The 131693-nt window shown below is 39.0% G+C and overlaps 2 protein-coding genes across 7 annotated transcripts; both read left to right on the top strand.

The window, feature by feature from the left end:
* Positions 1-10189: 10189 nt before the first annotated feature.
* TEX15 (testis expressed 15, meiosis and synapsis associated) lies at positions 10190-89810 on the top strand. Of its 5 annotated transcripts, none has more exons than XM_024986368.2 (12): positions 10190-10486; positions 13955-13996; positions 24067-24124; positions 40368-40518; positions 51006-51171; positions 64707-64944; positions 68374-68520; positions 69826-69988; positions 73923-81241; positions 82287-82345; positions 85828-86153; positions 89728-89810. In XM_024986368.2, exons 4-12 carry the CDS (start codon positions 40380-40382, stop codon positions 89763-89765), a joined length of 8595 nt encoding a protein of 2864 aa, XP_024842136.1. In that variant the 5' UTR covers positions 10190-10486; positions 13955-13996; positions 24067-24124; positions 40368-40379; the 3' UTR covers positions 89766-89810. The 5 variants fall into 5 exon arrangements, with proteins under 5 accessions (XP_024842136.1, XP_024842137.1, XP_059738335.1 ...); XM_059882352.1 differs by lacking the exon at positions 10190-10486 and adding an exon at positions 10645-11050; XM_024986369.2 differs by lacking the exon at positions 13955-13996.
* A 13616-nt stretch (positions 89811-103426) lies between these two features.
* PPP2CB (protein phosphatase 2 catalytic subunit beta) lies at positions 103427-127366 on the top strand. Of its 2 annotated transcripts, XR_009493071.1 has the most exons (8): positions 103427-103871; positions 116040-116249; positions 117826-117999; positions 120231-120320; positions 120438-120599; positions 122253-122371; positions 125337-125471; positions 126661-126745. XR_009493071.1 is itself a non-coding variant. In NM_001075857.1 (7 exons), exons 1-7 carry the CDS (start codon positions 103770-103772, stop codon positions 126731-126733), a joined length of 930 nt encoding a protein of 309 aa, NP_001069325.1. In that variant the 5' UTR covers positions 103763-103769; the 3' UTR covers positions 126734-127366. The 2 variants fall into 2 exon arrangements, 1 of the variants encoding a protein (NP_001069325.1); NM_001075857.1 differs by lacking the exon at positions 125337-125471 and having other exon boundaries at positions 103763-103871; positions 126661-127366.
* Positions 127367-131693: the final 4327 nt, after the last annotated feature.

The raw sequence follows: 131693 nt of genomic DNA, 5'->3' as shown, positions 1-131693 counted from the left end.
ATTCCCAATGGTACTTCTCTCTTGACCCAGAAGTGACAACCAGCAAGTCTGAGGACAATGCCAGATGTCCCCTGGAGGTCACAGTGACCCTGATTGAGAACCACTAATATAGGTGTGGGGCTTCCCAGGTGGCACAGTGGTAAAGAATCCACCTGCCAACATGGGAGATGGAACAGATGCAAGTTCAATCCCCAGAGAAGGAAACAGCAACCCACTCCTGTATTCTTGCCTGGAAAGTTCCATGGACAGAGGAGCTTGGTGGGCTACAGCCCGCGGGGTCGCAAACATGACTTAGTATGACACTTAGTGCTAACACTTAGTCGTTAACTTAGTCAACATCTATATAAAATGCAGTATAGCTGTAGGGATGAGTATGGCCCTATCTAGATCAAAGTCTTAACAATGAACATTAAGAATACTGGAAGATGTGTGAGCCTTTCCCACAGACTGATCTGGCTCCTGTATGAACTGACACAGGCACAGGAGTAGGGGTGGGAGTGGGGAGTGGCTGGAATTGCTGTAATTAGAGAGCTGATGGTTTACAATTTTTCAAGCTAAGAATGCTGGATCGCTCTAATGGACAGGTTGCTCTATACAGTACTATGTGCACAGCTGCCCTCTACTGGAGAGAATGACAATTCGCCCAGGTTCATTGAAACTGGAACTAATTTTTCAAATATTCATTTTGTTGCTGTTTAGTTGCCAGGTCATGTCCAAATCTTTGCAGTCCCATGGACTTTAGCCTGCCAGGCTCCTCTGTCTGTGGGATTTTTCCAGGCAAGAATACTGGAGTGGGTTGCCATTTGCTTCTCCAGGGATTTTTCCTGACCCAGGGATCAAACCCAGGTCTCCTGCACTGCAGGCAGATTCTTCACCACTGAGCCACCAGCTAAGTCCCAAGTGAAAGTGAAAGTGAAGTCGCTCATTCATGTCCAACTCTTTGGGACCTCATGGACTGTAGCCTACCAGGCTCCTCTGTCCATGGGGTTTGCCAGGCAAGAGTTCTGGAGTGGTTTGCCATTTCCTTCTCCAGGGGATCTTCCCATCCCAGGGATCGATCCCAGGTCTCCCGCATTGTAGGCAGATGCTTTACCGTCTGAGCCACTTGGCATTTAACAAATATGGCTATCTTAGGTTCTGTGTTGAGCTTCAGGGATACAGATATGGGGAAAACACAACGCCTTCCCTCAGATAACTCACAGAAAATTGGGGGAGACTTAAGAAAATTGATGCTTGCGGTACAGGGTACAGTGCTAAAATAGTAGTAGGCACAGATACTAGTAGATTATAGACAAAATATTCTTTATATTCTACTTTGGCTTATTAACTGGTATGACCCATGTTTAAACCCTCATCTGACAAAATTATCCAGAAATTCCTTAATTTTTACTTTGGACGTGGGGTGTTGAGAGATTAAAAAAAAAGTACCAGTTAAATTTGAATTTCAGATAAATATTACACAGAACATACAATTGAAAAACTTCTTGTTTATCTGAAGTTTAAATTTAACTTGGCACCCTATACTTATGTTTATTGTTTGCTAAATCTGACCACCTCCCTAACCATGATTTGTCTAAGGACTCCAGGAACTTAGTAAGTGCGATGCATGCATGCATAGCTCAGTCGTGTTCAACTCTTTGTGAACCCATGGACTGTAGCCCACCAGGCTCCCCTGTCCATGGGATTCTCCAGGCAAGAATACTGGAGTGGGTTGCTGTTTCCTCCTCCAGGGGATCTTCCCGACCCAGGAAAGGAACCTGTGTCTGTTTCCTGCATTGCAGGCAGATTCTTTACCACTGTGCCACCTAGGAAGCCCTCGGAAGTAACAGAGGGGCCACTTTTTCTTCAGGAAGGCTACCCAGAGAAAGAACTCAGTGATCAGCATACTAGTGAACTGTTTCTGGTTTCTTCTGCAGCCAATGGGTCTGTCATGGCCAGCACCGCTCCTGTTACTCCCAACCTCTGCACCCATGCTAATGTTTGTGATAGAGCCACTGATCATCTAGCTTCTTAAAGATGTAGAGATTCTTCCAGAGAAAGACTCTTTTTCTCCAGTTTGATGTCCCAAACTTGTACTCCTAAGGCTACACAACCCCATTATAACACCAGGATAATCCCACATTGTCTGGAAGAGCTTCCACGTTCAGGCCAGGCTGAGTATAGATGCTGGCCATTGTCAGCACAGTTTCCCATCCTTCATCCTGTGCTCATCCTTGGGGGTCCTTCAGGGAGCTGCCCTTTCAGCATATCCCAGTAGCGACATCTAAGATCATCAGAGAAGTTTTATATTGACCTTAGAGTTAGTCAAGGCCTCCATCTCTTTGCTCTCAAGTAGCTCATTTGTTTTGGACTAAATCTGTACATATTCTTCCCAGTATCAAGATTTTCACACCAAGAGGGTAATGGAATTGCAGCCATTTTTAAGTCATGGAAGAGTTACTACTATACTCTTTCCCTAAGGAATTGGGTGCATATTTGCCATATAATTACAAAATTACTCAAGTGATTCTTTCTATATGGAGAAGATGCTGAAAAGTTTTACATGATAGATTTCTTCCCAGGAAATTAATAAATAATCATTCAAGAGAAAATATTTCTTTGGATTTCAGTCAACAGCATTTGTTGAGCAGCTTTTTCCAGTGCCTAGCACTGCCCTGAAAGTACAGTAATTACCTTACAGAATATCAAAGACCTGAACTTATGAAGGTTATAACATTGTTAGATGCTAAAAACTTTGACAAATAAACTACCTCTACTTTTGAAATTTGGTTAAAAAAATTACTTATTCTTTTCAAATTTCTATTCAGTGTAGTATAATAGAAAGTGGGTTTTAGAGCCAAAGCTCTTAGATTTGAATGCTTGCTCTATCCCTTATTAGCGGTATGTGCTTAGGAAATTAGCTGATCTGAGCCTCAGATTCTCCAACTGTAAAATGAAATTAATGCCACTTTTTCAGGATTGTTGTCAGAAAAAGATAAGAATATGTAAAGGGCACAGTGTCTGGTAAGACATACAAAATGTAGTGTCTCTCCAAAATAATTTACTGAAGCCCTTAAGGACTAGAAAAAATTCAACAGAAAATCAACTCGATCTGACTGTTTGAAAGTGTCAAAAGTTAGTTTTATCTTGTCTCTGTGTTGGAGAGAGAGGGAGAGAGAGAACAGACCAATGTTTCTTTTTTTTTTTTTTGGCAGTGCTGTTGCGCATGCAGGATCTTAGTTCCCCAAACAGATATCAAACCCATGTCCCCTGCACTGGAAGCGTGGAGTCAATCACTAAACCACCAGAGAAGTCCCCCAGACTGATATGTCTTGATACAAGGATGACTGGGGTTAAAACCCAGTTAGATAAATTAACTATCCATGAAATATATCTGGAAATTGACACTGTCTTTCTGTATAGAAAGACACTGAGTCTTTCAATAGCCCATTTCTCTTCAATCTAGTTTCACATGGAGTACAGTATGTGGGGAGTAAGGGATTTCTTACTAGGAAGAAAAGAATATTATTTACTTATAAATATTTAATAAAGTAATAGCTATATGACTTTGGGCAAGTTACTTAACATCTGAGACCTCGGTTTCCAGAAACTCTGAAGTACTTGCCAACTCTTCAACATGGAACTTTTCATGCCTCGGATGTAGATTATACTTAAAGTTCACCGTTACCTTGGTAAAATCTTATTGTTAACCCTACAGCCTTTTGATTAAAAAAAGATGCATTCACATTGGTGACACCTGGTGGCTAGTGACATCTAGAAAAGAAATCAGAGTTAATCTTAGAAATTATTTTTAAAGCACCTATTTAAAGTTAGAATAGAATTTTAGAATAGAACAAGATTTCCACATTTAGGATGAAAGGTATAGAATAAAGGAAAATTTCATCCCAGTAACGAGAGACAGAATGAGTTGACAATGTTTGAGGAGTTCCCAGATAGAGCAGATGTCAATCAGCAACCAACTGAGGAAATAATAAGTCTGTTGACTCAAAGGAAGACAAGTCAGGCTGGAAGAAAACATGAAATCCTCACCTATATCCAGTGAAATTTAAGTAGAAAAAGATTCATCAGGATATTTGTTGCTTTCGAAACTCACCTCATAATCTGGGTTGTGGAAAAGAATTCTGTTGGTGTCTGGGCCAGGAGACTTTCTGTTTGTTAAGAAACAGCAGAAAGGGGCTTCCCTGGTGGCTCCGGGGTAAAGAATCCACCTGCCAATGCAGGAGACATCGGTTCGATCCCTGATTTGGGAGGATCCCACACGCCAGGGAGCAACTAAGCCCGTGTGCCACAACTATTAAGCCTGTTCTCTGGAGCTCAGGAGCCATGACTACTGAAACCCGAAAGCTCTGGAGTCCATGTTCCACCACTAGAGAAGCCACCACAAGGAGAAGCCTGCACAGCAATGAAGACTCAGCAGAGCCAAAAATACACAAATTAACAAAATTGTATACAATTGTATATACATTTCTTTTTATAAAAAGAAACAGCAGAAAGCAGATAAACTGACCCCTGAAGTTATATGGAAAAATAACCCAGATTGTTTGTGTTGATATCATTATTTTCTTTGCAGGTAAACATCTTTCAAAACGAAGGGATTCAGAATTAGATAATGAGCTTATGGTTGCCACAGAGAAGGATTGGGGGACAGGATAGTTAGGGAGTTTGGGATGGACATGTATACACTGCTTGTATACGTGTTAAAATGCTAACATGGGTTAAAATGGGTAACTAACAAGGGCCTACTGTATAGCACGTGGAACTCTGCTCAATGTTATGTGGCAGACTGGATGAGAGGGGAGTTTGGGGGAGAATGGTTACATGGATATATATGGCTGAGTCACTTTGCTGTTCACCTGTCACTACATTGTTAATTGGCTATACCCCAATACAAAATAAAAAAGCTTAAAGTAAATAAATAAATGCATGTGATGATTACAGAAAAAAAGAATTAAGTATAAAAATGTTTAAGAGAATTTAGGCACTTTAATACATCTACCTGATTAGTCTTAGGAATGTAGTTGAAATTGTATAATTGAATAATCGATGTAGACTATAATCATAAACTTAACTCTTAAGCTCACAATGATTTGCCTTACAATCTTATAAATTCAATTTATAAATGTAGTAAATTATAAAAATTACTTTGAAGGACATTTGTTAAACATTTGGTCCCATTTATAAACTTAGATAATTGAACTCACTTTTGAGTTGCACTCAATGTTTTTTTTCTACGTATTAGTTGTGTGATGAACTTTCCCCAAGTATTAAATAATTTTTACAATGCTAAAAATTTTTAAATGAGATGAGATTATAAATCAATTGCTGTTGTTCAGTCACTAAGTCATGTCTGATCTTTTGTGACCTCATGGACTATAGCCTGCAGGCCCTTCTGTCCATGGGATTTACCAGGCAAGAATACTGGAGTGGGTTGCCATTTCTTTCTCCAGGGAATCTTCCCGTCCCAGGGATTGAATCTGCGTCTCCTGTTCTGGCAGCCAAATTGTTTACCTCTGAGTCATCAGATCAATAGATTGTGGTAAAAAGTAAGCTGCTGCTGCTGCTAAGTCATTTCAGTCACGTCGGACTCTGTGCGACCCCATAGATGGCAGCCCGCTCCTCTGTCCCTGGGATTCTCCAGGGAAGAATACTGGAGTGGGTTGCCATTTCCTTCTCCAATGCATGAAAGTGAAAAGTGAAAGTGAAGTTGCTCAGTCGTGCCTGACTCTTAGCAACCCCATGGACTGCAGCCTACCAGGCTCTTCCATCCATGGGATTTTCCAGGCAAGAGTACTGGAGTGGGTTGCCATTGCCTTCTCCGAAAAAGAAAGCAGGGGGAAATAGAAATTGAATTAGTAGTCAAGTGGAAGAAATGGCAGAGTTTTCATTTGTTATGATTAGAAAGAACAAATCCTATTACTATTTAGTTAACAAAAGTATCTGTAGCTGCCAAAACATTAGAGGAAAAGGAAAGAAAATGTAGTCCATGTATCAAAAGATATAACACAAACAAAAAAACCCCAGCAAAAGTGTGTGGAAAATGGCATCCTCACCATTAAAACCTTTGCCTGATTTCTGCTCCTCCTCAGGTGCCACCCGGGGTGATATGTGACAGCAAAAGAGGTGGTGAAGGGCCAGGCAGCAAGGAAAAAGTGATTTTTGTCCTTGAGCTATGAGGGCCAATCATTCCAGTTCATTTCCACAGATTCCACAGAAAGAATATCTAAGGAGTAGAGACAAAAGCCACCTCTGGTCTGCTAAGGTCCAGTGTTACCAAAGGAAGAAGCTCTTCCAATCTGACCGGATCCTAGGATTCCTGACCTAGGAATTCGTTCATATAGACCAGAGGCACAGCTGTGACAAGGACTCACTTTCAGGTCGTTGGCCCCTGAGGCAGGCAGCTAAGAGACCAACCTCTAGCCTGAGAGACGTTCTTGAAGCCAGAGCTCCACCCAGCTCCCAAACACGTGCCTGTCTGCCGTGCATGAAAAGACAACCCGGGTGTAACTTTTGGCTTCTAGCAAGACTAGGTGCTTGCTGCTGCTGCTGCTAAGTCACTTCAGTCGTGTCCAACTCTGTGTGACCCCATAGACGGCAGCCCACCAGGCTCCCCCGTCCCTGGGATTCTCCAGGCAATAACACTGGGGTGGGTTGCCATTTCCTTCTCCAATGCATGAAAGTGAAAAGTCAAAGTGAAGTCGCTCAGTCATGTCTGACTCTTAGTGATTCCATGGACTGCAGCCTACCAGGCTCCTCCATCCATGGGATTTTCCAGGCAAGAGTACTGGAGGTGGGGTGCCACTGCCTTCTCCGAGCTTGGTAACTATCAATCTAAATTTGAGGTCTAAGTAATAGTACAAAGTAACAGCATGGATGGCAAGTCCCTTGAAAGTCTGTCATTCAACAGATTAGGTTAGTAGTTTCAACTCCCCAGGCAGTTATGAAATGGTCAAAGAGACCAGGAGAAGTTGACAGAGAAAGGAAAGTTTGGTCCACATGCTTCACCCATTTCTGGTTGCTCCCCTTGTAGGGACGTTGGGTCCCTCTTGGCACTGGCAGGTCGGTGTAAACCCACTACAGCCTCCCCTTTTGGGCATGCCTTCAGTTGTTACGAGGCGTCTCGGAACCGCAAAGCTGGAATTAACTCTAGTTTCGCACTTGTTTTGTGCATCTCTGGCTTTCAATCACTCACTCATGCAGGCACACCAGAGAGTTAGTAAAGTAGAATAGAAAATGTGTTTACTAGAGGAACAAAAGAACTAGAACTCGAAGTGTCCTTCAGTTCAGTTCAGTCGCTCAGTCGTGTCTGACTGTTTGCGACCCCATGGACTGCAGCACCCCAGGCTTCCCTGTCCATCACCAACTCCTAAAGCTTACTTGAACTTACGTCCATCAAGTCAGTGATGCCATCCAATCATCTTATCCTCTGTCATCCACTTCTCCTCCTGCCTTCAATCTTTCCCAGTGTCAGGGTCTTTTCCGATGAGTCAGTTCTTCACATCAGGTGGCCAAAGTATTGGAGTTTCAGCTCCAGCATTAGTCCTTCCAATGAATATTCAGGACTGATTTCCTTTAGGATGGATTGGTTGGATCTCCTTGCAGTCCAAGAGACTCTCAAGTCTTCTCCAATACCACAGTTCAAAAGTATCAATTCTTCTGCACTCAGCTTTCTTTATAGTCCAACTCTCACATCCATACATGACTACTGGAAAAACCATAGTTTTGACTAGACGGACCTTTGTTGGCAAAATAATGTCTCTGCTTTTTAATATGTTGTCTAGGTTGGTGATAGCTTTTCTTCCAAGGAGCAAGTGTCTTTTAATTTCATGGCTGCAACCACCATCTGCAGTGATTTTGGAGCCCCCCAAAATAAAGTCTCTCACTGTTTCCATTGTTTCCCAATCTATTTGCCATGAAGTGATGGGACGGGATGCCATGATCTTAGTTTTCTGAATGTTGAGTTTTAAGCCAAGTTTTTCATTCTCCTCTTTCACTTTCATCAAGAGGCTCTTTAGTTCTTCTTCTCTTTCTGCCATAAGAGTGGTGTCACCTGCATATCTGAGGTTATTGATATTTCTTTCTGCAATCTTGATTCCAGCTTGTGCTTCACCCAGCCTGGCATTTCTCACGATGTACTCTGCATATAAGTTAAATAAGCAGGGTGACAATATACAGCCTGATGTACTCCAAGGGTCCTTACCTTGTCTTGAAGATCCTGGACAAGCCCCCAAGATGATAGCTTATGGTGAATGGTGAACGGTGCCCCCAGATTCATGGTCTCCAAAGGAGATTTAACACTGGGACCAAAGACAGTCTCAGTCACTCAGAACTTTGTGTCCACTTTATTTAAAGTGAAAGTGACAGAAAAAGCTTCTGACATAGACATCAGAAGGGTGCAGGAGAGTACCCGCCTCACTAGTTGAAGCAGGGCCTTATATACTTCTCAACTAGCTGCTGAGAATAGATAAAAAATACCTCAAGGTTGTGAGAATTTTGCCCAGACCCCTTCCCGGTAACATACATCCTGGGATGACATCAGCATGAGAATAGCCAGAAGGAACAGCTTAATCCAGAGCTCAAGGCTGTGGAAGTTTTCCCTAGGCCTTCTCCAGTAATGTTCATCCAAAGCTCAAAAAAGACACGTCCTTGAACAAGAGATACTGCTGCCTACAAGCCCTACTTATCTAAGGCAAAAGAATGTGAAGAAGAAAGAATGTTCACCTCCTCCTTAAAGGGGACTTAGGCTTGGATTCCTTATCAACCTGCCGAGGTTAACTCTCTCAGCATCATTTGGGTTCCCTGTTCCAAAATGAATAGAGAAGGATGGTGCAGGCCTGCGAACGGAAAGTTAAGTTTAAGTGACTGGACTGGAGTAGCTAGATTCTATGATCTAGATAATCCTTAAATCTGGCTATAATAGGCCATGCTATAATTAACGCAAGAAGTCTTTAAAATCTTATCATTTTCATCCCTCAAACTTGTTGTGAAGTGTTTGCTACCTCCAAGCACAAGCTTCAGCTAAGGCAGTTGGTCTTTAGCTGTCTAACAAACACTGTTTTTCAAAAACTTTTTGAATTACAGTCATCAAAAATGTACCAGAATGGCTCCTTCTGCGGATGCCTGGAAACTTTTTTTCACAGTGCCCACTCTACTCAGTTTTGTGGAAGAGAACCCAGGCCCCTAACAGAGTGGAAAGGATGCCAGTAGCAGGCATAGACCATTTAGCCATTTGACAAAATGATCTTTATTCAAGGTCTACTGTGTGCTTCCCTGGTGGCTCAGACTGTAAAGAACCCGCCCGCAATGAGGGAGACCTGGGTTCGATCCCTGGGTTGGGAAGATCCCCTGAAGACGGGCATGGCAACCCACTCCAGTCTTCTTGCTGGGAGAATCCCGTGGCCAGAGGAGCCTGGGGCGGGTGGGAAAGCCGGGGCGGCTACAATCCATAGGGGTCTCAAAGAGTTCAACAGACTAAGCGACTTTCACTTCACTTTCACATGTACAAATAGCGTATGTGGTGAACACTCTTTTCACGCTGGGACACTGAACCCATGCTCAGGATCCAATCGCCCCCTCCCCCCACCCCCATCCTCAGATTCCGCCCCCCAAGGCCGCCGGCTCCTCTGTCTGCGCAGGCTCAGAAGTGACATCTTCGGGGCAGACTCCTCCGCGTGCGTACGTACACGTGTTTGAGGAGCGCCCGCTTCCTTCCTGAAGCTTCTTCGGCTGCAGGTTGGTGGAAGTTCTGTATCGGCTGTATCGCCTCGAAAATTTGGATTCTGAAGAACTGGCCAGGCAAAGGATGCTCAAGGTTTGTGAGGCAAATGTGGCGTTTGCGGAGAGGCGATTTAGAAGCCAGCAAGGTGCCAGGTTGAATTCAAGAGAGAATGTTAAATTATCACGAAGTTCAGCATTTGGACCCAAAGGTGGGGCCTGCGAGGGGAGTGAAAGCCCCGATGCCTAAAGTGAACTTTTAGCTTCTCTTGGGTGACGCTGAGGCAGCGGGAGGGGGAAGCCCCATAGCTTGGACGCGGCCTCGCCCGCGCCGGGAGACCCGCGGTTCTCTGTCGCCCGAAAGCAGTGAAGAGCGCATGGAATCCTGCGGGCCTTCGGAAGGAAGCCACTCGGCGTTCTTTGCGGGCCGCAGAGGCTGAAGTGGGGGATGGGTGGCTGGGGATTGTTTCGGGGGGATGGAGGGCGGCATCCTGGGGGCGGGGCTGGGGCCGCTCTGGTGGGCGTGGCTTCTCCGGGCCCGGCCGCCCCCTCAGGTTCACACGCCGCCCGCGGCTGTGGAGCGCGAAACGCCGAAAGCCGCCGGGGTGACGGCTGCTCTCGAGGCGGCGCCCCGAGGCGCTGAGCCGCCCGGGCCGCTTGGGCCGTCCGCGCGCCGCGTCGCCTCGGGGCAGAGCCCGCGCTCTCCGGACGATGCCCGCCGGCGCTGGCCCTCCGCTGTCTCGCTGCAGGAACGGGTGGACTTGGGGGCGCTCGGGTAGGCGAGGGCGGCTCGGGAGCGGGGCGCGGAGGGCGTTCGGGCACCGGCGAGGGGTGAGCAGCCCCGCCGGGCGGGCGGACCTAACGCGCCCGGCGATGCGGCCGCCGCGTGTCCCGAGCGATGCGGCCGTTGTAAGGGCTGGGTGGAGTGTTTGCGAGGCTGCTGTGTCGTCGGTAGTTCTTGACTTCTTGATTCAGTTCTCTGAACTTCGTGAAACGCCTAAGATGCGACGGTGGTGTGGGTGCAAAAACGTCTCCCGACTGCCAGGTAGTTAAGTTTGAGCCATTTCCTAAACTCGCGCCCACTTAGATCTTTCAAGGCGGTTTCCATCCTTCCCTTGCTTAGGGTTGAATTTTCTCCATTTGTTTGGAATGCTCAGTATTCCACTTAGTTTCTCAGTATTTATTTGATGTACTTGGCCGCCGTCATGGCTGTGTGGAAAGAAACGACTTAGTAATGATTATTGATGTTACAGAAAATCGGCTGAGGTTGTTGGTAACTGCAAGTTCCCTCAAAATTTCAAAATTGTGGATTCCAAGTGCGATGTGAAGCATCCTAACTGTGAGTGCATTATTCGCTTTTGGGAGCGACAGATGAATATGGGACTGTTTCAAAGTACGAAGTCAGAGTGGCACAAAATTAAAACTTAAGTTTTTGAATTCTCCTTTCGACAGTGTGTCGTGTATGTTTAGAGGGAATAGAAGTAGTACAGGCTTTAAATGTCTTTGAGTTCACATTTAGAAAACTGTTAATTTCTAATTTCGTTTATGAGATATTCTTAAAAAGTTTTAGGCTTCATTCAAAAGATATTGTTGATTGGAAAAGAGGGTACCGTTTTGCCATTTGAGGCCCAAGGGGACTGGAGGAGTGAAGTCAGAATTTAGAAACATTTTCGATACTGGGTCATTGCTCAGTTTCTTAAAAGCTTTCAAGTAAAAGAAAAACAAGTCTGCTTTATTGCCCAGATGCTTAAATAGCCGAACCTTACTGAAACATAAAGATGTCAAAATTTGGAGAGAATGCTCAAGTATCTTGAATACCCATGCACATTTTCTTTTTAAAAAACATATGGAAGAATTCATATGACTAGGGGGAAAAAAATAGGAATTATCTGTAGAGTTCAGTTGTTGAACAATGAGAAAAAAATAGTATAACTTTTGTTTACATTTTCTGGAATTTTTAATAGTGGCTAGTGATAATTTCAATTTTAGTAGAATTTTAGCCGTTTTTTACTTTTATCATTTAATGTTAATGTTTTTACCACTTTGCAGTATATACATATGGAATGTTGTACACCTGAAAGTGATATGTCAATTATAGCTCAATGTATGTCAAGAATATGTAAAAATTACTTTATAGAACCAGTAAAATATAATTATAGTACTTTTGTTAATAAAAAATATTGTTGTACTTTTACTCAACGACAAGTTATATGAGAATCACTTTTTCTGAGTACAACTAGTGTACATGGGCACTTTTAAGTTATAAAATTATGTTTTATTATGCTGAAGGCATGGACATAAGTTTGGGTAAACTCCAGGAGTTGGTGATGGACAGGGAGGCCTGGCGTGCTGCAATTCATGGGGTCAAAGAGTCGGACTCGACTGAACTACTGAACTGAACTGAACTGATCCTGAAGGCTATCATAATGTGGGCTTCCCAGTGGTAAAGAATACACCTGCCAATGCAAGAGACAGGGGTTCTATCCCTTGGTCAGGAAGATACCCAGGAGAAGAAAGTGGCAACCCACTCCATCCCAAGAAAGATGGATGTGGAAGCCTGGCGGGCTACAGTCCATGGGGTTGCAAGAGTCGGCCAGGACTTAGGGGCTAAACAACAATAATCATACTGTACTTGGGTTGCAAAATCTTAAGTTTGGGAAAATAGTCACCATTTTCACAGTACTTAATTTTAGAAAACTGGCAATTATGGTTTTTTGGTAAGCATACTACTTTGGTCTGCTTTTCTGTGTTCCTGTTTCCTTTCTCATTTATTTAGAAATATCTGTACTTTATTGATGGAGAAGGCAATGGCACCCCACTCTAGTACTCCTGTCTGGAAAATCCCATGGACAGAGGAGCCTGGTAGGCTGCAGTCCATGGGGTCGCTGAGGGTCGGACACGACTGAGCGTCTTCACTTTCCCTTTTCACTTTCATGCATTGGAGAAGGAAATGGCAACCCACTCCAGTGTTCTTGCCTGGAGAATCCCAGGGACGGGGGAGCCTGGTGGGCTGCCGTCTATGGGGTCGCACAGAGTCGGACACGACTGACGTGACTTAGCAGCAGCAGCAGTACTTTATTGAAGGATGATTTAGAGGGTTTGAAGTACCTGCACTTTTTCTATTGGATCACAAACCGTGATTGTGTTGCAGAGTTGGAATTGCTTTCCCTCTAAATCTTTGTTTGATTCTATTCATATTTTGTTGCTTATACTTATTATTTAAAAAAGTGATTTTTTTGGTCCAACAATTATTTCCAGAGCAGCCGTATTTTATTTGTTGATCTGATGTGTCTATAAGTGATGTTCTTGGGTGGTTGGTTTTTACTTTGTAATGCTTTGGTTTTTAAAATTAGTCAAGTAGTAGAGTTAGATTGTCAGAACTTCTATGGAGATGTCTCTGTTTTACATGGTTAGGAAAAGCGGCACAACAAGTTAAGCGAAGTTTAGGAAATTTTAAACACATGCATAGAGAAAACTCGATTGCTTTAATGAGCAGTTTTGCTGGTAAAGATCGTCCCTGAGGTCTGGTAGCAACTCTGTATGCTTGAAATCTGTAATCCACATAATGCAAAGCCTTTGTAATTACAGCACTTCAACACTAATGATAGCTGCTCCTGAGGGTCTGTCTTTAATTACAACAGCTGAGACTCTGGCAAAGCTCTTGCTATGGCTTTCAGCAGTGCGGCTGTGAATACATATCAACGGTTCAGTCCTTATCAGAACCTAAGTTTCCTTTTTGGATAGCTTTGGTAGTGCTTATTAGACCCTAGGTATACAAAAATTTTTTTTTGATTTTTAAGTGTGTTCAAGAGGTTTACTGTAATTCAACTTGAGAATTTTGAGGACAATAATGCGTGGTGGCTCAGATGGTAAAGAATCTGCCTGCTATGCAGGAGGCCTGGGTTCTATCCCTTGGTTGGGAAGATCCCCTGGAGAAGGGAATAGCAACCCACTCCAGTATTCTTGCCTGGAGAATCCCACAGACGGAGGAGCCTGGCCGCCTATGTGGGCAAGTCCATGTGGTCGCAAAGAGTCAGACTTGGCTGAGTGACTAACACACTTTGAATATAATAGAGAAAATCACTGGTTTGAGGGTCTAGCTTCCGGATAGAAATCGCAAACCTCCCAGGTGAGCACGTACTCCCCAAGTGGGGGAAACACTTTCCTTTTGCTGATGAGGATGAAGTGGCATTTCCTTTACAGTTTTTTAAGCATAAGCTTATTAGTGCTGGTATATTTACAGGTTGAACAGCAAAACTGCGAAGTGTGGGGGTAATGAAAATGGGTAAGTGGCATTTTTTATATTAAATCAGCAGGTACCATTGTAATTGTCTCATTTAAAAGTTTTAAACTTGGGATACACGGACTTCAGATACTGGATGCTTGGGGCTAGTGCACTGGGACGACCCAGAGGGATGGTATGGGGAGGGAGGAGGGAGGAGGGTTTAGGATGGGGAACACATGTATACCTGTGGCGGATTCATTTTTATATTTGGCAAAACTAATACAATTATGTAAAGTTTAAAAATAAAATTAAAAAAAATAAATAAATAAAAGTTTTAAACTTGGGATACACGGACTTCATTGAGTACAGAAGTTCCTAATTCTTTGCCAAAAAAAGAGTGAATTGTGTTCATTTTTTGGTGGAGAAGATATATAGCTTAATAGACTTTCCCTCCTCCCAAAATAAATTTAGCAGTGAACTTGAGAGAGGGTATTTTCAGGACACATTTTCAGTTTTATAAACTGAAATAGCTAGTTAGTAGCAGAGCAGGAACCTCAAGCCTAGGCTTTTAACCGCCAATCCTTTGTTTTTCCCATTAATCCACATTTATTGCACCTTCTGTGGCCTCTTGTTTTGATAAGGGTGTTCTGTACTCTGACTTACAAGTAAAGCCTTGTTTAGAGAGATCTTTAAAGCTCACATAAGCATTTTAATGCTTGATCTTAACAGAAACTATGAGCAAAAAATGAATGATCATTCGTAAAGGAAGATACGAACAAACACTTGCTAATATAGATGAAAACATTACCACTCCTTGTGCCATTAATAATTGAACAAGTCCAAAAGGGACAAAGCTTTTGTAAAGTCAGATTCTTTGTTAGTAGAATTACATATTGTAGTGGTGGTCAGGGAAGTCTGGAAGCCCTTTTGACCTTGAAATGACAATCTTATTTAAAGTTTATACATCCCTTGGATTCTGTGGGGTGTGTTTGTATGGTATCATATTTTGCCAGGGAATAGGAAGTAACTTCAATTAACACATTTTAAACATTCCACAAATCCATCTATCTGTTTCTAGAAGACCCAAATTTTGTGTTTGCAGGCATCTTTCAAGCCCCATCCAGTCAATTAAACTAAGTATTTTCGTTTCTTCAAATACTTTGTGCCTATCTATCTGAGGCATTTAGCTCCTAAAAATTCTTGTTCTTTCTTAAGGCTAAAAAGAGCATAGGGCTTCACAGGTTGATAAATAATGTAACTAGATGAAAAAGGATGGAGGAATGTTAGATGTTTAATATTAAACTGTAAGGATTAAAAAATTAAACTTCTTTATGTGATTTAAATATACACCAGTAATAGCCAGCACTTACAGAGCACTTTCGGAGAAGGCAGTGGCACCCCACTCCAGTACTCCTGCCTGGAAAATCCCATGGACGGAGGAGCCTGGTGGGCTGCAGTCCATGGGGTCGCTGAGGGTCGGACACGACTGAGCGACTTCACTTTCACTTTTCACTTTCATGCATTGGAGAAGGAAATGGTCACCCACTCCAGTGTTCTTGCCTGGAGAATCCCAGGGATGGGGAAGCCTGGTGGGCTGCTGTCTATGGGGTCACACAGAGTCGGACATGACTGAAGTGACTTAGCAGCAGCATAGAGCACTTTACTATAAAGCAATCATTTTTCTGTGTTGCATATGTTAATTCAGTTAACCAGTACAATAGGAGAGTGTTGATTAACTGGATTAACTTACTGAGTATTTTTTAGTAATTTTTATTTACATATTTTTGTCTGTGCTGGGTCTGTGTTGCCACATGGGCTTTTTTCCCTCCAGCTGGGGCTGGTGGAGGCTACTCTCCAGTTGCGGCGTGTGGGCTTCTCGTTGGAGTGGCTTCTCCTGTGTAGCACTGACTCTAGGTCTGAGGGCTCAGTAAGTAGTTCGGGCCCCCGGGCTCTGAAGCACAGTAATCCTAGCACATGGGCTTAGTCGCTCCATGGCCCGTGGGATCTTCCCTGATCAGAGATGAAACCTGTGTCTCCTGTATTGGCAAACAGATTCTTTACCACTGAGTCACCAGGGCAGCCCCTGAATAGATACTAATTTTCCTATTTTTATATATGAAGAAGCTCAGGCACAGAGAGCTTTAGGTTAAGTGGTCCAAAGTTGCGCAGTTAGGAAGAGGCAGAACAGGATTTTGAACCAGGTGATCTGGCTTTACCAAACTGCTGCTAAAAATATATTTATTGCTGATCTAGGGCATAAGTTAAATAATAATCTCGTTAAAACAATCTGTAGGAACTATTTATGCTAATTTTTTTAAAGAATTATTTGCTACAACTTTGCTGAGTCTGAAGAAAAGCTAATAGCACATGATTCTGTTTTGGTCACTGTGGTATTTATGGACTATCCAAAAGTGGGACTGAAAGTCTAGCAAAAGGATAACATCACAGAAGTCAAGAAAGCTGATCCAAGTTCACTTCACTTCTCTGCCTGAGGTGCTACGACTTGCATTCTAGTTCCTTTTTTCTGGGAACTGGATAATATGCGAGGTTTGCCTACAGGTTTCTTTGAAGCCTTTTAAGTTTCTAGTTTGTCTGTGTCTATGTCTGTCTCCCCTCTCCTCACTGGTAACTACTTGTTTGTTCTTTTTATATTAAAATCTGTTCTGATGTTAGTAAGGATGCACATTTTATTAGTTTGTTGCTAATGTGAAAGAATATTGGATAATTGCTGGTTCTCAAATTTAAACATGGGAAAATTAATTTTTAAATGAATGGTTTGCCTCTTTCATGAGAACGATGGATAATTAAATAAATTCATTTAGAAGTTGTAATTGTGTATTAGTGTTTTCTGGACATGACTCCATTACAAATATACATAGTTTAGTATTAACTATTAAAAAAATTTTTTTTACCTTATGTTTTACTTTTACATTCAGTGGACCATATTAGGTGAATATGATTGGTGGCTGTATTTTCCATACCAAGATGTGTAGAAAATTAAATTACTGTTGAATTCTTTGGACCAATAAAGAAAGATAGCTTACTATTCTTAAACAAGAGGAACATCTTGAATAGCAAGAATGATTCAGTGCACAGTTCATTGATCTTAGAGGGCAGTCTGAAGAATCTCTTGGTTTTTAACTAGAAAACAGGCCAGTGCAGGAAGAAAAGTTGATTCAGCATTGGTTCAGTTCTAGTTAGATACTTACCAAGGGATGCCTCATATCTAGGTATCTTTTCTACATAAATAAAAATGAATTGTGTGGGGATCTTCCCAGGTGGTCCAGTGGTTAAGACTCTGCCTTCCAATGCAGGATACTTGGGTTCAATCCCTGGTCAGGGAACTGAGATCCCACGTGTCACCAGGGCAACTAAGCCCACGTGCCACAGCCGAGCTCCGATGCAGCCAAATAAATGAATATTAAACAAAAAGAATTGTGTGGATTTTGGAGCTGACCAATTTTAGAGATTATTTTGTTGTTAGAGAAAGTAACTGATAATCTTTCTACCAGGATTATAGGATGCTTTTATTGTTATTTCTCTTCCAAGGTGTTTTTTTTTTTTTTTAGCCTCTTGGAAATTGTATGTCATTATCATTAGTCATCTGATTATTACTTCGTATTTCCCTAACGTCTTTTAAAAAGTCTCATAGCCACAATAGATTACCTACTAATTTTAATCCCTGTGCTTTTCAACAATTCCTTGACTCCTCTTACAAATAATTTCCAGGCACTCATCTTCCACAGTCTGGTAACACAACTTACATATTTTACACTTTTCAGCAAAACATCTACTTTCTAGGACTTCGACTAAGCACTCATCTCTCTTCTTGTTTCTGCATAGAGGGGACAAGAAGTAACTTTAAGCAGGCAAGGTGGCAACTTTCTAGCTGTTGTCATTGACTTTTCACTGTGTTTACGATACAGTGTGTTTCAGTATCTTAGAGGAAGGCATTCTTTATATTTAATACTTGGAGTCACTAATAGTAACAGTTACTCCCAAGTTGTATTTATCTATAAATATTATAAAACAAGGTTGATATGGAGGATAAGGGTAAATAATCCAGTTAGGTAATCCAGGTTATTTTCCTTGTTATGCAGTAGGTTTCAAGTTATCATTTGCTAATTTACTCCCTAGTCGAATGATTCTGTTTGGGTCGAGCCAGTCAGAATTTGGCATTTGAGAAGATTGAAGGAAGGACTAAGGACTGGAGGATTGAGTTAGTGAAAGTCGGTCTGTTTTCTCACCTTTGTAGCCAGAATGACTTTGACCTCTTTGTGGAACTTGATCTATTTTTCTCAAAGCTTCTAGACTCTAAAGGGAAAGGAACCAGGGGACTCCTAAGCCTTGGGGACTACTTAACTTTAATTATTCTCCTGTTGAAAAGCAGCTGAACTGGAAGTGCTCTTTCCCCATAGCCCAGGCTCTTGGGATAGTCTTTAAAGCATGTAAATTACTTCTAACTTTACTCTCATTTGACTGCATATAATTAGGTAGATACAGGATTTTCCTTGGGCCCGAAGGGAGAGCCTGCCTCAAATTTTTAGAGAAGTCCATCCGTATAATACAGAATATTAAAACAAGATTTGGATTTCTGCATCACAATTATGGAAATATTTGAGGACCAGTTTTTGCTTCTACTTTAGGAAATCCCTCATATTGGAGATTTAGTGATCCAACATAGACAGCTGATCACAGTTTATCATGATAAAATTGCTTAAAAGGTAATCTCTTTCTTGCCTATTATCTTTGCCCTGAGGGCAACAGACTAAATCTGAGCAATAAATATAATTGAAATAAGTCTTGAGGAATGTACTGGTAATCCCTAGACTTTTCCTACGTGGAATGCCCACATTTTTTTGTGCCTGATCATCTAGATTGGGGGTTCTCAAAATGTGGTTCCTGGACCATCAGCATCACCTGGGTATTTATTAGAAGTAAAAAATTGGGGGCCTCAGAATACTGAGGTTGGAAACTCCAGAGATGGGACCTAGGAATCTGTTTTAATAAGCCCTCTAGGTGATTCTGATAAATGTTAAAAGTTTGAGAACCACTGATTCTAGATCATCTGGGATAAACCAAGGTTTTTTTTGCTTTGCTAGTCCATTGCTTTCAATCTATATACCTTATTACTCATGTGGGTATTACTGTCTAGGTGTACTCCAAGAATAGACAGCCTGTTATTAGTAATACACTGAATAGTACCCAGGATAGAATTGTTGGTGGATTTCAGAGTTCTTCTCTACTTCCTTGTCTTTCCTTCTTGGTGAGTGCCTGGAACAAAGTAGCTGCTTGTTAAATACTGGTTAAATGAATAATTGCCTCCCTTCCCTTCCCCCAAAACAAAACCACATTCTTATAAAATTTCTTTTGGATTCATCCTTTGCAGGAGCGTTAAGTCTGAAAGTGAGGTTCCCAGTTAAGAGCATTTCTTTCACCTAATAGTGATATCGGTTAAGAGACTGCTAACACTAAAAAGAAGAAAGAAAACAATGGTTCTTATGTAGCTGATTGGATGCTTTCCTCAGCATTATCTATCAGTAGACCTCAAATTTAGCTTAGATCAGAATCACCTGGAGAACTTGTCGAGTCACGGATTGCTGGGCCCAGCTCCAAGAGTTTCTGATTAATAGGTCTAGGATCCAGCCAGAAGGTTTTCATTGCCTGTAAATTTCCAGGTGATACTGACGCTGCTGGTCTCGGGACTGTAATTTGAGAACTGCTGCCTTTAGTTCTCCAAGATTAGAAATATAGGTCATTTCATGCATGTGAATATTAGTTCCTGGTGTTTGCGTAGCCAGTGATCTGTAATTGGAAAGTACATGTACTTGGCTAACAAACTTACTGAATAGTGTTTTTCCCCCAAAGGTGTTGTTAAGATCTTTTTTCTCAACACGAGACTTTGTTTTTTTCAGACTTCTTTAAAAACTGTTTTAAAACTCACCTGCTTAGATAATTGAACTTAATTGACTGAAATAGATTCTTTACCCAAATCTTGCCACACTGATCATTTCTCTACTTTTCATCTCAAGCTTGGTTGAGAGTTTAGCTACACTACTCCATGGTATTTCTCGTTGGCATCCATTTGGTTTGGCCCAGCAGCCTGCAGTGACCTTAAACTGACACTCGCCCGCTCAAGCAAGTGCATACCCTGCATAGTGACACTCAGGAACATGCGGGTTTCTGACAGGACTGCTAGTCGGCTGTGCCCTCTCCCTCCCACTGCCTTGCCCTTCTGTGCCCATGTGGCTTACCAAAACCTGGTCATTTGGTTTCAGTTTATCAGTATAGGCTTAACCCAGGAAGCCCAAAGCACTTCAGTTCAGTTCAGTTCAGTCGCTCAGTCTTGTCCAACTCTCTCTGACCCCATGAACCGCAGCACACCAGGCCTCCCTGTCCATCACCAACTCCCGGAGTCCACCCAAACCTATTCCATTGAGTCGGTGATGCCATCCAGCCATCTCATCCTCTGTCGTCCCCTTCTCCTCCTGTCCTCAGTCTTTGGCAGCATCAGGGTCTTCTCCAATGAGTCAGCTCTCCGCGCTTCACACAGACACTAAGAAAGGCTTGTGCCTCAGGTCTTGTCTCTGCTCTCTGCCTTGACCTCCCCTTGTGGTTCCTTAAGGCTTGTCAAGTACTTCCTCTAGGACTTGTGAAGAATGAACTAACTTCTTTCTTTCATTTCCTCTTGTGATCTGTTGTTGAACCTTGGCTTACCACCCAGCTCCCTGTGCTCCACTTAATGTGTTAATGTGACAAATTCATAACACACTTATTAATTTTCCAGTGTAATTTTATACCCAAACATGTGTTGGTTGTTTATATTCTGGAGTTCATATTTATTTTTCTGTTTTCTGTTCTCTAATACAACTTCCCAAAGAATGGGAAAGTTGACATTTCTTTCATTTGGATTTTTTCCCACAGCTAAACACAATTTTCTAGTATTATAGCATCTCCTGAAATAGATTAAAATGAGGTGAAACTGAGCCTTTTTCCCCCAAATCTTTTATAAGATATTTTTTTCTTGCTAAATTGTTCTAAAGAAAAAATCTCAAAAGAGCTCAGTGAATACAGAATTCTTAAGTTCATTGTTATTGGTTGTTTTTTGTTTGCTTGTTTGTTTTTTGTTTGTATGTATGTAGGCTCTCAGTTCCCCAACCAGGAGTTGAACTCAGGCCCTCAGCAATGAGACCTGAGTCCTCACCTTGGACCTCCGGGGAATCTCAAGAATTAAGTTTAATAGAGACCTTAGTTAGGTGTTTTAGCCATACCCATTCAAATCAAATACATACATTCTCTGCAGATTCAAGTCAGAGTTTCTATACTAGATAGCTTGTAGTAGAGAAAAAAAGTCTTGAAGACACTTCTGTTAATAGTTTTTCTCTTAATAGACTGTCTCCCATGAATTTGTGGAAAGGCTTACCAGATCCCTACCATCTTTGTAAAAACCTGTGGTTGATGTTGCTCTGTAATTTCACTGTCTCCATACCAGTATTTTCTTGTTCCAGGGGTTTGTTTGCCACTCTTTTACCCTTCCAGAAAGCCTGGGACAACTCTGTGCAAAAATCATTATGTTAACATCCTTCCTTAAACAACTTTCATGATCAAATTAAAAGAAAATTGGAAATGTTTACTTCCTCATACATATGTACTTTTTAGACATGCCAGTCATATTAATTTACAAGTTTGCTTCAGCTTCTTACTGTTGTACTGACTTAACAATTATATTTTAACTTACTGTAATTACAGTAGGTAAACATATGCTACTAATCATTAACTCCAAAATGCACATATCCATATAAGTATTACTAAACATTTCATACCATTTTGTATATTCTTATGTGACTGCCAGCTCACACTATAGGATAAACCATCACTATCAGATTGCTCGGAATTTCTATTACCTAGATTATTTAGCATTTCATTTTACGCACCAGACTCTCATCCTTATTGCCTTGATACTTCATGACTACTCAAGGGCTTCCTAGATAGCTGAAATGGTAAGAATCTGCCTGCAGTGTGGGAGACCTGAGTTTGATCCCTGGGTTAAGAAGATCCCCTGGAGCAGGGAATGGCAACCCACTCCACTATTCTTGCCTGGAGAATTCCATGGACAGAGGAGCCTGGCGAACTATAGTCTATGGGGTCACAAAGAGTCGGTTGGACATGACTGAGCGACTAACACTTTAACTTTCCTGATGACGCTTACCCTTGATTATTTGTATTCTCTCCTTTTGTTTGGGCTTCCCTTGTGGTTCAGTTGGTAAAGAATCCGCCCGAAATGCGGGAGACCTGGGTTGAATCCCTGGGTTGGGAAGATCCCCTGGAGAAGGGAATGGCTACCCACTCCAGTATTCTGGCTTGGAGAATTCCAAGGACTGTACAGTCCATAGGGTCACAAAGAGTCAAACACAACTGAGCGACTTTTGCTTTCACCTTTTCTTTATTTGGGTCTCTTGGGCAGTGACACTTAATTAAAGCAATTGGGTGAAACATAGGCAATAAATTCAGTAAAGGGTAAAATTTTCTGTTTATATACTGAGTTTTAAAATGTGTAGTAATGGGGAATTCCCTGGTGGTCCAGTGGTTAGGACTTGGCATTTCCACAGCAATGGACCTGGGTTTGATCCCTGGTTGGGAAACTAAGATCCCACAAACCACATATTGCAGCCAAAAAAAATTAAAGTGTGTGGTCATGATTTTTTCAAAAAGGGATCTATGGTGTCTGTTTTAAATACATTTTTATATTCTTGAATGTTTAATTTGGTGAAAGAAAAAAATGTAGATTTTAAAGTTAGTCAAAAATTTTGCTGGATGTTTTCACCATGGAAAGATACCATATCTTAGAGAGGGCTTCCCTAGTGGCTCAGTTGGTAAAGAATATGCCAGCAGTTCATGAGACCCAGGTTCAATCTCTGGATCAGGAACATCCTTTGGAGAAGAGAATGGCAACCCATTAGAGAATATGTAGCATGGACCCATACTAATGTATGGATTAGTGATGTGTAGCTACTACCATTTCAGTTCAGTTCAGTTGCTCAGTCGTGTCAGACTCTTTGCGACCCCATGAATCACAGCACACCAAGCCCCCCTGTCCATCACCATCTCCCGGAGTTCACTCAAACTCACTTCCATCGAGTCGGTGATGCCATCCAGCCATCTCATCCTCTGTCGTCCCCTTTTCCTCCTGCTCCCGATCCCTCCCAGCATCAGAGTCTTTTCCAGTGAGTCAATTCTTTGCATGAGGTGGCCAAAGGACTGGAGTTTCAGCTTTAGCATCATTCCTTCCAAAGAACACCCAGGGCTGATCTCCTTTAGAATGGACTGGTTGGATCTCCTTGTAGTCCAAGGGACTCTTAAGAGTCTTCTCCAACACCACAGTTCAAAAGCATCAATTCTTCAGCACTCAGCTTTCTTTATGGTCCAACTCTCACATCCATACATGACTACTGGAAAAACCATAGCCTTGACTAGACGGACCTTTGTTGGCAAAGTAATGTCTCTGCTTTTCAATATGCTATCTAATCAGTAGTATTATCCTGAAATCCAAGCATAAGTTGGTATTGCATAGTAAGGGCATAAATAGTATTATCTTGAAATTAGGATTTAAATGCCTCTAGAAAGAAATTTAAGAACTGGTTGAGATAATGTAGTAGTTTAGAATCCAGACATCAAGCCTGGACTTGAAAACCAACTTCACAGTTGGGTAACCTTAGGCAAGTATTTTAACTTTCTGAGTGTTTGTTTTCTCAGCAGGAAAATGGGAATAATACTACAACCAGTGGAAATTGCATGAGATACTGTATCTAAAATACCTACACAGAGCACAGCGTGTATCACAACTGTTCACAGTGACTGTTAACTACAGTTGTGACATAAAACTATCTATGTTATTTAGTGTTTTGTGCTGTTTGTAAAAATCCAAGGGCCAGCTCATCTGTTGTCGCAGTGTCGTTTTCCCTACTAGGTGGCTGGTGGTGAGATGATTCTGAAAAGCAGGTGAGAATGTACTGAAGGGCAGAGAGAGACTTAGTGGGGAAAGACGAACGAGGGAGGAGAAGAGGCTGCAAGGGTCTCAGAGAGAAGACACTGAGACATGCAGAACATCAACCCCTCTTCTCCCCAAACAGGAGTGAAAGGCAAGCAGAAACCAGAAGGAAAAAAGTGAATGAAGAGGACAATGAAGAGGTGAGTCTGGAAGGAGTTTATGACTGTAGTTCTCTACATATTTCTGCCTTTTTTTTTTTTTGTAGATACCCCTTTGTCATTTTTCATGTATGAACTGAGTCTCAATCATAACCATATGATGGTAAATTCCATTAAAGAGTGATAAGTGTTTCAAATAACGGCTTCACTACTGCTATTACTTTTAATACTGTATCTACTTTTTTGAACCCACTTGGGTAATTGGCAATAAAAAAAGATACCTGAAGTTGGAATATGTTAAAGTTTATACGCATTTATCTTTTGCAGTAAATATTTATTGGGTACTTATTTTGTAAGGAACTATGGTTGGTGCTAGAGATAGAAAAATGGGTAAATTGTAGTTCAGTGGAGAAGACTGGCCCATACAAAAATGACTTTAATTAGCAAAGATATACATTTTTTAATAAGTTGGAAAGTGAGGTCAGTATGCAAATATCACTTGGAAGATTTGTGGTATTCAAGGTTTGGAACTGTCTTTTGAATCAGAACATAAGCAGAATAAGAAATTTAGTTCTTTTGCATCCAGATTTTTTCTATTTTTACGTATTTTTAATCAAAAATGGTATTGCCACATTTCATCACCCACATATTAATCCGATGGGGTTTAAGTGATATTTAGTTGATTCTAAAAACAAAACATCTCAGATGATGGAAATTGAACCAACTGTTCACATTTAAAAACTAAAAAAGTGCCATAGTCATAGACGGAAGTACTCGAGGCAAATAAATTTTCTAAGTCACTTGAAAGTTAGAGGAGGGCTCAGGGATGTTTAACTTACAAAGCTATCAAACTTTTATGGCTTTGGCTTGCATACAGTGTACAATTTCTTGCATATATATGGAACTACAGGGAAGATGAAATTAAGTGGTAGAAAGGCACAGTTTATAATACAGCCTTAACCCTTCCTGAAGCACAGAGGAGAACAGTAAAGCTTAGGAACAGATATGTAGTGAGTTGCAGGATTGGGACAAGAAATCCTTGTCTGCTGATCTCTTGTTTCATGCTCAGTTGCTCAGCTGTGTCTGACTCTTTGCTCCCCATGAACTGTAGCCCTCCAGGCTCCTCTGTCCATGGGATTTTCCAGGCAGGAATACTGGACTGGTTAGCCATTCCCTTCTCCAGGGGATCTTCCCAACCCAGGGATCAAACCCGCGTCTCCTGCATTTCCTGCATTGGCAGGCGAATTGTTTACCACTGAGCCATCGGGGAAGCCCTCAGTCTCTTGTATATTATATCATAAATACTGATGAAAAAAAATTATTTTTCAAACCAGTTTCATAAGATGTAGAAGGAAAGTGAACAGTTGGATTAAATCACGAGAATATAAGCTGTCTAGCCAGGTTACCCTCAGCTTTCTGTAACTGGGGCTGGCAATTTAGATTTTTTCCTCATATTTTAACTGGTCAGTGATTAGTTCTGGACTTTTTTTGCGTTGGGAAAAAATTACTTTTTCAATCCTGGTAAAGTCTTCAAAACAAATCTGAGAGCTTCTCTCAGATTTTTACCTGTTAACATTCTATGTTTATTAAGGTCACTCCAAAGTAATAAGATTTTATTCTCTAAATAGTTCAAGATAGTAATGTTTTACTGTACATTTCTAGAAGTTTAAAGATATAGTGTGTTCTAATGTCTGATACTTTATTTTGATAACAGCGTGCTTCCTGGGGGAAGTGGCTGATACGGGCACTGGTTTCAGAAGTACACAATTCTGTTTGTCTAAATCTTTTAAACCTAGTAAAACAAGTGTCAGACAAGCAGAGCTGGGTCAAACAAGCAGAGCTATTCTCTTGGGAGTTTTTGGCTATTTTTTTTTAAATCATCCTTGTTATTTTCTCCAGTGAGTACAGGTAGCTACTGGAATTACTGTGTAGTTGTTTTAAGCTTGTCTAGCTTTAGAATAATGCCCTCTGGGGAAATAGGACTCAACAGATGGCCCCTGTTCTCCAAAAGGATTTGATGATCTCCACATGGTGCCCTTTCTGAAAGATTGAGATTTGGCAGTGACAAAGTAAATATGATGAGTGGAAAGAAATGAGAAGATGGTCCTAATGGCCATTTTTAAGAAAATTAAAAGCAAAATAAAACTATTCTTGAACTTCCTTTGCTATTTTATTTCCAATTTGGGGATAACTTTATATGAAGAGAATGGAGATGTTATAGAAAACATTTTTGACTCCATAACTTCCACCTTCCCAGGTGGTGCTAGTGGTATAGAACCTGCTTGTCAGTGCAGGAGAATTTAGAGACACAGGTTCAGTCCCTGGGTTGGAAAGATCCCCTGGAGGAGGGCACGGCAACCCACTCCAGTATTCTTCCCTGGGGAATCCCATGGACAGAGGAGCCTGGTGGGCTACAGTCCACAGGGTCACAAAGAGTTGGATATGACTGAGCGACTTAGCACACCTTCTGTGTACAAGACTGAGGGGCAGTTTAACAAAACACAACAACTTTATGATGAACATTCTGCATTTAGGCATTTCAGATGTCCTGCTCTCCTCCCAAGCTCTAAGTCACCCATTGCTAAACCTCAGGTTGAAGAAGAACTCAAGAGAGAATTAAAAATAGAACTTTCTAAGTTACTACAGTGAAATTGAGCTTTCTTGAAATACATGTGTTCACAAGGTGTTGACTTTAAACCTTTTTTTGGCCAGTATGCTTCCCTGGTGGCTCAGACGGTAAAGCGTCTGCCTGCAGTGCGGGAGACCCAGGTTCGATTCCTGGATCAGGAAGATCCCCTGGAGAAGGAAATGGCAATCCACTCCAGCACTCTTGCCTGGAAAATCCCATGGACGGAGGAGCCTGGTAGGCTACAGTCCATGGGGTTGCAAAGAGTCGGACATGACTGAGCAACTTCCCTTTCACTTTCATAGTTATTTTTAATATCCAGAGTTTATAATTCAAGGGCCAGAGCCCAGAGCTTTCTCTTAAACTCAAACTATTCACCAAACCAATTATTCCTCTATCCTGACAGCCTAGAAATTAAAACATGCATTTGTAACTTAAGTCTGAAGTTAATCAGTATGTTTATCCTTCTATGTAATGTAAGACTAAAGAACATTCTTAACTCTATCCCTCTGAACTTAATATGTTAGAAAATAAAATACAAAAGTAGACCATGGAAAGGAAATTTCCAGTAACTCAAGGTATAATTAGTGTTTAACTTTTGTTACATTATCTGCCAGTTTTTTTTTCCTTGCTGAATTTACATTGTGACCAATGGTATTTCCATCTAATAGAAACAAGCCAGTCCTGCTTAAAGTGTCCCAGATGGTCTCCTTATGCATTCTTTTTAATGAAGAATTGTGTGACAACCCAGACCTTGAGTTTAAAGTAACACATTTACGTTGAAAAGCTGTTACTGTTACTGTAGTTCTTATAGTGGGCAGGTTGGAATATGGCAAGAAGAGTTCCTTTCCAGGTAAATTGTAGTAAGAAAAGATTTTTTAAACTTTGTTCATGCTTCTTTGTCTAATCCCTGTTTCTTCAAGATTTTGTTACTTAAATAAATGCACTTAGCGGTGGACACTTTTCTTTCACGTCCTAGCTTATAGTTGCTATTCTTTTAGCCTTAATTTTCTTTCATATAAAAAATATTACTATTTTCTATTTAGCATTAAGTGAACTAGACAATTCCAAAAGACAAACATTGCTTATAAAGAATGTCAAGTGTATTCCAAAAACTAAATGATACATATAGCCAAATAGCAAAAGGACCTGGAACATTTATATAACAATAACAATCACCACCACAACAAAAACAAACTTTCCCCCATAATCTCAGGATGTTACCTGGATCTGTGATAACTCCTTGACATATATAAACCAAAATTCATGTTTTTTCATCAAAGTGAATACTCTTCTTCTTTCTGAAAAATGTTATACTTTTCTTCCTAGATACTCTGATTCTTATCAAAGTTGTCACCATATTTAATGGCATAACCTTATATCTTATTTTTTAATTGAAATATAATTGATTTATAGTATTGTGTACAGCAATAGTACATAGGTCTACAGCATAGTGATTGAGTGTTTTTGCAGGTTATATTCCATAATATGTTATTACAAGTTAATGGGTATAATTTCCTGTGCTATACATTTTATCCTTGTTGCTTATCTGTCTTTATATGTCAGTTCAGTTCAGTTGCTCAGTTGTGTTCAACTCTTTGCAACCCCATGGACTGCAGCGTGCCAGGCCTCCCTGTCCATCGCCAACTCCCAGAGTTTACACAAACTCATGTCCATTGAGTTTGTGATGCCATCCAACCATCTCATCCTCTGTCGTCCCTGTCTCTTGCCTTCAATCTTTCCCAGTGTCAGGGTCTTTTCAAATGGGTCAGTTCTTCGCATCAGGTGGCCAAAGGATTGGAGTTTCAGCTTCAGCATCAATCCTTCCAATAAATATTCAGGACTGCTTTCCTTTAGGATGGACTGGTTGGATCTCCTTTCAGTCCAAGAGACTGTCAAGAGTCTTCTCCAACACCACAGTTCAAAAGCATCAATTTTTCGGAGCTCAGCTTTCTTTATAGTCCAACTCTCACATCCATACATGACTACTGGAAAAAACATACCTTTGACTAGATGGGCCTTTGTCATTTAAGTAGTGTCTCTGCTTTTTAATATGCTATCTAGGTTAGTCATAGCTTTTCTTCCAAGGAACAAACGTCTTTAATTTTCAAGGCTGCAGTCACCATCTGCAGTGATTTTGGAGCCCAAGAAAATAGTCTGTCACTGTTTCCACTGTTTCCCCGTCTATTTGCCATGAAGTGATGGGACTGGATACCATGATCTTAGTTTTCTGAATGTTGAGCTTTAAGCCAACTTTTTCACTCTCCTCTTGCACTTTCATCAAGAGGCTCTTTAGTTCTTCTTCACTTTCTGCCATAAGAGTGATGTCACCTGCATATCTGAGGTTATTGATATTTCTCCTGGAAGTGTTGAGTCCAGCTTGTGCTTTGTCCAGCCCAGCGTTTCTCATGATGTACTCTGCATGTAAGTTAAATAAGCAGGGTGACAATATACAGCCTTGATGTACTCCTTTCCCTGCTTGGAACCAGTCTGTTCTTCCGTGTCCAGTTCTAACTGTTGCTTCCTGACCTGCATACAGATTTCTCAAGAGGCACGTCAGGTGGTCTGGTATGCCCATCTCTTTCAGAATTTTCCACAGTTTATTGTGATCCACACAGTCAAAGGCTTTGGCATAGTCACTAAAGCAGAAGTAGATATTTTTTCTGGAACTCTCTTGCTTTTTTGATGATCCAGCAGATGTTGGCAATTTGATCTCTGGTTCCCCTGCCTTTTCTAAATCCAGCTTGAACATCTGGAAGTTCACGGTTCATGTACTGTTGAAGCCTGCCTTGGAGAATGTTGAGCATTACATTGCTAATGTGTGAGATGAGAGCAATTGTGTGGTAGTTTGAGCATTCTTTGGCATTGCCTTTCTTTGGGATTGGAATGAAAGCTCACCTTTTCCAGTCCTGTGGCCACTGCTGAGTTTTTCAAATTTGCTGGCATATTGAGTGCAGCACTTTCACAGCATCATCTTTTAGGATTTGAATACCTAAGCTGGAATTCTGTCACCTCCATGAGCTTTGCTCATAGTGATGCTTCCTATGGCCCACTTGAGTTCGCATTCCAGGATGTCTGGCTCTAGGTTGGTAATCACACCATTGTGATTATCTGGGTCATAAAGATCTTTTTCATATAGTTCTTCTGTGTATTCTTGCCACCTCTTCTTAATATCTTCTGCTTCTGTTAGGTCCATACCGTTTCTGTCCTTTATTGTGCCCAACTTTGCATTAAATGATCCCTTGGTATCTCTAATTTTCTTGAAGAGATCTCTAGTCTTTCCCATTCTGTTGTTTTCCTCTATTTCTTTGCATTGATTGCTGAGGAAGGCTTTCTTAACTCTCCTTGCTATTCTTTGGAACTCTGCATTCAAATGGGTATGTCTTTCCTTTTCTCCTTTGCCTTTCACTTCTCTTCTATTCATAGGTATTTGTACGGCCTCCTCAGATAATCATTTTGCCTTTTTGCATTTCTTTTTCTTGGGGATGGTCTTGATCTCTTCCTCCTGTACAGTATCATGAACCTCTGTCCATAGTTCATCAGACACTCTATCAGATCTAATCCCTTTAACCTATTTGTCACTTCCACTGTATAATGGTAAGGGATTTGATTTAGGTCCTACCTGAATAGTCTAGTGGTTTTCCTTACTTTCTTCTTTTTAAGTCTGAATTTGGCAGTAAGGAGTTCATGGTCTGAGCCACAGTCAGCTCCTGGTCTTGTTTTTACTGACTGTATAGAGCTTCTCCATCTTTGGCTGCAAAGAATATAATCAATATGATTTTGGTATTGGCCATCTGGTGATGTCCATGTGTAGAGTCTTCTCTTGTGGTGTTGGAGGAGGGTGTTTGCTATGACCAGTGCGTTCTCTTGGCAAAGCTCTGTTAGCCTTTACCCTGCTTCATTCTGTAGTCCAAGGCCAAATTTGCCTGTTACTCTAGGTATTTCTTGACTCCCTACTTTTGCATTCCAGTCCCCTAAGATGGTAAGGACATCTTTTTTGTGTGTTAGTTCTAGAAGGTCTTGTAGGTCTTCATAGAACTGTTCAACTTCAGCTTCTTCACCGTTACTGGTTGGGGCATAGACTTGGATTACTGTGATATTGAATGGTTTGCCTTGGAAATGAACAGAGATCATTCTGTTGTTTTTGAGATTGCATCCAAGTACTGCATTTCGGATTCTTCTGTTGCATTTCACACTCGTTTGTTGACTATGATGGCTACTCCATTTCTTCTAAGGGATTCTGACCCACAGTAGTAGATACAGTGGTCATCTGAGTTAAATTCACTCATTCCAGTCCATTTTAGTTCACTGATTCCTAAAATGTCAGTGTTCACTCTTGCCATCTCCTGTTTGACCACTTCCAATTTGCCTTAATTCCTGGACCTAACAGTCCAGGTTCCTATGCAGTACTGCTCTTTACAGCGTTGGACTTGCTTCCATCACCAGTCACATCCACAACTGGGTGTTGTTTTCGCTTTGGCTCTGTCTCTTCATTCTTTCTGGAGCTGTTTCTCCACTGATCTCCGGTAGCATATTGGGCACCTACCTCCAGTAGCATATTGGGAAGTTCATTTTTCAGTGTCCTCTTTTTGCCTTTTTACCCCACACTGTTGATGGGGTTCTCAAGGCCAGAGCACTGGAGTGGTTTGCCGTTCCCTTTTCTGTGTAGTAGTTTGTGAATCCCATAACCCTAATTTCCCCTTCTCCTTTCCCTCCCCCTTTCCCTTTCCCCTTTGGTAACCACAGGTTTGCTTTCTCTATCTGTGAGTCTTGTTTCTGTTTTGTATATACATTCATCTGTATTTTTATCAAAATATGAGCTATAGACATTTCTTAACTTTTGTTTGTAATCAAATTAATGATTATTTACAAAGTCACAGGACTGAAGGTGTATACTGAAAAGCAGTCGTCCCTTGCCCAAGTCTCTTCTGTTGCTAGTTTTACTTCCTAAGGGCTGCCAGCTTCGACTCTCAGAGTTACTCTCCTGGCCCTTCTCCACACTTAGAGATAACATGGGTTTAGTAGTATTTCTTGACTTAATCAGTTACAGAAATTATCTATTGATAATTGGAATCATGCTTTAATCTTTGTAACTTGATTTGACATGTTGTTTCTATGACTGTGGTTCATTCCTTTTCACTCGTGTTGTTATTTCCTTGTATATATACTGCAACATGTTTGTCTGCTGGTTGATGATAAGACATTTTAGTTGTTCAGTGACAGTGCCGCTTTGAACATTCCTCTACTTGCCTCTAGGTAGACATATGCAAGAGCTTCTCTAGGGCAATTGTTCTCAGAGATTTTGGTTAGAATCTGCTAACATAATTAATACCATAGATTCCCTACTGATTTGAAATATCAACATTAACATCTTCAAAGTCATAGGATTTTTTGGACTTTTTCCTGACCATAGTGTCCATTGTTTATTTTTGAGTCAGTGGCACAGTTTCAAGTTGCCTATTATTCATCATCCCCTTTCTTATTAATAGAACCTGGATTTAATTGAGTAGTTGTGTACCAAGCTAATTATAATTGCTATAACTATTAACTAAATTTTAATATTCAGTAGTGCCATTTTTTGGGAGAAGGCAATGGCACCACACTCTAGTACTCTTGTCTGGAAAATCCCATGGACGGAGGAGCCTGGTGGGCTGCAGTCCATGGGGTCGTGAAGAGTCAGACACGACTGAGTGACTTCACTTTCCCTTTTCACTTTCATGCATTGGAGAAGGAAATGGCAACCCACTCCAGTGTTCTCGCCTGGAGAATCCCAGGGACGGGGGAGCCTGGTGGGCTGCCGTCTATGGTGTCGCACAGAGTCGGACACGACTGAAGTGACTTAGCAGCAGCAGTGTCATTTTTCCTCCTCCAATCATTTCTCGGAATTTCCTTGATCATTCTGTTTTTTCTTCCATGTAGCCGTTAGTATTATTTTTGTCACCTTGAAGGTTGAATCCACTTTAAGACTGAATCAACTTTAAAGGCTTAATACGAGAAGATTTTTGTCTATTCAATATAATAAGTATTCCTTCTCAAAAATAAAGTGTGAGGATATTCTCCTTTTAAGCAAAAATTTTATAACCCTCAAGTCTTTTTTTTACAAGTCTTCATATCAGCCCAGGCCATTTTTAAATTTATTTTTAGATATATATTTTTTTGTATCTATAGAGAGGGAATGAAGGGAGTCTTCACTTAGAGTGAAGAAAGTCTTCCAGTTTTTTAGAGGATATACATTTATAAAGATAAGATTTAAAAGATAATAAAGGTAGAAACTGATAAATCTCCCTCCTCCCCATTCCTAAATCTTCTAGTGTTCCGTTCTCTACAGGCAGCTGTTTCTCGTGGATAACTCATGCACTTTAACAAGCACTCTTATAGTTCTGTTTTTATTATGGAAAAATGCAAACATATGCGAAAATAATAGAACTAACAGGTGCCTACCAAGGCTTCTGGATAGTTAATATGCAGGCATCAGTTTCACTGAACGTCAATTTGCCTAGTTGTTGAGTGCATTCAGTCTGATGTCAGACTGCCCGAGTTTGAATTCCAGATTCAACACTTTCTAGCTTTGTGTCCTGGGGAACATAATTTAACTTCCCTGGACTTCTTTTTCTAATTAAAAAAAAAAAAAAAAAAAGGATATCTCATAGGGATATAATGAGGATTAAATGGATCAGTCTGTATCTAAAGCACTAGTAAGTGCTTATGTTATTATTGTCAACACCGTTTAAAACATTAGCAGTGAATAAAATGTAAATTTGAAAAATCCATTGTATACCATGTAGTGATTTAAAAATCATAAAGTACCTTGGAATAAATTCTTTAAAACATGATTGCTGTGGCTAGGACTTCCAAAACTGTGTTGAATAAAAATGGCCAGAGTGGGCATTCTTGTCTTGTTCCTGATCTTAGAGGGAGTGCTTTCAGCTTTTCACTGTTGAGTGTGATGTTCGTGGTCTTGGTGTGGTTCTGTGTTTTAAGTCTTTAGCTGTAGCAGATCTTTTCTAGTAGGTCCCAGTCTTTTTTCATTACTGGTTATTCTGCAGATAGTTGTAATTTTGGTGTGCTTGTGAGAGGAGGTGAGCCCAGGGTCTTTTTACTCTACCATCTTCAGCACTTCTTTCTTAAAGTTAATCAAAAGTGAAAAAGTACCAATGTAAAGGAAAATCTATAATTTTGACTGCATTAAAATTAGATCTTTTTGTTTAAAGAAGTGTAACCACAAGTTTTAAAAACATGGGAGAAATTATTTGCAACAAGTATACTTGGTCAAGAGTTAGTCTCTCTTTTCTTACAAATACATTGAATAGAATAAACAGCTTTACAGAAAAGTGAGAAAAAACTTAAACAGGCATTTCACAAAGGTTTTCATCAGATGACCAATAAATATACCCAGGAGATGACTGATGTCATCAAAAACCAGACTAGTGCAAACTAAGCACCGTGAGATATGTGCATCATATTGGCAAGAATTAAAGTTTGCCAATATGAAGTGTCAGTTAGGGTATTGAGCAACTGGAACGTATATGCTTCTGGTGATAATATGAAAATCCAGTATACTAACAGACTGAGAAGTTCAGTTCAGTCACTCAGTCGTGTCTGACTCTTTGCGACCCCATGGACTGCAGCATGCCAGGCTTCCCTGTCCATCACCAACTCCCAGAGCTTGGTCAGACTCATGTCCATCAAGTCGGTGATACCGTGCAACCATCTCATCCATAGACTACACAAAAATTAAAGTTTTTCTATGGGAGGAAAATGCTGTCAACAAAACTAAAAGACAAAAATGTCGCAACACTGATGACAGACAAAAGTTAATTTCTGTGAATATAGAGTCCTTACAAATCATTAACTAAAAGACCATTTTAGCTGAAAAGCAACAGAAAAAGATTGGAACAAGTGATTCAGAGAATAAACAGGATGACTCAATCTCACTAATAATGAAAGAAATGCTAATTAAAACTACTGAGTATTATTTTTATTATTTACAAAGATTAGTTTGGCAAAATACTAAAAGAAAATTTAAGAGAATATTTTTAAATGTATCTTATACAAGTAAAACTTAAAACAAAATAAAGGTCAGGTTAAAGACAGGTGAGTTGCTAAGAGACTAAGAAAACACCCCTGAGCAGTAGCTGTAAAATCAGGATTATGAAGTCACAAAAGTCAGGGCATTATTTCAAGCCAGGCTTTTATTTCAAGCAGAGACTGGTCACCAGTTTCAAAGGTAGAGGGGCCAAGTAAGCTGTGAATCAGAAACGTACTATGTGAATGAGAGACTGATGTAGAAACCATTGGTGACTGAAGACTGCTGTTTAGGTAGAGTAATGGAGGTAGAAATAGAAGTAAATTGCGGAGGAAGTAGGAAGTGATCTCAGTTCAGTTCAGTTGCTCAGTCGTGTCCGACTCTTTGTGACCCCCATGGTGATCTAGAGAGGGGCAAATCTGACCCTGGCGGGTTTTGTCTGTTTTGCTTTTTTACTTGATCAGCTATGAACCTGTTAAATATGGGGGTAGATACAGAGAAGCAAAGTGGGTGGGAATGAAATTCAGGATACAGTGGAAAGATAATTGAAACAATGGGAATGTAGGAGAAAAAGCCCTAAAATGGAAATTATAAAGTCTAGTTTTTATCATCCTGATTCTTTGATACTTAGTTGTTTCATTTACAACAGGGGTTGGCAAACGTTTTCTGTAAAGGGCTAGATGGTAAATATTTTAGTCTTTGTGTGCCAAGGGTCTCATGTTAACTCAACCCTACTGTTCTAGTCGGAGAAGGCAATGGCAACCCGCTCCAGTACTCTTGCCTGGACAATCCCATGGACAGAGGAGCCCGGTAGGCTGCGGTCCATGGGGTCGCTAACTGTTGAACACGACTGAGCGTCTTCACTTTCACTTTTCATTTTCACGAATTGGAGAAGGAAATGGCAACTCGCTCCAGTGTTCTTGCCTGGAGAATCCCGTGGACAGAGGAGCCTGGTGGGCTGCCGTCTATGGGGTCGCACAGAGTCGGACACGGCTGAAGCGACTTAGTAGCAGCAGCAGCTGTTCTAGTAGGAAAGCAGCCATAGACTATAAGAGTGGCTATATTCCAGTAAAACTTCCTACAGATCCTGAAATTTGAATTTCATATAATTTTTCAAGTGACATGAAATAACTATCCTTGATTTTTTTTTTAACTGTTTAGCTGTAAGCTCTACAAAAACTAGTAATGGGCTGGATTGAATGCACAGGCTATAGTTTACCAACCCCTGGTCTATAAAATGAAAAGTTTTATAAAACATTTCATCTTGGCATCATATTGTCCTAGCTGGGGGATTCTTGACTTAATCTCATTAAATGTGTATGTAGTTTATCATGTATAGATCTGATTGAACCCTTTATCAGAATTCTTACTTTCAACTATTTAGAACTCTGCTGAAGAATTTAGAATTTATGTGTTTGTGACTCAAGTTCCAAGACTATTTATTCATCATTTATTTACTCATTGGATACTCTTTCCTGAGATTACTGGAAAAGGGATGATCTTTGCTATATCTGCATATCACCATTACAATAATATCTTTAATGTTTTATAATAGACTTCTTGTTTAGTTAAGCATACTTGGGGGTGGAAAGTAAGTAGAAAATCGGTATTACTTGTAAAAATCAAAAAGATAATTGTAAAAATTAGATGGAACAGTGTCATTTGCCAGAAGATCCTGAAATTGAGACATTGTTTCTTTTTGTTAAAAAGAGATTAGCAAACTTTTAGAGATGTTAAAAGTAAGTTAGCAAGCTAATGTGAAAGTTTGAAAGAGAACTGAAAAAAACTTTCTAACTGAATGCTTCATGTATTACTCATCTTTAATTGCTTTATACTAGGAAACCTTTTCATAACTGATAGCACTTGAGTCTTATTAAGAAACTCTAGGGACTTCCCTGGAGAAGGCAATGGCACCCCACTCCAGTACTCTTGCCTGGAAAATCCCATAGATGGAAGAGCCTGGTAGGCTGCAGTCCATGGGGTCGCTGAGGGTCGGACACGACTGAGCGACTTCCCTTTCACTTTTCACTTTCATGCATTAGAGAAGGAAATGGCAACCCACTCCAATGTTCTTGCCTGGAGAATCCCAGGGATGGGGGAGCCTGGTGGGCTGCTGTCTATGGGGTCGCACAGAGTCGGACACGACTGAAGAGACTTAGCAGCAGCAGGGACTTCCCTGGTGGTCCTGTGACTAAGACTCTGAGCTCCCAATACAGTGGGCCTGGGTTCGATCCCTGGTCAGGGAACTAGATCCCACATGCTGCAACTAAGACCCAGCACTGCCAAGTAAATAAATAACTCTAAGGCTCTCTAGGTCATTCAATTGAAATACCAAGTTATGTTATTAAGGATTTTTGGATCGTAATCAGGTAGGAGACTTTGGAGGTCTGTGTAGTAATCTATAATTCATAACCAGTGGTCTGAAGTCCTTAATTTTTAATGATAGACTTAGGAAACTCGGCACAAATGTTCTTTTAAGAAAACTTTACAAGGCCTGTCTTTAGACTGTCTATTTGACATAGAAGGGATTTATTCCCTTGCCACTAAGTTGCCTCTGAAAAGTGTGTTAGGATTCATAATCCCAGCAGAGTCATGCACTACAAAGTATTCAGTAAAGTAAGTTTTCTAGAAAATTATTAGAGGAAATAAAGAAAGTTAGTTAATTGCAGATTGAGAATTAGAACCATTATCACTTGACTTTGAACCTTCTTTGCAATACTGCTTGATGAACTTTGTAACTTGGTTCCATATTATAGGCTTCAGGCTGTCACTTAACAGTTCATAGTATGCAGTTGTTTTGTACCAGCTTCTGCAACCATGTGAGGTATGGATACTGTTAGGCTCAGAGAAGTTAGACCTTTTGCCACACACAGCATATCTAATTAATGGTAGAACCAAAAATTGAACCACTGTGATTTTTTACCTGTTTTAAGTAAAATTCATTCTTAATCTGTGTTATTTGAGTCTAATCTTTCTCTTACAAGCCAAAAATCATTTTCTTTCACTCCAAGAAATTCTCAAGCTGTTTTCCTTTCCCCTTCAGCTTTTTAGTTCCTTTATACTGTTTACGTCTTGTCTTCTGCCCTCATGAGCACCTCCAGGACATTGTTCAAAGGAAGCAGAGATAGTGGTATCCTTGTTTTATTCTAAATTTAAAAGGAGTGCATTTGATATTTACCAATTTGCTGTAAATTTTTGGCAAATAACTTATCAAGTTAATGAATGCTTTCTTAACTTTTTAAAATCACAAGTGAATTTTGAATTTGATTAGCTGATTTCATTTATTGAGATAATCACTTGATTTTTTTTCCTCCTTCAATAGGTTTATATTAGTAAATAAAACATACATATTAAATCTCTCTTGCATACTTGGATATACTTGGTTTGCTTATGATATATTAATATCATTATTTTTCTCTTTAGAATCAATTTGTAACTACTGATTCAACTTCATTTTAATGTGATAGGATAATGCATTATGTTAATTTCTTCTTGCAACTTTAGTAAATTAATTTTTTCCTAGAATTTATTGTTTTGTGTAATCTTTAAGTGTTTTGGCTTAAAGTTGTTCATAACATACACACCCTTAGGATCTGTATGAATAGACATTTTAGTTGTGGGGGAAGCTTTTTGGTTTTGGTTTCTTTGTTTGATCTTCAGTTCATTCATTCATTTTAGTATCTGTTAAGGACTTACCAAGTTCAATGTCCTGTGCATTAACTATTCTTAAAGTTTTTAGTGTTGATTTTTTTCTTTACTCTCACCCAGATAATCCAGGACCTTGTAGGACAGCCATAATATGAACCTGCTGGGTTCATACTTCCTGATTTTATTTTTACATATAGAAAAATAAACAATATATGTAAATACACAGATAATGATTATAGGACTGTTGTGTATATTTCACAGTATAGTGTGATGTATCTTTGCATCTGTATGTAAAAATAAATAATATAAATGGATATAGGACTGTGATATATGAGTATGAAGAAGTTATAAATTTGTTATCACTTTAGTGGCTGATTTGTTTGGGTTGAATTTAAAGATGTATTATTCTTACTTGAAAGGTTGCCCTTGAAAACTTACTGGATACAACTTAATGAAGAAAGTTGAATACTGTTGTTCCCTGAATATTCATCTTTCATCAGACAGTTTTTAGCATACATTTTTTAGCCACTTTGTGGCTAAGTATTATCCCAAGCACTGAGGAACAAAATGAGTAAATCTCAGAAGTCTTTACTGTATAGTTAATTCCACTAGGAACACATTTTATAAGGAACCATACAGCTGAAATATTACCCATCTTAACGAAAATACGGTGTAACTGTAGTTAAAGAAAGTATTGTCACAGGATGAAGTTCTTTAAGTGTATTCAACATGGTTGTATACCTTTGTGTGGAGTAGGTATAGATTACAAAGAGTTTTTTGTAATGTGAGTTATTCTATAAATTATTCTTCTTTGCCTCATGAAACTTCCATGGAAGTCTTGACAAATATTTCTGGAGCTGGTATATCTTGAGGAATTCTTGTTAGTAGGCACCACCACTGGTGTGTCTCCATGTGACTGGATGAGAGAAAGGCTGGTTTTCTTCTCTTTCCAGACGTCTCGGTCCATGTTTGTGAGATTGAGAGATCACCTTTCACAAAGACTGGAGGAGTAGGGATTGGGAGAGTAACTGCTTGTGAACCTTCTATAGAATCTTTTCCTTTGTGACCCTTCTGTAGAATTTTGGCAGCTCTTAATTTGGAATGTGATGTCCTGTTTGTGAACAAAACAGTTGGTTTCAGGAGGCCCAGAGCCATATTATGAAATGGCATGAACAATATATCTTTGCATATATTTCTCTGTGTGTGGGCACCATAGGTTTCCTTTGATACTGTGTGTGAGTTCTCCTTGGGAGGTTAATGTATGTGTGTATGTTTGGGGAAAAGGTTGAAAGGAGGAAAAGGAATAGTGGTGTGGCAATGTATAATGTCTTAATCTATTGGCAGTGATACTGTGGAACAGTAGTGGTTGACTGTTTAGCCCATCAGCTGTAGGGATACCAGTGCAGATTTACAACCTTTGTAAAGGTTTTTCCAAAGCCAAAGACTCTTAATAAGAGAATATATTAAATTCGCAGAAGCCCATAGGAAAAATGTTTTAAAAAATAGGTGCTTGACAAGAATTTTACCAAGTGTTAATAAAAATTGTTGTTTAGAAGTTATTAAGCTTTTTGGAAACACAGAAGGTTTAAACTGCCAGGAAAATGTCTGTTAGAAACTACAAAACAGGGACTTCCCTGGTGGTCCAAAGGCTAAGACTCTGCGCTCCCCATGCAGGGGGCCTGGGTTTGATCCCTGGACAGGGAGCTAGATCCTGTATGCCACAACTAAGACCCAGTGCAGCCAGATTAAAATCAATAAATAAATGAGTTAAAAAAAAAAAAAAACAACTACAAAATATTTTAAATAGTATATAAAATCGAAAGTTAATTAATTTTCTATGTAACCTGCAAAATGAGATTGAAATCTGTTGTTTGACTAAAAATATATCTGTATTCAATTCCATATAAGAACTTTTAAACAGTTTTACTGACATTGCCTTTTATTATTTATTGACCTTTTGTTTAATAACTTTGGGTTGATTTTAGGCCACCAACAAAATGGAAATGAAAGAGATTGGTAAACACAATACTTTATGGAAAATGAACTCAACCAGTCAACCTTTATTTGTTAATGGCAGAAATGGCAATCCTTTGAAAAAATTCACCATTCCCAAGATCAGGAGGACAGCTGGGAAAGGTAATTCTATGGAAGATGGGATTATTTCATAACTATTACTGCATTTCTCTGATCTTAGTTTATGCTCATCTTCAATTTTGACTCTTCATAAAATTAGCTTAAGTTAGGCCTTTAATTCCTTAAACACACATGTACTTTTTTCCCACACAGAGTAAGATAGACACATGTCTCCTATCACTCCCACTAAGTACACAGTTAAAAACACTGGACATCACACATAAAACAAACAAGACTTGGAAGGGTGGAGAGAAGAGGATGAGCCTGTGTGGGACCCTGGGAGTTAAGTATTGACATAGCATAAAGTTCTTCAAATTTTCTTTTTGTTTCCTTCATGTCTCAAACTGGATGACCACAACTGAGAAATGCCAACTTTTACAGACACAAAAAGCCCTAAGAAAAGTCTGCTCTGTTTTGCCAAGGACTGGGAGTAGGGTGACTTAGAATGTGGGAAACCTGTTTAACAGTGAACACACTATTCCTGCAAAATACCTGGAGGAGGAACCAGCACAGCGTCTGTTCCTTTTCTCAGCAAAGTGTGAACGGAGGGCCGAGATGCCCGCCTCCACCTCGGCCTGTGCCGGTGCCTTTCCCTGCAAGAAACGTCACATGACCCCCTCTCTGCTGTCCCCTGCAGTGTCTGTGGATTTCTGCTCCTGCCCTGTGGTGATGAGTTGCTGGTGGGGATGAGATACTCGGTGGGAGCAGAGTCAGCGAAGACCAAGAGGGGAGCCGAGACTGTCACACACCAGTAACAGGGTAGCTGTCCCCGTCCCACAGTGTCAGGGGAGGCTGAGTCAGGAGCATCGACTTCTGCCTCTTTCTCCTGGTAATGAGACAGCCGCCTGCCCCGCCACCACCCTTCCGACCGCCCACCACCCCTCACCCCCGTCCCCACCAGGGTGTCAGTGGAGACCCTGTGGAGAGCCAGTACTTCCTGATGGTAAAGAGTTAGTCTCCCCACCCCCAGCCTTCTCCTACAGGCACAGTTATCCCTGTGACTTAGTCTTAGTAGAGGCTTATTACCACAGAAGATTGAATATGATCTAGAGTCTGTTAACAGTATCCCAAATGACCAAAATATTTAAAAAATCATCTTACCACCCATCAGGAAAATCCCAACTTGAATGAGAAAAGAAGAATCAACAAATGGCAGCAACACAATAAAACAGATGTTGACATTATCTGACAAAGCTTTTAAACCAGTCATCATTTCTACCAATTAAAAAATTAAAGTCATTCTAATGATGCTTCAACAACCAATTACAAACAGTTTTGAAACAAATGGAAAATTGCAAGAAAGAAATGAAAAATGTAATAAAGAACTAAGTAGAAGTTTTGAAACTGAAAAATGCAATAATTGAAATAAAAACTAATTGGATGGGTTCCAGAAAAGAATTGAGATTTTGGAAAGAAGTAGTGAATTGGACGATACAGTAACAAATTACCCGGCCCAAACAACAGAGAAGACATCAAATAACAAAGCCTCAGGAACCTGTGGAACAATAATAAAAGACCTAATTTATTTGTTCTCAGAGCTTCAGAAGGAGAAGAGAGCATAGAGCTGAAAGAGTATTTGAATAAATACTATCTGAAAGCTCCCCAAACTTGGCAAAAGGCATAAACCTATACAGTCCCAGCTGGTGCAGTGGGAAAGAATCTGCCTGTCAATGCAGGAGATGCAAGAAACATGGGTTTGATGCCTGGATTGGGAAGATCCCCTGGATAAGGAAATGGCAACCCACTCCAGTATTCTTGCTTGGAAAATCCTATGGACAGAGGAACCCAGCAGGTTACAGTCCATGGGGTCGCAAAGAGTCGGACATGTCTTAACAACTAAACAACATTCAATCAAAAGGTTGAATGAACCCTAAACAGGATAAAGCCAGAGAAGTCCATCACAAGGCACATCATAATCAAACTTATGAAAATTAAGAACAGAAAAAATCTTGAGAGCAACTAAATGTTTTTATTGGGGAAAAATTGAATGGCAGATATTTCATTAGAAACCATGGAGCCCAAAAGAAGTGGCACAACATTTTTTAAGTGCAGAATGAAAAGAACTATACTCAGAAAAATATCCTCAGGAGTAGAACTGAAATAGGCATTCTCTGATGAAGTAAAACTCAAAATTTTTCACTAGTAAATCTTGGTGTAGAATGGCTAAACAAAGTTTCCAAGCAGAAAATGATGAAAGAAGCTGGGAACATTAGGAATGAAGGAGGGACAAAGGAGAGTAGAAATACGGGGAAATACAATTGACAGTCCTCCTCTTGAGTTTTCTAATTTTGTTTGACAGTTGGAACAAGGACAGAGGAGCCTGGTGGTCTGCAGTTCATGGGGTCATAAAGAGTTGGACACGAGCACATGTACAAACAGTTATCTCAGAATTAAAAGTTGTTTCTAAAGACACTATGGATAAATCAAAATGGAATTTTAAAAATGTTTGCATAACCCACAGGAAGGCAGAAAAAGTGAAGTAGAGAATTGAACAACTGAGGGAAAAATAAACAGTAAAATGTCAGGCTTAAGCCCTGTTGTATCAGTTATATTAAATATAATTTATACCAGTTAAGACGTTTACACAATGGATTGAAAAAAAACCATGACCCAACTATAGACTGTTGACGAATGCACTTTAAATATAGGGATATAAGTTGGCTTAAAGTAAGTGTATAGAGGAAGATAAGCCATACAAACAATCAGAATAAAGCAGAGTGGCTATTTATATCAGTAGACTTCAGAGGAATGAAAATTCCAGAAACAGAAGGGGATATTGCATAAATCCACTAGTAGGATTCAGCAGTCCTAACTGTATCCCTAAATGACAAAGCTTCAGAAACCATGAAGCAGCACTGATAGAACTGAAAGGAAAAATGGGCAAATCTGGAATGGCAGTTGGTGATTTCGGTCACCTCTCTCAACAACCAGTAGAACCACAGAGACACAAAAATCAGTGAAGATACAGAAGAACTGAACTTTGTCAACTAACAAGATCTGATTGGCATTTGCACATTATTACGACATTATACTCTACACAACAACAGTAGAACAGACATTCTTTTCAAGAACTAAGTTGATGCTCATCAAGATAGACGATGTGTTGGGCCATGAAACACATTTCAACGTATTTAAAAGAACTGAAGTCGAATAATCTAGAAATTAATGATAGAAAGCATTAGATAAGTCTTTGAACACATGGAGAGTAAACAACACATTTCTAAATATTCATGAGATTTTAGAAACACATTGGATTGAATAAAAAAGGAGATGTAACTTATCAAAATTTGAGGGGAAAACTGAATCATGGCTGACAAATTCATAACACTAAATACTTCCATTAGAAAATAGGTTTCAAACCAGTAGTCTAAGTTTCCTTCTTAAGGAACTAGGAAAAGAGTAACAGGATAAGCCCATAACAAGCACAAAGAAAAAAAATGAAATTAAGAAGCTGGTTGCAAAGATAAAAAAAGGTGATAATCCTTTAGGAAGGTTACCTGTAGTGAGACTGACAAAAAAGAAACAAACTACAACTCTCAGAAATGACATAGTATATCACTACTGAGCCACAGAATTGAAAGCCTTATGAACAGATCTAAGTACATAAACTTTACAACTTAAATGAAAGGGGCCAGTTTGTTTAAAAGTACAAATTACCAAAACTCACACAGTACTAAATAGATCATTTGATAGCCTTATAACTACAGGCATTCCTCATTTTGTTGCTCTTCACAGATACTGTGTTTTTTACAAATTGAAGGTTTGTGGCAGCACTGTATCAGGCAAGTCTATTGGTGTCTATTTTCCAACAGTAATCACTCACTTTGTGTCTCTGTATCAAATTTTTGTAATTTTCACAGTATTTCAAACTTCTTTGCTGTTACATTTGTTAATGATCTGTGATTAGTGATCTTTGATGTTACTGTTGCAAAAAGATTATGATTCACTGAAGGCTCAAATGATTGTTAGCATTTTTGTAGCAATAAAGTATTTAAAATCAAGGTTATATACATTGTTTTTTAAACATAATGCTGTTGCACACTTAATAGACTTCATTGTGGTGGTCTGGAGCTGAACACACAATGTCTCCAAGATATGTCTGTATTATAGAAATTGAATTCATAGTTGAAAAAAATCTGTTGGAAAAGAAATCCCCAGGCCCAGATGGTTTCACTGGAGAATTCTACTCAAGATTAAAGAAAGGAGCTAATACAAATCCTTTACAATTTCTTCTATAATATAGAAGAGGAAAGAATAACTACTAGTATAGTATTATCCTGGTGCCAAAGCTAAACGTAATACAAAAAAAGAAAACTACAGACCAATACCCATCATGAACCTTAACACACAAATTCTATACAAAATATAAAGAAGTAGTATTCAGCAGTATATAAAATGAATTATATATTATAACCAAGGGAGTTTTGTTCAAGGGATGCAAGACTGGTTTGGTATCTGAAAGTCAGTGTGTATTCACAAGACAAGGAATAACAATCACATGGTCATATAAATTTATGCAGAAAAAACTTGACAGAAAGCAACATTCATGATAAAGACTCAGCACTCTAGGAATACAGAACTCAGCTTGATTAAAAAAAAAAAAAGTATGTAAAAAATACATATAGCTAACTTCCAGAAGGAAAACCACAGTCCCAGAAAACCAACCAAAATGATCACATGGACCACAGCCTTGTGTAACTCAATGAAATTATGAGCTGTGCTGTGCAGTGCCACCCAAAATGGATGGGTCATGGTGGAGAGTTTTGACAAAATGTGGTCCACTTCAGATGGGAATGGCAAACCACTTCATTCTTGCCTTGAGAATCCCATGAAAAGTATGAAAAGGCAAAAAGATATGACACTGGAAGATGCGCCCCCCAAGTCAGTAGGTATCCAATATGCTACTGGTGAAGAGTGGAGAAACAGGCCCCAGAAAGAACCAACGATGCCTAGTTGTGGATGGGCTTCCCTAGTAGCTCAGTCGGTAAAAGATCTGCCTGCAGTGCTGGAGACCTGGGTTTGATCCCTGGAGAAGGAAGATCCCCTGGAGAAGGAAATGGCAAACCACCCCAGTATCCTTGCCTGGAAAATACCATGGACAGAGGAGCCTGGCGGGCTGCAGTCCATGGGGTTGCAAGGAGTCAGGCGACTATCACAGTGGTGGTGAGAGTAAAGTTTGATGCTGCAAAGAACAGTATTGCATAGGAACATGGAGTGTTAGGTTCATGAATCAAGGTAAATTGGATGTGGTCAAACAGGAGATGTCAAGAGTGAATATCAACGTTTTAAGAATCAGTAAACTAAAATGGATGGGAATGAGCAAATTTAATTCAGATGACCATTATATCTACTATTGTGGGCAAGAATCCCTGAGAAGAAATGGAGTAGCCCATAGTCAACAGAAGAGTCCAAAATGCAGTCCTTGAGTGCAGTCTCAAAAACGACACAATATGTTTGTTTCAAAGGCAAACCATTCAACATCACAGTAATCCACATTCAATACCACAGTGCCCCAAACCTTTAATGCTGAAGAAGCTCAAGTTAGACAGTTCTATGAAGACCTATAAGACCTTCTAGAACTAACACACACACACACACACACACACACACAAAGATGTTCTTTTCATTAAAATGCTAAAATTTTAAATTTCATTAAAATGCTAAAGTAGAAAGCCACACCTGGAGTAACAGACAAATATGGCCTTGGAGTACAAAATGAAGCGGGGCAAAGGCTAATGGAGTTTTGCCAAGAAAATACACAGGTCATAGCAAACACCCTCTTCCAACAACACAACAGATGACTCTACACATGGACATCACCAGATGATCAATACTGAAATCAGATTGATTATATTCTTTGCAGCTGAAGATGAAGAGGCTCTAGACAGTTAGCAAAAAAAAAAAAAAAAAACACCTGAAGCTGATTGTGACTTCAGATCATGAGCTTATTGGAAAATTCAGACTGTAGAGAAGACCACTAGGCCATTCAGGTATGACCTCAATCAAATCCCTTATGATTATACAGTGGAAGTGAGAAATAGACTTAAGGGATTAGTTAGGTCTGATAGAGTGCCTGAAGAACTATGGATGGAGGTTCATAGCATTGTACGGGAGGCGGTGACCAAAACCATCCCCAAGAAGAATTGCAAGAAGGCAAAATGGTTGTTTGAGGAGGCTTTACAGATAGCTGAGAAAAGAAGAGAAGCAAAAAACAAAGGAGAAAAGGAAAGATACACCCATTTGAATGCAGAGTTCCAAAGAATAGCAAGGAGAGATAAGAAAGCCTTAAGTGAACAATGCAAAGAAATAGAGGAAAACAATAGAATGGAAAAGACTAGAGATCTCTTCAAGAAAATTAGAGATACCAAGGGAACATTTCTTGCAAAGATGGGCACAATAAAGGACAGAAACGGTATGGGCATAACAGAAGCAGAAGAGATTAAGAAGAGGTGGCAAGAATACACAGAAGAACTGTACAAAACAGGTCTTAGTGACCCAGATAATCACTCACCTAGAGCCAGACATCCTGGAGTATGAAGTCAAGTAGGCCTTAGGATGAACCTAGTGAAGGTGATGAAATCACAACTGAGCTGTTTCACATCCTAAAAGATGATGCTGTGAATATGCTGTACTCAGTACACCAGCACATTTGGAAAACCTGTGGCCACAGGACTGGAAAAGGTCAGTTTTCATTCCTGTCCCAAAGAAGGACAATGCCAAAGAATGCTCAAACTGCTGCACAGTTGAGCTCATTTCACGTGTTAGCAAGGTAATGCTCAAAATCCTTCAAGCTAGGCTTCAATAGTACGTGACCAAGTACTTCCAGATATACAAACTGGATTTAGAAACGGCAGAGGAACCAGAGATCAAATTGCCAACATCCGTTGGATCATTGAAAAAGCAAGAGAGTTCCAGAAAAACATCTCCTTCATTGACTACACTAAAGCCTTTGACTGTGTGGATCACAACAAACTGTGCAAAATTCTTAAAAGTTGAGAATACTAGACCACCTTGCCCACCTCCTGAAAAGCCTGTATGCAGGTCAAGAGCAACAGTTAGGACTGGACATGGAACAACAGACTAGTTCAGGATTGGGAAAGGAGGAGGTCAATGCTGTATATTTTCACCCTGTTTATTTAGCTTATATGCAGAGTATATAATGCGAAATGCTGGGCTAGATGAACCATAAAGTGGAATCAACCAGAAAACAGGAAAAAGGCATGAATAGTCATTTCACTAAAGAGAATGTATAGATTGGCAAATAAGCACAAAAATGATATTCAATATCTTAGCCATTAACAAAATGCTAATGAAAAGGGGCTCTCTTTATTCTTGTTAAAACAGCCGAAATAAGAATAGCAATACCAAAAGCTAGGAAGAATAGGAGAAGCCAAATCAGTCATGCAACCAATGGAAGCGTAAGATAGTTCGGCCACTTTTGGAAAAAGTTTGATGGTTTCTTGAAAAACTAAACATGCAACTACCATATGACCCTGCTGTTGTACTACGAGGCATTTATCCCAGAGAAATGGATGCTTACGGCCACACTAAAACCTATATGGAAATGTTTATAGTAGCTTTATTTGTAGTAGCCAAAAATTGTTAATCACCCTGATTTCCATTGAGTAAATGGCTGAAGTATGATGCATCCATACTGTGGGATACTTAGCAAGTTAAAAAAAAAAGATTTACTGTATCAGCAGCTTGATTGAATCTCAGAAGCAATATGCTGAATTTAAAAAGCCAGTCTCCATAGGTTGTAAATATTAATTTAAATATAACAGAACTTTATAATATAAAGTTCCATTTATAAAACATTCTTGAAATGATGACAGCTTAGAGATGGAGAACAGATTGGTAGTTCTAGGATTTAGAGGCAGAGAAGAGGAATAAGGTTATCAATATTACTATATATAAAGGAGTAGAATAAGAATGATCTTTGTGGTGATGGAACAGTTGTGTATCTTGATTATAGTGGTTGTTACATGAATCTACACATGTGATAAAACTGCATAGAACTACCCCCACACACATAACTGCACATGAAACTAGTAAAATATCAATGAGGTCTGTGTATTATACCAATGTCATTTTTCTGGTTTTCATGTTTCATTATAGTTACATGAAGTGTTGACACTGGGGAGTTTGGGCGAGGGGTATATACATAGAGCCGCTATAAAAATGTCATGATCTATATTCACTTCAACATAAGTTAAACACAAGCACACATGCACAAAGTCATATATCTTATGAAATGACCAAATTTTGTAATGAATTGTTACAAATATTAAAGTGAAAATTAAATGGAAAGGAGGTGAAGAATACGTTGTTTTTGAAAAACAGTGGTTTGTAGTATCTTGTATTAGTTTTGCCACTGTCTTATCCTGTTGATTATTAAATACAGAGGACCATTGTTTATGTTAGATTCATGTATATGGAAATTGCCTGAAGTTATATATATCACTGATCCTCATTATTCACAGATGCCATGTTTGCCATATTTTCAAACTCTCCTGCTTGCTAAAATGTGTTTGTAACCACAGCACCAGTACTCAGCACAGCACTTTCAGTCATTTTAGGCATATGCAGAATGGTGAAAAATTTGAGTCACTTGATGCACTTGTATCCAGATGAGAGAGTGCTCTGCATCTTACTCCAGCTGTCATATTATAGTTAAGTGTCCATTTCGTCACCTGCTTTGTGCTGTGTTGTTTGCACTTTTATAAACAGCCTCCACCATGTCATGCTAAAATGCTGTCTAGTGCTCCTAAGCTCAGGAGGTCTATGATGTGCCCTACAGAGAAAATGCATGTTACATAAGCTACACTATAACACAAAATTACAGGACTGTTGGCTAAAAATAGGGCACATTCAGAAAAAGGAAAACAAAATTCACCAACTTGTACATCAAACCTCTGCAGAAAATGTTGAAGGAACATTTGAGTACCTTTCCTGTGGAGAGAGTACAATCTACATTTGTAGACTCATGAGATGACCACCAGTAAAAAGCTTGTGGGCAGCATTGTTGGAAGGTGAAAAGCCAAAGAGACATTTGATCATGGCACCAAGGGTCAGGAGAATGTTAAGCCCTTCTTGGCTAGAGCTTGCTGGCTCCCACGCTTCAGAAGCTGATAATGGATGCAGGCAGGTTCTGCAGAACAGGAGACTGGGGAAGAATTTCAAAGACACCTGCTAAGTGTTATACAGGAAAAGGTTATGTGGCAGGTTTCCAACCTGGATGAGACTGGCTCATTTTACAGAGATGTTGGCAGGCAAGCTTACTGCACATGGCATTCCAGTTGTCAAAAATGTCACCAGAGGCCCACAGGAACCTAAGCCTGTATTTCTACTAAGACTAATATTAATAGTTCAGTATTCACTGATTCAAGGTTGGCAGCAACTTTAGTATACTGTAACTTCCACAAAGAACAAGAATCAGCTGTATTCCCCAATTTCCTCTGGGTCCTATTCCTTAAGGGTTTTGATTCTTTAATGCATCTACTTAATATAACAATGCTTGAAACATTGCTCACTGTCCTCCAAAAGACTGTGCTTCTTACTCATGCCACTGTATCAGTCAAGAGTTAACAAAGATATTCTGGTATTATTGAAGTCAAAATAACCAAATAGTTTACTAGTATATAGGTTGCCTTATTTGGGGGAAATACAACAAATGTTCATGACCTAACATGAGCTACAAGGTTTGTGTAACAATGTATGTTGTAGAGCCTGTACATCTTAAGTTGAAAATGAGTCACCTATATCAGATCAGATCAGATCAGTTCAGTCGCTCAGTCATGTCCGACTCCTTGCGACCCCATGAATCGCAGCATGCCGGGCCTCCCTGTCCATCACCAACTCCTGGAGTTCACCCAGACTCACGTCCATCGAGTCAGTGATGCCATCCAGCCATCTCATCCTCTGTCGTCCCCTTCTCCTCTTGCCCCCAATCCCTCTATCTAGTATATCTGTGTCAGCTTTTAAGAACTCCCAGTAGGTAAGTGGAGTAAGACAGGATTCCTATTTTCACTTATACCGGGTATAGGAAGTCTGTATTACTGTTATAAAGTCTTAAATATATATAAATGCCTCCAGACGTTAATGAAACTTCCAAGTACTTGGTTATTTTGTATCTTATACATATCTATAGTTGTCATTGTGCAGATGTACAACAATATTATTTTATTTTATTTTTATAACACCAAAAACATTTTGTATTGTGGTATAGCCGATTAGCAATGTTGTAGTTTCAGGTGAACAATGAAGGGTCTTAGCCTTACATATACATGTATCCATTCACCCCCCAACCCCTCTCCCATCCAGGCTAGCACATAACATTGAGCAGAGTTTCATGGACTGTCCAATAGGTCTTTGTTGGTTATCCATTTTAAATACAGCAGTGTGTACATGACCTTCCCAAAGACCCTAACTATCCTACAATGATGTCATTTTAAACACGAATAACCGCTTACCCTTTCCTTTATTTTTAGTTTACTTGTCACCTTGTTACACCAATACCAGAGAGTATAGTTTCATACATGATACTCTCAACGAGTGCCGGCTTGATGTAAGCTGTGACCTGCAGTCTTCGTGGCAGTTTGGGGATACAAAACTGATTCACAATGAGGGTCTAGAAAAAAATTTTACTTCTAAGAGGTAAGTTACTGTGACCTAAAGATGTTTGAGATTTTGCTTGCTTTTTCTGTGAGGTGTTTATACAAATTTTTTATTTCTGCCATTTGAGATTTTATAAGTGTTACCAAGAAAATAAGTACAGAAGTGTTTTATTCATTATTTTGTTGCCATCTCAGCTTTTTGTAACAGTAAAGAGGTACATGTGAGATTTGATTAGTAAGTTTTTATACATTATTGTAGCCAGGTTTCAGACACACCCTTCTAATTTTTTAATCTTTGTAAATTTTTCAGAAGCATAACATCAACACATTAATTAAACAGGTATTTTGTAGATGCCTTGTGCCTCTTGCATAGTATAAAACAGCATTAAAGTATTTAGAATGTACCTTTTTTTCTTGATTCAATCCTTCAGAGACGGAGTTGATGTTTTATTCTGGCACAGTTGTATTTGGCTATTTCCAGCTATTCCACTAGAGCCACAATTTCTGACACTTAACTTTTTTTTTTGTACTATACAAATATTTGTTAATCTTTATTTATTTTTCAAATTAAATTTATTTATTTTAATTAGAGGCTAATTAGCTTACAATATTGTTTTGGTTTTGCCATACATCAACATGAATCCACCACGGGTGTACACGTGTTCCCAATCCTGAACACCCCTCCCTCCTCCCTCCCCATACCATCCCTGTGGGTCATCCCAGTGACACTTAACTTTTAAAAAGTACCCATTCTCCGACTTCTCTGGCGGTCCACTGGTTAAGACTCCATGCTCCCAGCGCAGGGGGCACTGATTCGATCCCGGGTCGGGGATCTAGATCCCACATGCCGCATAGCAGGACCAAAAGAAAAAAAGTACCCTTTCTGTTTTGAGGAAAGACACGTTCCATTAGGTAATTTGGATAAGAAAAATAACAGCACATGGGAAGTTCTCGTTGTAAACGTTTTGTATTTATAGGTACAGATCTTGTGTGAACACGGTTCAGCATTTTCATTTTCTGAACTTGCTTCCTTCACCATTTTGCATTTTAAGTTAGAACCTAACTGTAGCTTGATGGACTCACATTGAGAACTCGTTTCAGAATGTGTTTGATCTCTTTTTTTTGTTGTAGAATCAGTTCCTCTTGACTCAAACATGCTGCCCCACTTGGTGTCAGTTTGGGAGAATGGGTAGAAATGACAGAATTAGTTGATGGCATAGTCTTTCCTAAAAACCATACTTTTGAGCAAAAGTAGAATGGACTGACTATATGCTGCCCCCTCCAGATTGAAATAATGGTTTGATCAAAAATTAATTCTTGCATTGTTCCTTGATTTGAGTTATATTGCTGCTGCCGCCAAGTCGCTTCAGTCGTGTCCGACTCTGTGCGACCCCATGGACTGCAGCCTACCAGGCTTCTCCTTCCATGGGATTCTCCAGGCAAGAACACTGGAGTGGGTTGCCATTTCCTTCTCCATGAGTTATATTAGGCATTTTAATTTGTGTACTTTTTCACAATGCCCCCTAATACTTCATTTCAACCATTTATTTCTCCCTGTTAACATTACAAAAGAGTTAAAACAACTCCCCAACAATACAAGACCTAACAGAACATTCTAAATGACTAGTAGGTGTAGGATTTATGTATTTGCCCAATTAGATGAACTCATTTATATCCCATAGTATTTGATGCTCATTTTATATTGGTTTTGTCTGACTTTCTTACTACATTATGAGTTTTATCTTACTTGTTTTTGTGTCCATAGTATGAAACTGAGTCTGGCAACACAGTGAGCAATTAATTGTTAAATTAAACTACATTTTAATGTCATCATTTTAAATGAGTGATGCTAGAAGATACCCTTAAGTAGCCTTAAGGCATAGGTTTTTGAAAAGAAATACCAGAATGGTTAGCAGAGGAGAAAAATAGGATAGACAGATAAAAAGAGAAAGTGTTAATAACATTGACTGCCTCCAGCTTTTCTTTTTGTTGTTCCCCTTAGAGGAGTTTATAATTTCTGGTCTTACCAAAAGCAAGTAGTTCCAAAAATGCACCAGTCTCCATTTCTCATCCACATTGCATCTACTACTACTTAAGTGTTAAATCAGCAGAAACACGTTAATCATCTAAATATATGTGTATTCAGTCACTCATTGAGCATTTCAGTGCCTACTGTGTCAGAAAATGTATGTAATGCAGTTCAGTTCAGTTCAGTCGCTCAGTTGTGTCTGACTCTTTGTGACCCCATGGACTGCAGCACACCAGGCCTCCCTGTCCATCACCAGCTCCCAGAGCTTACTCAAACTCATGTGCATTGAGTCAGTGATGCCATCCAACCATCTCATCCTCTGTTGTCCCCTTCTCCTCCTGCCTTTAATCTTTCCTAGCATCAGGGTCTTTTCAAATGAGTCAGTTCTTCATTTTATCACCCTCAGAGAAAAATGAATGTTTTCTCCTCAACCTTAGAGAGTTTATATTCCAGTAGAGAAGACATACAGCTAAATGTAAAATCATATATTATAATAAAGATGTAGGTGCATAGATGTGGGATTGAGCATTCTTCATAAGAGTCTTGAGAGGTGTTTTGAAGAGTTAAGAGCTTTAGCTGGTCTCAGTGGATAATAGAGAACTGAATTCAGTTCTTTTTAAGTATATTGCCCTATTTGTATCAGTTTGACCCTTTTTTGTTTTAAGATAACTCTCCTTTACACATTTCAAATTTATTTAAAGATCGTCAATACCTGTCTTGACACTGAGGTTGAATTTGTACTCAGCATCTCAGTTTACATTCCACCCCAGATGAGTAGACTGAACCATCCATGCTTAATTTCATTTACTATGTCAATGATTGGTTCCAAGATGAAGTAAAACTAAATCAGTTTGGGCCAGTGACACCCTGGAAAAAGGGGTGTTCCTTGGGTGGAGTCTTGTTTCCCTGACTCTCCACAGTCCTGTATCCTTGCTTAGGTGTCTGCATGGTAAAGAAAATACTTTATGGACTGACTTTGCTAAGAAAAGACCTATTCCCCTGCGGGTGGGGACATGCTGAAGATTGCTGTGACACTGGGTTAATGGTGCAGGGTTCCCAGTGAAGGGGCGTGTGTAGCTCCATGTCTCGGGGATTGTGGTGTAACTCATTGGATTAAGCCATTGGGATCTACAACATTGACAACTGTGTGATCTTTGGAAAGCACTGCCAGGCATCTGCAGAGGCTCCAAGGACTGTTGGGGTTCTCAGTGGCACCTCCTTGTCGTAAACGAGGGAGAGCACCAGAGCAAGCAGCAGTAGTGGGCCAAGCTGCTTGGTGTCCACACTCTCGGCCATGCAGGCCAGGTACAGGTACCTGTGTGGTGACAGAGCTGCTTATAAACACACATGTAGCCCTGGGGGCCACAGCTGATACCAAGGCAAGTGCCAGTGGCAGGTGTGCTGACGTCTGTGGGGGTCCTGGCTGTTGGTGTGCAGCACTATGACTACTGGATCTTGCCACAGACACATAGCTGAGGAGGCCAGTGATGGGGACCAGAGGTATCCAGGTATATAGCTGGAGGGGCTAGCTTCAGGTGAGCTTAGAGGTGCAGGCCAGTGACTCAAGACAGGGCTGGATCTGGGCCCACATGCTTCTGGAGGGCCCTGGCTTTCAGCAGGATCTCACCATGGTGCTCACATAGCAATTTAGGCTGGTGACAGGTGTAAGTACACACTTGGAGGGACTAGTCCCAGGCACCTATGTGGTTGTGGGGTCAGTTCAGGGTGGTGTGTTGCACTTCTGCAGTAGAAGAGGCACAGACTGGCTGATAATCGGGGATCCAAGAGAGGAGAGGGTGGGGAGGGACTCGGGAGACAGGCATCAGCAAATGAGAATACTTGTGGACAGAACCTGGTGAAATTTGCAGGGGTCAGGCAAATCTGTGCTGGCTTTTGGTTTCTTTGGTGGTGAAAGTTGTCAGGGTCCTTTGTAGAGCAGGTCACTGGGAAATGCAGTCTCTTGCTGTGTGGCTGCTGGGTAGTCCCTGCCTTTCTTCTCATTCCTAGCATCAGTATATGCCCTGGCTTTGCCAGTATATTCAGTTCAGTTCAGTTGCTCAGTTGTGTACAACTCTTTGCAACCCATGGATTGCAGCATGCCAGGATTCCCTGTCCATCACCAACTCCCAGATCTTTGTTCAAACTCATGTCCATTGAGTCGGTGATACCATCCAACCATCTCATCCTCTGTCGTCCCCTTCTCCTCCTACCTTCAATCTTTCCCAGCATCGGGGTCTTTTCCAATGGGTCAGTTCTTTGCATAGGGGACCAAAATATTGGAGCTTGATCTTCAGCATCAGTCCTACCAATAAATATTCAGGACTGATTTCATTTAGGATTGACTGATTTGATATCCTTGCTGTCCAAGGGACTCTCAAGAGTCTTCTCCAACACCACAGTTCAAAAGCATCAATTCTTCAGCACTCAGCTTTCTTTATGGTCCAACTCTCACATCCACACATGACTACTGGAAAAGCCATAGCTTTGACTAGATGGACCTTTGTCGGCAAAGTAATGTCTCTGCTTTTTAATATGCTGTCTAGGTTGGTCACAACTTTTCTTCCAAGGAGCAAGTGTCCTTTAATTTCATGGCTGCAGTCACCATCTGCAGTGATTTTGGAGCCTAAGAAAGTAAAAGCTGTCACTGTTTCCACTGTTTCCCCATCTATTTGTAATAAAGTGATGGGACTGGATGCCATGATCTTCATTTGCTGAATGTTGAGTCTTAAGCCAGATTTTTCACTCTCCTCTTCACTTTGATTAAGAGGCTCTTTAGTTCCTCTTTGCTTTCTGCCATAAGGGTGATGTCATCTGCATATCTGAGATTATTGATATTTCTCCTGGCAATCTTGATTCCAGCTTGTGCTTCATCCAGCCCAGTGTTTCTCATGATGTACTCTGAATGTTAGTTAAATAAGCAGGGGGACAATATACAGCCTTGACGTACTCTTTTCCCATTTGGAACCAGTCCGTTGTTGCATGTCCACTTTTAACTGTTGCTTCTTAAAAAAAAAAAAAATGTTGCTTCTTGACTTGCGTACAGATTTCTCAGGAGGCAGGTAAGGTGGTCTGGTATTCCCATCTCTTTAAGAATTTGCCATAATTTCACAGTCAAAGGCTTTGGCATAATCAGTAAAGCAGAAGTAGATGTTTTTCTGGAACTCTCTTGCTTTTTTGATGATCCAACGGATGTTGGCAATTTGATCTCTGGTTCCTTTCCCTTTTCTAAATCCAGCTTGAACATCTGGAAGTTCTTGGTTCATGTACTGTTGAAGCTTCGCTTGGAGAATTTTCAGCATTACTTTGCTAGTATGTGAGATGAGTGCAATTGTGCAGTAGTTTGAACATTCTTTAGCATTACCTTTCTTTGGGATTGGAATGAAAACTGACCTTTTCCAGTCCTGTGGCCACTGCTGAGTTTTCCAAATTTGCTGGCATATTGAGTGCAGCACTTTCACAGCATCATCTTTCAGGATTTGAAATAGCTCAACTGGAATTCCATCACCTCCACTAGCTTTGTTCGTAGTGATGCTTTCTAAGGCCCACTTGACTTCACATTCCAGGATGTCTGGCTCTAGGTCAGTGATCACACCGTCATGATAATCTTGGTCGTGAAAATCTTTTTTGTACACTTTTCTGTGTATTCTTGCCACCTGTTCTTAATATCTTCTGCTTCTGTTAGGTCCATACTGTTTCTGTCCTTTACCGTGCCCATCTTTGCATGAAATGTTCCTTTGGTATCTCTAATTTTCTTGAAGAGATCGCTAGTCTTTTCCATTCTATTCTTTTCCTCTATTTCTTTGTATTGTTCACTGAGGAAAGCTTTCTTATCTGTCCTTGCTATTCTTTGAAACTCTGCTTTCACATGGATATATCTTCCCTTTTCTCTGTTGCCTTTCCCTTCTCTTCTTTTCACAGCTATTTGTAAGGCCTCCTCAGACAACCATTTTGCGTTTTTGCATTTCTTATTCTTGGGGTTGATCTTGATCACTGCCTCCTGTTCAGTGTCATGAATCTCTGTCCATAGTTCTTCAGGCACTTTATCAGATCTAATCCCTTGAGTCTATTTGTCACTTCCACTGAATAATCATAAGGGATTTGATTTAGGTCATACCTGAATGGTCTAGTGGTTTTCCCTACTTTCTTCAGTTTAAGTCTGAATTTTGTATTAAGGAGTTCCTGATCTCAGCCACAGTCAGCTCTTGGTCTTGCTTTTGCTGCCTGTATAGAGCTTCTCCATCTTTGGCTGTAAAGAATACAATCAGTCTGACTTTAGCTTTAACCATCTGGTGATGTCCATGTCTGGAGTCTCCTCTTGTGTTGTTGGAAGAGGGTGTTTGCTATGACCAGTGTGTTCTCTTGGCAAAGCTCTGTTAGCCTTTGCCCTTCTTCATTTTGTACTCCAAGGCCAAATTTGCCTGTTACTCCAGGTATCTCATGACTTCCTACTTTTGCATTCCAGTCCTCTATGATGAAAAGGACATCTTTTTTGGGTGTTAGTTCTTAGAAGGTCTTGGGTCTTCATAGAACCGTTCAACTTCAGCTTCTTCAGCATTACTGGTTGGGGCATAGACTTTGATTATTATGATATTGAATAGTTTGCCTTGGAAAAGAATGGAGAATATTCTGTTGTTTTTGAGATTGCACCCAAGTACTGCATTTCGAACTGTTTTGTTGACTATGAGGGCTACTCCATTTCTTCTAAGGGATTCTTGCCCACGGTAGTAGATGTAATGATCATCTGAATTAAGTTCACCCATTTTAGTCCATTTTATTTGAGGCTGCAGTAGAAGTGGGTCCTTCATGCCATGCCCTGAAAGGCTGGGAAGCTGGTCACAGACCCCACCCCCTCACTTTCCAAGAAAGGGGAATGATTTTCTACCCAGGGAGTTCCTTCTTGGTTCTGAACAATGCCAGCTGGAAGGGATGGGATGACACAGGCAGTTTGAAGCTGCTTGTTGTTCTTTGTGCTGCTGCTACTACTGCTGCTAAGTCACTTCAGTCATGTCCGACTCTGTGCAACCCCATGGACCGCAGCCTACTAGGCTCCTCCATCCATGGGATTTCCAGGCAAGAGTACTGGAGTGGGGTGCCATTGCCTTCTCCGCTTCTTTGTGCAGTTATTCTCAAATGTTTTGTGCCACTCACTGTGTTTCTGAAGTGCTGCCAGCAGCCTTTCCAGAGCTGTTTTTGTTCGTGGATAGTTAATTGCTGCTTTTTGTGAAGGGCTACAGGCTAGGGTCTCCTATTCCATCTTTGTGACATCACTGCTCAAATCTAAACTTTCCTTCCTATTCAAATTTTGTTGAATCCTAATTTTATCTTGGCCATCTATGCTTCATTTCACGTGTTGCTCTTCTGCCAGCTGAACAGTGATCATTTATCACCCACAATCTGTTGGACTCGAAAACAATTACGTTCCCTTCCAAACTCTCCACAGCAAATAACTTTATTTCCTTTAATTATTATCTAAAAAACATACCTTTGAATTGAATACTTTCATGCTCTCCAAGTCGCCCCAGAGAGTTAAATACAGAGTTGCTGAATAGTGTTCTTTTGTTTCCAGTTTAACTGTGGGAAAGATGTTACTTACTGTGTTTCATTTATTAAACAAAAAAATTATTCATCACCTGTTAGATACAGTTATCTTGGAACCTACTCTGTGTGATGTAATTAACTATGACATAACCATTCTGAGTCACTTACACCTTGTATTCTGTTGCAGTTGGTTTTAATGGATAGACATCGTGGTAGCACAAAACTCATTATAAGCTCATCACCTTCCAAAAGATAACAAGACTAATTGTGTTTCTACCACTCATCCACTGTTCTTTGTTAACTTATATAATTTCTCATCAATTTGAGTTTTTTAAGTCTTCTACACTTATAGTCCCAGACCACATTTTTATCTTTTAAATCATATTTAGTCCTACATATATCCCTTGGTACCCACAGGGGATTGGTTCCAGGACTCGCCCCAGATATCAAAATCTGCAGATACTCAGGTCCCATAGTTGTTCCTCCATATCCACAAGTGCTGCATCTGCAGATTTCAACCAGTCATGGATTGTGAATTAAGTTTGCAGTCCTTGGTTGGTTGATTGCATGATTGCAGAATCAACCAATACCGAGACCCAATTGTATATTTATTGAAGATCTGTGTATAAGTGGACCTGTGCAGTTCAAACCCATGTTGTTCAAGGGTCAGGTGTTTTTGCTTAATGATGAATAAAATTTTGATTAAAAAAATAATGACAAGTCTGCAACCAAGAGTTTATCCATAAATAGAGCATTTCAGTGCTGGATTGATTTTGAACTTTCCATTCTAGAGCTTAAAGTATGGATAAGATTCAGAGTCTCACAGATTATGACCCTTATTCCTCAGTATTGATGCACAAGAACATGAGAGGACATTTCTGGAAAATTATTCATAACACTTTTTTATATTTAATAAATACTAGTACTCTTGCCTGGAAAATCCCATGGGCGGAGGAGCATGGTGGGCTGCAGTCCATGGGGTCGCTAAGAGTTGGACATGACTGAGAGACTTCACTTTCACTTTTCACTTTCATGCATTGGAGAAGGAAATGGCAGCCCACTCCAGTGTTCTTGCCTGGAGAATCCCAGGGACGGGGGAGCCTAGTGGGCTGCCGTCTATGGAGTCGCACAGAGTTGCACACAACTGACACGACTTAGCAGCAGCAGCAGCAACAGCAGCAGCAGCAGCAGTATCCTGTTAGTATGTAATTTGTATTGCTATCTCTTGGTAATAGAGCACTCTTTGTGTAGTAGATCTTAATACTGTTATCTGATTACATGGTATTATGAACACAAAAGACCCTATTAGTGTTGAGATTCAGAGCTTCTGTCATATAACAATCTGACATAGATCCTAGTGTCTGAATAACTTTGAAAAGGCAACCTTTTAAAAATCTTTTTAGACCTAGAAATAGTTTGGAAAGGTAATTTTTATTTTATTTTTTTTTGGAAAGGTAATTTTTAATTGGTCATTTTTATTTTGTAAGTCATACTTAGTCCTACATTTACTTTCAAGTGTAATTCTGAACATACATGGGAAACTATGAAGTTTTTAACAGTTTTGTTACCAGCATAACCTCCAGGAAATACTTTCTACTTTAATAGTTTTAAGGGTTTTTGGAAGCCCTGGATCATATCTTGTTTAAGTTGTGTTTTTTCATTCTACTCAGCCCCTTAACAGGATATAACGTGTAGCCAATAATATGACTAGGTAACACCAAGAATTATTTGGCCCAAAATGTCAACAGTGACACTGCTCTAGGGTTAGCATCATAGCATGCCTTGAGGTGTCACAGGTTCAGTCCCAGACCACAATAAAGACGATCACACAAATTCTTTGGCTTCCCAGTGCATATGAAGTTATGTTTACACTATAATGTAGTCTGTTAAGAATGCAATAGTATTAATAATGTATATACCTTAATTTTAAAATTCATTATTGCTAAAAAAAAGTACTAACCATTGTCAGAGCCTTCAGAGTCATAGTAGTAATATCAAAGACCACTGATGACAGATCACCATACATAAAAAATATAATAAAAAATATATATGTAAATATAATAATATAATACCATATATACACAAATGTAATGATAATGAAGAAGTGTGAAATATTGTGAGAATCACCCAAATGTGACACAGGGAACAAAGTGAACAAATGATGTTGGCAAAAGAGTGCTAATAGGCTTGGTAAGGTTGCCACAAACCTTTAATTCATAAAAAAATGTGGTATCTGTGAAGCACAATGCAGTGAAGCACAGTAAGACAGGGTGTTTCTGTGTACATCTTTATCACAATACACCTTCACATATGTGATTCATGTGGGGTATAGGAACCTTACAACACTTTACTGTGATTTCCTGCTTCCCTTCCATTCTTTGTACTGTTGTTGTCGGAGTTCTTCCAGAAATTGCTTGGAAATTAATGTTTTTCTAAAACCTAAGATTTCTTAGGAGACATGTAAGGTGGTCTGGTATTCCCATCTCTTTAAGAATTTGCCACAATTTCTTGTGATCCACACAGTCAAAGGTTTTGGCATAGTCAATAAAGCAGAGGTAGATGTTTTTCAGGAACTCTCTTGCTTTTTCTATGATCCAATGGATGTTGGCAATTTGATCTCTGGTTCCTCTCCCTTTTCTAAATCAAGCTTGAACATCTGGAAGTTCTTGGTTCATGTACTGTTGAAGTCTTATTGGGAGAATTTTGAGCATTACTTTGCTAGCATGTGAGATGAGTGCAATTGTGCAGTAGTTTGAACATTCTTTAGCATTGCCTTTCTTTGGGATTGGAATGAAAACTGACCTTTTCCAGTCCTGTGGCCACTGCTGAGTTTTCCAAATTTGCTGGCATATTGAATGCAGCACTTTGACAGCATCATCCTTTAGGATTTGAAGTAGCTCAACTGGAATTCCATCACCTCCACTAGCTTTGTTCGTAGCGATGCTTCCTAAGACCCACTTGACTTCGCACTCCAGGATGTCTGGCTCTAGGTGAGTGATCATACCATTGTGGTTATCTGGGTCATGAAGATCTTTTCTGTATAGTTCTTCTGTGTATTCTTGCCACCTCTTCTTAATATTTTCAGCTTCTATTAGGTCCATACCATTTCTGTCCTTTATTGAGCCCATCTTTGCATGAAATGTTCCCTTGGTATCTCTCATTTTCTTGAAGAGATCTCTAGTCTTTCCCATTCTTTTGTTTTCCTCTATTTCTTTGCCTTGTTCACTGAGGAAGGCTTTCTCATCTCTCCTTGCTATTCTTTGGAACTCTGCATTCAAATGGATATCTTTCCATTTCTCCTTTGCCTCTCCCTTCTCTTCTTTTCTCAGCTATTTGTAAGGCCTTCTCAGACAACCATTTTGCGTTTTTGCATTTCTTTTTCTTGGGGATGTTCTTGATCACTGCCTTCTGCACAATGTCATGAATCTCTGTCCGTAGTTCTTCAGGCACTTTATCAGATCTAATTCCTTGAATCTGTTTGTCACTTCCACTGAATAATCATAAGGGATTTGATTTAGACCATTCATACCTGAATGTTCCAGTGGTTTTCCCTACTTTCTTCAGTTTACGTCTGAATTTTGCATTAAGGAGCTCATGATCTGAGCCACAGTCAGCTCTTGGTCTTGCTTTTGCTGCCTGTATAGAGCTTCTCCATCTTTGGCTGTAAAGAATATAATTAATCTGATTTTGGTGTTGACCATCTGGTGATGTCCATGTGTGCAGTCTTCTCTTGTGTTGTTGGAAGAGGGTGTTTGCTATGACCAGTGTGTTCTCTTGGCAAAGCTCTGTTAGCCTTTGCCCTTCTTCATTTTGTACTCCAAGGCCAAATTTGCCTGTTACTCCAGGTATCTCTTAACTTCCTACTTTTACATTCCAGTCCCCTGTGATGAAAAGGACATCTTTTTTGGGTGTTAGTTCTAGAAGATCTTGTAGGTCTTCACAGAACCATTCAACCTCAGCTTCTTCAGCATTACTAGTCGGGGCATAAACTTGAATTACTGTGATATTGAATGGTTTGCCTTGGAAATGAACAGAGATCATTCTGTTGTTTTTGAGATTGCACCCAAGTACTACATTTCACTGTTGTTGACTGAGTGCTACTCCATTTCTTCTAAGGGATTCTTGCCCACAGTAGTAGATATAATGGTCATCTGAATTAAGTTCGCCCATTCCAGTCCATTTTAGTTCACTGGCTCCTAAAATGTCAATGCTCACTCTTGCCATCTCCTGTTTGACCACTTCCAATTTACCTTGATTCATGGACCTAACATTCCAGGTGTATCACAACAAACTGGAAAATACTTAGAGAGATGGGAATACCAGTCTACCTTACCTGTGTCCTGAGAAATCTGTGTGCAGGTCAAGAAGCAATAGTTAGAGCTGGACATGAAACAACAGACTGGTTCCAAATTGGGAAAGGAGTATGTCAAGGCTATATATTGCCATCCTGCTTATTTAACTTACATACAGAATACATCATGAGAAATGCCAGACTGGATGAAGCACAAGCTGGAATCAAGATTGCCGGGAGAAATATCAATAACACAGATGACACCACCTATATGGCAGAAAGCAAAGAAGTTCTAAAGAACCTCTTGATGAAAGTGAAAGAGGAGAGTGAAAAAGCTGGCTTAAAACCCAACATTCAGAAAACTAAGATCATGGCATCCAGTCCCATCACTTCTTTGTAAATAGATAGGAAACAATGGAAACAGAGATTTTATTCTGGGGGGGGGCTCCAAAATCACTGCAGATGGTGACTGCTGCCACGAAGTTAAAAGACACTTGCTCCTTAGTGAAAAGCTATGACCAACCTAGACAGCATATTAAAAAGCAGAGACATTACTTTGCCAACAAAGGTCCGTCTAGTCAAAGCTATGGTTTTTCCAGTAGTCACGTATGGATGTGAGTGTTGGACCATAAAGAAATCTGAGGGCCGAAGAATTAATGCTTTTGACCTTTGATGTTGGAAAAGACTCTTGAGAGTCCCTTGGACTGCAAGGAGATCAAATCAGTCAATCCTAAAGGTTATCAGTCCTGAATGTTCATTGGAAGGACTGATCCTGAAGCTGAAGCTCCAGTGCTTTGGCCACATGATGCAAAGAACCTTTTGGAAAAGACCCTGATGCTGGGAAAGATTGAAGGCGGGAGGAGAAGGGGATGACAGAGGATGAGATGGTTGGATGGAATCACTGACTCATTGGACATGAGTCTGAGCAAGCTCTGGGAGTTGGTGATGGCCAGGGAAGCCTGGAGTGCTGCCGTCCATGGAATCACAAAATCAGTCATACACGACTGATTGACTGAACTGAACTTAGATCGTAAGAAAAACCAGTAGAGAAATTAGGAAAACAGAAAGAAGTATTTCAGTTCTTCTGACTGTTAAGAATATACCTTAACAATCAAACATAGAGATCTTAGTGGTTTATAGAGCCTGACATCAGGGTGAAAACATGAGCAGGAAATAACAACAGTGGAGTTGAAAGTTAAGGTGACATCTCTGGGAAAAGAGAAGTGGTCATGATCTCATCGGTGAGTCTTGCTTGTAATTGTTGCTGTGCGTTTTGTTGCCATGGCTGTCTACTGTTAAAGGTGAATTATTCTTGCATATAAATATTAATATTTGTGAGTGGTGTCCCAGGAAATAATAAATATTAGTAGCATGTGGTGTTGAAGAGGAGTTTTCCTTTGATTGGTATACACATTACTTTGTAGATTCTATAGCTTCTCCACTGCTGATAATCTTTTGGAATTACAGCTCTGTCCTAGTGACTGAACCACACGTGAATCACCTGGTGTCGCAGTTGCTACTGTTACTACTGCTGAGCCAGCCATGTAGAACTCCTTACCTAATACACCAGTGTTTCAGTAGTTCTTGTGGAATGTAGGTGAGATTTCAGGAGTTTAGATTATAGATTTTGTTTTCTGTCTTCAGCAAGCTTGAAGTATTTGTCTTCTTGAAAATTCTGTTGATGTTCTCATTTTAACTATTCACTGCTTTGCTTTAGGTCAGAGATGCGTGAGATTGGAAGGCATGGCAGAGAACTTGAAGAACATTTCTGCTTTTTAGCACTTCGTCAGAAGGATGTGGCTGAGATATACCACAATGGAATAAGTACCAAAGCATCTTCATTGAGGATACTAGGAAACCCTCTTCTTGGAATTTATATATTTAGACACGTTGATGTTGCCTTGAATTATGCTCATAGTAGAAGCATTACTGTAGAAAGTATTATCATGTTTAAGGTTGGTAGCATGAAAGAACTAATATATTCAGTTTGCTTTAATTGACCTAAACATTATTTTACTTTCAATATGAATTATTGTTTTAAACTCACATTGTATGAAATAAATAATAGTTATCATCATCATCACCATTTGAAATTTTCCCCTATTTTTGACCCTAGTGAATATGCAGCATAAAATCTTCAAGTAAGCAAAGGCAGGCTTTATCATCTTGGTTTCCTAATGTATATTTTTTCTGTTCTAATTGACTTTATTCTCTTTCTCTCTCTCTTTTGTTCAGACTATAATTAATATCAGAGTGTTTTCAATGTCTTTTTCCAGAACATTGGTATTAATAATTCTGGTTTAGCTAAAGTTACTAAACTCCTACTATTTATTTTAATTAACAGTGTTAGACAATATTAATTACTTTGTTTTGATAATTTTACTATCTTATATAAGGTGTTAGCATTAGGAAAACTGGGTTAGAAGTATATAGACCTCTGAATTGTTTTGTAACTTTTTTGAAAGTCTGAAGTTATTCAAAATTGAGGAAAAAAAAAAATCAGTCTTACAGTTGAATTGTAAGCATCAACAGACACAGGTAGGCTAAGATATACTTTCTGGTTAATTGCAGCTTTGCCAAGACTACTAAAATCACAGTAGGTAGAAAAGACCCTCAGTTATGTAACTTAGGATGTGTATACATCCACATAAAACCAATGGTTCATTTGGTATTATTTGGTTATTTTTATTTTATTTTATTTTGTAATTATATATTTTAGTTTATTTTATTTTTTTAATTTTATTTTATTTTTAAACTTTACAATATTGTATTAGTTTTGCCAAATATCAAAATGGATCCGCCACAGGTATACCTGTGTTCCCCATCCTGAACCCTCCTCCCTCCTCCCTCCCCATACCCTCCCTCTGGGTCGTCCCAGTGCACCAGCCCCAAGCATCCAGTATCGTGTATCGAACCTGGACTGGTGACTCGTTTCATACATGATATTATACATGTTTCAATGCTATTCTCCCAAATCTCCCCACCCTCTCCCTCTCCCACAGAGTCCATAAGACTGATCTATACATCAGTGTCTCTTTTGCTGTCTCGTACACAGGGTTATTGTTACCATCTTTCTAAATTCCATATATATGCGTTTATTCGATTATTTTTAGATCTTGGGTATTATCAAAGTCATAAAGTGTAATTTATATTAAAATACTGATTTTAGGAGATTTGGAACATACTCAGAAGCTCTGAAAAGCCCATTGATAATGATAGTTAATTTGTTTGTATATCTATACTTCATCTTCTGCTCATATATGTGGATATGCATTGTACAATGGTCATTAAAATACGTTACTACTTTTATACTATATAACTTTTTTACTGATTATAAAATCAACATTTTCCATACCATTCAATATTTTTTGTAATATCATTTTGAATGACTATATAATATTCCACTGTACAGCACTACCATAAATTTGTTACCAAATTTTTCAATGTTGGGATAGAAATTACTTTTGCTTTGTTTTGTTTTGTACTTTCAAGTAGTACTTGGATTATTCATGTAGGTACATTTTACACACACCTGTGATTATTTGCTAAGAATTAATTGATTAATTCTTATGTGTCAAGTTAGGAGTCACAGGTATGTGTACACTTTCCCAGCTTTTGCTATGTAATGCCCAGTTGTCCTGAGAAAGGTTATACTAACTGCCATTCCTATGCAAAGCATGGGAAATGTTTATTAGCTCTTATCTTTACTATCTCTGTGTATTATATTTTTTAAAAAATATTTGCCAGTCTAATATGTGGTAGTTTCTCATTGTTCAGTTTTTTCTTTTTCATAGTTACTGCCGAGCTTAACATTCTGCAGGTATTCACTGATAATGAGTGAATTGCATATTAATAACTTTTGCTAGATTTTTGTTTTTCTATTTTTTATAATTGATTCATCAGCATTATCAATTCATTAAAGTGAATCTGGAGAGTTAGGGTTTTCATTGTATAATGTTTTATCACTTAGTGCTTTCTTTTTTAAAATAAAAAAGTTTTAAGTTTTTTTTAATAAACTTTTTAATTTTGGAATAAATTTAAATTTACAGAAAAGTTATTAAGATAGTACAGACAGTTCCTGTATACAGTTTTCCCTAATGTTACCATTTCATGTAACTATGGCAACTCTGTTAAAACTAAGAGTCTAATAGTATATGTATCAATTATATCTCAATTTAAAAAAATAATAAAATGAAAGAAATCAGCATTGGTACAGTACTGTCTGCTACAAATTTTTGGTTTCTGGCAGTTTTTCTACTAATGTTTTTTCCTCTTCCAGTGTCCAAGTACAGAGTACCACACTACATTTAGTGTTGTTTTTAACTTTGAATGAATTATTAGCACATGAAAAAATAAAAGTAATAGAATTGCTGACTTAAAATTTGTACATGTTTTCATATTAACTGCACTTTTCCCCACCTTTTATCACTTAATGGTTCATAGTCTTTAAAATTTTTATACTCATTTTTTTTCTTTAAATTTAAATTTATTTATTTTAATTAGAGGCTAATTACTTTACAGTATTGTATTGGTTTTGCCATACATCAACATGAATCCACCACGGGTGTACACGTGTTCCCAGTCCTGAAAATTGGCTTACAATTGTATTGTTTTCTGCCGTACAATTTGATCATTTTTTTGTGATGTACAGAAGTTTTGGACTGTTTACAAAGAAGCACGGTTTCGGTTTGTGGGTTTTGGCAACATGGTTAGAAAAGAATTCTCTTTGAGAGTAGATAAATATTTGTATTTCTCTCTAAGTGTTTACATTACTTAAATATTTAATTTATTTGGTATTTATTTTGGTTTATAGATTAAGAGACGAATTTAATGTTTTTCAGGTCCACACCATTTAGTGAATAATCCGGTTTTGCTTCATCTGTTTCAAATGATGCTTTTAATATTATGCTGTACTTTTATAGCTGCTTGGACTTATCTGGACTTTTTACTTTGTACAGTTTTTTCCATCTCTTTTTTGTGGTAGTATTCTTTTTAAAAGTGGTAGTATTCTTTTTAAAAGTACTTAATATCTGGAAGTACATGTCACTTTTCCTATTCCATCATTATTTCTGATTCAAATATTTTTTTCAAAAATTTTGTAGGTTATTCTTGTTTCATCTTCCAGGGAAGTTTTTAAACTAAAACTCATTTCTGTAAATGGATTTTCTGAAATTTTTGTTAAATTTTGTTACTATAGTCTTAGAGTCGATTTAGGGAGGAATTGACATAATTCTAATAAGTCATCCCATTCATCTGGGACATGAATTATCTCCCCATTCTAATCTCTTTCCTTAAAATAGGAGCTAGTTTTACTTTCCTGGTATGAGAGTTTAAAATGTTCTGGTATATCTTAATTGACTTTCTTTTTACCTTTTCCTCCCCAGGTTCTTTTTGGGAAAGTGAAGAAAATTCAGCCTTCACTAGATAAAAGCAAGGTTTCTTTGGATCCTTCTCCTAATTTTGACTGCCATATGTCAAGAAATATACCTTCTCTGAAGGATACCATTGAACTACAAGCCTACAGTTCAGCAGTATGTTAACTTTTTGATTCACTTGACTGTTTGAAAGTCACTGGCCTCACATTGTATGATACAACTCTTAAAACAACTGTCCAAAATATTAAGTGGAAATCTCTTACTTCATTCATATTTGTTTAGGTCATGTAATATGACCTGAATACCAAATAAGCCAATAAGATGACAAGGTAACACAAAGAATATCTGCTTCACAGATACTGCATTTTTTTATGAATTAAAGGTTTGTGGCAACTTTGCCAAGTCTGTTGGCACCCCTTTTCCGTGTAATATGACCTAAATAAGTAAATAGTTAAAGCTGATTTAATATTTGTGATCTGAAAACATTAGTAAAGAAGCTTCTAGATTTGCATTTAATTTTGTTCCAAGTAGCTACTTTTATTTAAATGTTTCATAGATTAATGCCTAACTTGCAAAAGAAAGATACTTTGAAATAACCTTACTGATCCTTTGTACTTTGTACAAGGATAAAAGGCTTATGTTTTAGTCATTAGATAGTAGACTAATTATTAAACAGTAATTTTCTATCATATCTAAAAGAGACACTTTTCTAACCTTTTAACCTTTTATAGACTTTTAACCTTTTATAGACGATTAAATTATAAATATCATTATATATAATCATATATATATGATTAAATGAGGATATTTTAGAAGTATCCCACATCAGAGAAGGCAGTGGCACCCCACTCCAGTACTCTTGCCTGGAAAATCCCATGGACAGAGGAGCCTGGTAGGCTGCTCCTGTCTATGGAGTTGCATAGAGTCGAACACGACTGAGCGACTTCACTTTCACTTTTCACTTTTCATGCATTAGAGAAGGAAATGGCAACCCACTCCAGTGTTCTTGCCTGGAGAATCCCAGGGAGGGCGGAGCCTGATGGGCTGCTGTCTGTGGGGTCGCACAGAGTCGGACATGACTGAAGTGCCTTAGCAGCATGCTCCCACATGTAAGATGTATTAAGCTATTGTTATTTTTCTAGTTGACTTTTCCTCCTAGATAAAACACAATATAGTGGTTCCTAGCATATGCAAAACATTGAAGTTTTAATGGAGAAATACTTTTTTATTTAAACATAGATTGTATCTGTTTCTGCTGATATTCAAAGCCTATCAAGGAAAAAATGTTATGGAGAAAAAAATTCATCTTCAAGAAAACTAGAGTTGAAGAAGACAGGGAGAGGGGAGATGTGTGGAAGATGGTTAACAAATAGCAACATGGAGTTAAATAGATTTTTTAAAATAGAAGCTTATTCAAGTCTGTAAAAATTAATCATCATAAAAATGTTCTTTATCTTCTAGGTATACTTATATGAATATAATATTCTTTCACAGCCAGTAGATAAACCTAGGCAGTGTCTTCCATATGCAATAGTAACAGTAAAATTTATTGGTCAAAAAGTAGATAATGGACACTTTATGACATCTTTGAGATCCCTCTCAACAGGATTTCCTAAGAAAACTGGTAAGAAACATATATTTTTCTACTTAAGTAGCATCTGTGGTGGTCTTACTGCTGAATATTATTTTCTAATACATCATGAATCTCTAAGCAAAATAGGTGTGCTTTCCCTGTTTTTGATTTTATATATCTAGAATTAATGCTGTAACTACTTTTTACTTCTTTTTCTCAGCGTTATGTTTGTGTGATTCTTCCATGTTGATATATATATAACCATAGTTTCTTCATTTTCACTCATATCTATATTTATATACACACACACACACACACACTCACACACATAATATTCAATTTTATGACTATACATTATACCTCTGAGTATATTTGGACATTTTGTGGTTTTCTTCATATTTCAAGCATTGCTGTTTTAAACATTCATATAAGTGTCTCAGTGCATATATGCAAACTTTTCTACAGAGTATATATCTACATCAGGAATGTACCACTTAATGTAGAAACAATGTCATGGTTTTCAAAAGTGGTTGCATCAGTTCAGTTCAGTTCAGTCGCTCAGTCTTGTCCGACTCTTTGTGACCCTGTGAACCACAGCACACCAGGTCTCCCTATCCATCACCAACTCCTGGAGTCCACCCAAATCCATGTCCATTGAGTCGGTGATGCCATCCAGCCATCTCATCCTCTGTCGTCCCCTTCTCCTCCTGCCCTCAGTCTTTCCCAGCATCAGGATCTTTTCAAATGAGTCAGCTCTTCGCATTAGGTGGCCAAAGTATTGGAATTTCAGTTTCAACATTAGTCCATCAGGTTACCTTAATTACTCTTTATCATTGCCAGCACAATATACTTTTTTAAAAAAATATTTCTGCCAGACTCACAGATTTGAAAACAAACATATGGTTACCAAAGGTAAAGGTTAAGGGGGAGGGGTAAGTTAAGAGTTTGGGATTAACATGTATACATTAATATATATCAAATAGGTAATCAGCAAGGACTTACTCTGGAAACTCTACTCAGTAACCTTATACGGGAAAAGAATATGAAGAAGAATGAATATATTTATATGTATAACTGAATCACTTTTCTTTATACCTGAAATTAACAACAGTATTGTAAATCAGCTATACTCCAATATAAAATAAAAATTAAATTTAAAAAGTTTCTGCCAGCATAGTGAGTGGGATATGTTATCATTATCAGATCAAAAAGAGAATGCTGCTGCTGCTGCTAAGTTGCTTCAGTCGTGTCTGACTCTGCGCGACCCCATAGATGGCAGCCCACCAGGCTCCCCCGTCCCTGGGATTCTCCAGGCAAGAACACTGGACTGGGTTGCCATTTCCTTCTCCAGTGCATGAAAGTGAAAAGTGAAAGTGAAGTTGCTCAGTCGTGTCCGACTCTAGCAACCCCATGGACTGCAGCCTACCAGGCTCCTCCGTCCACGGGATTTTCCAGACAAAAGTACTGGAGTGGGTTGCCATTGCCTTCTCCCAAAAAGAGAATATTTACCCATTAAAAGCTATTATTTGTCTTTTTCCCCAAGCCCCACACTACCCCTAAACAGTCACCAATCTGCTTTCTGTCTCTGTAAGCCTATTCTGGCCATTTCATATGAGTGAAGTCATAAACAGTAGCCTCTTGTGACTGGTGACTTGCTTAACAGTGTTTTCAGGGCCCAGGCATGTTGCAGCATTTATCAGTACCTCATTCCTTTTTGTGGAATAATATCCTGTTACATAGATACATTACATTGTGTTTATTCATTCATCAGTTGATGGCCATTGGGTTGTTTCCACCTTTTAGCAATTATGAATATTTATGCTAAGAACTTTCTTGTACAAGGTTAGGTATAGATGTGTTTTCTTTGCTCTTAGGTATATAGCTAAGGAGTCATGTGATCATAGGGTAAGTCTGTATCAACCATTCAAGGAACTGCCAGACTATTTTCCAAAGTGGCTGCACCATTGACATTTACCTTAACAATGTATGTGGGTTAGAATTTCTGCACTTTTCTTGTTTACACTTGTTATTATCTGACTTTTATTATAGCCATTTTGTGGATACAAGGTGAGGTTTTTCAGAGTATAAGTTTTATACTTCGTTAAATGTATTCCTAAGTATTGCACTCTTTTTGATCCTCTTGTAAATAGAGTTGTTTTCTCAATAGTGATTTCCTTGGGATTTTCTATACGCAAGATAGGGTCCATATGCAAATAGAGGTAGTTTTACTTCTTTCTCTCCAATCTAGATGTTTTTTATTCTTTTTCTTGTCTAATTGCATTGGCTAGAACCTCCAGTGGAATGTTAAATAGAAATGGTAAGAGTGGTCATCTTTGTGTTGTTCCTAAACTTAGGGGTAAAGTGTTTATTTTTCCCCAGTAAGTATCATGTTAGCTGTGGGTTTTTTAAAATGTCCTTTACCATGTAGAGGAAATTCCTTTCTATTCCTAGTAAGTTGAGTGCTTTTATCTTGAAAAGGGAAATTAATTATCCTTCAGAATCTTAAAAGGTTTTTTAATGTGAATCTTCTTGTGCATTTAGTGGGGTTGGACATCTTTTTGTATTTGTTGACAATTTTTATTTAACCCATGATTTTCTTAGTCATATACTTTGCCCAACTATCTACTGTATTGTCTTTTTATTAATCTTTTGAAGATACTATATATTTTTATGTATTCCAGTATATGGAATAATATACTGTTAGTCTCATCCCCATTTTTGAACATATTTCCACTATAGCTTACTATAAATGAAAGTATAATCACAATGGTTATATAATTTGGGAATCTTCATCAGAGCTATTTTTTTTTAACATTTTGTCAAAACTAAATGGCATGTTCTCAATGATATGATTATGACTTCATATATTATTCATGAGCAGTTTCTCATTGTTAGTCTGTTTTAATAATGGTATTTTCATGGTACTGCCTACTTATGTACCCAATAGCTCAGTTGGTAAAGAATCCGCCTGCAATGCTGGAGACCCTGGTTCAATTCCTGGGTCAGGAAGATCCACTAGAGAAGAAATAGGATACCCACTCCAGTATCCTTGGGCTTCCCTTGTGGCTCAGCTGATAAAGAATCCGCCTGCAATGTGGGAGACCTGGGTTTGATACATGAGTTGGGAATATCCCCTGGAGAAGGGAACGGCTACCCACTCCAGTATTCTGGCCTGAAGAATTCCATGGACTGTATAGTCCATGGGGTTGCAAAGAGTGGGACATGACTGAGTGACTTTCACTTTCACTTAGCTATGAATGCTTTGTGAACATTTTACTTGCTCATTATGCATTTTTATAAGTTCCTTTGTTATTCTGTGAAATTCTTTATGAAGTTTTAGGAATAATCTCTATAAAATTTAAAGAAAATTTGCTTCTATTTTCCAGGTTTTTAGTTACATATATTATTTGCCAGAATATTTATTTCATAGTGGAGCAGGGGTAGTGGTTTGCTTTGGCTTCTAGGAAGGATTTTGTGCAAACTTTTTGATCTTCCACCCACCCCCATTTCTTCACCTAATTCCCCTTTCCTTTCTGTTTTTGTTCTCCTGTGGTAGAGGGAAATGAAGCAAGGTAACAGTAGATACAGGGAGATAATTTGACCTAATCATATATAGACTCTATTATAGAATATCTGCTTGTAGGAAACTAAGAGAAGAAAGACCTAGTCTCTGATAAAAGTATGTTTTTAATTCCTGTTTAATTTTTCTATTTCTTAGTGTTTGTCAGAATTCAAATTTTTATGGCAAAGACATGTTGGTAAGGGGCCTAAAAGACAGAATTTCATGCTACATCATTTATTGGTCAGTTACTCATCCTCTTCTCTTTTTGCTTTTTCTGCTGAGAACATACTTTAATCATCATTAGATTATTTGATAGACTTTTTAGTCAGTGCCACTCATGACATGGTTTACTTGCATTAATAGAGTTGCCTGTAGGAATACTTTTTCTTCCTACTTTTCCTTACTTTCTTATTATTTCCACAGAAAGAACATGCTCTCTGAATAACTGTACAGTGGCCAAAAGAATTGGAAAAGGAAAAGATGCTACTGTCATCTTTGAGCATTTCAGGAAACCTATAGATCCATTTGTTCAGGAAAACTGTTTATGCGATGCGTCAAATTCAGAGATAAATCCTTCCAACTCAGATATTTCTAATTGCTATGGAAATACGCAAAATGGAAACATTTCTGTACTTGAAACATGCAGTGGACATATGGAGTACAATTCAGCAGAATGCAGAGACACTTCTCAATTACTTGCATGTGATTCAGGCTATTCATTTATTCCCAGTAATACCGGAGAAAGTGTTAATAATGGTGATCTCCTAAATCTGACATATCTTAAAGCTATTTTAAGTAGTCTTGCTGCTGCTTTTCCCCTTCATAACAATACTGACTCAAGCACAGTAATCACTTCAAAACTCATCAAAGACCCAAGACTGATGAAGAGAGAAGAAAGCATGGGAAAACATAATACTGTTACAGGTTTAAGTGAGATGTTGCCATTTGAGAAGAGTTTAGATTTTGTTAATTCAGAAATAAACTTGTCATCTATGCCAACTGATCCTGCCTCCACATCTGAAGGCGTGCCTGGTGATCAGACTGTTACTAATTGTTTGGATGCCTCTTGCTTCAGAATTTCTTTGGATGATTCACAAACCCAGGCTCACAACCTGGGCTCTAAGACCTCTGATTATACAGCTCCCAATACAATTACCATGGCAGGACAATGTGAGAACCAGGATGATTTTTCCTTCCCAATGTTTTTGTCAAATGTAGTTTCAGAAGTTGAAATCCAAAAACACGAGGAAGAAAAAGCTCAGAGATCCCAGCAGAGAGACACCATCCCATTTTTAACTGACGAAAGCAGTGAGTCACATGACTCTTATGAATCAGTGAATATTTGTACAGACAAGTACAGTGGTCCCATCTCTCCAGAATCACAGTTTTCTAATTTTAAAACTGTATATGAGACTGGTCACCAAATGTCTACACTTTTTCCACTCCAAAGTAAAGAAAGCATACATGAGTACGTTCAGAATACTGGGAAGATAAGGAACTTCACCAAGCCGGAAGACAATGCCAAACATGAAGGAAAGCAACGTTTGTGGAAAGGAAATGATCGTTCTTTTACTAATGAAAGAATAGGTAATTACATTTCTTTGAACCAAGACAACAAAGAGGATGAGAGTCTTGATTATTTGCAGGAAAATTGTGATCAAATATTAATTACTCAAGGGTTAGAAAAACCAAAATCTTTGCCATTTACCACAGAAGAGAAGTATGAGCTAGGTCACCTAGCATTGGAAATACAAAACAATCTTACTCCAAGAGTAGAGAGACTTCCACAGAAGCCTCCTAAAAACTCTCTAGAGTATAAAGATAACACTCATACAGATTTTGCCATTTCTCAAAAACTAATGGAGCTGAAATTGGAAAAACCAGATCAAAACTGTGTTAACATTACAGCTGATGCTTTCCAGGAAGCAGAAGACATTCCCCAGACCACACAACTGCCAGCTGTTACTTCATGTCATGATATTAAAACAGCTCATGATGCAAATTGCAGCATAGCTAGAGAACATATATGTGTTCAAAGGAGAAATGAATATGATCCAGTGTCCCTAGAAAACATTCAAAGAGACTGCAAAGAAACTCCTCTATTTAACAATAAAGGTCAGCATCATACTCGGTTCTGTATTGCACAGTTGAACAATGATGTGCACCGGAATACTGATTTCAGAGAACAAAGTGATAATGATAAAGAAAGCCAGAATGAGGCTGAAATGGAGAACATTGCTTCATCTGTAGAAAACAACATAGGGAATATATATGGAGATGAGAAGCAGAGTTTTCAGACACACAAAACAAAATTTTTTACCAACATAGGTGAAAGGAGGGTGAATAAAGATGACAATAGCATTGAAATTCTGAGTTCTGAAGAATTTTCTACTGCTTTTAAGTTAACTACTGGAAAAAAACATATATGCCCTGAGTCTACATCATTAGAAAATGAAGATCTCATTACCGCCATAAAAGAAAAAGATATTCAGCATACTGAAAGGACTGGAGAGCATTTGACTTCCACAGCATTTCTTCAAATTGCAAGTTCTTCGGTACATGTAGCCTCACGTGCTGCAGTTGAGATAGCCGATGCTGCAATGCCTGTGGTATGCACAAATCCTGAAGATCACCAAAGAGGCCAGTTTAAAGAAACTTGTTCTGATTTTGGTTTGTTAAGCAAACTTGAGGTTTCTGCTTCTGAAATAAATACAGATAAAAATCGATTCCACAACTCATTTTATCAAACAGTAAGTGCCAACTCAGTTCTTCAAAGCTTCAAATTGGATAATGAGACTGAAGTAGGATCAGAAGAGAGTGATGATGCTTTTCCTGTGAGTATTCCACAGGATGCTTATAGCCATGGAAATGTACTTTATGAAGAATTCGAGGACTCCTATGAGGCTCTAAAGTCTCGCATCGATTGGGAAGGTCTGTTGGGAAGCAGTAATGGGGAGATGGAAGTTTTGAAAAGCACCACAAGAGGTGAGAATCAGGACCAGCATTGCTCTGAGGAACACAGTTGTGCTTCTTCCTCTACACAAAATTATGAACCAGAGCTCGTCCAACCAATTTTACTTCCTGATCTGCAAGTTACGATTACTAATACATTTGTGAAAGGATTCAGTCCTACTGTTGAGTCCCTTGCATCGAAAGATGATTTCTGCAAATATGTAACTGAAGCCACAAAATCAGAAATAAATGAGGAGGAAGAAGTTCTAGAATTTGAAATTCATTCTCAGTGTTCTGCTAAAAATTCATATCATCCCTCTGAAAGTGAATTTGGTAATATAAGGCAAGAATCTGGACTAGCAAGTAAATCTGAAACCTCACTTTCTTTGGACTTGAGTCATAATATGCATGTGAATCACATGTCTGAAAAACAAAACAGACCTTTGCTAACTGAACCTTCTGATGTCACAACAGTAAACAAGGAAAACAGATGTTCCCTGACAGAGTCAAAAACCAGTGGTGCTGATACTAGAAGTAAGAAGGAGACAGAATCAAGAATTGGCAAGAGAAAGCCCTGTACACCTTTCAGGGACCAGAACATACCAGATAAAAATTTAAGACATCACGAAATTTGTGAGAAGAGGAGGAAGCTAACAAGTCAAGACTCATTGGAATGTTTTTTTTCGTTATCCCAAGAACGAATTAAAACCTTTTCACAGTCAGAAAAACACATTGGGAGTGTCCTGGATATTCTAAATAGAGAAGCATCTTTGTGCAAAAGCCAATGTCTTTCCAGAAAACTTGACAGAGCCATTCTTCACTTAAAAGATGCTCACAGAAGAGTTTACATGTCTTTGCAGCTGATAACTGAAGTGGGAGAAAACGGAGGGGGCCCTTTACCAAGAGCATATGCAGTAATATGCAATAGTTTCTGGGAAAGTTGTGACCTTCAAGGTTATAGTTCTGTGTCTGAAAGAGGGTATTATTCCACTAAACATTTTCTGTCAAAAAGAAAATACAATATACCTGGAGAGAATAGAGCTTTGGGATTTGAAGTTGATAAATCATTAACTCATGTATCAAAGTACAACTTTTATAAAACAAATAGAGAGAGACTCACAGAGTGCCTTTCTGAAAATGTGTCCGGTGTCTCCAGTAGTCACACAACAATTCACATGAGAGAATATTGTGATCAAGTGTGTCCAGAATCACAGTTGGCCCTGTGCTCCATGTCTCAAAGTACAAGTCAGTCAGCTTATACTAACAGCAGTGTGAGAAATCCCAAATCATCAGAACTTCAGCCCTTTTCTAGAAAAACTGGATGTCTCTTTTCCCCAGACTGCCCAGATGAGAAACTCACTAAAAAAGAAAATGAAACTGATAGAGAGTTTTCATCTAACATTAGTAAATATGAAAAACTTGAGAACCATTCAGCACTTGATGATAATCAGTATACAACAAAAGTAAACAATTCTGAGGCTAAAGAAATAATAAGTAAAAGGAATTTGATGTCTTTAAGTTGCATAGAAGAAAACAACATAAGTTTTAGTGTGGACCAAAATTATGATGCAACTTGTATAGCCCACCCAAAAGTGGAAACTGACATAGTTATTTCCGTCTTAGAATCAAAGGTGAAGCATTTTTTCAACACTGATATCTACAAACCAAATAACCTTATTTTATCTGGTTATAAAGGAAACCTGGAGGTAAATTTTCCCATAGAAAAATGGACAACTCCTAAGGAGATCTCCAAACCAGGAATTATTACAGGAAACTTCCTTATGGATCCATTAAGTCAAACTCATATTCCTCAATTGTTATCAGCCGCTCCAGCGACAGACAGTGAGGGAGAATCTTCAAAGTCTTCCATGGCTAAACAGAGCATTACTGCTGTAGATTTCCCAGCAATGTCTACCATTGCACCACACTGTCTGCAAGGATGTGGTGGAAACGAACTTCAAAAGACAGAATATTGCTCTTCAAGTAAATGCGTTCATGTCGATGGGGATGAAACAAATGTTGAGAATTCTGAGGTGACTGTCACATCAGAAACCGAAGAAAGTAAAGACAGTGAGAGGAAGAAAGTATTTCCCGATGATAGTTTTCTGGTCGTAAAAGATAACGTAAAGGGCTCTTCTTCCCAAGAAGGTATTGCAGAGAAAGACGTTCAGGACGGAAAAATGTGGAAAGATAAACAAGCAGAAAAAAGAAAGGATTCAGTTCACATGAACGTGACTGAAGGATCAAGTGTTAAGACTGAGTACAAAGATCAAAAGAATAAGATATTAGAAGGCTCCTCCTGCTTAAGTGAGAAAACGATGAAAAACAACTTGATTGATTCTCGTGTAAAGATTAAAAAGGCTACTGAGGCAGTCTCTTTGAGAAACATTGCTTCTAATCAGCGTAACAAAAGAAAGAAAAAGGAGGGAAAAGTTAGCCATGACCTTCAGTGTGACTCCTCATTACCTTCAGAAGTAGCCTGTGACTCCAAACCAGGCATTACAGGGAGGAATCGTATGCCTCATCTGTGTGGCCAGTCTGAACCCTCCAAAGTCTCTCCTCCTCTGAAGAAGAAGTCAATGAATGAATTCAAAGAAAAACATTGTCAAAGTAATAATTTGGCTCCTACAGTTAAGCTCACTCAAATTTTGAGGAGGGCAGATGAAACATCATCTGTACAGATTCTGCAGGAAGAAAGTGAAGTTTGTCAAAATATTCTTCCTTTGTTTGTTGAAGCTTTTGAAAGAAGACAAAAATGTTCATTTAAACAAATCTTGATTTCAAGAGACCTGTTGGTAGAAGAAAACCTGTGGCGTAACTGCAAACACAGATTAAAACCGTGTGCTCTTGACTCCTTGGTAGAACTCCAGATGATGATGGAAACTATTCAATTCATTGAAAACAAAAAAAGGCTCCTGGGAGGTGAACCAACATTCCGGAGCTTGCTCTGGTATGATGAGACACTGTACAGCGAGCTGCTTGGCAGACCGCGTGGATTTCAGCAACAATCCAGTTTCTATCCGGCTTTTCAATGCAGATTAAAATATAATGCCTTCTCTGAGCTGCAGAGCTATCATGATCAATTAATCGAACTGTTTGAAGAAACCAAAAGGGGAAACAATTCATACTACGCATACTTAAAATACAAGCGACAAATTGATGAATGTGAAGCAGTAATGAAGCAGTGTTCAGATTGCTTTGACTTTTCTCTTTCTGTGCCATTTACCTATGGAGTTAACTTTGGAGATAATTTAGGAGACCTAGAAACCTTGAGGAAAAGTACATTAAGCCTGATCAGTATGTATGGGGACTATCCCCAAATTGATTCCTGTCCAGGAAAACAAGACCATCTGTGGATTATCTTAGAAATGATCTCCTCAAAAGTTAATTTTATCAAGAGCAATGAGGCAGTAAATATTAAAATAGCTCTTTATGGTCTGGAACATATCTTTTTTGATGCTTCAAAAAGTCTTGTTTGGAAAGAAAAGAGACAGTCTTTCTGCAAAAAATACTCAGAAAGGAACAAAGAAATGGTACTTAGAATGAATCGATATGCAGTTTCTAAGTTGCAGAAGATATATGATACATTGTCTAAAGATTTAAGCAGTGAACAAATTTCTACTATTGGACTTGAGGAGAATTCAGTGATTGCTTCCAGAGAGTCCAATGCTGTAGTAAACAAAGCAACAATTAGCATGGAAAACTCTAGGCTTAATGGTACTTTGCTTTCACATCCAGATATCTGTTGTGTTAGTGAAATACTGGATCAAGCTGAATTTGCAGATGTGAAAAAATTACAGGAACTCACTTTGAGATGTACTGATGACTTAGAAATTTTAAAAAAATATTTTCAGTTGCTGCAAGAAGAAAACACAGATGATATTTTTATCACCGAAGAAAATAGTTTGTACATGATGAAAAACTACAGCCATAAGGCAGTAATTTTAAAACCTGAGGCCACTGAAACCTATATTGAAATCGTCATGCTCTCAGAAACAATTCACTTTCTTAAAAACTCAGTGGCAAAGAAACTAGACAAGCAGAGGTTTCGAAGTATGCTTTGGTTTGATTTGTCACTTCTTCCTGAACTGGTTCACTGCCAAGAAAAAATGACTTCTTTCTCATTTCTAAAAGGTAATCCAACAGATTGTCTTTGGAAGGTGATAGAGACTTCTATTTCTGAGCTTAAGAAAGATCTGGATATTATCTACAAATATAATGAAGCTGTTAACTGCTCCTATGCTGTTCGTTTGCTGTCAAGAGAACTTGAAGAACTTTCAGAAATAAAAAACCTTCTTATGAAGTCGGAGTATTCCATTTCCACATACATCAACTTTGTGCCATGTATAGCATCCATAAATTATGGAAGCACTGTGACAGAATTAGAATACAACTACAGTCAGTTTTCCACACTGCTTGGAAGTATAACAGCCACCCCTCGGAAGGATTTAGGGAAAATGGTCCATATTACGAAAGTCATGAAAACGATTGAACATATGAAGATAATATGTGTTAAAAATGCTCAGTTAACCATTTCTTTTATCCTTTGCCAAATGCTGCACAACAGAAAGACTTCCCAACCAAAGAGAAAGAAAAATGCGAATAGTCATATAAAATGTAGGAAGAGTATCAAAAAATCCAGTACCTGTGGGAAGGTGCCTTTAGTTTCAGAGTACACAATTAAAAATGTTTCAAATTCCTCTCAAAAACGACCTATCACTGTAGACAAATGTGGAGACTCTCAGGAACAAGAGAAACATACTGCTGTTCCCAGTTGTAAAAAACAAAAGGTAATGAATGTTTTAAAGTGAGTTTTGTAAGTCTAAGAGAGCGAACTTGTTGAAGCAAACAAGTATGTAGTTTACAGAATTGTAAATATTGAGAATACTTTAAATGTTGCCTTGCAAAATGAATTTACTAATTAACCTTTTAGATTAAACCATTCATATTATCTGTAAAATGATATGAATGACTGTGTATATGAGAGATGCCTTAACAAATGTCTACCTTTAAACTTACAAATTAATTTTTTATTAGAAAACGCTTCTTGGAAGGTTGTGAATTTTAATAATTGCTTAAGAGAAAGTCTATATTATGAGTGAGCTGTATTGAGTGAGTGACTAAGTATTTACTGAATAGCTTCTGTACAACAAGGCTATACTTAATGTTATAAATATTAAAAATTGACAGTGAAGTCTATGTTCTTGACCATTATCACCCACACAGAGAAACAGTAGCAATATTTTAAAATATTTAATTATGAAGGAGTTAGAAGTTGTCATACATAAGTACATTTTGTTTAACAAAATTTATACAGCATTTATTAAATAGTTGGCAATGTTGTAATGACTGTACAAACATTAACTGTTTTTATTCTTCACAAAGTGCTTTTTTCATGTTTTTTCAATGATTTAAAGGGGAGAGGTTCTAAATATAGTTATAAGTAGTAAGTCACCGGGTCTTAGGAAAAAAGTACTGTTTTACAGAATAAGAAAAATCCACACTTGACTGACATTACATACCGTGGGGCTGGGTGACTGGCTTACTGAGAAGGAGATAAACACAGAGAGTAGGCTTCCTACTTGTTGTAAGACGTGGGTAAAGAGAACGTTGCTAATTGCTTTTTTACAAAATTTTTCCAAACATTTTTCAAATATGAGACGTTCAACAGAGTCACTGATTTTTAAAGGAGAGGATCATTAATGAAGATAGTTTCAGATGGTGCCTTTTAGAGGATGACAGAACAAGCAATTGCAGATGTCTGATAAATAAAATAATTAATATATTGTACTTTAAACCATCAACAATGTAGGTTTTTGTATTTTTTAAACATAGGTTAGCATGAAACATGTCACAGAAATCAAAAGAGAAAAGTCAACATTCAAGCATGCAAGGTAGGAGTTGCCATCAGCCCTGTTTGATGAAAAATTGAATAAAATTGAGCATGTATTATGGAGCAATACTTGAACATTTACTTACTACCTCTTTGGGGTTTACATGTAACTTCAGGGACAAGAGTGTGCTAAGGAGGGGGGAGGTTGTTTCAGTCTCTTCGTTTGAGTTTCATTATGCGTCAAAAGGGGTGTCCCATGAAAGGTGTTTTTACAGTGATTTAAAGGGTAAGGAGTGTCTAAGTTCAGTTAAGAGTGATAAGGCAGCTAGAGCTTAGAAAAGAGTGATGCTTTACAGAGTAAGAAAGTAAAAGTCATATTTGACAGACATTATTTAATGAATTGATGGGGCTTCATGACTGGCTTAGTAAAAAGAACATCAGAATGGGACAAGTGATCAAATTGAGTTTTTTAAACTTGTGAATTTCACAGACCTGTCAAATTTCAAGACTGGTTTAAAAGATACAAATTGCCAAGTTATATTACTCAGAACTTAAGTCAAACATACACATATTATACTACTGTTCCATGAAAGGATTGTATTAACACCACAGTACAGAAAGAACATGACTTCAAAATGCTAGATCTTTAAATACTTTTTTAATTCGTTATTTTTAGTAAAAACAAACTGCATTATTTACATTTTTCTAATTTTGACATGAAGTAGCACCACTGGACTTGTTGACCATTTCTTGTTTCATTCAACTCTGTAAGATTTACAATTTATGACAAGCTGCATTTTTCCCATTTTTTTCCATCCTATGAAGGAAAATGAATAATAGGAACGAAAAAAGATAAGCATGTCATCTGTCTCGTTTGGTTTTGCCTCTCTAAATACAATCTTTTATTTACTCCATTTCTAGAATCTTCTACCTGGCACAGATGACTCTGTGAATAATCATGGAGTGGCATTAAGATGAATAGGCTCTCAGAGGCCCTTCCCTGGTGATCCAGTGGCTAAAGACCCTGTGCTCCTAATCCAGGGGGCCTGGGTTTGATTCCTGGTCAGGGAACTAGATCCCGCATGCCACCACTAAGACCTGGTACAGCCAAATAATTAATTTTTAAAAAATGAATAGGCTATCAGAAGGATAACAGAAACCAGTTCTGTAACCATCTCAGTTTTGTTACTAAGTATAAGTAGGTACTTGCTATTCAAAAAATCAAACTCTGCCTCCCTTGGCAGGGGAATGAATTCTAATATAAAGTCAATATAGGGTGTCATTGTCCTAGAAGAACATTCTCTAAGAGTGTGCCTTAGATGCATGGGTGGTTCAGTGGTAGAAATCTTGCCTGCCACGCGGAAGGCCTGGGTTCACGTCCCAGCCCGTGCAGCCACAGCATCCCCTTTACTGCTCTTGTGGCTCAGCTGGTAAAGAATCCACCTGCAATGAGGGAGACCTGGGTTCGATCCTTGGGTTGGAAAGATCCCCTGGAGAAGGGAAAGGCTACCCACTCCAGTATTCTGGCCTGGAGAATTCCATGGACTGTATAATCCATGGTGTCACAAAGAGTCGGACACGACTGAGTGACTTTCACTGCACTAAAAGGACAGATCATACAGGCAACTGTCAGTCTGTAAGATTGAGACGTCACTGAAACATCATTGGAAATGTGATAAAATCAAAATTGCACTTTGTGGAAACTGTCAAATATTATATTGATGACAATGCAGGTTGTCATTCAAGTGCCTTTTAAGGAGGCTAAGGAGGCTGAACTAAGTAAAATAAAAAACTAAGTAAAATAAGGGCTTTTAGTTTCATGAGTGGGATATACAAATTCCAGGCCAAAGATGAATTTGTCTTGACTGTGCAAGAATGGTCACCTTTATCTTTCAACTTGTTCTTTTCCACTTGTAATTCAAAGAATTGGTTGAGACACCAAAAATTATAATTACCTTGGGGACCTATTGGACTCTTTTGTTCTGGACATTCCATAATGAATGCTTCCTTCAGACTTCATTGAGACTGTCTCATTTAGATAGGAATGCCAAGGATGTTCAGTTGGCAAGAAATTTTGGAAGTCTGCTTCTCCTATTCTTGACCTTAAACAGACAAAATACCTCAGTCATTTGTGAAAACAGAAGATAATCTTTGAGCAGGGAGTCACAGCTGGTGGTTTCACCAGCTCTGTGTATCACTAGGCTGGAGGTATATGAATTAGAAACTACTGCAAAAAAATTAAAATCAGGAAATGTCTGAAGCATAAAATAATTTATTACAATATTGACAGCACTCGATATTTTCAGATGTATTGGAAAAATATTTGAAATGTGGAAAGTATCACCTTCAACATGAAAAGTAGCTAAATTCAAATCAAGGGAGTAAAACTGGGGAAGTGTTTCTTGTATAGTGCCAATACAAAGAGAAAAATGTGAAATCTTAAGAATTCTTCTCCCAAGTAAAATTTTCAACTGTGTCTTTATATTGAAATTTTGTGACTGTATGTTTACAGTTGTTTGTATGTATGTATGACACGTAACAACCCACTCCAGTGTTCTTGCCTGGAGAATCCCATGGACGGAGAAGCCTGGTAGGCTGCAGTCCACGGGGTCGCACAGTCGGACACGACTGAAGCAACTGAGCAGCAGCAGCAGCAGCAGGACACGTAACAGGACTCTGAGGTCTCATTCTGAAAGTGAAAATGAAGTAGGACCGGATTCATCTGGCAGTCTGAAAAGAAGCCACATCTCTCCAAAACAAGTTGAAACTCAAAGATCAGTACCTTTAATGAACCTGAAAGATTCAGAAGATGAAAAAGATTTAACTAATATTTCATTTGCTACTTCAGAAGATTTCACCAGACAACAAGGGAACTTAAGTAGCACAAAGAAAAGAAATAGAAATCTTAGTGCTGCTCAAACAAAAAGTGAGAAGAAAACTTGCTCTGCTTTGGCAGTTTTTGACCAAAAAAGTATAGATGACACATTTTCAAAAGACCAGGAGATGCCTCCACAGAAATTTCTTAAAAATCCCCCAGATACTGCAGAGAAATCCTGTCCCTCAGACATAAAACCAGGAACTGATGCTTCTCTGAATGCATCAGAACCTGGTTTTGTTTTGTGAGTGATAGCCATGCCACTTTAGAAATGACTGACTTTGAACCTCAGGATATTGAAATATTAAATTCATCCATTAATTATACATGCACCAGTTCTCCAGAACCCATGCATATCCAGAACAAAATTCCTGTTGTGCAAATAAATAAAGCACGACCTGCAAAAACTGAGTCAAAAGAAAAATACATGAAGGACACATTGAATTTCAGTACTATACCCGTAGAAGCCTGAGAACATCACCCTTAATGTGAATCAAACAGTAGAATACTCTTTGTCTGAACAACAGAATTCAAAAGTCTTAGCTCAGAATGCTGCCACATACTTGAATGAAATTACACAGTCTACATATACCCCAAAGTGTGACTCTCTCTGGGTGCTCTTTTGAAACTTCACATCCTTACTATTCTTGGTGTGTTTATCGTTACAGCAGCAGCGATGGCAGTTCCACTCCCCAGACATACCAGGGAGTAACATTCTATGAAGTACAGCCACCTCCTCCTGGGATGTTGACTGCAGTTACAAGTCATTTTCAGAATACCCCTTCTCATCTTTTGTGCTCTCAATATTTTGGATACTTTGCTGGGGAGCCACAAGCAAATGACTTTGTGCCAGTGAATGACTACTTCCCACCTCAAATGCCTGTCTGCAATTTTCAGCAGCCAGTTTTTTCACAGTATACTCCGCATCAACCATCTACTCCGTACCCTTGCTCTCCTGATTTAGATGCGCTTCTAGAAGCTCCTTGGACTTACGGTGAGTTTCACAAGCCTTAATGCTTGCTTTCTAGAGTTTTCACTTTTATCTTTGTACATTTTTGTAAGTGGAATTTACAGCAAGTGGTGAGATAACATTTTTCTGTGAAGGCTTGTAGAATTGTTTAAATATCAGGCAGTTGAATTATGTTGTCAGTGGAAACCTAGTTATCAAAGACTGAGAGGAAAAAATAAGTAATATCACTAAGCTGTTCTTCAATAAAACCCAGCTTCAAGGAATAATAGTTAAGTAAATTATAGTTAAAGAAATATGAAGCAACCATTGAAGGGTTTATAAAAATTTCTGGTGACAGTTTTCAAAACTGTATCATATAAATTTACTTATGTAAATAAACGGTTAGAAATACTGAAATAAAATACACTAATAGTTTAACTTGTCTCACTGAGTGATAAAATTTCGGGTTTGTGGAGAGTGTTCTTTATTTCCTAGGTTTCCTATTGTGAACATACATTTTTTGATAAATGGAGGAAAAAATAGAGTAAAAAGAAGGTAGAAAAGGGAACTTCAATCAGATATATAGTATTCTAATATAATATCGTGGCCTACGTGAATGGAAGTTAATTGAAGTGTATTGGTAGAGCAACTTGGTAGATTGCCACTGGAACTTGAAATTTTTTTTCTGAAACAGTTCTGCTTGTAGAATATAGTTTTAATTAAAATGAAAGGCATATTTACCATAGTTAAAGCAAACTTTGAAAACAATTATTAATAGTTCTGCAAAAACTACAATTATCTATTGGCGCACAGAGTCGGACACGACTGAAGTGACTTAGCAGCAGCAGCATTCTACCATCAGAGGTACAAGGTACTGTATGTAATCATCTCTTAATGTCTTAAACGGGGAAATAAAAGATTTTCTTTTAAAGTGAAAAGTTGTTTCTCAAGGAAAATCATAGTTTTGTAAGTTGTGTGTGTCTTCAGATATAGAAGGTGAAAAATACCACTTGCAAATTAAGCCAAAAACTAGTTTTGAAGCTTTGATTTGACTTTTTGCCTCTACTTGGTATTAACTGCAATATAAAAGAAGGAAGAAAATATATTAACACTATCAAGGGTTTGTATTTGTTAAAATAGAGAGTTCAGTAAACATGTTGAGAGACTTCTCTGGTGGTCTAACAGTTAAGACTCTGCCTTCCAATGCAGGGGACGTGGCTTTGATCCCTGGTCAGGAAACTAAGGTCCCACAGGCCATGGTGTGTGGCTAAAAATTTAAATAAATAAATTGCTGAATTGTGTTTTTTTAAAAAGTTCTTTCTCAATCCTGGGATCTTTTACAAACTAAAGGAGAAAATTTTATTGACTGGATTATCACTCATTTGTCTGAATAGGGAAAGTTAGGGTAGTTCTGTTTCTAATTAGGAAACCTCATCACAGCAGCACCTGTATATTGGAGTTGCCACCAGTGCCCGTTAACCTATAGGACAAAACTCAAATAGGTTAGGTTGGAATGCAGGGCCCTTCACAGCCCTGCATACACAGCCTCATTTCCCATCACTTCCACCTCTATATTCAAACCACAGTGAACTGCTTACTGTTCTCTCCTGTGACCGTTCCTCTTGTATTTCCATAGTCCTTTTGTGTGCATTTCTCACACAAAAAAAGTGTTATGTGGTAGTGTGATTATCTCTGTATCCTTTCGTTCTCATCCCACTCCACCAAGTAAGTTTAAACAGGATTGGAAAGTTTTCACCTAAATCATAGCCTGAAAAAAAACTATAAAGGAGGAGGGAAAGAAGTGGGCGGGGAGGGTATATGACTATGCTTTTTCCTTTTTGCTCAGTTTGATACATTGCTGTTGCTGCTTTAATGATAAACACAGTGTAGTAGACATGGCAAACCTATGAATTAAAAAAGACATTTGAAATGTCAGAATAGGAAATCTTTAATGTAGTTGCTGCATAAAGGTTTTCATAGTTTGAACTTTCTTGTGTTCTTAATAATTATTGTGATGCTAAAAAAGCTATCTCTGGAATCAAATCCAGCTTTACTTCTCAAAATTTTTAATTGTTATCACTTTGACTTGTTCATTTGCTAAAGTTGTGTCCAACTCTTTGTGACCCCATGGACTGTAGCCTTCCAGATTCCTCTATCCTCCACTATCTCTGGAGTTTGCTCAAATGCATGTCCATTGCATTGGTGATACTGTCTAAGCATCTCATCCTCTGTCATCCCCTTCTTTTCCTGCCCTCAATCTTTCCCAGCACTGGGGTCTTTTCCAATGAGTTGGCTCTTCCCATTGGGTGGCCAAAGTATTGGAGCATCAGCAACAGTCCTTCCAATGAATGTTCAGGGTTGATTTCCTTTTGGTTATATTATTATTTGGTTACATGTTTCCTTGGGTTATATTATAGCTCAGTTGGTAAAGAATCCTCCTGGAATGCAGGAGACCCCAGTTTGATTCCTGGATCAGGAAGATCCGCTGGAGAAGGGATAGGCTACCCACTGCAGTACTCTTGGGCTTCCCTAGTAGCTCAGCTGGTAAAGAATCTGCCTGCAATGCAGGAAACCTGGGTTTGATCTCTGGGTTGGGAAGATCTCCTGGAGAAGGGAAAGGCTACCCACTCCAGTATTCTAGCCTAGAGAATTCCATGGATAGTCCATGGGGTCGCAGAGTCAGACACGACTGAGCGACTTTCACTTCACTTATATTGCTGCTAAGTCGCTTCAGTCATGTCCGACTCTGTGCAACCCCATAGACGGCAGCCCACCAGGCTCCCTCGCCCCTGGGATTCTCCAGGCAAGAACACTGGAGTGGGGTGCCATTGCCTTCTCTGTCACTTATATTATTGTGAAAATAAAAGGAAAAGAAACAATTGCTTACTTATAAATATGTGCCTCTGTGTGGACTCAGTCGTGTCCAACTCTCTATGACCCCATGGACTGTAGCCCACCAGGCTCCTCTGTCGATGGGATTTCCCAGGCGAGAATACTGGAGTGGGTTATCATGCTCTCCTCCAAGGGATCTTCCTGACCCAGAGATCGAACCTGCGTCTCTTGCTTTTCCTTCATTGGCAGGCAGATTCTTTACCTCTGTGCCACCAGGGAAGCACTTATTATCGTATCAAAGAGTAACTCTAAAACAATTAGAAGACAGTAAGCACATCTTTTAGTTTTTGTGAGTGAAAATAATCCATAGAGATCACATCACACTAAAACAAACCGTATCCTTCTTAAGATGTGAGAAGCCCTGTGGCCCACTTCCTTGCTGTTGCTCTTGCTGCTTGTACGTAGCACCATAGTGGAACTAAAGGGAGAGCTGAGAGAGCCCTTGTGCAAGACAAGTTACATCCTTTATTCCACTTAATTCTCACAAGATACATGAGAGAGATACAGGGATGTTATTGCCCTTTTACAGATGAGGAAGCTACTCTTTGGAGAGGATTAAATATTGTAGTTTTGTCAGGATCCCACGGCTAGTGAAGGGCAGATGTGCAGTCCGAACTCTGATTTCTTTGGCTATAACTTAACTGGATTCTTTCCGCTTTCCTATTAAACATGCCGTCTGTCTGCATCATTAACTCATCTCAAATCCTCATGCTTTTTTTTCTTCCAGGTCCATGCCATCAAGAACCCTTTGAGCCAGGACGTTGAGAATTGTCTTCTGTCTACTAAAATAAAGGGGGTTTAACAAGTTTATCCAAGTATTTTTTTACTTATGTATTTTTTATTTTTAACATTTAAAAATATGTCAATTAGTAAGAAATTATAAACATTACAAACTTGATAAAACATTTAAATGCAATAGTATATCATATAATGCAATAAGAAATCAACCTCTGACATCTAAATGCCAAAAAATTTCCATTTAATTTTGTGAACTGCATACTAGGCTATTTTCAGTACTCATCTAGCCTTCAGAACCAATAACTATATTGTGAAATTTATTTTTTGAGATGTTGCTATTAGAGCTGTTACAATTATATAAAGAATCTCTTTGGGATTATGCTAATGGAATAAGGAGAGTAAATGTAACATTTAATATGATTAAGGGTAAGTAATAGTAGTAATTCTTGAAAACAAGATTTTTGTCTCTGATATTTTTTGATACAAATTTATGGTAGTGTTGTGCCATATGACTTAAGCATTTTTTTTTACTTAGATCAGTCATTAGACCAATAATTTTATAATTTTTGAAACTTCATATAATTTATCTATCTAAAATGAGAAATACCTTTAATTTCAATATTTTCTAATTTTAACTGGCATAATATATTTTAACAGAGAAGGAGGTTTGCATATTTTCAGTGTTTGTCCTTGAGTAGAGACTTTAAAAATCTTTATGTTTGAAGCACTTTTAGATCATGATATTGAAATTTAAAGCACATTAACACCTTCTTCCAGAAGAGCCCTTTCTACCAGATTCTTTTTTATTTGTATTTTATAATTGAAACGGCTCTTGTAGTGATTTTATAGCAAATAATGGGGATAATGTCTTTAGCTTGTGCCATTAGTTGAGTTATATTTCAGTAGTTAAATAATGCAACACAAGTTTTTTAATGGTGTGATCATAGATTTTTTTTTCCTTTTCAACATTCCACGAAAGTAAAAAGTATTTGAGTAATAATCCTCGTTAAACAACAGGGCTTAGTGTGTTCAGCAAGTGCTCTGCCCACCAACAATCATTCCCTGTCTCTGTAAGATCCAAGTCAGAAAGATCCCTCACAACTGGATAGACTTTCCCAAGTCTGAAGGTCAAAGTATTAGTCGCCCAATTACGTCCAACTCTTTGCTACCCCATGGACAGTAGCCCACCAGGCTACTGTCTGTGGAATTCACCAGGCAAGAATACTTGCAGTGGGTAGCCATTCAATTCTCCAGGGGCTCTTCCCCACCCAGGGATCAAACCCAGGTCTCCTGCATTGTAGGCAGATTCTTTACTATCTGAGCCACTAGGTAAGCCCCTTCCCAAGTCTAGTGGGCCCTAAAATGTGGTAAAGAGATTTGCATTGGCTAAATCTAAATAACTAGCAAAGCTAAAGTGTTTTTTCAACTTTTTTTTTTTTTGGCAACTTTTTTATGTTAGCTAACTTTTTATGTTATCTAGTATAGGTATCCAAAGAGAGTGTGATTCAGCCACATTTATTGTAGAGTAGCTAATTGTTCAATTTAGAAAAACACTAAGATCTTCCAGGGTAAGTCTCATTAGTCACATTAACCAAATAAGATGGAATTCAGAGTATTTCAGGGTTCTTCTTTAACAAATAGATTTTAAAAGGGGAAAGTCAAGCAAAGAACTGCAACTGAAACAGGAATTAGAAAAATACTCTAGAACTAAAGTAGTACAAAAATAACATAAATGTTTTGCCCAGATAATTGATATATTTGGAAAAATTCTGTAAAAATCAGAACTCCTGAAAAGGTATTAAAGCAGTAATATCAGCTGTTTTTCAAAGAATGACTTTGCTTTTCCCATTTGTTTAATGTTTGGTTAGGGAAAGATGTTGCAGATTTATTATTAAAATTTTTTCTACTAGGTTAATCAAAAATTCAGTATTCTGATTAAAGATACTTTCTTTAAACAACTCGCAGATTTTGTTGAATATTGGCTTTGTGATATTTTTATTTCGTGAGTTTTAATTTCTTGCAAAAAGTGTAATGAAAAAAACCTTATAAACGTTGAGTTACATTTTAAAACCTGCACTTTGAAACAGAACATGAAAAAATGAAGCATTTCTTCCTCTCAAGTTTGTGTTTTGGCTCTAAAAATAAAAATAGAACAAATTAAAGTTTGAGCAAGCATTATTAATAAAAAACTGCTTGTCTGTAAATATTATTGTCTTGGAACTTGAAGAATTATATGAATAAACTGAATTCCTTCTAGTCCTTCTAGTTTCATGTTTTGTTTTTTTTTTTCCGTTTTGTGTTTCTTGACTAATACGGAAATATATGGATGATCTTTGGTTTGTACATACGCTCATTGCAAGAAGAAGAGCCCACAGATTGCTGACCTAAGTAGATTCAATAAGCTTCTACTCCAGCTGCTTCTGCCTTCACCTCCTCCTTCCCTTTCCCGACTCTGACAAACTTCCTTCCTGCCCGGAGTTCACAGGACCAGCCCCAGTCCCTGCCCTCTCGCAGGGACTCACTCCATGAGTGAGTGACTCTCACTCCAGTCAAGACAGCCAAGTATCAATAAATATATAAGTAATGTATTTCACATTGTGAGAATTGACACGTACAAAATAAAGTAATGCAGTAGAGCCTGACTGCATGACCCATAGGCTGAGATATTCAGGGGGGCCTCTGATGAGGTAATCAAATTAACTTCATATATTTTAATTCTGTCACTGTGCCTTCTGTTGATATTTCTAGTATAAAAGTGCTTCTAAAACTTGAATTCTGAATCCAGCCAAATGTAAGGCTATACTTTCATTTCTCTGATGAGAGAATTCATCAAAAAATTTTTTTGGTAAACTAAAATATATAAACTTTTAGCGATATGTATGTTTAAATGTCAATTGTGTGTTATATTAAAATGCATTAACTCATAAACAGATGTATTCAAGTCCTCTTATGCATATTTGGGACTTCCCTGGTGGCTCAGACAGTAAAGCGTCTGCCTACAATGCGCGGAGACCCAGGTTCAGTCTCTGGGTCGGGAAGATCTCCTGAAGAAGGAAATGGCAACCCACTCTAGTATTCTTGCCTGGAAAATGCCATGGATGGAGGAGCCTGGTGGGCTACAGTCCATGGGGTTGCAAAGAGTCAGACATGACTGAATGACTTCACTTTCACTTTTTATGCACATTGACATCACCAGATCCTTTTGGAGCCCTATTACAGAGCTTTCCAAAGCATATCATCCTCACTTCTAAATTCTTTGAGATACATGCTTTTTAAACCTGGGTATGTATCTAAAATTGCTTTTGGTTGAAGTCATTTCAAGTTAATTTCCTTCCCAAAGACCTTCCTTAAAGTAATGGTTGAAGACTTCAAAATAAAGTAACCCTCCATATTCTTCTCAATGGGAATAATTTTAGGAGAAAAATTGACTTGCATTCAAGTATATGTGGTATTTTAGAGCTATTAAATTTTTTTACAGGCATAGTTTGATTTCAGTTCTTACCATATTGATATTGCTTGAGTAGTGTGATTAACTCCCAGTTATCAATGTAGTTTGAAAAAAAGCAGTGTGGAGGAAGAAAATTAAATTATTTTTATAAGACAAGCATTCCTTAAATTAGATCTGATGGACACAGTTCTAAGAGGAGTGACTGCAGATTCTTAGCAGAGCTAATGAAGAGAAACTGGAAAGTAAAGTGTTGATTAGTAATGCAATGTGGGAAGATTTAAAAGAACTCATTAGATAGAGATTAAGATAGGAAAATTTTGTGATGATATAAATTTTACTCATTCCTTGAAGTATAAGATCTGTTGTCTGCTTTATTGTTAGCATCATAATTCTGAATCTTTTAACCGTTAAAGAAAACTGAACTGAACTGGTATTTATAAGAAGTCTCCTTTAAAATACCCTGTGGAACCCTTAAAACACACTGCATTCTTACTTGTCACAGGAAACTGCATTTATCTTAGGATTTATAAGTCTATACTTAAGTCTATTTTCCTTGGTTAGGTAAGAATAATTTAGATCTATGACAGATTCATTTCTTTTTCTTAAATGTGAGAATCTATGTTTTGACCTGATATAGTCAGTTGAGCATGTTTGGTTATTTGAAGGTTGTGTTCAGTCAGCAATTATTGAACATCTGGTTTGTGCCTAAAGTATGTTGTTTTGCTTGTGTGCATGCATCAGCTAATCTTTATATAGCCCCATACAGGCAAATGTTATTCCCTTATTTTATAAATGCATTCATGCAGAAGGCCCTTCAAGATATTTTGCCCCTAGAGTCATCTTAGTGAACATCAGTTAATAGTCTTCAGTATTGTTGGTTTGAAAAGAATATAAGACGTATCTCAGTGCTATTTGCTTTCTAATTCCAGTCATCAGCTTGTTAACCTGATACATATAATCCCTTGAAAATTTTGAATACACAGTGTGCAAAGAGCAATACAGTAACTTGAGTTTTTCATACTTGATTAAGAAACAATTGCTCTATGTGCATACAAATCTAGTCCCTTGGCAAAGATCATTTTAGTTATACTGAGAAGTGAATTATTTTTCATATTGAGAGTTATGCTAAATCAAGTAACTAATAACTCCCAACCAAGGTGTTTACAACTACATCTGAATATTAATGAAAACAATTTCCTCAAAATTGGCTGTGTTCCCACTTTTCTTTTCAAATGTTATCCTGAAGATTATCCTCCAGTAAGCTTTGGTGAAAGGCAGACTCTCTACTTTCCATCCCCCCCTCCTTGTTTTCAAAACTAACCCAAGATCGTTCACTTTTGTGACAGTTTCTTAAAGATACACCCACCCTCTTAACCTTTCTTACAGGTTAGTCATAAAAATGTTTCAGATATGTCATCTATTGAAAATGAACACAGAACCTGCTGAGTCAGCTAGGTTTCTTTTGTGGTCTTCCACTTGGTGGAATTTTTCAGGGCAAAATATTAGGACAGACTAAAGACTAATTTTATTGCCTGGCTTTCTGGGTTCTTGACCCAGGAACCTGCAATAATGAAAAAAATTTTCACACAGCCTCTACTGGTATCCATCAAATGACAAAGTAAAAATAATCTGTTAATGAATGATACTTCATCATGAGTGTCTCTTTTGGATCAAACCCTCCCAGCACATCAATGTGTTCACCAGCTTGGAAGCTCCACAGAGATTGAGTGACCGGAGTTTTTATTGGAATTTAATTACATGCTGCTGCTGAGTCACTTCAGTCATGTCCGACTCTGTGCAACCCCATAGACGGCAGCCCACCAGGCTCCCCCGTCCCTGGGATTCTCCAGGCAAGAACACTGGAGTGGGTTGCCATTTCCTTCTCCAATGCATGAAAGTGAAAAGGGAAAGTGAAGTCACTCAGTCGTGTCCGACTCTTCACGACCCCATGGACTGCAGCCCACCAGGCTCCTCCGTCCACGGGATTTTCCAGGCAAGAGTACTGGAGTGGAGTGCCATCACCTTCTCCGTTAATTACATGAACATGTGTAATTACATCCTTGGTCACACAGATGAGTTCAGTCCCCAGCCCTATGCCCTCCCCTAAGGTCAGGCTGGCCCAAAGTTGGCTGGCCTGACATGGGGTTGATCTTCCTGGTGACCAGACCCCATCCTGAGTCACCTCATCAGTATAACATATACTCCCCTCACTCCAAATATGAAGGATTTTGGCCACTGTGTGGCAGGTGGTGGTTTAGTTGCTAAGTCTGGTCTGACTTTTGTGACCCCACAGACTGCAGCCTGCCAGGCTCCTCTGTCCATAGAATTTTCCAGTTAGAATACTGAAGTGGGTTCCAGGAACCAGGGACAACGGCCAGATATATTCTTTATTATAGCATTGCTGCTTATAAAAAACATAAATGGAGAGATGAACCTTATACTTGAATATTGGACAGAGATTCACCATTTGCCTTGCAGAAAAGAAAACTGATGATAATACTAATAAAGTGACATTAAGGAAAAGTTTCAGAGCAATAATTTATAAAGTTAATATTACTATGAATACATAATACATAAATATATTACACAGAATACTAAAGTGTAGTTCAAAATTGGAAATAAATTTGCAAAATTTTAGAAATCCAGAAGTGGACAAATAGGATTATTATGGGAGGTTTTTCACCTTATTGACCTGTGACAATAGATTGAGTAAAGCCATAGAAAAAATGACAATATATACAAATAGACTCAGAGGAACTTTTGTCATTCTAGCATTTCAGCATTATGATCAATGGGCTTATGTGGAAAAACATGGAGCAATTTCAGGTGATTTAATCGCAGTATCTGTTGACTCAGATTATTGCTGGATACTCCTCTCAAATGTTCTCCATGTTTTTGTTTTATGTATCTCCCCAGAAACAGCTGTCAGAATCTCAAGTGATACATTAAGTGAAATATTTCACTTCTGCTTGTACTTAATGTATTTCCTGTTTTTAATTCTTAGCCACAGTATCTTTCTGTATGGTGCTCACAGTTGCAAACAGAATCACATGTTACTGTCCTCCCCTTTGGTTATCACTTTTTGGTTATTTGTATCCATGTTTCTGTTTGATCACTCTTGAGGTCTTTCTGGTTTCCAGTTTCCAGTAACTCTTAGCCTTCAGATATTAGTTTTCAAAGTGTATCTCAAGCCTAATTTTTAAACAATTTTATTATTTTTAAGTGAATAACCATTTAGTTCTGACATTTACTTCCTAACTTGCCAGTCCATTTTAGCATTTATAAATGTAGCAGGATGTTTCCCAATTACTCACTGGATTTTGGCATCTTCATTTCCTTGAGAGGTCAGGTGAGAACAGCTGTGTGTTTGTAGTACTCTGTTATTCACTTACCATCAGCCATTATCCTTAGTCACAAATGGGTTCTTTTCTGGATCTTACTGAGATTTTTAAATTTTTTTCAAAATTTAAAATTTAAGTTATTTTATAGTTATAAAATGACTTTGTACTCATTGTAAAAATTTCACCAATACAGTAGAGAATTCCAATACAGTAGAGAATAAAAATCTGACAAAACCTCTACATCTCTCCCAAGAAATAGCACCTATTCTTATTTAGAGGAATATCCTTCTATTTTCTCTGTGGCATATTTGTATGTGTGTGGTTTTACAGGAATGAGACCGTGCTATTTGGGCAGTCTCTTTTTCACCATTTAATATTATATAGGGACCTTTTAATAGCAATACATACAAGTCAATTTATATTTTGATACCCATCTGGAATTCCAACAAATGTATTCATTGGCTGTTAACCAAACCCTGATTTCAGATACTGGAAAGGAGAGTGCTTGAAATTAAGGGGTGATACATCCCTGCTCCAGACCTAGGGAATTATTAGCAAATGAATAATACAGTCATAGTAATCTAGTTTTAGAAAAAAATGAAAAAAGCAGAAACGTGAATTAAAAATACACTGAGATACCATTTCTCGCCTATCATATTGGTTCTGATTCAAAGCTGGACCATGTTCTCTGTTGGAGAAGCTGTAGGGGAACAGGCTCTCTTCATACTGCCTGTGGGCATGTATAAACAGGTACAACATCTAAAGACAGTTTTCAATATTTAATGAAACTACATATGCCTTTAATCTCTGACCCAGGAACCTTACTTCCAGGGATTTATCCTGATGGAAACTCTCCACTAAAAATATAAATGTATTACTTGAATTGGAAAATCTTGGAAATTATCAAAATGCCCAAACAAGACATTGATTGAGGAAACTGTTATACTTACCAATGGAAGACCATGAATTTATAAATAGAAAATGAACAATACATAGGAACCATTAAGGAGTGTTTTCTGTGAAATATTTAATATTTTTTACATGAATACATAAAATGTATTACCCATTGCATAAAAAGAGATATATGTGCATATTTTTGCATAAAAGAACACAGTAAAAATGGAAAATAGTGAAGTTGATTACTACAAAGAGTAAAGGAGAAGAGAGTGAAAGGGGTGTAAGAAAAACATTTTCTGAATTCACCTTTTAGTATAATCTTTACTTTGAGAAGTTCCTATAATGTTTTATAGGCCAAAAAGAAAATTAAATCAATAAGAATGGGAGTAAAACTATATGCAAGCAGAAATAAATTAGCCATTAAATGACTCCTGTAATCACACTGAAATGAAGAGTGAGGAGAGACCAAACTAAAGTTGAGCACAGCCCTTGGGCCATAAACCCTCATTCTAAGGAAATTTGATTGAATCTAAGATGTCATTGGTTGTAGGTTGGGACTCAATTTCAGAGATGTTAAGCTGTGAGAAAATGGAATCTTGTATGGGAAAATGAAAATTAGAATTCAATCAATAATCCAGATAATTCAAGGGTATCCAAACAGGACTTCCCTGGTGGTCTAGTGGTTGACTCTGTGGACCCCTAGTCAGGGAACTAAGATCCCACCTGTCAAGTGGCCAAGGGGGGGGGGTGGATTTTTTTTAAAGTATCAGAATAAGAATGCAAGGGGTTTCAGAAATCCCTTGCATACCTATACACTAACAATGAGAAGACACAAAGAGAAATTAAGGAAACAATTCCACTCACCATTGCAATGAAAAGAATAAAATATTAGGAATAAATCTACCTAAAGAAACAAAAGACCTATATATAGAAAACTATAAAACACTGATGAAAGATGACACAAATAGATGGAGAAATATACCATGTTCATGGATCAGAAGAATCAATATAGTGAAAATGAGTATACTACCCAAAGTAATCTATAGATTCAATGCAATCCCTATCAAGCTACCAATGGTATTTTTCAGAGAACTAGAACAAATAATTTCACAATTTGTATGGAAATACAAAAAAAAACTTGAATAGCCAAAGCAATCTTGAGAAAGAAGAATGGAATTTGAGGAATCAACCTGCCTGACTTCAGACTATACTACAAAGCTACAGTCATTAAGACAGTATGTTACTGGCACAAAGACAGAACTATAGATCAATGAAAGCCCAAAAATAAATCCATGCACCTATGGACACCTTATCTTTGACAAAGGAGGCAAGAATATACAATGGAGAAAAGACAATCTCTTTAACAACTGGTGCTGGGAAAACTGGTCAACCACTTGTGAAAAAATGAAACTAGAACACTTTCTAACACCATATACAAAAATAAATTGAAAATGGATTAAAGATCTATTTGTGAGACCAGAAACTATAAAACTCCTAGAGGAGAACATAGGCAAAACACTCTCTGATATAAATCACAGCAGGATCCTCTATGACCCACCTCCCAGAGTAATGGAAATAAAAGCAAAAATAAACAAATGGGACCTAATTAAACTTAAAAGTTTTTGCACAATGAAGGAAACCATAAGCAAGGTGAAAAGACAGCCTTCAGAATGGGAGAATATAACAGCAAAAGAAGCAACTGACAAAGAATTAATCTCAAAAATATATAAGCAGCTCATACAGCTCAGTTCCAGAAAAATAAGTGACCCAATCAAAAAATGGGCCAAAGAACTGAACAGACATTTCTCCAAAGAAGACATACAAATGGCTAACAAACATGAAAAGAGGCTCAACATCACTCATTATCAGAGAAATGCAAATCAAAACCACAATGAGGAACCATCTCACGCTGGTCAGAATGGGTGCTATCCAAAAGTCTACAAACAATAAATGCTGGAGAGGGTGCATTCCCACTGTTGGTGGGAATGCAAATTAGTCCAGCCACTATAGAGAACAGTGTGGCAATTCCTTAAAAAACTGGAAACAGAACTGCCATACGACCCAGCAATCACACTGCTGGGCATACACACCAAGGAAACCAGAATTGAAAGAGACACGTGTACCCCAATGTTCATCGCAGCACTGTTTATAATAGCCAGGACATGGAAGCAACTTAGATGTCCATCAGCAGATGAATGGATAAGAAAGCTATGGTACATATATGCAATGGAATATTACTCAGCCATTAAAAAGAATACACTTGAATCAGTTCTAATGAAGTGGATAAAACTGGAGCCTATTATACAGAGTGAAGTAAGCCAGAAAGAAAAACACCAATACAGTATACTAATGCAAATATATGGAATTTAGAAAGATGGAATGATGACCCTATATGCAAGACAGCAAAAGAGACACAGATGTAAAGAACAGACTTTTGGACTCTGTGGGAGAAAGCAAGAGTGGGATGATTTTGAGAGAAACATTGAAACATGTATATTATCATATGTAAAATAGATCACCAGTCCAGGCTTGATGCATGAGACAGGGTGCTTAGGGCCAGTGCACTGGGATGACCCTGAGCGATGGGATGGGGAGGGAGGCAGGAGGGGGGTTCAGGATGGGGAACACATGTACACTCATGGCTGATTCATGTCAATGTATGGCAAAAACCACTACAATATTATAAAGTATTTAGCCTCCAATTTAAATAAATAAATTAATTTTTTTTAAGTATCAGAATAAATGCCAAGAAGTACTTGTCAGGGTAAGGGCTCTTCTGATATTTATGATAAGTAATATAGAAAAGTATGTGTGTGTTAGGGGAAATAGTAGATTATTGTTTAATCGGTACAGAGATTATGTTTGGGATGATGAAAAAGTATTGAAATGATTGTCATGAGGGTTGCTCAACACTGTGAGTGTTCCTAATGCTATTGAATTATATGCTTAAAAAGGGTTAAAATGGTAAATATATTTTACCACAATTCAAAAGTTGCCCCCAAAAAATTATTGTAAGGAAATTTTAGTAGAAAATTTAGAGTAAACTCTGTATGTCATTTATACATGTATGCTGCTGCTAAGTCACTCCAGTCGTGTCCGACTCTGCGAGACCCCATAGATGGCAGCCCACCAGGCTCCCCAGTCCCTGGGATTCTCCAGGCAAGAACACTGGAGTGGGTTGCCATTTCCTTCTCCAATGAATGAAAGTGAAAAGTGAAAGTGAAGTCGCTCAGTCATGTCCAACTCTAGCGACCCCATGGACTGCAGCCTACCAGGCTCCTCCGTCTATGGGATTTTCTAGGCAAAAGTATTGGAGTGGGGTGCCATTGCCTTCTCCATTAAAATACTTAATAAGATACCCATGTAATCTTGAGGCAGAGGAGACATTTCAAATCTCCTTAAAAGGACTGGTGGCAGAGCATAACAGACCATGGCTCTGGCTACCCGGTTTCATTTCCCAGCTCCGAATGTTTGGGCTCAGGCCCCTCACTTATTTTCTCTACCTCAGTTCAGTTCAGTTCAGTCACTCAGTCGTGTCCGACTCTGCGACCCCATGAATCGGCGCAGCACGCCAGGCCTCTCTGTCCATCACCAACTCCTGGAGTTCACTCAGACTCACGTCCATCAAGTCGGTGATGCCATCCAGCCATCTCATTCTCTGTCATCCCCTTCTCCTCCAGCCCCCAATCCCTCCCAGCATCAGTCTTTTCCAATGAGTCAACTCTTCGCATGAGGTGGCCAAAGAACTGGAGTTTCAGCTTTAGCAACATTCCTTCCAAAGAAACCTCAGGGCTGATCTCCTTCAGAATGGAGTGGTTGGATCTCCTTGCAGTCCAAGGGACTCTCAAGAGTCTTCTCCAACACCACAGTTCAAAAGCATCAATTCTTTGGCGCTCAGCCTTCTTTACAGTCCAACTCTCACATCCATACATGACCACAGGAAAAACCATAGCCTTGACTAGACGGACCTTTGTTGGCAAAGTAATGTCTCTGCTTTTGAATATGCTATCTAGGTTGGTCATAACTTTCCTTCCAAGGAGTAAGCGTCTTTTAATTTCATGGCTGCAGTCACCTTCTGCAGTGATTTTTCTACGTCAGTACCCTCATTTAATTAATTGAAACTATAATGATAGCACCTACTTTCATAAGGTTGTAGTGACACAACTAAATGAGGTAACAATCTAAGAAGTTAGAACACCGTCTGGCATAGTAAATACTCTTAATTATGAATGGCAAGACTCTTACAAACAAACATAAAATCCAACTAACACACTGCGTGAAATATTGAAACAAGTATGTCAAACAGCCTAGAAATCAATAATAAGGATGTGAAAAAGCTAGTAAACACTCAATTCACATACACAGTATTGATGTCCAAAAAATATTTTTAAAAAATCATAATTTTTCACCTATTTATTTAGTCAATGCTAAAAATCAGTAGTATCTGAATGTATCATTCAGGCTTGTGTTTAGATGGCAGTAACAAAATCCCCAAACGTAGCTTCAACAAATTATGAATTTTCTTTTTCACTCATTTCTGAAGCATCATCCTCACAAACTCAGCTCCCTACTCCCAGCTTTAAGAGCATTCTCTCACATTAATCTCAAACACATTTGCTTTTATGTCAAGGACCTCCCTCCCTAAACACAATCTGTCCTTCCCATTTCTCCTCAAGGTATATTTTGGTTCTCAATCCATCTTCTTTAGGAACTCCAAAAAAAAAATACTATTCTTACTCTCATTTTCATTCTGAGCTTGCCAGGTTTAGCTGAAACTCAACCTCCTTTCAACCTTTATAGACGAACCTCCTCGGAGATCGCAAATCTCCTGAATCAAGGCAGGTATCCCGTTTGTTCAGTACTGTTTCGCGGTCTTTTCACGTTCTGTCCTTCAACTACTTTGCTGCTATTTACAAGGCACTTGAGAACAGGAGCTTTCCAGCCATATTTCCCACCATATGACTGACTGCTGATGCTAGGAGTATTTATAGCTTACCAAAAAGACCTTAGTCTTTCACACATTTGTCCTCTGCCACCGTCCAAAAAACAAATCGGTGTAATTTCTTTCCTCTTCTCCAGGCAACTTCAAGGTTTTGCCCCGGGGAGAGAAGCTTTCGGTAGCTGTTGCCTAGTAGGGATAGTAAGGCAAGGAACATGAGTTCCATTCTGTACTGTTGGATAAGCTCTTGTAGAATTTAATCTTCACAACTTGAAAAGGCAGGCCTTACCGCACCCTTGTAACAAATGAGGACTCAGAGGCTGGGGGCAATCTGGTCATTGTCCAAGGACACAGCGAGGAGGTTGGCGATGCCAACAAGGGGCCCTTGCCCCCTGGTAAAGGATGCTGCCTGCTGCCACTTGTCTAATAGAGGAAGTATGCTTGGTGACCACCTGCTCTCCAGGGTATCTGGCAGTTAGTTAGTTGCTCGATGAACATTTGCTGAGTGAACAAATCATTAGAACTCAGTAAACACTGCATAAATGTGGTGAAGAATGCTGGAGCTGGAAGGGACAACTGATTGATAATCAGAGTAATCGACTCGTTTTTCTGATACCTAAAGGGAGGATTCGAGATGTCGGTGCCCTACAGCAGGTTAATGGCAGAGCTAAGATATGGAAGAATTTACGTATGTATCTGTTTAATAATGAACGCCTGCTATGGGAGAGTGCTAGACTCTGGGGAGACTATGTGGTCAAGGAGAAGCACAAGCTTCCCAATTCCCTCTCCAGAGCGCTAAAAAAGAAGAAGAAGAAAGAAAATTCTCAGAGAAAAGGACGTAAAAGAAGAGCGAGGAGAGACTGGTGTGGACCCGAGTGGAGAAGTTCGATACAAAAGGGAAAAGCGAGACAGCGGCGCGCCCGTCGGCCTGTTTCTCCGCCGCGCCACACGGGGGCGCTGCAAGCCTGCTCGCGTCCCGGGCCCGGCGGCGCCACCCGCTCGCCTTTTTTCCCGGCGGAAATGCCCAGGCGATGACGGAAAGCCGGAGGGAGGGGAGAGAAAGAGCGAGAGAGAAGGAGCCTGGGAGGCGAGAGCGGCCGGCGGCCGGCAGGCGGCGGGTGCCCATCCTCCGGCGGCAGCTGCGCGGAAGCCCCGCACGTCCCCGCGTCCTTCACCGACTCTCCGGGCGCGCGGGCCGGCGGGCCGGGGCGGGCGGGGGTCTCCCGGAGGCCGCGCGCTCGGAGCCGCCCGAGGGGCTTGGGCGGGGCGCGGGGTCCGCAGTGCCCGGCTCCTCCCTCCCCCGCCGGGAGCTGGCGGCGGCGGCGGCGGGGGGCTAGGGGAGCGGCGCCCGGGGCGGGGGCGCGCGGGGGGCGGGAGGAGGCGGCGGCGGAGGGGCGGGGGCCGCCATGGACGACAAGGCGTTCACTAAGGACCTGGACCAGTGGGTCGAACAGCTGAATGAGTGTAAACAGCTCAACGAGAACCAAGTCCGGACGCTGTGTGAAAAGGTGAGCGAGAAGAGGGGCGAGGTGCGGCCGGGGAGCCTCGGCTGGGTGGGGGAACCCCCTCCTCCTTCCCCTCTCGGGCCGCCCGCCCGCCTTCATCCCGGCACCCGGTCCAGGCACCCGCGGAGCTGCGTCTCCCGCTTCGGCATCAGACCTGGGCGGGGCCGGGCCTTTCCAGGACCCCTCTCGGGACACAGCCCTGGTTAGGCCCAGACCCCCGCTCCGCCCCGGACCCAGACCTAAGGCGTCCGGGATGGGTGGGCGGGGGCTCCGTGGCACCTGGAATTCATCACCCGAGTGTGATTGTGGGGTGACCGGCGCTCTAGTGAGGATTGCTGACAACCCCATTATTAACCCCGGCGGACTGGCAATCCCGAAGCTTCAACCGCCAGGCAGATTAATCTCCTGCAGCCTCGTAATGGAAAGTGCACCGAAATGAGCCTGGGTGTTGTGAATTATCAACGCGCGTGGTAAGAAACTGAGGCTTTTTCTCAGGTGACTTGGCCCTTCAAACATCGCTAATACTTGGTAATGCGTCAGGCATTTGTTTGTAGAGAGGTGGGTGTGATGGCAGACTGTGATTTTTTAAAATAGAAGTTGACTCTAGTTGAGACAGATGGTGGCTGGTCTTCACGTTGAGAGGCTCTTTGGAAGCAAAAATGTTTGATTTTTCAGAAACAAGACGGCAAGTCTTCAGTTTGGCAACAGTGCCTACCTGAAATGATAAGTGGGGTCTGTGTTTCTCCTGCAGGGTAGCACTTTTCAGAAGGTTATTTCTGTTTCTGTTACTTGTAAGGTTTTTTTCATTGCCAAAAAGTAATAAAATATGCAGATGGTTTACTGTTTTCAGTCGCTCTTGATTGTGTGATCGTAGACAATCTTCTGAATTCTGTATCCATTTTTTTCTTAACCATTGGAATTATTTTGGACTTTACTTTTTTTTCTCATTCATCTTTTATAGCCTAGACTATTTTTATGTAAAAAGGTCTCGTGAAGGAGTAACAAAATTATTTATCCTTTAATGCTTTTGAATTGTTACGTATTTTTAAGCCATAATCCCTAAGACTTTCTTGATTTTGTTTGGAAAGCAGGATGCCTCAGAAAGGCATTGAAGGAAAGATTTTATTAATATTACTTATAGAGGACCCTTAAAATTAAATGTCTAAGAAATGGAAGAGTTAGTACGTACTAAGTTGAAAATAGTGTTTTGTTTTTTAAATTAAGTGTAACACTGTTTTGGGTCTTTATTAACATTTTTTTTTTTGAAGTATAATGTTGCATTTAAGTGTTCAACAAACTTATTCAGCTATAAACATACAATATTCTTTTTCAGGTTCTTTTTCATTATAGGTTATTACGTGACACTGGGTATAGTTTCCTGTGCTATACAGAAGGTTCTTGTTGTTTCTTTTACATAGTAAAGTAGTGTGTATATGTTAATCCCAAACTGCTAATTTATCCCCTCCCCATCCCCTTTTGGTAACCCTTAGTTTGTTTTCTATGTCTATGAGTCTACTAAATAACTATTGATACAGGAGGATGTATTTCTGTAAATAGAACTGGCAAAAAGTGGTATATTTGTGTTTCTGAGACAAATTGCTTATGGACCGCTTCAAGTTCTGGCTGCATTCAGTTTTCTTGTGTGATAACCTGTAATTTCACGTTTTAAAATTTGCTTCAAATCGCTGTCTCTCAGGCTCTCCTGTCAGGTGAAATAACCCAGTTGTGCAGTTAGCTGAGTCCGTTAGCCTCACTGTGACTAGTAGACATGGACTGTAAGCGGTGGGCAGGGGTGGTAGTTGAATCGGCTCTTCTCTCTGACTGTCTGATAATTTTAAGATGTCTTTCTGGAGAAGAATGTTGCACCCCTCCTCGATCACACGATCCTTTAATCACCTGAGCAAGCTTTCTGAATTTGTCCAGAGAGATTATTTTGACTTCAGCTCCTAAATAAATTGGACTGCCAGTCCCGAGAATCTTTGAGGTATATTTAAGCTTATATCTTACCCACTTTTTTCTCTGAATATTTGTACTTTTCCACCAAGCATGAATTTTTAAGTGGCAGCTCTGTCATTTATCTTTATCCTCCACTTTTGCCAGGGACGTGGAGTGCTCCGCCGCCCCCCGCCCCCGCCCCTCTCAGCCGTGCTTGGTGTGGAGCCCCTTTCCAGCAGCTGTGGCAAACCTTTGTGGTGTTGGTTTTCTGTCACCTAACCTTACAGTTCCATTTTACTTCCCTACCTCTGCCCTCCTTTTTCCTGCTGAGTGCAGCATTTGTTTGTAATGGCCAGCCTGCATTCAGACCCTGGCTCCACAGCTTGATGGCTGCCCAGCCCTGCCCCTCCTGTTCCTTATCGCTAAGGCCGGGGTGATCACTGACCTCCTGGTTTGCTGACCTCCTGGGGCAGTTGTATTAAGACTCCACTGGAGTGAAGTCCTAACAAGAAATTTGCAGTAGATACTAAATGAAGGAAAGCTAAAAAAAAAAAAAAAAAAACCAGCTGTTCTATCTTCTTTTAAGTGTCATCCTATTTTCTTTTGGAAGAAGCTGCAAAATAAACAGATTTGTCGATATGACTTCTCTGTGGAGAATGTACTTCAAGAGAGGTTTTCCATTTAGTGGCTCTAGAATTCTGAAAAAGTTTCGTTATTTCTTGTGATCCCTGTTACCTGAAGCACAAACTGCTGGGATTGGTAGTAGTTCCTCACTTGGTCTACTTAATATGTGTTCTCCCCTTCCAGGTCAAGAATGGCAGGCATAAAGAATATAAGAGAAAATAAAAAGTTAAGCCTAATGTTTTAAAACTGTAAAAATCATCTTTTTGTTTAATTCTTCGTGACTAGATTTTAGTTTTTTTAATAACATTTTTTGAGAGTCTATTAGAAATATTATTTTATAGAAAGTTACATCATAGGATGGTGATTTCTTCCTCAAAATTAAATTTCTGTTCTAACTCAGATTGCCTGAATCTTAATCAGCTGAAATTAAAGACCAGAGTGGTACTGGGAAATAGCCCTGTTTTGAGGTAGTGGCAAAATAAAATCCATCCAAATGCCAATTGGAGAATAACTTGATTAAAAAATATATATGGGTATGCATGATATGGTATGTCTGGCCTTCAAGGTTAGTTTCTGTCTAGAGAAAAACGGTTTGCATAAAATAGTTAAGGCATGTCTTCCAAGAAGATGACCAACTCTTAACATGAACTTAAATTAGCAGTCCAGGGGCTCCCTGGTGGTCCAGTGGTTAAGAATCCACCTTGCAGTGCAGGGGACACAGCATCAGTGCCTGATCTGGGTCCCACACGCCACGGAGCGACTAAGCCCATTCGCCACAACTTCCGAACCCACGTGCCGCAGCCACTGAAGCCTGCGTGCTCCTAGGGCCCCTGCTCCACAACCAGGGGAAGCCCATGTGAAGCAGCGAAGACCCTGCACAGCCAAAAATTAAATAAAAAAAGTTTTAATTAAGAAAAAAAAACGAGCAGTCGAACTTAGGGGCCAGTTGCACGTTTTGCCCTCTTGGTGGGCAGAGCGGTTGCTTCTCCGTCTGCGCACGGTGTGCACCGTGATTTATAAGGATAGGGGCCTGGAGAGCCAGCCTGGCACAGCTGAGCACATTCTGACTAGAACTATATTTAACGTTTGGTAGAGTCTCAGGAGGAGACATTTTTAGGCTCTTCGACCTGATAAACTTTATTTTATTCTGTAGAACCTTGGTGATGATATTCTAAGCAGGGAGGGAAATTTTAGCCCATGTGTGTGCGAGCAGAGCTTTATGCTGATGATCATACAGTGGCTACTTAGAAACAATTTGAGGTTTGTATAGATAAATATGTAAATTCTGTATTGGTCTAATGGATATGTTCCTGGGTCCTGGCCCCAGCCTTGAAAGAAGCAGAATTCTCTGTAGGGTATTACTTCACTGATGTGAAATAGCATGCGTAAATTCATGAATGCCTAAAACCATCTTAATGAAAATTAGGTCCTGGTAAAAATGATTTTTCTGAGTTGAGAAAAGCTCTCGAATGGTTTTCTTTAATAGTTTGTACTTAAAATTGGTGTTAACAGCCAAAAAGCCTGTTACTTTCATTTTAACTTCCCTTGAGCCAGCTCTGGTGGCCCATAGAGTTGAAAATGCAGTGATGGAGAGGACGTCCCTGGTGGCCCGCTGAGGAAGCACCTGCCTTCCAGTTCAGCGGCACCGTTTCGGTCCCTGGTCAGGGACTAAGACCGCACGTGCCGCAGCGAAACAGCCCACGAGCTGCAGCTGCTGAGCTCCCGCGCCACACCCAGGACCTGACACGGCCAGATACAAATAAGTCATTCTTTTAATTCAGTGATCGAGAGAGAGAGTAGCGTGTTTCTGTCTTACTATAACAAAAAATAGCATGACTGCGGTGAAATCTGAGGTTAAAACCCAGTATTACCAACTGAACAAATCATTTTCCGTGCTTATCTAAGCCATCCTTCATGTCAGACAGGTAAAGAAACTAAACCAGACTGGACTAGCATGAACTACTGCTCCGACTAAAAAGCAGCCTTTTTTAAAATCAGTTCATCATTTCTCAGCTGTCCATAGGATGTGTAAAATCATGTTCACAGATAAAATGAAGATAATTATATAAACTACTTTCACATGGAATAGTTTTATTTGCAACATATGTCTTACTCTACTTTGAAGATCTTGCAGAGATTTTTCCTTCACTTTTTCTTTTAGGTGCTATGAAGGGCTTGGTGGATGAAGTCTTCTTTGATTAAAGGAAATCAAAATGCCATAAATTGAAGTTAAAATTAATACCAAAACAGTCACTGCATTTTACTACATAAACTATGTGTATTTCCTGAACTCAGTTTTTCTAAGAAAAAATGGCATTAAAATCACTGTCGTCCTTTCCTGGCAGTCCAGTGGTTAGGATGCCACGCTTTCACCACAGGGGATACCAGCTGAGTCCCTGCTCAGGGAGCCAGGATCCCGCGTGCTGTGTGCTGCTGCCAAAAAATAAAATTTAAAAAAAAAAAAGATCCCTGTCATCTTTCCAAGAAGGCTAGTTCAGAGCCACAGCAGGGTTTCACATTTAGGTTTGGGCTTTCCTTGTATGTTTAAATTGAGGTACAATTCGTATAGTATAAACGTTTGCCCTATAAAGTGTACAACTCAGTGGTTTTAGTATATTCATCGTTTTGCGGTCATCTCTACCATATAATTCCAGAACATTTTCATCACTCTGGAAAATAAACCCTGTGCCCACTAGCAGTCAGTCCTCACTCTTCCTTCTCCATCCCCTGGCGGCCACTGATGGACTTCTGTCTCTCTGAATTTGCCTGTTCTAGACACTTTATATCAGCGTCATCATGTGATACATCCTGTTTTGTGTCTGGCTAAAGATTCCACGTTGTAGCCTGTGTCAGTATTTCATTCTCTTTTGTGGCTGAATAAAATTCCCTTATATGAATATAGCACTGTGGTTGTTTTTAGGTTATTGCCTAAAAACAACAATAATAATTAGGTTGTTGCCATCTAGAATTTGTTTCAAAGTTCAAAAAGTTATTTTTTAAGATTGAAAAAGTGCTTAATCGCCCAGTCGTGTCCAACTCTTTGCGACCCCATGGACTGTAGCCCGCCAGGCTCTTCTGTCCATGGGGGTTCTCCAAGCAAGAATACTGAGGTGGGCTGCATGCTGTCCTCCAGGGGATCTTCCCAACCCAGGCATCAGACCCAGGTCTCCTACATTGCAGGCGGATTCTTTAACAGCTGAGCCATCAGGGAAGCCCATTGAAAAAGTAATACTTTTTTTTTTTTTTTTTAATTTAAGCATCTCAAAAATGTAGGGAAGGAAACCAGCAGGCTCCACTGTTAAACGCACCTTCCCCTCCCATTACCGCCCTACCTCAGAGACAAACCTGAGGTGATTTTCCAGCCTTTTGTTCTCTCTGTGCAAAAAGCATGTGTTTTGTGGGCTAGTGAGGATGTTTGTGATGTACGGTTTTTATTAAGATGGGATCACAGTTATCCTAAAACCTTTTTAACCACACAGTGTCTTGTTCTGTGTACATATGCATGCCTCATTCTTTCTTAATTTTAACAGAGTATATGATTTTTTTCTTACTTGTGTTTCCAAGCTTGATATTACTTGGCATATAGACACTTGAGTGTCATTGAACTGAAAGAAAAAGTTTGTTCCCTTAAAAAAAAAAGTCAATTCTCATTTTTGGAAGAAACCTCATAACTGCAGGAGGACAGGCCACCATACTTACATTAACCTTGCCCTGTAGGATCTAGAGGGCTTCCCTTGTGGCTCAGCTGGTAAAGAATCCACCTGCAATGCAGGAAACCTGGGTTCAATCCCTGAGTTGGCAAGTCCCCGGGAGAAGGGAAAGGCTACCCACTCCAGTATTTTGGCCTGGAGAAGTCCATGGACTGTATAGTTCCTGGGGTCGCAAAGAGTTGGGCATGACTGAGTGACTTTCATGAGATTTAGAGGTTTATTTGATCTCATCTTTTTCAGAGATCACTCTGTTCTGTGGCTTTCTTTAGATGAATTTGCCTAGGAGTAAGAGGTAATCACTTTTTAATAGCAGATGATTTATGTATAAATAGAGGGGAAAGGAATTTGTATGCTGGCTATCCCAAAACCAAATTCAGTAGCTTTGTGGTATTTTGGTTCCAGTGATGGGCACCAGCACAGAAATAGAGATGTCAATAGCATGTCACCTGTTGAGGGGCTGGGAAGACTTGACGTTTCCATTTTCTGTATTCTTAAACATAGGTAGAGTGAAAATAAAGAATTATATGTGAATGTCATTTCCAAACTTATTTTTTCAGTTCTGTTCATAGATTTGACTTGACGGCAACAAGGAAGAATGTTTTAAGTGGGTGAGAAACGAAACAAGTTTGAATGGATAGGAACACAGCAGTGCATCAGTAGTAACAGCGGTCTGCCTGCGTGCATCTGGACCAAGTGGCATCTTCCATCACCACAGTCCTTCACTTGACAGTTTTAACTAGGTCTTATCAGAGTCTTGGGGATGGTCTTGGTCACTGTCACCTGTACGGTGTCACAAACTTCATCCGTAGTTCTTCAGGCACTCTGTCTATCATATCTAATCCCTTGACTCTATTTGTCACTTCCACTGTATAATCGTAAGGGATTTGATTTAGGTCATACCTGATGAAGTGATCAACACCATCCCCAAGAAAAAGAAAAGCAAAAAGGCAAAATGGTTGTTTGAGGAGGCCTTACAAATAGCTATGAAAAGAAGGGAAGCAAAAGGCAAAGGAGAAAAGGAAAGATATACCCACTTGAATTCAGAGTTCCAAGGAATAGCAAGGAGAGATAAGAAAGCCTTCCTCAGCGATCAATGCAAAGAAATAGAGAAAACAATAGAATGGGAAAGACTAGAGATCTCTTCAAGAAAATTAGAGATACCAAGGGAATATTTCATGCAAAGATGGGCTCGATAAAGGACAGAAATGGTATGGACATAACAGAAGCAGAAGATATTAAGAACAGGTGGCAAGAAAACACAACCCAGATAACCACAGTGGTGTGATCACTCACCTAGAGCCAGACATCCTGGAATGTGAAGTCAAGTGGGCCTTAGAAAGCATCACTACGAACAAAGCTAGTGGAGGTGATGGAATTCCAGTTGAGCTATTTCAAATCCTAAAAGATGATGTTGTGAAAGTGCTGCACTCAATATGCCAGCAAATTTGTAGAACTCAGCAGTGGCCACAGGACTGGAAAAGGTCAGTATTCATTCCAGTCCCAAAGAAAGCAATGCCAAAGAATGTTCAAATTACCACACAATTGCAGTCATCTCACACACTAGCAAAGTAATGCTCAAAATTCTCCAAGCCAGGCTTCAACAGTACATGAACTGTGAACTTCCAGATGGTCAAGCTGGTTTTAGAAAAGGCAGAGGATCCAGAGATCAAATGGCCAACATCTGTTGGATCATCGAAAAAGCAAGAGAGTTCCAGAAAAACATCTATTTCTGCTTTATTGACTGTGCTGAAGCCTTTGACTATGTTGCTCACAACAAACTATGGAAACTTCTTCAAGAGATGGGAATACCAGACCACCTTACCTGCCTCCTGAGAAATCGGTATGCAAGTCAAGAAGCAACAGGGAACAACATGGAACAACAGACTGCTTCCAAATCAGGAAAGGAGTATGTCAAGGCTGTATATTGTCCACCTGCTTATTTAACTAATATGCAGGGTACATCATGAGAAACGTTGGGCTGGAAGAAGCACAAGCTGGAATCAAGATTGCCGGGAGAAATATCAATAACCTCAGATAGGCAGATGACACCACCCTTATGGCAGAAAGTGAAGAAGACCTAAAGAGCCTCTTGATGAAAGTGAAAGAGGAGAGTGAAAAAGTTGGCTTAAAGCTCAACATTGAGAAAACGAAGATCATGGCATCTGGTCCCATCACTTCATGGCAAATAGATGGGGAAACAGTATCAGACTTTATTTTGGGGGGCTCCAAAGTCACTGCAGATGGTGACTGCAGCCATGAAATTAAAAGACGCTTGCTCCTTGGAAGAAAAGTTACGACCAACCTAGATAGCCTGTTAAAAAGCAGAGACATTACTTTGCCAACAAAGGTCCAGCTAGTCAAAGCTGTGGTTTTTCCAGTGGTCATGTATGGATGTGAGAGTTGGGCTATAAAGAAAGTAGAGTTCTGAAGAATTGATGCTTTTGAACTGTGATTTTGGAGAAGACTCTTGAGAGTCCCTTGGACTGCAAGGAGATCCAACCAGTCCATCCTAAAGGAGATCAGTCCTGGGTGTTCCTTGGAAGGACTGATGTTGAAGCTGAAACTCCAGTACTTTGGCCAGCTGATGCGAAGAGCTGACTCATTTGAAAAGACTCTGATGCTGGGAGGGATTGGGGGCAGGAGGAGAAGGGGACGACAGAGGATGAAATGGTTGGATGGCATCACCGACTCAATGAATATGAGTTTGAGTAAGCTCTGGGAGTTGGTGATGGACAGGGAAGCCTGGCGTGCTGCAGGCCATGGGGTCTCAAAGAGTCAGACACGAGTGAACGACTGAACTGAACCGAACTATCGTCAGTCTTCACGCATGTTCAGTCATGTCCAACTCTTTGCGCCCTCATGGACTGTAGCTTGCTAGGCTCCTCTGTCCATGGGATTTCCCAGGTAAGGATACTGAAGCAGGTTGTCATTTCCTCCTCCAGCAGATCTTCCCCATGCAGGGATAGAAGTTGAGTCTCCTGTGTCTCCTGCATTGGCAGGAGGATTCTTTACCACTGATTCACCAGGGAAGCCCCTATCAGAGTCGTAGAGATAATTAAGCTTTGAGTACTAAGTCACATTAAAGAAACAGTCATGAGAATTACATGCAGAGTTACACAGTGTACAGAAAAGAGTTGGCATAGCAGCCCCAAGACCACTGTCTGATTAAAGGCTGGGTGTCAGGGTTGCCATTGGTGTCTGGAAGCTTGGATTTGGGGAGGCTTCACACCATTCCCTGTTGAGAATGGCTCACTGTGCCTAAACCATTCATGCAAACAGTGTGATTTATGCTGGACACGTGGTTTTCTTTGAATGTCTAGTGGAGAAGGCAATGGCACCCCATTCCAGTACTCTTGCCTGGAAAATCCCACGGAAGGAGGAGCCTGGTAGGCTGCAGTCCATGGGGTCGCAAAGAGTCGGACACGACTGAGCAACTTCCCTTTCACTTTTCACTTTCATGCATTGGAGAAGGAAATGGCAACCCACTCCAGTGTTCTTGCCTGGAGAATCCCAGGGATGGGGGAATCCAGTGGGCGTCTGTCTATGGGGTCGCACAGAGTCGGACATGACTGAAGCGCCTTAGCAGCAGCAGCAGAGGGCCCAGCTCCCCATCTGGGCGCCGAGGCTGAAGAGCGTCCGGGTGACGGGCAGGTTGCGCATGGGCGTCAGGTGCGTTCTGTGCACCTCCGCCTGGAGAGGACTCTGAAGCCTGCCCTTGGTTTGCTCAGGGCCGTGCGTCTGGCCTTTTCCGTCTGGTGATTGTGCTGTGTCTGTTTTTACTGTCGTAAGTCATAGCTGTGAGTACACTTGCGTGCTGAGATCTGTGGATCGTCTTTTGTGAATCACCAGCAAACCTGGGGCGCTTTTGGGGACCCCTGACACACAGAGGTTTGTACATTGAGAATTCTAGCTGTCAGGTGAACTGTATACTTAACTTCTGCCAGGCCAGCCCACCCTTTGCTTGAAGGGACCCAGAGTGATCGCAAAATAAGAGCACTTTACAATAAAGGGTGTGAGTTATAAATCATTTAGAAACATTAGGGATCTGTACTGTAAAGATAAAAATTTGTCTGGCCTGATGAAGTACTTCATTGTATGAAGATAAAACCTCAGGAAGCTATTAATGTAAAGCAAACACACACTGTGAATGATGTCTCTTAACTCATCTTCATAGTTTTATAAAACCTGTGCTGGGTTAAGATAACCATATGTCCTTAAAAGAACAGTTGAATTGGATAATATTTACATTTTGGTGCTTTTTATTTCCATGTTTAAAATAAGGTACTGAAGATAGTGTTTGTATATGAAGGAGATTTCCTGTTTAGATTTGGAACCATCAGCTGAATGTTGAGGGGTTTTCTCAGTAATAATAAGTACAAGACATCAGGTCCAGGGACTTCTTGGTGGTCCAGCGGTTGACCACTTTCCATTGCAGGGGACGTGGGTTTGATCCCTGGTTGAGGAAGTAAGATCCCGCAAGCCCTGGGGTAACTCAGCCTGTGCGCACCACAGAGAGCCGGCACAGCCAAAAAAAAAAAAAAAAATAGACATCAGGTCCAACTGAACTCTGATTTATGTTCCTCAGTTTGATTTTTTTTTCCTGAACAAAATTAGGAAGCTTTTTATGGACTAAACTTGATAAAAACGCTGTTTCATTTGTGAACTTGGATAGAAGATACTTGATAATCTCTTTGGTGCTAATTGGAATTACACCTTGTAGCAGCTCTGCCCTCCTCCTTGCCCCATCCCAGTGACTGACTGGGCAGCAGGGAGCTCATGTCTCAGTTGGTACATATACTTTTACCATATTTGCTCATTACTTGAGAGTATTTTTTCATTTACTTCTGATTCTGGGCTCTTATAGGAAAAGTTGTTAGATAAGTGAGGTGTCATGAACTTGAACTTAGTCAATATATTTAATTTGTCACTGTTTATGTATAAATTCTGTGCTTTAGGGCCTCTGAACAGTAACTTGAGTTATTAAATATAGAATAGTTGAAATAAATTGAAAATTGTCCTATGAGTTGGTGTAAGGTGTTTGTGAAAGAATTTGAATAATTGTGACTTTTTCTTTAATATTGATATTTGTAATCTATAAATAATATTGTTCATTTAAAAAAAAAACAGCTTTGAGATGAAATTTCTATACCATACAAGTCACTGATTTTGAGTGTTCAGTTCACTGGCTTTTAGTACATTCATAGATATGTGCATCCATCACCGCCCTATTAGAATATTTTCATTACCCCAGAAGAAATCTCATACCCCTTAGTTATTACCCCTCAGCCCTAGGCAGCCCTGATGTTCTCTCTCTGTAGATTTGTCTGTTCTGAACATTTCACATCCATGGAGTCATCCAATATGACCACTTGTGACTGTCTTTCACTTAGTATGTTTTCAAAGTTAATAGCATGTAATCAGTCGTTCATTGCTTTTATTATTGAATAATACTCCACTGAACAAACAATACCATTATTTATTCATAAGTTAATGGATGTTGAGGTAGTTTCCGCTTTTTGTCCATTGTGAGTAATGCTGCCATGAACGTGTGTCAGCTGCAGTTTTCACTTCTCGAGTGTCTGTCTAGGGGTGAATTGCTGGATCACACGGTAGTTCTGTGTGTAACACTCGGAGGGACTGCCGGACTGTTCTCCACAGCAGGTGTACCGTTCTGGATTCCCACCAACACTGTGTGAACGGTCCCAGTTTCTCCACATCCTCAGAAACACTTCTAATTCTACGACGTGTACAGTGGTATCTTCTTGTGGTTTTAGTTTACGATTTTATAATGCACATTTCAGTTGATTTTTTTCTCCACATTTTCTTAAATAGACAAGAAATGATGCCTTCAGATTTGTGGTAGAATCTTTTTTTTCAATTGTTGATTTCATTTCTTTAACAGGCTAAGGAAATTTTAACAAAAGAATCAAATGTACAAGAGGTCCGTTGTCCTGTCACCGTCTGTGGAGATGTGCATGGCCAATTCCACGACCTTATGGAACTCTTCAGGATCGGTGGGAAGTCACCAGACACAAACTATCTGTTCATGGGCGACTATGTAGACAGAGGTTATTATTCTGTGGAAACGGTAACTCTTCTTGTGGCATTAAAGGTATGACTAAAGAAATGCATTTTTTCCCCCAAGCTTTAAATCAGCAAAAGACAGAGTGGGCATTGCATATCATAATGTTCTAGTTTATGATCCATTCATTTTATAGCCCCTTAAAATAATGGTTGATTTTACATCTTTGGGGAAAAAGATATGAAAATGATGCATTAAACATCTCTTGCCTATTTCTGGCAAATTATTTCTATAGGTTGTAATCCATAGCTGAAGTCTTGGAATCATTTTTAGTCAACTTATCCCGCATATATAGTTAATTGATACTGTATTTTTAAAATTCTTGCCTTGAGAAATCTGTTATTCCTGTGTCTTTTCTATTTTTACTGTCATTTAATGCGTATCTTCATCATGTCACTTTAATTAGTACAGTAATATTTTAATTAGTACAGTAATGTGATAACCTACATTTCTGTCTCCAAGACCTGACCCCTCCAAATCTACCTTGCATATGCTGCCAGATTAAATCTCTCATTTAACTTTCATCTTATTTCACTGTTCCCAGCTCTTCAATGATTTTGTGTTACCTTTAGAATCAGGCTTACACTCCTTGACTGATCCTCTACTGTCTAGCCTGAATTGGCTGCTTAGAGTTGGTAGCATAAACTTTTTGCCTCAAATCAGAGAGTTTAAACGTGCTGTCTGTCTCCAAATATTTCCTTATCTGATTTCTTCAGAAGATCAGTCTCTCTTATTTCTTATCCCTCTGCCACAACTCGGCTCAAGTCCTACTGCTTCCATGTTAGCCTTCCTCTTTTTACTCTAGATTATCATGAAACTTGCTCACATCCCTTATTTATGTCACATAGTGGTTTCTTGCCTTGTTTTATTTATTTCTCATTCTTCCTTAAATGAAATTAGTCCCCATCCAGCAGAATTCACGTATTATATTTCTGTGGAACTGGCATCTAGCTTTGAACTCTGTGCTCAGTGTTGGACACACAGTGGTTGCTTAGTAAATATATATGAAGTATGCACTTGCAGCTTTTTGGTTTACAGAATCTGATGCTTTTTCATACTTATCAGACACATTCCTAACTAAAAATTATTCCATAAAGTACATCTCTATGTTCTGTCATGGAAAGGAAGCTATAAATACATTTGAAATTTTGCCCAGATTTTTCAGAGCCGTTTTTGTGTTTTGTTAGCAAATACATTCTTCCTTGTGGGAAAAAGGAGGAAGAGTGTAGAGTTTATCTCAAATCCAGATCTCTGGTCTGTGTCCACTGAGCATTAAAAAGTCATAGTGTTCTGGAAACACTGGGAAGACTAATGATAATATGAGTATGAGAAAGTGTTAGAGACAAAGAATCAGGTGCAAATATCGGTTAAATAAGGAATTCCAGCGAGGGGAGTATGAGTACATAGTAATGAAGAAAGATGACCATAAAAAAATATTTCAAAGTAATCAAGAGGGGACCTGGTGATGAGTAAGATAGTTTTTTATTCTGAGAAAGAATTAACATTTAATGTATTGGCCATTAAATGAAGCGGGTCAGAGGTTAATGTGCTTAACTAATGCTAGTAGCTACCAGGTATACCACGGGTTCCTTTTCCTTCCCTCCAGGTGCGTTATCCAGAGCGCATTACAATACTGAGAGGAAACCACGAAAGCCGACAAATTACCCAAGTTTATGGCTTTTATGACGAATGTCTGCGAAAGTATGGAAATGCCAATGTTTGGAAATATTTTACAGATCTCTTTGATTATCTGCCACTTACAGCTTTAGTAGATGGACAGGTATGTATGTGGAGGTGGATAAAAGCTTTCTTATTAGTAATTTAGGGGCTAGGTTTCTGTGACATTCTTTCTGCATCTCCCTGGCCTTGTCTGTGTCTTTCCCTTAAAGTTTCAGAACAGGGCGTTGGGTGAGTTTTATGTGAGACAGCAAATCCTTTCTTTCATCCTTCTTCACCTTCCTGCTTCCCTTTCCACCTATTGATCCATCTATTTATACACCATGCGTTAAGTGACAGTCTGATTCTAAGTAATCGGACAAATCTCCCTCCTTGGAAACCTTCAGTCTTCTACTAACACTCATAAGATAAAAATTATTTCCAGATGACCAAGTGGAAATATGGTGCAGACTAAAACTTTTAGGTGTAGTAAGGGATGCAATGCAGGGAAATGCATTTATTTATAAATCACATTTTATCTGTAGAAAAATAGAAAAGAAATGTAAAATAAACATTTAATTCAAAGAGTGAAACACTAAATAATTTAAAGGATTAATTCAAAATAAAAGCAGAAATGGATACCAACAAATACAGAGATGATGAATATAGCCAAATGCAAGGTTTGAAAAGTCTATTTGGGAAACATAATAGTAAAAACTGATCCAGAAAAAGAGGAGGAGGTCGCATAAAACACTGGGATTGAAAATAAAGCATTACTGTTAAGTATGGAGGTACTTGCATATCACAGGTACAGCTTTACTTCAATAAAGTTGAAAAGATAGGTGAAATTTATTATAGCAGAATATTATTAAACTGCTTCAAAGAATTTAGATCAGTGTAAATAACTACCAGGCTAAGAAAAAACTGAAGAGTTACCAGATCTAGATAGTTTTATAGGCAGATTCTACCAAACCTTTAAGAAATACAACATTTCCATGTTTTAGAGCTTAGGAAAAGATGGAGAGCTTAAAGCTCACTCTGTAAAGCTAGTATAGCCCCAATATAACATCAGACATGGCAAGCACAGAAAGATAAAATCAGACCAAAACCATCTGAATGACGTGCTGTATTTTTGAAGCTCCATTAAGGAGTGAAATAGCTTAACTGGATTAAAAAAAAAAAAAACCCCACTGACTATGCTGCTGCTGCTGCTAAGTCGCTTCAGTCGTGTCCAACTCCATGCGACCCCATAGACGGCAGCCCACCAGGCTCCCCCGTCCTTGGGATTCTCCAGGCAAGAACAATGGAGTGGGTTGCCATTTCCTTCTCCAGTGCATGAAAGTGAAAAGTGAAAGTGAAGTCACTCAGTCGTGTCGGACTCTAGCAACCCCATGGACTGCAGCCCACCAGGCTCCTCCATCCATGGGATTTTCCAGGCAAAAGTACTGGAGTGGGGTGCCTTTGCCTTCTCCGACTGACTATACTTACCAGCAAAACATCAGAAACCTCTTCAAAATCAGGAAGAAAGTGTCCTCTAAAACTTTATTATTACTATCTCTGACTAAGAATCCCTGGAGGCTGGACCTGGGAGTACTGTCTCCCCTCCCTCCCACCAAATCTTTTATTTTTCAATTTTGTTTTTGGAAGTCCTAGCTAATGCACTGAGCTGTAAAAAAAAAAAAAAAAAAATTAAAAGGTATAAACACTGAGAAGTGAAAGTGAAAGTCGCTCAGTCGTGTCCAACTCTTTGTGACCCCATCAGTCCATGGAATTCTCCAGGCCAGAATACTGGAGTGGGTAGCCTTTCCCTTCACCAGGGGATCTTCCCAACCCAGGGATCAAACCCAGGTCTCGCGCACTGCAGGCGGATTCTTTACCAGCTGAGCCACAAGGGAAGCCCAAACATTTGAGAAGAAAATAACAAAATTATGATTTTGTTATTTGAAAATAACATGATTATGTACTCAGAAAACTCTTAGAAAACTGACAGGCTGTTATATTAGAATCATTAACAGGCATCAGTAGGGTCTTTGCTGTAAGAGAAATTTTAAATTTTTATCTGTCAGCAGTAACCAACAGAAAAGGTAATGGTGGGTGATCACAAGCACAGAAATTGCATTCTAGAGAAAGCAGAAACACACTACATAAAATACCTAGGATTATAAAGAAAAAAGATAGAAGAAATATATTTGAATATTAACTGCTTTCTCTGATAATGTTTTCTGGTTTTTTCATTGTATTTTATAAAATTTTCCACTATGAACATTATGAAAGATTATTTTGAAAAGAAAAGCTACTAAGGTTGACATTTAGCATTTAATAAAACAAGTTCATTTTTTTAAAATTCCTAAACAGATATTCTGCCTCCATGGTGGCCTCTCTCCATCCATAGATACACTGGATCATATAAGAGCCCTGGATCGTTTACAAGAAGTTCCACATGAGGTAAACTTAAACTTAGTTTTAATGAAAAAGAAAGAAATATAACCACATGTGGTAGCCCTAGATTAGTCACGTGTGAGTGCTAATAATGTGTGTTATGTACTCCATTTTCCTTGCCAGGGCCCGATGTGTGATCTCTTATGGTCAGATCCAGATGATCGTGGTGGGTGGGGTATTTCACCACGTGGTGCTGGCTACACATTTGGACAAGATATTTCTGAAACGTTTAACCATGCTAATGGTCTCACACTGGTTTCTCGTGCTCACCAACTTGTAATGGAGGTATGTGCTTCTCCTGTGGGATGACGATCTCTGCTTCCAATAAGTGTTTCGATGAGGCTTCATGACTTCGAGTGTCAGAAACATCCCTCCCCATTACCTAAAGGAAAGGAGAAAAAACTTGGCTGGTTTTAGCAAGTAAGGAAAATATTGTTGACCAGAGCAAAACTGTAACTCACTTTAAGACTTAGAGAAAAGTTGCAAAAATAGTAACAAAAAAATTCCTTTGTATCGTACACTCAGATTCCTTGAGTATACTTTAATGTTTGCTTCATCATTCTCTCTCTTCCTGTTCCCCTTTCCCCTGACTTTTGAACTGTTCGAATGTCAGTTGCAGGTGAAATGCTCCTTTACATCCAAATTTCCGTGTGTATTTTGTAAGAATAAGGACTTTCTCCTAAATAACCATGGTATGGTTATCACAGTCTGGAAATTTTCATTGAGAAAGTACTATTATCTAAATACTTTATTCAAATTTTTATTATCTCACCAATGTCCTTTTATAGCTAAATTTTTTATAGCAAAATTTAACTATATTTGTGCGTTTAAGTCTAATCCAGGCTCATGCTGTATTCAGTCCTTTTTGACGTGGACATAATTCCTCAGATTTTCTTTGTTTTGGATAATCTTGACATTTTTGAAGACTACAGGCGTTTTGTAGAAATCGCCTTTGTTTGTGGTTTGGCTGATGTTTCCTTATGATTCAGGACAGGCATTTTTGGCGGGCATATCAGAGTGTGACATGATGCTTGTGTCCTTCTCGGCACATCATAGCAGGTCATGAGATCTGTCCCACTACTGGTGGCATTCACTTGGATCACTTAGTTAAGGTGGTGCCTGCCAGATTTCTCTACCATGATGTTACTATTTTTTTTAAACACTAAAGGAATATAAATAGAATATAATCCTTCCAAACCATTAGGGAGTGGCTTCAGGATGTTAGAGAAAACTTCACTAATCCAGTAGAGTCAGGTAGGGGAACAGCATGTTAAATAAAGAACATGAGTGCGGGTGGTAAAGATACACCTAATTCCATCAGTCATCGTAAGGAATGCGAATGGATGGAAATGTGCACTTCCCTGAAATACTGAGACCTTCAGATTGGATACAGAATCAAAATTCATCTGTTATTTGGGATTTATCTAAAACATACTGATACCATAGACCAAAAGTACAGGGATGGGAAATGGTGTATCAGTATATCAATTAGATAATTATCCAAAGTATAGCTAATAATATGAGCAAGGCTTTAGATACTTATAAATAAAAAGAAGTCTTCACTGATGAAAACTGATCTGGTTCTATGGGAGGGAATAATTCTAAATTTTAATTTACCTAGTAATAGAGTCAAAATTCATAAAGCAAAAGTTGACATAATTTAAGAGGAGGAATTGAGACCTCTTCCATCACTGTGGGAGAAATCTGAATACACATCCTAGCCCTGATGTCAAACATAGACCAAGCAGAAAAAGGTATTGCGCCCTAAGTAACAGAACAGTGTCCACAGGTGAGCCTCAGTGCAGATGTCTAGTATAAAAGATGGGCACCACATCAGGTGATGCACAGAATAAAGGTTGCATCTGTCAGCATAACAGTTTTACGGTGAAATACTGGTTTTGATGGGTTGGTTTTTTTTATTATTTTTTAATGTTGCAGGGATACAATTGGTGTCACGATCGGAACGTGGTTACCATTTTCAGTGCACCCAATTACTGTTATCGTTGTGGGAACCAGGCTGCTATCATGGAATTAGATGACACTTTGAAATATTCCTTGTAAGTACCTTTAAATTTTAATTGTATGGAATCACTTTTAAAAGGAGAACTATAATGTAGATTATGAAAATTAGAGGTAGAAGATTTCTGATTTTGAATTAGTGGGCCAAGAAACATGGCAAATCCTCTCCCCAACAGAACCCACCATTGGACTGGAGAATGTTACATTAAACTGTTATTTCACATTTTTGAGATTTGTCCTAAATGTATACAGCAAATGTAGACACACTGATTCTAGAAGATCTGCTGACTCTCAGCATAACACCTGAGTCTGTGGAATTTGAGTCACAGTGTGTTCTCTCCTGTTTCCAGATCCCTGGTACAGAAGCTACTCTGTAGGTGTGGCCAAGAAGACGGGGCTTCTTCCCCGACACAGGCAGATGCCAGCATATCTCAGCCTCTCCAGTCCAGTTCTGTACAGTCAGTCAGGCTGAGACTCCTTTCCCCTTCCTGGTCCTAGGGTGGAGGCTGTATTCCAGTTGGGCACATTAGGAGTAGAGAATGCTGCATCCCTGGTTCTTGCCAGCACCGGCTCTAGAACAGGGGATGCCACGAAGAAGTGGGCCTTCATACCCGCCTGCATCTTTTAGCAGTGAAATGAAAGTTCTGTTCAGAGAGATGCAGGGAAAAGTTCCTCACCTTTGCCTGAGGGGACTGACCTTACTTAGAACAGAGGGTCAAGAATTGCAAGCCTAAGTATTGTGTTGAAGACAATGGGTAATATGGTGGAGACCAATGAAGAAGGCTCTCATAGCTCCCACAATATTAGTAGCAGTAAGCAAAAGAGGAAAGCAAGGAGAACTTTAACAGATAAAACCAGGAAAAGAGAAGAAGAGCTTTCCTGAGATCATCACAACTGGGAGAAAAGAAGGCAGTACTCAGTTACTAGGCTGTATGGACACAGGTGTAGTCAGACATCACGGTCAAAATGCTGAGAGTCTAAAAGAAGAAATCCTGGCAACAGTAAGAGAAAAATGACTTACAAAAGAGTACCTCAATGGAGTAATCAGCTGACATCGCCTCAGAAAGGCAATGAAACATTCTTAAAGTGCTAAAAATAAAAAAAATCCAGGTCATATCCAGCACAACTTCAAAATGAATGCAAAAAAGGGCATACTCAGATAAACAGAAACGGAGAGAATTCCGTTCTAGCAGACCTGCCATATAAGATACACTTCAGGCTGAAAGCAAGGGACACCAGACAGTAAGTCTGCTACACACAGAAAATAGTAATTGCATCTTCTTAATGAATTTAAAAATCAGTTGCATGACACAGTATGGATATATTTATAGTATAGTTGAACTTATAAGAAATGGAATATACAGAAATGGTAGATTTGACAGTAACAGCACAGAAGAGGTGGGGGGGAACAAAGCTGTACTAAAGTAAGGGCCACCAGATGGTAAATTTGAATTAAAGGAAGTATATGAAGAAAAAATGAGGAAGATATTTAACAAAATCTATAAATATATACTCACTCTCCTGTCTCAACTTAAGGTTGTAAGAGTGTGTAAAATAGTAATTACATAGTATACTAATTATATAGTATTATATATAATTTAGGGGTTTATAAAATATATATGTGTGTGTATAACATCAGTAGCAAAAAAAATAAAGTACAGATGGAAAGGAGCTATATGCTATCTAGGAGTGAACACCTCTTAATTCACTAGAATTTACAAATCTGAAGTAAAATTTTGCAAGTTGTATAGTCTAGGTTCTAGAGCAACTGCTAATAAAATAAGTGTACAGTTATTAAGGAATTTAAATAGTATGTTAGAAAATAATATTTTACTACAAAGAATGCAGTGAGAGCAGGAACCAAGAAACAAAAGGCATAATTTTAAAAAAGAAAATGACAGGTATAAAATCCAGTCGATATCAGTAGCACTGAATGAGTCATCAACATAATGCTACCAAAGCGCAGAAATTATCAAGTTGCTGTTTTTGTTTTTAAATATCTAGCTTTATAATGTCTATAGGAAATATAATTTATATTCAAAAACATGAATAGGTTAAAAGACGCATGATGAGAAAAGATATGCTATGCAAATAAGAACCACAGAAGTGCTGAACTGGATATACTAATGTCAGGCCAAACAGATTTCAAAACAAAAATTGTTACTAGATGTGAAGAAGTATATTTCACAGCGATCGAGAGTCTGACTGTCAGGGAAATATGTCACAAAGATAGGCACTTGATAGTGGAGCCCTGAAATACATGGAGCAAAAGGAACAGAACTGAGAGTCAGACAGTTCAACAATAGCTGGAGACTTCATTATGCCACTTGGCAGTAACAGGAGTACACAGAAGACCAGCAAGAAAATAGAGGGCTTGAGAAACATTTTCCCTCACATCTACAGAACTCTCCACCCGGCAACAGCAGAACAGTCTTCTCAAACACGCCTGGAACATTGTCCAGTACTGACCATGTGCATGGCTACAAGCCAAGCCTCAGTAAATTTAAGAAGAATGGGATCATACAAAGTATATTCTCCAAACATGGTTGGATGAATTAGAAATCAATAACAAAAGAAAAACTAGGAAAATGTATAAATAGGTAGAAATAAAGTCACTCCTAAATAACCTTTCAGGTAGTCAAAAAGAAAATGAGATGAGTGAAAATGAAAACACAGTGTACCAAAACTTACTGGATATCCCAGGGAAAGCAGTGTTTTCAGAGAAATTTATGGTTGTAAATGCCTATATTAGAAATCAGGTAGAATTAGAAGTTGACAGTCTGTAACCCAGAAGAGGGCTCTCACCAGAACTCACTCGTGCTGGTACCCTCATCTCCAAATCCAGCCTCCATAACCTATCTTTACATCTTATGGACCTAGAAAAAGAAGAGCAAGTTAAAGTTAGTGCAAGCATATGGAAGGAAATAAAGTTAGTGGTGGAAATAAAATCAAATAGAAAAATACTGAAAACCAGTGAAACCAAATGTTGTTTCTTATTGATAGAATTGAAAAGCCTTAAGTAGATTGGCCAAGAAAAAAAAAGAGTGAAGACCCAACATGAGCAAAATCCACACAAGCCTTACTGAAATAAAAAGAATTGCAAGGGAATACAAGGAATAACTGTATGGGGCAAATTAGGTAAGTAGGATAAAATGGATGAATTCCTAGAAAGACAAAAAGAAAAACTACCAAGACTGACTCAGTAGAAATAGAAAACCAATAAACCTGAAGCAAGTGAAGAAATTGAATTAATAATTTTAGGACTTCCTACTAAGAAAAGCCCAAGCCCAGTTGGCTTCAGTTGTGAATTGACCAGATGATTAAAAAAAGGAGTTAGCACCTTTTTTAAAAGGAAAAGCCTGCACAAACACCTCCAAAAAAACAGAAGAGGAAGGATTATTTCCCCAGCCATTCTTTAAAGATATTTCCTAATACCGAAATCAAAGACGTTTTAAGAAAACTACAGACTAGTCTTTATGCATATACAGATGCAATGATGTGCAACAAAATAGTAACCAAGTCCAGCGGTATATGAAAAGGATTATACACTGACCAAGTGGGGTTTATCCTAGGAATGCAAAGTTGGTTCAAAACAGGAAAATTAGTCCTTATAATAAACCATATTAACAAAGGACAGAAACCACATGATCGTCTCAGTAAGGCCAGAAAAAGCCATTTGTCAAAATTCACAATAAAAATACAGTTGACCCCTGAACGACACAGATTTGAACTGCATGAGTCCACTTACATGTGGTTTCCTGTTTTAGTTCTCTAACACTAGTATTACAGGATCCTTGGGACCGCAGGCAGGAACCACACATACAGAGGGCTTGACTGTAAGTTATACTCGGATTTTCAACTGCAGAGGGGCGGGACCCCAACCCCTCCCTCGTTCAAGGGTCAGCTGTACCCACCTAGTCAAAGAAGGGAACTTTCCCATCTGAATAAAGGTCATCTACAAAACCCCCATAGCTAATTTCATCATTCTTAATAGTGAAAGACTGAATGCTTTTCCCTTAAAATCTAAAACAAGCATGTCTGCTCTCATTGCTTCCATTCAACTGATGATAATATTACAGACCTCTTATGTCAGACGTGAGCCAGACAGCTTGTTAGCTTAAATCTTCACTGTGGCTTAGTGAGCTGGTTTTGTGGAAGAGAACACCTGCAGTGACTACCCAGGGTCACAAAACAGAAAAGGTGGGAGACGAGCACTGCTCTTTCTGCCTCAACGTCTTGTTCTTAATTGATTTGTATGCCTGCAAAGTCAAAACCTGTAACCAATTGCTTTCTCTCTCTTTTTTTTTTTTTTTTTTGCCATTTATAGCCTTCAGTTTGACCCAGCACCTCGTCGTGGAGAGCCTCATGTGACCCGGCGCACCCCAGACTACTTCCTGTAAATCCCTCTTGGGAAAACCTGCCTTTGTATGTGGAAGTATATCTGGCTTTTATATATATATATATAAATATATATATATAAAAACAACAAAAAAAGCAACAGTAATCTATGTGTTTCTGTAACAAATTGGGATCTGTCTTGGCATTAAACCACATCATGGACCAAAATGTGCCATACTAATGATGAGCGTTCAGCACAATTTGAGACTGAAATTAGTGCAACACTAAGTTCTAGATCGGTCGGTCTTAACAGTTTGCCTGCTGTATGTGTAGTAACCATTTTCCTTGGGACTGTTCAAGCAAAAAAGGTAACTAACTCCATCTCTTGCACTTACTGGGAAATTTTAGTTAAGAGTGTTTAACTGGCATGGATTAATAGGGTTGGATTTTTATTTTTAAGAAAAATTCACAAGCTAACTTCCACTTAATTCATTACCATTTATTTTATTGAAATGTATAATTAACTGAAAAAAGGATTCTTGGGAGTACGTTGTCATAACATTTAAAGAGATTTCCCTTCTTTAAAACTAAATTACTGTTTTATGTTGATCTGCATATTTCTGTATATTTGTCATGATAGTGCTTGCATTCTACTTGGTGTACTGAGCAAATAAACTTTCTGTTTTAAACAAAAACGTATTGAGTTACTGTGGTACACTTCAAATGAACATTTTACTTGCTTGAAATTTCATAGATCTCTGACTTGTAATAATAGTTGTGTTGAGGTACTTTCGCCCCCCTCTCCTGCCTCCTCCCCCTTCTTCTTTCAACCTGGCTTCCTTTCCTACCTTTCAAATCTTTGATGTTAGTACTTGGATCTGAAGTTCTGTGTCTCTAGGAGGTTTTCTGAGAGACTGTATTCTTGTATTTAAGGGCTTCCCTGGTGGCGCAGAGGTTAAAGCGTCTGCCTCCAATGTGGGAGACCTGGGTTCAATCCCTGGGTCGGGGAGATCCCCTGGAGAAGGAAATGGCAACCCACTCCAGTATTCTTGCCTGGAGAATCCCATGGACGGAGGAGCTTGGTGGGGCTACAGTCCACGGGTCGCAAAGAGTCGGACACGACTGAGCGACTGCACTTCACTTGAGGTACTTTAAATGTGGTGTTCTTTGTATAAAACTTATTTTCAGAAGAAAAAAATTTTGATAGTACCCAATAACTTTTAGGCCATAATAGATTATTATTTGTAAACATCATCTCATTAGGTAATTTGTATTATGCAGATTTTTTTAAGTCTTTGTTGAATTTGTTACAATATTGTTTCTGTTTTATGTTTTGGTTTTTTGGCCGTAAACCATGTAGGATTTTAGCTCCCAAGAGAACCTGCAGCCCCTGTATTGGAAGGCAAAGTCTTAACCACTGGACCACCAGGGAAGTCCCCCTGTTATTCACATTTTAAACGGTGGATTATATGCTAAAACTGTAGGATAGCATATGGCTGGGTAAACTCTCTTAAAAACAAAAATATGTTATTTTATCTTTACCTTTTAATCTAGAAATGAGAATAATCTCCAGATAAACTTTAGTACAACTGGTAGGACTAGTTAAGTGTGTAGTATAAATCCCAAGTAGTAGAAAGGAAAATACAGAGTCCTTATGTGGTGTGAAGAAGAAGGGGAAAAAAAAAAATTTGAATTTTTTCATCTTTATATAAGAAAATGACATGGTAAAAATAGGTATAAACATCTCAAAATTACAATCAATGTAAATGAACTATATTTTCTAGTTGAAAGACATAAAGGGTCAAGTTTGATTTTTTAAGAAAATCCAGCTATATAGCTGATTACAAGACACATACCAATAGCAAATTATTTGGATAGGTTGAAATTAAAAATAGATTAGACCAAGAAAAGATGTTAAATGAGGGAAATCTGGAGTAGCTATATAAATATTAAAACAGAGTTGGAGACAATTTTAACAGTGTAAGATCAATACAAATGGAGTTAATACATAATTTAAACTTTTATGCACATACCAAAATAGCCTCAAATATGTTAAAAAGCCTTAGAAATGCAGAGAAAGATTGACAAGTTTGCATTACAGTGGCAGAGTTCAACTCACTTCTCTGTTATACAGTAAAACACAAATTGTGGAAGATTTGAAAACATTTGAATAAAATTGATAGAATAAACATATATACATCTCTGTATTCCAATAGAGAATACAGTCTTGTCAAATTTATATGGGACATTTATAAAAATTGGCCATTATTAGGCCATAAGGCAAGTCTCAGAAACTTTCAAAGAACTGATACATGACACCAAATTCTGACTGTAGTGCAGTTAATTTAGAGGTTAATAGTGAAATTAAAAAATAACTCAAGGGTCAAAGAAGGCTATGGCACCCCACTCCAGTACTCTTGCCTGGCAAATCCCATGGACGGAGGAGCCTGGTAGGCTGCAGTCCATGGGGTCACTAAGAGTTGGACACGACTCAGCAACTTCCTTTTCACTTTTCACTTTCATGCATTGGAGAAGGAAATGGCAACCCACTCCAGTGTTCTTGCCTGGAGAATCCCAGGGACGGGGGAGCCTGGTGGGCTGCCGTCTATGGGGTCACACACAGTCAGACACGACTGAAGTGACTTAGCCTCTAGCCAAGGGTCAAAGAAGAATTAAAGGAAATTTAAAATTCCATAAAATAGAATTTAGAAAAACTGGTTATGAAAATACGTATAAAATTATATAAATAAAATACCTAATTTTTTTTTGGAACTCACCTTGCAGCACATGGGGTCGATAGTGCCCCAACCAGGGACTGAAGCCATGCCCGCTACATTGGAAGCATGGAGTCTTAACTGCCAGGAAAGTCTGGATGAAATATCTAGAACAGCCAAAACAATTATGAGAAACAAGAACAAAGAGTACATTTTCTTCCCTATGTCAGAATTTAACTATACAGTTTTTAAGACAGTGTAGTTTAGGAGTAAGGATGAACATATAGATCAGTGAACAGAATTGAGAGTCCAGAAATAAATCCTTCTATTTATAGTCAACAAAAGTAGCGAGGCAATTCATTAAGGGAAGAATTGTTCAAGAAATGGTGTTGGGAAAGTGATGTCCACGTGCAAAAGGGTGAACTGAGGTGCTTAACATACACAAAAATTCAGTAACAATGGATCAAACAAACTTTAAAAAGAAAACTCCTTTGAGAATGGGTTAGGCCAAGATTTTGTCAATGATATCAGAAGAATGGTACATAAAATTTTTAAGTTGATAAACAGCCTCATTAGAATTCAAAACTTTCGTGCTTCAAAGGACAGAATTAAATGAAACTAGAAGATTGCATCACATATCTAATAAGGGACTTATATCCAGATTTTAAAAGAACTCTTACCACTCAGTAAGACAACCCAGTTAGAACATGGGTGGAGGATGTGAATAGACATTTCACTAAAGAAGATACACAAATAGCTAATAAGTATGTGAAAAGATCAACATCATTAGTCATTAGGAAAATGCAAACTTACGCACAGTTGAGATTTCACACTCATCAGAAAAAGTGTAATGATTTCCTTATTTATTCACAAATAACAAATATTGGTGAGAATGTGGAGAAATTGGAGCCCTCATACATTGCTTTCAGTTAATTTAGAAAGGTGCAGCCACTTTGGAAAACTTGACAACTTCATAAACGTAAATTAACTATGCCCCAACAATTCCATTCATTCATATCTTCCCAAGAGAAAATGCATGTTCACACCAAAACATGCATGCAAATGTTCATTAATTATAGCCCAAAACTGGAAACATTCTATATGTTCGTTAACTGCTCAGTGGATAGACAAAAATGTTACAGAGTGGTAACTGCTACTGCTAAGTCACTTCAGTCATGTCCGACTCTGTGCGACCCCACAGACGGCAGCCCACCAGGCTCCCCCGTCCCTGGGATCCTCCAGGCAAGAACACTGGAGTGAGTTGCCATTTCCTTCTCCTATGCATGAAAGTGAAAAGTGAAAGTGAAGTCGCTCAGTCGGGTCCGACTCTTCGCGACCCCATGGACTGCAGCCTACCAGGCTCCTCCATCCATGGGATTTTCCAAGTTAACTGAAACATAACAACATGGATGAACTTCAAAACATGCTAATAAAAGAAGCCAGATATGAGACACTACACGTATTTCATTTCTAGGAGATGCCTAAAAAAAGGCAAACTTATGAAGACAGAAGTAGATTGAGTGGTTGCCTAGACAGTAGGAATGGGAACTAACTGCAAACGGTCACAAAGGTACCTGTTAGAATGAAGAAAATGTTCTAAAACTGGTTCATGGTCATAATTGCTCCTTTTGGTAAATTTACGAAAAATCTTTACCCTTGAAATGGGAAAATTCCATATGTAAAATATACCTCAATGAAGCTGTTCACAGAAATAAAATTTGTGCAATGCAACCAAACCAGGCTCTACAGGAAATTTATAATTAAGTGCTTGTAATAGAGGAACAGCTAAAAATTAATTGAGCTGTGTTTACTATTCCATAAAAGTTAGAAGATTAAAAGAAGATATTAAAAAAAAATTTTTTAATTAAGAGCAAATATCAAAAGACTCAAAATATCAACAGAATGAAAGTACTTCAAAAGATAAAATGAAGGAAAGCATTCGCACCAAAAAAACCATGAATTTGCAAAAACAAATGATTAAAACATTTAGATGGTAGTATGAATAATACTTGCCAATAACTTGGTTGGATGGCATCACTGACTCAATGGACATGAATTTGAGGAAGAATGGAGATAGTGATGGACAGAGAAGCCTGGCGTGCTGCAGTTCATGGGGTCACAAAGAGTCGGACATGACTGAGCGACGGAACAACGATAAATCTGAAAACAGAAGTAATGAGCAAATGACTAGGATATTTTAACCTTATGAAACTGACTCAAGAATAAATGAGTCTACACAGACATAAAGAACCTGTGGCTGCCAAGGGAAATGGGGATGGGGGGGTGGCGGGGGGGAGAGGTGGACTGG

Source organism: Bos taurus, chromosome 27, assembly GCF_002263795.3.
Source record: "Bos taurus isolate L1 Dominette 01449 registration number 42190680 breed Hereford chromosome 27, ARS-UCD2.0, whole genome shotgun sequence".
NCBI classification, from domain to species: domain Eukaryota; kingdom Metazoa; phylum Chordata; class Mammalia; order Artiodactyla; family Bovidae; genus Bos; species Bos taurus.
The sequence above is the reverse complement of the archived record's forward strand: the minus strand, read 5'-3'. Positions and strand labels throughout refer to the sequence as shown.

Coding starts and splice junctions, on each gene's coding strand:
- PPP2CB (NM_001075857.1), top strand. CDS start 103,770: ATGGACGACAAGGCGTTCACTAAGGACCTGGACCAGTGGGTCGAACAG. Junction 118,000..120,230: donor CAGCTTTAGTAGATGGACAG/GTATGTATGTGG, acceptor ATTCCTAAACAG/ATATTCTGCCTCCATGGTGG. Junction 122,372..126,660: donor GACACTTTGAAATATTCCTT/GTAAGTACCTTT, acceptor TGCCATTTATAG/CCTTCAGTTTGACCCAGCAC.
- TEX15 (XM_024986369.2), top strand. CDS start 40,380: ATGGAAATGAAAGAGATTGGTAAACACAATACTTTATGGAAAATGAAC. Junction 82,346..85,827: donor TCAACATTCAAGCATGCAAG/GTAGGAGTTGCC, acceptor TTATCGTTACAG/CAGCAGCGATGGCAGTTCCA. Junction 86,154..89,727: donor AGAAGCTCCTTGGACTTACG/GTGAGTTTCACA, acceptor TTTTTCTTCCAG/GTCCATGCCATCAAGAACCC.